Genomic DNA, 144179 nt, shown 5'->3' on the forward strand with positions numbered 1-144179 from the left:
GCTGACAGTAATCCACATAAATGAATGCTCTAACAGTGATTCCACAGCATTCATAACTTTTCTCTGAGGAGTATTCTAATGAGGATACAGAACTTAAACCCTCACAGTTCTTAAGAGTGAAGCAAAGGATGTATTTTAGGGAGAGTCATAAGGAAATAAGTCAAATAAAAACAAAATAGATGGCAATTGAGAGATGTCTGTTGCCTCTCCACAGATCATAAGCAGCAGGGAGAGAGCAGCACAAATATACTGGCACATACATAATAAGGTAGCTGCACTTAACAGGATGTTTTAGTTCTAAGTGACTGAAACAGCCATGTCCAAGAACAGCCTCCTCCTAACACCTCTGTGGGAAGGGATGGATGACAAAGCAGATTTATGTGTATAGCAGACCATGGAAACCAAACAAGCTTTCCTAAGCAACACAAACCTTTCTAGGAATACGTTAAACAGACAAATCTTCCTCTCCAACCTATTTCTTCCCAAAAAGGAATCTCTAATTTGTAAATCCCCTGCAATTTGAGTATAAAGTTGGGTAAATGGTACAACAGGAGTTAATGCAACACTCCAAAAGCAGACACTCAGCTAGCAGGCAGTAACACCAGGCTTGATTTATAACCTTGGCTGAATGATCAACTCAGCCAGAACTACAATTATCATGGGAAGACCTAGATTTTATCTCAATTTTTTTGTACGGTTAAGAGGAACACTTGACTCCTGCTATCACTTACAAATCAAAGCAAGATTGAAGAGCATATACAGATGTTGAGTCTTGCTGAAAGAGGACAAAAGACTGAAAGAACCCTTTACTCCCAGCTCATGAAAATAAGGCCAATGAATCTTCCAGTTTTGTCAGAAGCAACACATAAAGACAGACAACCTTTTAAAGAGCCTCTAGTTTATTTTCACATCCACAAAGCAATTAGAGTCAATGGCGAAATCTTCCCAACAAAAGAAACCATGAATGTGCTCTGTAATATCCCCCAGCAACAGCCACAAGTAAATCGTACCAATGTAAATGCAGCTGAGAGAACTCTGGAGTAAACTTTCCCTTCTAGAAATCAAAATATCATAACAAAACCAGTGTAGAGACTGATGCAAGTAAAAAACAGTTGAGAAGCTCAATTTGAATTTACAGATTCTGATTTCGTCCTTCAAAGCTCACAGAATAGCTTAACAATAGCCAGTAGTTCACCTTAGAAAAAGCGTAAATAAATACTTAAATTTAAAAAATCTTTGCACATTGAAAAACCCTGTCAAAATGAGAGTTAGTCCATGGATTAACACTTGAACTTAATTCTCAGTTGAAATGTCTTAAGTTTCTGGGTAAGTATTTTCTAGTCTGGCTTGCAGAATTCAAGGAACTCTCAGACAGAATTCTGCCGATTGTTCTCCCCAGCAACATCCAGAAACATGAACATTCATCATAGAATTCCTACTTTAAAACGAATACCCCCAATATTAAGCAATTTACAACCTACATATCACAGAATAAATAAGCATTGAATGACACTGGCAAAGGAAAACAAGAAAATCTTGTTCTGTTGAAGTTATGAAAACCTGGAATGTTCTTGTACAGCTTTTTTGAAGTTTACCAGCAGCAGCTACTACTGGTCTCCATTTCATTTGTAGGGCATAGTAAAAGGTAGGAAGATATTTATAATAAGTTTTCCATGTCCACAGAATATTCTGCAGTTAGCTTCCACCAAGACTACTCCTAACAAATAAAAAAGAAAAATTAAAAAAAAGCTTTTTGAGCTGCTGTGGATGAAATGAACCTCCACAGAAATAACGCAGCCCAAATACAGAGGAGGGAAGGCCTTTACACACCTCCAAAGATACCAAAACTAAAAGCCAGCCATTTGAAATTTGTGCCCCAGGGCAAAAAAAAAAGAAATCTATCTTTTCATTACACTTGTCCCACCTATTTCTCCAATGTGAGTCCTGCCAGTGGGCTGCAGTTCTTCACAAAGGGCTGCAGTGTGGGTCCTTTCCCATGTGGCCCATTCCCTCAGGCACAGCCTGCTCCAGCGTGGTGCCCCACGGGGTCACAGGTCCTGCCAGCAAACCCGCTCCAGCATGGGCTCCCCTTTCCACAGGGCCACAGGTCCTGCCAGGAGCCTGCTCCAGCAAAGGCTTCCACGGGTTCACAGCCTCCCTTGCACATCCACCTGCTGCAGGATGGAGTCCTCCAAGGGCTGCAGGTGGATCTCTGCTCCACCATGGAGCTCCCTGGGCTGCAGGGGCACAGCTGCCCCAGGCAGGAGCTGCCGAGGGGCTGCAGGGGAACCTGCTCTGGCACCAGGAGCATCTCCAGCTCCACCTCCTGCACCGACCTGGGAACCTGCAGGGCTGTTTCTCTCAGATATTCTCACTCATCTCTCCAGCTGCAATTGGTCCTGTGCACTAACTTTTTCCCCCCTCTTAAAATACATAATCCCAGATATGATTACCACTATCTCTGGCAGCTTCTCACAGAAGCCACCCCTGTATCTCCCAGGCTACCAACACCTTGCATGCAAACCCAATGCAACTCTACTAAATAAACCAGTGTACACTTTTTAAAATACAGAGCTTTGTAGGAATAAGTATCCCTGTTTAGAAAAAATACAACACCTAAGGAATTAAGAGATTTCCACATCTTATTCAAATTTACAGTAAGGAGTGTCACCATAAAGTCCATAGTCTTTGCTTTGCATGTTACAAGAACAGTACACCCACACCCAAAAGAAATGCTGCAACAGCAGTACATTAAAATAAAACAAGTGCTACATATAGACAGGAAGACTTATGGTGTGTGCATCTCACCTTTCTAAAGGGCATCTGAAAAATATTTTCACTTTACAACAACTCTACACAATGAACTGAACTAATTAAGAATTATATGCATACTTCCTCTTCAAATTCCAAAGCTACTTTTTCTGAATGTTAGGTTAAGTACATAAATAAAAGAAATGGATGTATACTGTATTTATACATTAAATAGCCATTTACAACTAAAGGGTACATTAAAAGTTCTCCGTTTCCCAACTCAGGAGATACCTTCTCACAATCATGGTCACAATTCCCTAAGCAGTAAATACAGGAACACGAATTCACAGATCACACCTGATTTCAGAAATCTAATCAGATCTTTGCCTCTACTGCAAGCTTTCTACAGACAAAAAGGTAAAAAGAGCATAGAGAGTGAGTACTAAGCGGGAAGTGCTCTTTAGTGGATGGATTATGTGCAAAGTGGTGGCTGTCACTTGGGAAATTTGCACCTTAAAGTCCATGCAGGAGCTCAAACTCCTCAAAGCTAGTCCATTTCAGCACTAAAAGAGGAGAGCTGTACAGCCCTGTCAGATGCCAAAAGCTACAGCTGCTCTGCATCATTTTCCAGATGGTAATTCACATTAGCAGTCAGTCATAGATTATGTTCAAAGTACTCGGCCTCTCTCTCCTCTGTTTGATTTAAGGGCTGTCACTGCACATGAGGTGAAATATTTACAGACTGCTGCTAAGGGACACCATCAATATGGATAACACCACCAGCAGTGTAACTGAAAGGAAGGGGGAGTAAGGAGGGGCATACAAGAACATCAGTTCCCATCCCTTCCATCAGCACCCTCCTCACTTTGAACAAACACCCATAAAACCTCAAGAAGCCGTGTTTAACTGGTTATGCAGGTACATGAAGTATATTTAACATCACCATGTTAACAGTTCTGACACCTGCACTTATTAAATCCTACAACGTACACTGCAGAGCAGGTTTCCCAACTTAAATGAACGTGGAAAAACCCATATAGTATGCTCAAGATAAAATAAAAACCATCAAAAAAGGGACAGGTTTCACATCCCACCAACCAGGAATATATAGCTGGCAACCCTTTGAGTAATTTAAGTTTAAAATCCAAGATATGACTAAAGAAATCCTCCTATCAGGCAAGGACATTTCCTCAAGCTTTCAATGAATGAAAAGAAGGACAGATCCCTTTCAAAATTAAAACACTTCCAAAAACTGAAATAGTTCCCAGTTCCTTTAAGCTTCTTACTTCTAAGGAGACCTTCTACACGTAGAACTGAATGAGTCAAGTTTAAGATCAAGCACTGGGGAGCTGAAATCAGTAACAGACCATGTGAGAGTTGCAAACAAGGCCTCTGATCTTTACAGTTCCCAGTTCCTTTAAGCTTCTCACTTCTAAGGAGACCTTAGAAGGTCTATGTAGAACCAAATGAGTCAAGTTTAAGATCAAGCACTGGGGAGCTGAAATCAGTAACAGACCATGTGAGAGTTGCAAACAAGGCCTCTTCAAGAAGTTTCAGCTTCAGCCTCCTGATCTTGTGTCAACTAAGAAAAATTATTTGGTGTTCTAAAATCAGAGTTAGTTTGTGCTGCGTGAATTACACAGAAAGCTGGATTCTGGGGTACAGAAAGGGCATGGCTCTCCAGCTTAGAAAGATTTTGTTCTGCCTAGCATGGGTCAAGTTTTCTTATCAAAAAGTGGTCAGGGTCCCTCAAGAAAAAGATGCACTGCTCCAAATTTATCCCAACACTGCGTACTTACATTAATGTAACTAACAATTCTGAAAACTGAACTGCATGTAAATCTCAAAGAGCAACAGAAATTTGAGAAGTCCCTCTTCCTCTTGAATACCATACTTAAAACCCTAAACACTTTCTAGACATTGCTGCTTACAGTAGGGTATCTAAACAGAAATATATCAAAGAACTCAGATGAGGGTGGTCAAGAGGCCTCATAAGCATGAAAATGCTATATTTAAAAAAATTCAGCCGAAAGGAGGGGGAAGTGAGTCAAGCCACATAATCCAAGGAAAAAGAAAGAAAGGGAAGTAGTAGTTAACAGGAGGAAATGTTTAGCAGAAGAAAAAAAACAAAAGACAACCTTACAAGCAACATGCATGGCCCCAGTTCTAAAGAAGGGAAAAAGATTCAAAACTCTATTCAACCTACTTTGGTAACAGAGACTATGAAATGAGCATCCCACTGGATGCAGACCAAAATTACTAAGACTGAAAAGCGTAACTTCTTGAAAGCTAAGATCCCAGAAGGTTCACACAATACAAGGTACCTGTTACCAGAAGAATCACTGCTAAATGTTCATCTGAAATCTAATCTTATCTATCCTTCAAAGATAGCAAGAGAAAGAAGGGGGGTGGGAAGGGGGGGCAAAGGAGGGAGAGTTGAAAAAAAAAATACTAATACTAAAAAAAACAGCTACAGTGCCATATTCAGCTTTCCTGCTCATAAGGGGAATCCCCATCTGCAAGTCAAAAGGTGTCAATCTCATTTTGCAATTACCTGCACACTGAGGCAATCTTACAAATGGATCAATGAAGAAAAAGAAGGAGTGAAAGAGAAATTGTGCACAGAAACAGCAAGAAAAGCAGAAAAGATGGGTCATGCAACTGCATTACACCTTACAGCAAGTATAGGGACCAAAACCAAAGATTTGGACAGGCGTTGTCTAATGAAGAGGGGAGTGGCTGAGCTGAGCTTTGCACTGTTATGAAAACAATGTCAACTATGAACTGCTAGAGCAGAGTATCAGTTAAATGACTAACTGAATCAGCAGAACCACAGCATGAACAGCAATCGCTTCTGTCAGACTGACACTGTGTTTTAAAAACAAAAACATTTCACAACTTTAGCTCCACTATCAGAATGTATGTGACAGGTGAAATTTAAGCTTATTTTAAACAGCCTAAACCTCGTTATCTGCAGAATAAATCATGCATCTGGCAAAAGGCTCTTTCAGGTTCTCTGCATGGCAGATCATCTCTGAAGGGGTCACTGAACTCCATTCATTTAATGGAATCACAAGCTGTAAGGCCTGCTTATGACTCTGCAACTTAAAAGCTCTCTGCAATTAATTAAAATACCAAAGAAGTCTTTAAACAAAGACTTGAATAAAATATAAAAATGTCTGAAAAGCTTTAAACACATCATCCATCTTGGCTACTACCAAGTTTAACATCTTCCTATCACTTAGAAAATTAGGGTGCCGCAGAACTAGGCTCCCTTACACCTCGTAATCACTGCTGCAAGTGAAGGACACACATGAGCTCCTATAATCAGCTTTTCTGAATGCAAGGTGAAAAATCTAATATTTCCTCCTCAGTGTCAATACCCCTATCATCATTACCATAATTAAACTAAAATTAGGAAAATGCAATTGCTACTATTGCAATTGCAAATACAATTGCTTGAGAATTCAAGGCCAGGTACCACATTCATTCACTCCACATCACTGCACACCCTGATTCCCTGTATTATCTTCTCTATACCACAGCCCTAACAATCTCATGAGAAATTTTGCTATTCTTCTCCTGATTCCTCTAGCTTTGCTTCTTATTTTCTCTAGTATTGAAATCTGTGCAGGTCCCCAGTCTCTCACAAAGCTTTTTCTCCTCACACCCTAAAAGCTCTGTGCAGCAAAGCACACAGCTTGCTGATCAGAAACACAGCTCCTCCTCACTTACAGGTACTGGAATGACTGGGAATTCCACTCCATCCCATGTACCCACCTGCAATGCATCTCCATTTTTGGCTGCAAACAGGAGGATGGACTTTTTCCATTTTCAGAGCCTCAAAATGACCAAGGAACTCTCACTCATTCCACCACCTTATCTCTTAGTATTCCTGCCTCTATATCTCTAGTCTCTCCATTGGCACAATTGTCCTTCTGGCAGGTGCAACACTGGCATGAGTATCAGTTCTGAATGTTAGCAGAGAAAAACAATCAATACCATCAATTCCACACTGCTGCTCCTTCTCCACTGCACCAGAAGCAGAAAGGTTGTCTAACTGCAGACTCCAGGAACAAGAGACCGACTAGCCTGCATGAGGCTGATTTTTAGAATGCACTGATGACAGCTTCTACAAACTCAGCTCACTACACCTGAAGGAGAATATTTTATTCCTACTTCCCTGCCCCTCGTATATTCTGTATGTGCAAGCCTTTCATAATTACCCCATATTGTCTAAGTTTACCCATGTTGTTCAATTCCACCCTGTAGGCTGCCTAAAATTTTCATTCTCCTTCTATCCTTACTTCCTGGCCTTTTCTACAGCACTTACTTCCCTGCCCCTCATATATTCTGTATGTGCAAGCCTTTCAGTTTTTCATAATTACCCCAAATTGTCTAAGTTTACCCACGTTGTTCAATTCCACCCTGTAGGCTGCCTAAAATTTTCATTCTCCTTCTATCCTTACTTCCTGGCCTTTTCTACAGCACCGAAGTGTAATCTTTCACCCTGAAACAAGACCAGAATCACCTCCATACTGCTTTTGCCTGCTATTTTTCTTTCCTGTCAGTATTTCAAATTCATTCCACATTCACTTATTATATGCTGCTACCACAGTCCCTCTGGTATCTTTTTCTAGTCTGTAGCTTCAGCACTCCCAATGCACAAGTCCTGACTATTCCACCCACCTTAATGTCATTCCTAGCTTTCCTCTGTACTTAGGATTCCATGTGCCTGCCCCCCAGCCATTCTTTTCTCCCTCCATCATAACTGCATTTTTCCCTTTCCTCTCTGCAAAGTAAATTATTCACAGCATTAACAGCACAAACCTGCTCTTTAATCTACAAATACTGAATCACTTTTGAAAGGCTGGCAGCTCTCAGAGGAAGACTCAGTGCATCCTTCATTTTCTCACAGCCTTCTCTGCAAAAATATACAGTTTAATTAAAATAAAATTCTTCTTTTATATAGGAAATTATGCCACAAAATTTTAGCTTTAGAAACTACTTCCTCTAAACAGAAATCTGTAGACTCAGATGTTAAACAGGTATCGCTTGCCTTTGAAAATTTATTTGTTGCATGTAGATAAGTTTTCAAGGCAAAAATGTAAGGTAAAAAAATCTGTTGTGAGCACTCAGCAACTAAAAAGAAAAAAATTGTGCCTGTGAGTACATAACCTCTGAGAAAAGTATATTTTCCAGATACAGGGTGCAGAATCTCCTCTTTAAAGACAAATCATATCAGTTATTCAGTTAACACTATCAGTGCCAATTTCTTTAACCAATGTGAAAGAATATTTCATCTTGTTATTATAATATGATTCCAAGATTTACTAACATGACTCTAACACTGGTAGGTCACTACAGCAATTGGGGCACATATGGTTATTAATTACACAGTTTTGCAAGAAGGATATTGGGTGAGATTCTTAGCAGCTATTCTTGAAGACAAAATGACTTCACCAACATCTAACAGGGAATGAGCATCATTTCTAAAGGCTTTTTCCCAGTCACCTTCTGGACAGGAACAAAGGGGGGGGAAAGCCCTAAAATGGAACACTTGAAAGCACTGAAATTACATACTTAAAACCCACTTGTACATCACCAATCAAGAGCCAAGTAAATAAAAAAAATAAAAAAAATTAAAAAAAAAAAAAAACCCTCAATGGTAAGTGAATCATAGACTAAGATACTGACAAGATCCAAATAAATAAAAAACAAAAAACCCTCAATGGTACGTGAATCATAGACTAAGATACTCACGGAAATTAGTGGAAAATTAAGTAAGGCAGCCCAGACAACCTAAGTGAATCATAGACTAAGATACTCATGGAAATTAGTGGAAAATTAAGTAAGGCAGCCCAGACAACCTAATCAGTAGACAAAAAGGCATATTGATATTTCTCTATAAGCTTGGCTGATCCTGTAATTACAGGTATAGGCCACAATCAAAGTAACCTAAATTTACACAACAGCTGTAATTTAGCTTTCCTTTAAAATAAAGGAAACTCGATTAAACTAGCTAATGGAGTGTACATTTCAAATTTCTCATATTTCACGGTAAATATAAAAGCATCAACATCTGGTTTAAGGTCACTGGAGACTGGGAAAGGACACACTAGAAATAAAAGCCTGTATTCTTGTACTGTCATCATATATTCATGTATTGTCTTTTAGTTCCCAAGATTTACTGTTCACCACAGCAGGAATCCAAGCAAGACTCTTGCCTGACATCTTGTCCTACCTCGTCTGGCCATTTTTGTCCAGCACCACTAACGAACTAACCCAGCATTCCTCCCCTTATCCTGAAGGCCTCGAGCATTCCTTAGGAGATGTGATCTTCAAAAAATAAAGAACGCCAGCAGCAGCAATTACATGAGATTTCAAAAGTCTAAGTATCTAAATTTTAACTGCATTTTAAATAGTACTCAATGACTTAGCCTGTAAAAATTAACAGCCTAAGAAATGAGATGATTTACGATTTCATTTTTAAATTACGGCGATTTTTTTGCAACACGTTCTCGGTTTTCCCCCAATTCAGCTTTGTTCGCACATTTCTAATAAATTACTCGGCATCCTCATTTCCCTAATAGGTAAGAAAACCTAAGGCCTCTGGCAGCTTCTGGCTGACGCCATCGCTAATTCCACACCCCCTTTTTTGACAGGATTGACGGCGGACTGAGCCGCCGCTGCTCCCCACGAACCCGCACAAGGCCAGCGATGCGTGACCGGGTGCAGCGCTGCCCGCAGCCCCCGGCCCGGGTCGCAGCCACCTCCCGCCGCCGCCGGGCAGCTCCAGCGAGCCCCCCGCCCCTTGCCGCCCCTTGCCGCCCTCCCTTCCCGCCCCGCTGCCGGCGCTGCCCCGCCGCTCACCTTTCGGGAACAGCAGCTTCACCTCCCCGTTCTCCTCCCGGCTCAGGGCACCGCCGCCATCTCCCGCCGCCGCCACAACGGGCAGCGCCCCGTGCTTCCTCCTCTCCTTGTCCCGCTTCTCCTTGGGTCTCTTGGGCTTGGCGCTGCCGCCGCCGCCTCCCGCCTCGGCCGCCAGCGCCAGGCGGTGCCGGTGGTGGCGGTGCTGGTGCTGCGGGTGGGACGAGGAGGGGGAGGCTGACGGCGGCAGCAGCACCGCGGGCGGCAGCAGCTTCCGGGACAGCGGGGAAGGGAACGCAAAGCCCCCCGCGCCCGCCGAGGGGCCCGAGGGCAGCGCGGCGAAGCCCCACGGCCCGGGGCCGCTGTAGTTGGGCACGACCGCGGGCAGCGGCTGCTTGGCGCTCCCGCCACCGCCGCCCCCTTCACCGTTGACGCGCTTAGCGCCCTTCAGACTCCGCTCCTCGGCTCCCTTCACCTTCTTGGCGGCCGGCTGGGATCCACGGGAACCTTTCGCGTCCGGGGCCGTCCTGGCGCCGAGCAGCTCCTGCTCGGGGGGCGCCGCGCCACGACCGGGACTGCAAGGATCCGCCATCTTGGGCTCCGGCGTCTATTTACTCTCGGCTCGCCCCAACCGATAGAGCCGGGGGCGGGGCAGTGCCACGGCCTCGCCCAATGGGCCGGGGTGGCGACGGACAGACAGCGAGAGCGGCCAATCGTGGGACCGAGAGAGGGGGCGGGCTCTCAGGGGATTGGGGGCGGTGGCTCGGCTGAGTGCGCAGGGCGCGCGGGGGCGGCGTGAGGGGAGCGCGGCGGGGACCGGGCCGGGGAGAGGCGGCGCTGCTGGGGAAGGCGTTTGCTTGGGAATGAGGAAGGTTTCGGACCCCGGCGCATCCCGGGGGTTTCGTTAACACCTCAGGTTTTGGGCTTCTCTGCTCTGGGAGCGGCTGACGGGATCTCGCGGCCCCGCAGCCCGCGGGCTGTTCCTGGGAAGGGCTCTTGTTTGGGAATAAGGAGTGTCTGGACTATCGCCGTTCCCGGTGGATTTACCCCGGGAGGCGATGTCCCTGTCCCTCGGGATGTTCCGGGGCCGGGGCGTTGTTCGTTCGGCGCTCTCCGCACCCGAGTTCTCCACGCTCCCCTCAGCCTTGGAGCGGCTCGGATGGAGCTCGGAAGCCGCGGAGGGCCCGGCGGGAGCAGGGCAGAGGCTGCCGCGCTCAGCCCGTGCCAGGCGCCGGTGCCAGCCCGCCGGGACAGCCGGGTGTCTGTCGCCAGGGCATCACTGACCGCCAAGCCTCAGGGAAGGGATTTGAGCTCAGTGTCCCAAACAGGAGCCCCCCACTCCATCCTTTGGCCGCTTAAGCTGCCATAGCCGCGGTTCAGGAGCAGACTGAAATCCCCCCAGGTTCTGGTGGCAGCAGGAAGCGTCGTGGGTGTGCGTGAAAGTTTCTTTGGAGTGTTCGCATTGCCGGGCTCCTGCGCTGGTCAGTTGCCGCGGGGAGAACAGAGTCGCTGCCACATTACACCGAACCCGGCAGATGGCAGCCAGATGAAATTGCTCTGAGAAGTTCTGTACACGATGTATCAGCAGGCAAACAAGGTTTTAAGTTTCGATTTTTTTGCTCCACAAAGCATTTTCATTTGAGCTGCCACTGATGAGCCTCAGAGTAAGCTCCTAGTGCTTGGGCTATCTCTTCCTTTGTTTCTTTTGAAATTGTAAACCAGGTTGAATGCAGTTCAGTGTTCATCTCGACAGCAGCAAATAGATTTCCTGTATTCAGACAACTCTGCCTTTTCCTCAGATGTTTCAATTTCCACTACTGTAAGAGTGTATCCTCAAACTGTATTTCTGGGCCTGATGGGGGAAATGGCACGTATGTCAAAAGAATAGTCAACTCACCTCCAATCCCAGCCTGAAATCGAGGTACAAATCTACCCGTGTGTAAACAAGGTTACATAGGCTGGTAAACTAGAGTGGGCCTATGAGTATGAAGGTCACCTTCAGCTCCCCTCAGAAATGTTTATTTGTGTCAGGGGGTGAGAAAAATCTGTGCATTTTAATGGACAGCTCTTTTCCAGGTTAAGGAAAGGTGACCCATCCACCCTAGTCCAAATCAGCAGTTTTGTCTCAATTATGTGCCACAATATGCACACCAGGCCATTGGTATCCCTACATACCAGTCCCTAATGGAAACTGGATTCTGGTGACTCTAGAATGAGAATTTGAGGCACCTCATGGCACTGTCTCAACTTCACAGGCTTTACAACCAACTTCACCTTACTTCTATGCAGTATTGATCCCAAGTCAACAGTATATTAAGGTCACTCAAACTTCACATAAGTCAGAATCATATTTTCACCTCTTGCTTTTAGGGGCTTTGAGTAACGGAAGAGCAGCATTTCTTTGTTCTTTAACTAGAGTAAATCCTTGGTTTTGGTTCAAGGAGTTTGACCACAACCTCTGTGAAAGAGTACATCACTTTTGTCCATGCAGCAAAATTAGCAAGACCTATTAGGCTAATGAGGCTGGATAGCTGTATAAATAGCTGAATATCTTGATATGTGCACTTACATCAATGTTAATAATTCAGACAGTTCATATTTCTGACCTTCATATTGGATATGCTGGGATGTCTTAAAAATACATTGAATTATAATGCAACCCAGCAATATGAAAATAGATGCAAAGATAAAACTGGTGAAAGAACTCATAGCCCAACACTTGATTTAAAACTGACAAATAAACTTATAAATGTGCAGCAAACTTTAACAGCTGGCGATACGCTACTAAACTCAAGTCAAGCTGAACTTGTTTCCTGTGCTTTCTGAAGTAGCTTATTGAGCTTGTAAGCATAAGCCAAGTTTTTATTAGTGAATTCTTTATAAAATTCAGCTGGAGCAAGATGACAGAGTACCTATTACATGTAATTGTTGCTTGTTGGAAAGCAGTGTGACTAATGTTTGGAGGTTTGCTGCTGCTATCTCATACCCATTTGGCAGCAGAGGAAATTGCAGGGTGCCTGAAACTGAGAAGCCAGCTCTGTTTCAGCTCCTGCAGTCGTGCTGCTGTATGGGCATTAGAGGGAGGGTGTTGTCCCTGTCATTTGTTTTGTCACCAATCACACAGATACATTAAAGTGTTCCACCATACCTATGGTGAGCACACATTCCAAAGCATTAAAACTAAATTTCAGGGTGTCTTCCTTACTACCTGTTTTTACTTTAATTAAACCTCTGGCTGCTGGTGCATATATCCCAGGCAGATGCTCCTGAATGAGACAGACAAGATGAGAAACACCAAAACTGCTTCAGAAAAAATAGTGTCTTTAACAAAAAGGGGGCAAATACAAGCAGTCTAGCTTGTGTAAAATACAGAATCAGAAATCTGTTCTGATGTTAACTGAAGAGTGAAATATATATGTGAAGTGATACAATCTCGAGAAACACTGTCAAAACACGGCCCCAAACCAAACTGCTACACAGAAATACAGCAGTGTCTCATGTCACAAGTCCCCTGCAGAGAGAGAGCAGTGTGAACTGGGGGTCTTTGTGGGGTTCAGTCCTTGGGGTGTTGGCAGCACCCCACACACAGAGAGCAGAGAGCTCAGTTCTTTCAGCAGAAGCCTTGAGACTGACTATGGAAATTACATGAATGTACTTTTGTCTATAGTTTTATATGCACTTAGGGAAATCCATGAAGACTTTCTAGACCATGGAGACCAAAATGAGGCAAAACCATGACAGTAAAAATGTCAAAGCAGTACAGTATCCAACAGGCATTAAGAATAAGCTTTCCATGTTATTAGCCTGCTTATTGCAAGTGCTTTGCTGTTTTAATTAGGATAATTATGAAATGCTGATATAAATTGTTATTAATCAAAGCATTTATTTAAACAAATTAGTGTATATGCTCATCTAAACTTAGAATCATATCAGACATCCTCTATAAAATAAAAAGCTGAATGTCAATGCTGTACACAGGTTGAGTTACAGTGTTTTGCCTTTGTACTCTTAACTCTACTCTTAAGTTTTGTGGACTTACTCAGGTCTCCAAAGAGAAAAATAGCTTTCAGAAATGTTATTCAATCTTTTTATAATTCCAACAGTTTGCTCTCCATGTGCTTACTTCCTTGGTTTGGCATCTGCTCAGTTCTGAAGTCAAGCATGGAAGTAATTGTGCCAAGTGTAAATTGAAAACGTTTGATAACACTTAGACATCTTTACGCTGGTTTTTGTCTGCAACATTAGCTAACTGTAATTTTTAATATTATTCATTTTTTCTTCAAACTCATTAAAAGTCAGTTAATTCATCTTTGGAAATGGAGGTGAAAACTAGCCTTATGTGCACAGAACTGTACTGACAAAGGTGATCTCATCATGTAAAAGTCTGATTTATTTTAGAAAAGCTTCATTTTCCACAGGGTTTTCAGAACAACCAGTGACATATCCAAATGCTTCTGCAATTACCACCCAAACAATTGAACTAAACGAGACACTGGGGACTAACTTGGCTCATAACTGGGAGCTGCTGACAGCATGACAAGCCTTGCTGCAGGGGGATAAGAACTGCCCCCTCCTGCCCTTGTCCTTCACAAGGGACAGTGTCCCCACGCCTGAGCAATGGGAATGTGCAGCCCAGCATCTTTGATCCAACCAGTAACCAAGGCAGCATTATCCCAAAAAGCCTTGTTTCCCCTCAGAAGCAGCAGATGTCTCTGCTGACTGCTCAGGGGTGGTGGCTTAGACATTTGGCAGTGTGGCAGAGCAGACAACTGGGGACACTCATGGTTTTTATTACACTGTTCGTCTGCCAGCATTTTACAGAATCCATAAAAACCACAAAAAGGAGTTTACACTTCAGGGAGGACCTACAGTACTTTCTTCTTGTTTAATGTTTTTTCAAACAGCAACAGACTACTGCTGTAACAGCTCTTTAGTCTTTAGAACTGGTTTTCTCACTTGTGTTTAACATGTTAAACACCCCAGCTCCAATATTTCTTTTTTGAAATGTAGTAACAATCACAACAATGGAGCAAAATGGAAGGTCTTGATATGCACAATTTTAAATGATATCTGCTTGCAGTGGAAAAGGTAATTTGCTTAGCTCTTGTCTTCATAGCTTCTTGACTATTTGAAAGATCTTTAGAATTTTTCAATACAAAAGATACATAATTATGAAAATCAGTATAAAAGCAAGAGGATGCAAGCCAAGCAAAACTGTATTTCCTTACATATGGAGATGTTATCTCCATTGTTATTCCTTAACAAGCAGTTCTATGAGGTATGTGTGCCTTTTATTGTTGCCAAAGAGTTCAAGTCAATGAACTGAAATCCCTATGGATTTCCTGATGGCTTTTTTTTTTTTCCTATCCATAAAGGCTTATGGAATGATAAACAGATCAAGGAATGGTCATGGAATGGTTGGGTTGGAAAGGACCTTAAAGATCATCTCATTCCAGCCCCCTCTACCATGGGCAGGGACACTTCTCACTAGACCAGGTGGATCAGAGTCCCATCCAACCTGGCCTTGATTTGGAGTACATTTAGTTCTAGGACATTCTGCATTTAGTTCTAGGACATTCCGGTCTTGTGTCTTTGGTACAGACACTTATTTGCAAAGTAGCAGTTTATATTTGTAAGTGTATATATAAAAAGCAAACAAACAGCCAGTTATATGTAGCAGCTAATCTTTCACTGCTCACTTCAGCTTCTTGCACACATAAACATCTTAATGGAAAAATCCACAATAAAGAGCTTTCTGTCTATTCACACATTTCACTCCACAGTGGAGGCAGCAGCTCTTCAGATCGGTGGTCACTGTGATTCTGGGAAACAGCTTAAGACAAACTGTTGAAAGTAAAAATGTTTTTGCCGTAATCTCCTCGGATTTTCTCTGATGTACCAATGTAACTGGAAGATGATTGCACCTGAAATTTCTAGACCATGGCATTAGGAAAGCATCTCACAGTGTAAAGTCACCAGTGATTCTGGGAAACAGTTTAAGACAAACTGCATTTGCCATAATCTCCTTGGATTTTCTCTGATGTACCAATGTAACTGGAAGATGATTGCACCTGAAATTTCTAGACCATGGCATTAGGAAAGCATCTCACAGTGTAAAGTCACCCAAAAATATTTAAATCTATGTACTGGATGGCAACTAGGGGCTTTGGGATTCACTCAGGCTAGATGGAATAACTTCAATGTAAATCTAACACATCACTATCAGCCTCAGAGCACAGTCTGGAAATGGGAGATGAGCAGGCTCCTCCCAGCCTGTTCATGTGAAATCACAGTTGTACCGTGTTACTTGTACAGTCTTGCCCTGGCTTAGAGGCAGGAATGCTGAGCCACTTCCAGCGAGCGTGCAGGACAGATTTGTCATCTGACCACAGACTCTGGCCCAGAGGCTGCTCCAAGTCAGCTCCCTCATGCTGATTCCTACTGATGCTCAGAGTTAATGGGAAGGGAGAGGAAGAAGCAGATGGAAAAAGTCTTCACACATTCTTAATCACTGAAAGAACAGACACTGAAAAGTGTTTGCTTGATGTATCTACAAAACATCATTAAGATAAAAATTCTAATAAAAACTCCAGCCAGCCTTCTGAGTTGTGTAACCGAAGTGTGCAGTGAATTTACAAGCAGTGACATACTCCAGTGCCCTCTTTCTGGACCTTACTGTTACACATACTTTGGTCTCTGGCAAAGTGAGGATGTGTCTCATGGTTTAAAATACAAATTAGATAGGCGTGTGATGTGGTCTGTAAGAGCACCTATGCATTTTTGAGTTATGGGGAGTTCCTAGAGCACATCAACATGTTCCAGAAGTGGTGAGGAGAGGAGCCCTGAGCAGCTGAAACACAAAGCATTTGGTTTAGTGACAAAGGCTGCTCCCTCCCAAAACATGTCCCTGTGATCTGGGGACTGCAGACAGGCCCAAGAGCAGAGCTGTGTCTCTTGGAGCCAAACCCCTCCTTTGGACAGGGCTATGCTCAGCCTTGTGGGATATCATGGAGATCTTTCAGAGTCCTTTTGGCTCATGTAGCCATTCCAGCTTAGCACCCAGAGGAGGCTGGCAGCTGCCTCAGCTCCAAAGGAGGCCTGAATATATTTAATTTTTTTTAATTGTAAGACTAGACACCCCCTTTCCTATGAATCAGGGAGTCTGAAACCACCCTCCCTGCTGAGGAATAGCATTCCTAAATGAGCGTTCCCTTCTAAACGAAACACATGAAAGGCAGTAGTGGCAGAGAAGTAAATTCAGGACAACTCTGACCACCCCTCAGTATCCAAACTGTGAAGAACTAATTTATCTGTAGAAATATTTTGTAGGGTCTGAAAATTTATTTCCAAAAAGGGTAGATTTAAGGGAAAAAATACACTTGAGTGTTCTTTCCAGCATCAATGAACTGGTATGATGCCGCAGAAGGGGAAAGAGCTGCTTAGCAACACTTTTTTTTCAGAGCTGTCAGGTGCTCACTAGTCCTAATGTATAATAAAAGTTGATTTGTATTATAAAAAGAATTACTTGCACTGCTTCCTTCTTACCAGCGATTTACATGTCAACAGGCAGACAAAGCACAGAAGGGGAAAAGAGCTGCTTAGCAACACTTTTTTTTCAGAGCTGTCAGGTGCTCACTAGTCCTAATGTATAATAAAAGTTGATTTGTATTATAAAAAGAATTACTTGCACTGCTTCCTTCTTACCAGCGATTTACATGTCAACAGGCAGACAAAGATGTATTCATTGCCTGGCAATGGTAACACAGAGTTCAGGTATCACTTTGAGGTCTCAAAATCCCTGACAAGAGATTGCTTAGTGAATTAAACATTCTTCACATCTCCACCTCTCCCACCCACTCCAGGATGTTTCAAGGGTCATTTTATCATTATTAGGTTATTATCCTTCTTTTTCTCCCTCCGTGGAGTGGGAGACAAATCTTTGCTGGCCTGATCAGTCAAAACGCAAGAGGCTCATACTCAATTGCAGATTTGAGTAGAAACTCAAACACAACAATTGCTTTAAGGAAGTGTCTTCCTGGTGCTGCATTCCTGTTACCCAACCACACCTCTGCCCTTCTGAGGAGCTTACAAAACCAGGAACCTGCTTAACAAGTTCACATCAGCCTTTTATTACCCACAAGCAAAGACAGTTTCCCCCTTGTGCTTGCTACAGTTCAGCTCTCCCCACCTCCTCTCCTCTGGCTCCTTGTTCTTCCCAACTCTGCCAGATGCACTTTTTACCACACACCAAGCAGAGACCATTCTTTGGATCACTTTATCCAGGCAACTTGCTTCACTTCTGAAGTGCTCACACATTACACTCCACAAATCTCATGACCTGAGTAATGAGTCATTTTTAAACTAACTTTTATAAAATCCAGTGTACAAGTGCTTTTTCAGAAAAGCCTGATGGTATGGGCCACTCACATCAATGGGAAAGGTAACCCTAGATTCCCTACTGGAGTTCACAGGGATGGCTATTTTAGCTTTTGATTGTCTCTAATGAAACAGATCATCAGAAGCTACATTACTATTTTTTTAACAAAACTGCCAGCCTTTCACTGGTGGGTTCAGTTGTGTCCAGATACCATAATAACATGTGGAATTAGAATGTACCAGGCCCAACCTTCCTTCACTTACAGCAAAATAGTGTTCAGTGCAGGCAAGACTGAAACCCTAAGATGAGAAGTGCACTGGGCAGGGCTGATAAAATGTGTAATTGACATTACAAAGTTAAATATTCACCATAAAGCATATACATTTTGGAGATGCAGCAAATAAAAGAACAGCTACAACCAACGGACACCAGAGCTGGCATATTTCCTCACAAGGTTTGTATCTTCTTCCTGCCTGCTTCTCCAGGCTCACTTGAACAATGAATTTACCATTTAATGTGAAAACAGCAAGAAAGCAAATAAAAATTTGAACAAATGTAGCAAAAGACTTGAAAACACTCTGATTATGATGGGGTTTCTTGGTCCATTTAACATTAGGCCAGAGATGTAGCAGATGGAATATATACTGGGATGGAACCACACACCAGGTGTCTTCTGGTAAAGAGCAGAGTAAGCAGAAAAGCTCAGCAGTCTGATACTCCATGTTTGAAAAATGGGATCATGTTTGATCCAAGTCTGGCTCTTCTTTTGACTTGACAGTCAAGCTGTCTGTGAGACTGTGGCACTACCTACCCAAAAGATCAAATTTTTTACCTGCCTGAGATCTTTTATTAAGGACTGTAACTGTGGATGAAAGTGGGAATTATAGATGTGAAAGACAACTTCCACCTCACCAGCTGAAATCTGTGGAGCTGCAGTGCCTGAAGCAGAGCTAAGCCCTGTCCCTACGAGTGCCCCAGAACTGCAAACACGAACACACAACGCCCATGGATGAATACCTGCATTGAGCTCACCACAGCTGTTTACATGCACAGGGTATGTAACTTTGCAGGATTTAAGCCAAAATGCAAAACTGATTTCTTACCTTGGCTTCACCACAGTGCTTGATGCAGACAAAATATAATTTCATAAGCAAGAGTCAAGTTGTTAAAGAAATCGACTGTTACAGCAACTACAACTCAACAGATGAGCAAACAACATTTTATTTACTCACTGCTCTAAGGCTGCAAATACTAAGCTTTTGCCATGTGGTCTTAGAAGCGATGAAGTGAAGGATTTGGTACAAATCTTGAGGGTACAACAGCATTGCAGCCAAGAAAACAGTTATTTTCTTGTTCTGTTTGAGCCAACACTTGACAAACCTGTGTTTTGCTTAAGTACATGCATGGTTAGGAAAAGTCCCATCAGAGAGCCTGGCCATGACTGGATGTCACTAAGCCTGTTACTAACCACTGCACAGCCTTGCTGTTCCAAAGGCTTTAGATACTCCGAGGGCTCCGGAGCAGTCGGTGTGTTGTGCTGGCTGGCCCCAGCTATGCTCAGTCCTAGGTTCATGCGTTCCATGCATTTAGCCTTGCTCTTCAGACCACACAGACAACCTCCCTTAGAAGCTTCTTCAGCTTCTCAAGAGCTGAAGAGCATTTTGAGATTGTGAGAAAGGCCCTTCTTTGGCAGTGGGCTGTAGGAATTGTGACTTGTGTGTTTATACTGCAGAGATGTTACTCCTCCCTTAAGCCTTGAGAAAATTCTCAAAGCCTTAGTTGTGTGCAATTGTATCTGGTTGTTCAGTCCCATTGTCTGAAGTCCTTAACTCCTTGTTCCTCTTCAAAATCCCCTTTTGAAGGTGATATTCATTGCTAGTCTTTCCCCAGTCCAACCCTCTCTTGCTAGGTTCCCTCCCTCTGTCTGCAGCATGTCAGGGTTGTGCTGCAGGCAAGAGCTTTGTGTTTGGGTGCTTCCCAACAGTCTGACCTGCAGCTACAAGCAACTGCTCCGGGAGCACAGGGTTATCACACTGCCCAGTCTCTGCATTGCACTTGATCTCACTCATTCTGTTAGAGATTTATCTCCAAAGAAACCCAATCCAAGATTCCAATATACAAAAACCCAGACGTAATTCTTTGAGATTTTAATTGTTCTGCCCGGTTCCCAAATTAGAAATTTCTTTAAGGAAAATTATGTGTAAACACAGCAGGTTTTCCCAGCAGATAAGAAAGAAAAATGCTGGTGTAATGCTCCAGTTACTACCAAAATAGAATGTTACCTTGTCAAATCAATGCACAACCTTAAATATGCTGAGTTACAGAGATAAGCAATGGTATTAGTAGAGGTCAGCTTTCTTCTGAGCCTTGAGAATTCACATTTCTAAAACACAGAGAACACATTCTTTTGATGTGATAATTCACTGCATGATTTAATTCAATATTAATACCTTTAGAAAAAAAATGGTATATTAGAAAAATACTGAAGGACAAACAAGCCAATGCAGCAGTTATTAATAAAAATAGCTGGGTTGAGTAGCATTACTGCTTCTTTGCTACAGTGATCATGTCCATGCCAGAAAAGCTGCACTTCAGAGATGGAAGTTGCAGACTGCTTTCAAAAAACTGACATTTAAGACTGGAACTATACAGGATTGATTTCAATATATGTACAAAATGGCTTCAGTGATAATTTGCAAGCCAATGTAATGCTCCTGTACAGTACAAAATGGCTTCAGTGATAATTTGCAAGCCAATGTAATGCTTAAACCCTTTTAGACTCCATTTCAAATAAACCACAAGGGAAGATCTAGGGTTTTTTTGATGAAGTTTTTAAGACGTTAATAATTCAAAGTTATGATGTGAAACTCTCGAGCATGAAGCATCCAGAGCTGCAGTTATCTCTGCACCACCCCCAAGAGTGGCTACACAAAGTTATGACACTGGGCAAGTTTCACCTTGCTTTTCAAACTGCCAGCTTACCTGAAATGCAATAGGTGACAATATAAAACCCAAAGCAGAGAACAGCAAGTTGTGAATCAGCTCTGTCAAAATAAACAGAAATCCATACCAGACAATTGCAGTTTTTTATCACTAAAGCAAAGAACGGCTGCAACCTTTCTTTGAGTTGGTTTTTTTCTGTGACAAACTCAGCCTGGAATATGATCCAAATCTGTGCAAAACAAAGTGGGGAAAAAAAGATCAACCTGGATGTACTTTAATTAAACATAACAAGATGACCTGTATGTAGTGCACAGATTTGGGACAGCCTTTGCTGTTAACTGAATTTTATCTGCGAAGACCAGAAAATCTACTACCTGCACAGATTTGTGTTGTATTGGTGGACAAATATGGAAGGGATCCTTGAAAAGTTCATCCAAAACATATTTGGAAATTTTATTATTTAACTTTTTTTCCCAAATGTTCCAATGATTTGGACTGCCCAGGGGTGCTGACAGCCCATCTTGCCTTACAAACCCACAGGAGCTCTGTAAGAGTGAAAGTCTGAGCTAATCATCTGCAACACGAGGGAAGGAAGACAAAGTTCAGGCCAGCCTTATTCTGCCAACTGCAGAACATTCCAGCTGTCTGAACTGTTTACAAGTCAGAAATATAGTTGATATAGATTATCCCAGATGGCACATATCATTGAATTATTTATTTTTAAATGAATAACTACAAAACTACATCCATGGGAAGTATTTATAGTGCACACAGTTCTTTGAAAGAGCTCCCCAGCTTGGCAGTCTGTCACATGTACAAAGCACATGGTGATTAAACCCAGAGTCAGAGGCAGTAATTGCAAGTTGCATCCCTTCAGGAGGTTACAACAGGGCATTAGCTCTCTTTTAGCAGACACACTAAAGGTACAAGTAGCAGATCAGACAATGTTCCCAGCTTAAATTCAGATTAATACAGTTTCACTACCTAAAATGAACATTTTCTTCTAAACATTCTTCTTTGCTTCTCTGGCATTCTTGCTAGCCAGAACTTTTAAAGTAGTTACTAAAAATAAGGTTCTGAGTGTCAGAGTTCTGTTCAAGTATGAGATCTGTAAGCTAAGCCAGACTGCCATCCTTCACTGTGTTACACTTGGCTTTTGGATACAGTTTTCTTTCCTAAGAGTAAAAACACCCAGAGTGAGATTTTTACTTTCTTTAATTTAAAGATTGTATTACAGAAAAGTTTAAGTAAGGAATCCTTATAAGGATTAACTCTTGACATAATATATTGTCAAGATACAGTGTAGCTGCAAGGGCTCCAGGTGAACCTTCATATAAGTTGCTTTCTTACATACACAGTCGCTGAACAACATAAATTGTTTTCCCCATCTGTAAGAGAAGACAGTGGTATTGAACAGTCCTTTTAGCAGTGTGTTCTGGTTTTCCCAAATAAGAAACACGCCGTATTAAAACTGTCAAATCCTACTACACAGAAAGGTGATAGAGATGAACTTTCTAAAGATTGCAACCGATGAAACATTAAAATGAAAACTAAGGAGTGTTGATTATGTAAAATGGTTTCTCTTTTACTGGCAGGTCAAATATACTAAGAAACATACAAATCTTTTAGATAATCTAATTCCAGATGAACTCAAAACACTGAAGAAACATACACAGGCTAAGAGAATTCAATACTGTTCCAAGGCACTTACTGAATCTCCATGACCAGATGAAAACCAGAACAAATCAGGTCTGACAATTAAACAGTATATAATATAAAAATAACCTTTTGCTTACAATTTACAAAATGCATTACAATCTTTATCTCTGCTAACCTGCAATTCTGGCTGTGTGTGTCCAGCAATTTTTGTAAAAAACCCCAGAAACTATTTTCTAAAACTTCAGGGCAAATAACTTACAAATAAGGTACACAAAAATTTAGATCATGCAGAGATTTCTTACATCTTCTGTTAATATTTTATGATTGCAACTTTATCAAATTATATACTTACTTGCCCTGTACATATACAAAATAATGCATACATGGTAATCAAATGTTAGCAAAAAGTAGTCCATAAACACAATCTGTCAAAAGTATTACTATATTAACATATGTCTACAAGCAGCGTGTAACAGGGTTAAAAGACATTAAGGCAATAATACTTGAAGTTACAAAATAAATCATATGTAATACTTTCTCCTAAGTGTAGTAAGGCAGGTAGATGGCCCCAGCAAAAGGTTGTAATACCGGAATCCACTGTTGTGAACCATGTGTGAGGCTTTGCGTGGGATGCACTGCAAGAATGTACCATTGATAGTTAGATCTACACTGCTCTGTGTTAGTCGCCCCCCAGGAAAGTGGAACACTATTTCTCTAGCTCTCAGTGGCACTTGAGTTTTCCAGTATAATTTATTGATAGTATGTCCATTGGTTCTTGGATCATGTCCATTCTGAGGGTGGCTCTCTTGGTCCCCTGGGCTTTGCACAGCGGTTACCAAAACCTAAGGAAAGAAATGTATTTAATACTTCTGTCTGCCGGGACGACACAAAGACTGGCAGCAGTCAGAAGATCACTAATACATGGCTGCAGCTCTTACAGAATACATTTACTCTCAGGGCTACAAAACAATTTTGTAATACAAGGAATTCTGAAGGCACTCTGGCCATAGGAAATACAAATGTGAAGAATTTGTATTATATTACAGTTCAGTACTTAAACCTCACTGGAAAGTACTTTTCATTAAATACAGTATTACAGCCTTTATTATCTTTTTTTTTCCTCCTTCTCTGCATACCTAGGCTGTTATCAGGTATTATTTCTGGAAGTTTTCAAAAATGCACAAAACTTTACAAAAATTATGACCCATTTGACAAATTCTGTATTTTATACACTTTTAGACACTTTTTTTCAAAGTGAAGAATTATTTAATCATTTATCCTGGGGAAAATTTCTTCAGCACTGCTGAAGAGACCAGGCAGGCTTATTTGTCCGGGTTCTGCATCTCAGTGAGTTGGAGGGTGGCAGTAGTAGCAGCTATCCAAACCAGTACTGATAGTGAATCCCCTGTTTAAGTCATCTAGTGATTATATTTTAAAAGAATTGTAATTACCAATCTCTGTTACTTCTGCAGGAAATTCTGAAACTTGACCTCTTGTGTCAGTGGAACCAGAGAAAGAAATCTGAGGTAAAATGTCAGTTGGTGTTTTGTTGCTTCGTTCAGGACGATCTAGAAAACACACAGACCCCTCACTGTAACATCCACTTGGTCACCACTGGGGCAATGCCACTTGTCATTACAGCCCAGACAACAACTGGCAGCAAATATCATTTACAAAAATAAAGCTTTGAAAGACAATTTCTCGTTTCCTAAAAGTGAAACTTGAAAATTGTTTATGAAGTAAATGTTCAGTGACAGCAACATATTCCTGCTTTCCATATCTGGATTATTTTGTATAGTTTGTATGGATAGCTGAAATCCCACACAGCATCTATTTATAGCAAAAGCTTGCAGTGCCATTTAATACAGCAACATAAAGGCTTCAGTTCATGTTCTTTCTAAACTAAAGGTGCTTAGATATCATAGGTAACAATCTATTTAGTATAATACAAGTATATTTGATAATATACTTAGATTTCTTCAGAGCAAACACCAAGTTCAGGCAAATTTTTGTTCAGTAGGAAAAATGTATTTAAAAAAAATAAAAGTAGAAAAGCTTCCACCACTTACCAGGTAGTATAGGTGAAGTTGTTTTCAAACCCTGTTAATGAGAGATATATAAAATAATTACACAAACCACTTCCAGAAAATTAAAAGAAACACAGACATTTAAGATTATAAAAACATCACCAAAATCATATAACATTCATGGAAATGGTAATTTACCTCTACATTTTTGACTTGACTCAACACTGAAAAAATGCTAGAGTAGTTAGCATAAGAATTTACTATTAGAACCTTAGCATTTAATAAAGATTTGAAAACATGACACTGCAACTTATTTGCAAATTTAGGTAGGTTAGTTCTCACACTACATTTACAGTCCCTGAAAATTCACATCTATGTTTTTTGTCATATTTTTAAGTGAGATACTGGGAGCACATGAAAAAAGGGACAAATGTAAAAAGGACTTATATACTTTTAAAGTTTTGCCAGATGTTAATGCAGGATGACTGTGAGCTGGATGAGAGAAAAGTGAAATCTGATGGGCAAAAATGGTTTGTTGAAAATAAATATGGACATAAGGGAAAATAATTTTCAGGCAGCAAAACAGATTGCCCATAAAAAGTGTCCATCCCTGGAGGCTTCAAGACCCAGCTGGAAAAATCCCTCGTTAGCCTGGAGTGAGGCCCTGCAGAAGTTTAGATGAGAGACTGCTGTTCTCTTCCAGTTTGAATTGGGCTAAGATCTATTTAAGGGCAGACAGCAAGCTCCCTAAAAGCAGCATATTTACACTCTTAAGAGCATAGCTGAACATATATTTTGGAGTACTCCTTTTAAAAACATTGCTGACCTTAGGAAAACAGATCATTTTCTTGGAAAGAAAACGTACTCTTCAGGTCAATTCAGCAGCTCAGGCAGAGGAAAACCTGGCCAGTTGTAGATGACCAACAGCTGCAACTTCTCACAAGTATGGATTTTACCTTTGGTTGTAGCTCCCAACCAACCCAGAAATGACTGCTGAGTACAGACTTGTCTGCTGCACTTACTGGGGAGGCTGTGTGCTCAGGCAGGCGCTGGTCGCGCAGCACGCTCCACTCCGACTGCGCCGTCACAGCGGGCTTCAGCAAGGGCGTGCCTGGGAAGAATTAAATCAGCTCAACATACTTCAGATCTCCTCATGATGAGGCATTAGTACACAGCACTAGAAATGTGCTCTAAACTTTTTTTTTTTTAGATTAAATGCCTGTAAAAACATGAAAATCTCTTTACATGAAAAGTGCTTCAGAAAAGGCAAAATGCCACAATATAACTCAAAGCACAAGAGAACAGTGCTTGTATTATGGACGTTCATTTTGTTCCTTTGGGGGCTCCTAATCAACAGGGGAATTGGCTTCCTTTTCAAGGACAATTTACAACTTCTGTTACATCAGTTGGGCAGTAAAAGTATGTGTTTTTCAGCTCTCCTAAGTAAACATACAAGTCAGGACGGCCACACCTGTCCTTACTAACATTGTACAAAAAGACAAAATGGAAGTGGTTTTAGTGATTCCAGTCCTGGAGACAGATTTTTAAAGAAAACAGCTTTGTTCCTTGTGCTGTCACAGAAAAGCAACAGGTCCATGATATCCAAAGAAAGGATCACTTTGACTCTGAAGCACTTATGCTTATGATGCTCAAAGAACACATTTACAAAACTTCAGTGTTTTCATGCTGAAAATATTTAGATTTGGGCCCAAATTTTTTGAATTTCAAAATGACACTAAACAAAAGTCTCAGTAAATAATTATATCATTTTAGGTTTTCTGGAAGGTACCAAGCATCAACCTAATTTATCACTTCATTTCAATTCATCTGTTTTGTATTCTGCCATTACCAGCTTGATGAATGAACCATGACAACAGGAGCACATCATCTGTAAGTGTCAGCTTTCTCTTGCAGTTACCCTTTTGACACAAAGGGTGAACTAAATTAAACTTGACTAACTGGGCTTGTTCACTCCATGCAGTGTAGAATGAAGTGTCATCATCTTGCCTTTGCCCAAGAAAGGGGGATCAGATAACACTGTTCATGTGCATACCCACTCCCTACCTGGGAGCAGTAGGAAACTAAAATAGCTGGGAAATTCCCTAACCGTACTGCATTTCCCCACTGTATCATCTCATTTCCATACCCTTCAGACTGGAAACCAGCTCTACTACTGCTGAAGTCCCCAATTACTTAAATATCATATAACACCATATTTAGTCAGAAAATGAAAAATAATTTCTCGCCTTCAGACTGGAAACCAGCTCTACTGCTGCTGAAGTCCCCAGTTACTTAAATATAACACCATATTTAGTCAGAAAATGAAAAATAATTTCTCTGTTTTCAAGGGTGTGGAAAAGTTAAATCCCAAAATAAGCCACTGCACATGCTAGATTTCATTCAATTTTACAAATTGCTCCAACAGACTAACCAAAAATCAAGGGTACTCAAATACAATACTGACATGCTCTTCACATTTTATCTCCAATTATCACCGAACATCAAAAACTCACTCTGTTCACTTGCTAATACAAACGATTCTGGTGTTCTTTCTGGGAGCGGGGGAGAGGAATCTTCACTAGCATCAGCATCTAAATCAAATATGACATTTAGATAAGTTAAAATACATAGATTTTTCTCCTATACTTTTAGAAGTTGATCTTTTCATATATATGATAATCCTAAACTTCGTATAGTACCTAAAGCAAAAGAAAAATTTGTTCTAAGTATTATAAAACATTTTGGTTTACCACACTAACACTGTGGAGCAACTTCATCTAACAACAATAACTTCACATTAAGGGCATAGGATCAGTTTGTGTGTTATGCAAGCAGGAAAACAAAAACATTTTCAGTCTAAATAATTGGGAGGAAAAAAACCCCTCAGTAACTCAAATGAACACTTTCTGTTCATCCTTTCAGGTCTCAGTTTTGCCTACCAAGTCCATGTTGAGGCCTGCTGGCTCCCACACCACTGACAGGGTTGAACAGCCTGGTGCAAGGTTTACGGGGCCAAAGGGTAAACAGGAGCCAGAGGAGACGGCTGCTGTTGGTGCCAGCACCACATCCTGTCCCCTCTCACCTCCCACGAGTGTACTAACACAAGCTATTCTGGCAGCAAAAGCCCCTCTCTGACCTGCTAAGAAATTTGGAGCAGTAATTAAAGGTTTAAAACAATTTAAAGTAGCTGTTGCCATAAGAAATCTCATCAACTGTACTCTGTGCAGGATTCAAAAATACAAAGACACATTTCAACTAATAAAGCCATGAAGCTTGAGCTGCCAGCATCCCCAGCTGCTGCAGGGACAGAATTCCATCAAGTTCTACAAGCCATCATCTTCCAAGTGACTTCTGAGACCTGCTCCATCTCAAGTTTACATACAGCACAAGAAAACCTTCATTAACAGAAAGAGCCTCTATAAAACCATTAAATAAAATCACCACGGATATCGACTAACTGAAAGTGAATTTTTAGGGTTTTGTTTAGGTGTTGGTTCTGCTTTATTTTTCTCTTCGTTTTTTTCCTTTTACCTCAGGGTACAACTACTTTTCATTTGAATGAAAAAGAGGATTTAAGTGTGTGGCAAGATCATGCACACCAGCAGTTATGGTTAGGCAATTAGGGTGCTGGTAAGTTCACAGACAAGGTTCACTGGTGATTGCCACATTCCCAGCTTCAGACAGAAGAGTCCTGAGCCAGTACGAAAATGAGAAAGCCACTGTAAACAGGCCTGAGGATCACTGGTGCAAAGCAATCTAGCCCTATATTCTTGAGTCCCAGAGGGATTACAAGACCTACAACTAGAATGTAAAATGGGAAGTGTTCACTATCAAACGGGGAACAGATACACCCTTATTAACATGAGATAAATAAGAAAAATTGCTGTTAGAATTTTAATAAATTCCTGTGAAATCATCAACATACCAGCAGCACAAGGGCTCTACTGTTACTTCAAGACATTTCTGATACACAGTTACATGAAACAAATTGTAGAGTGACATTTCTCCAATTCTTTATCATATTTATGACATATCACTTATTTTATTTGCATGTTCTTACAGCATCTGCATAGTGAGATGCACAGAGAGGTGATAATTTCCAAACAGTGACAAACAATGATTGCTCTGGGAAAGAAGAAAAAAAATTCTGGCTAAAAGGAAAAATACAATAGCCTGCAAATCTATAAAACAAATCCAAGGAGAACTGCTTGCAAAGTTGAAATACCTATGACAAAAGGGCTTTGTCAGCTCTGCAGAGCATCTTTTAAGTCACAGTGTTAAAAATATACAGCTATGTGCAAGTATTGTCCTGTGTTTACACAATATAAACAAAAATCTATAGATCTATAGGTCTATAGGTACAGTGCACAATATCTATAGCTCTATATCAAGATCTACAGAAACAGATTGTTTTTAAGGCTGCAAAACAGTTCACATCTCTGGATATATGACTTTTTCACAATATCTATAGCTCTATGTCAAGATCTACAGAAACAGATTTTTTTTTAAGGCTGCAAAACAGTTCACATCTCTGGATATATGACTTTTGGTGAACATTCAGTTCACAAAGCCAGTATTTTCAATTCAGCTGGTTCTGCATCTTGCATCATACACTGAGCCCCACTTCACTTCAGAAAGTCATGAAGCCTGCACAGACTCCTGAGGTGAGGCCATCACTGTAAGCAGCTCCAAGCACAGAAGTCTGAGCTGGATCCAGAAGTTCATGTTCTTCCTTCAGCTCCACAGCTTTACTTCTTGTTTTGCTGGGCTTTGCACAAGCAGTTGCCAAGGCCTAATCTCTTCTTCCCTGCTCTATCCTCCATCTGCTCTAAGTGTGCCAGTCTGACTGAAATCTGCACCTGCATGTTTTGAGACCCTTTTGCCTTCAATAAATGATGTTCTAACTTGCAAAGTTTTGCAAAAAAAAGAAAACCCTCAAAAAAGTAGTGAAAGATAAAAAGCCACTAAATAAATTTCAAAGTGCTAATCAAGCATAACTTGGATTTTTAGATTAACAGCTGTATTAGCTTGTTACCCCCAGCCATGTACAGAAAAAGAGGAAAGCACAGCTAAATATTTACAACACTATTAAAATGCAGGAGCTAAATCATGAGCAACTTCAAAGACCAACGCAGTGAATGAGGTTACATCTACATTTTTAGGAACAGCACATCAACCAATAAGCATGAAATTATTATGTGTTTGCACAAGCCTGTTGAAAATGCTTTGGCTAGTCAACCCCCAATTATTACAGACACTTCCATGAAACTGGGCATAGAGAAAAAATATGCACGAAATAATAGCACAGAAACCTACAATTACATACAAACCTACAGGAATGTATTATAAATAAAACATTAAACAAATGCTCACAATAAAGCTCACAGTACAACTTTTGAAGCAGCTAATCATGGTCTGTAGTACTTTATACCAAAAATAGCTCACATGCAGACTGAAAGATGTCAGGAAAAGACCTGTGCCCTCTCTAAAGCTGCCATACTGCACTGATCAAATTTACATTTAGAAAATTGAATTGCAAAGAAATTTATGTTGTTCAACTCTACAGATGCAGCTAGATAAAGAGCAGCACTTGTGAACCTCAGTGAAACCTACCTTTGCCATCTTCAGAACATGTTACAGCTGTTAAGTCTTGCCTAGCAATAGACATTGGCAATACTTTTCTGGCAGAAATGTTTTCAGTATTAGTGGCAGCAGAGACTGTGGCACTTGCGGTTGACACACTGGACGCGCTTTTGCTCATGGCTCTGTCGAAGTCCACCTCATCCGTGTCCGAATCATCTGCATGGAGAGGATTAGTAAAACAGAGGGGTGCTCGAACAGAAAGAGGAGTATGATCAACAGTATCACTGGAAGGATGTTCAGCTGGGCTGTTTGAGACTAGAGAGAGAGTTTGAACACCGTGACACAAGGTGTCTGAAGACAACTCTTCAGACAGGGACGTGCGCAGTGCATTGTCAGGCCCTTGTAGTGACCACGTGGCGTGTCCCTTTTCTGTCAGAGGCAGACGATCTGGCCTGGGTGGGGCATCAGACACCTGCTGGCCCTGCAGACTTTCTGGTGAAGGTATTAAGGCTGTGTTAGACTGTGGCACGCTGTATTCCATACATGAGTTTTGGGAAGCATCTACAAATGAATCCCCTGAAATCTGTTCCTGTGGCTTAAAGCTCTTCTCAGTTACACAGGACGACACAGGCTTAATTTTAATTGCGTGTCCCCTGTTCAACAGGGAGTTCCCATCAAAGCTTCGTGGTCCCTCCTGCAGAGGTACCTTCTTGATCTCAAAACTCAAGTTGCGCTCCAGCCTCTTCTCTGTGTGTTCGCTGGGTTCGTTCTTCCCTGAATGCTCTGTGGACTTATTATAATTCTCGTTGAGGTCTGTTGAATGCTCTGATGAAACCATGTGCAAAACGGGCTTTGGATGGTATCTGTCATTGTCCTGCCACACCGTAGTGACTGTTGGATAAGCTGATGGGGGAGATGGTGTTAGGATTGGTGGTACTGGCTGAGGCTCTGGAGGCTGCAAGATTTCTTCTTTAGCATCTCCTTCTACAAGGCAACTGCAAAACAACCAAGACACAATTGTCTAAATTTTCTGGATTTTGACAAGATTTTAGCTGTCTATCCATCTGCCACTGCAGTAGTAAATGCTGTAACACCAGTATCAAACTCCACACAGAGTTTCCATTGCACACAGAAAACAGTTTAGAATATGACTTGTGGGGTAGGCAAGAATTAAATCAACATACTCAAAATGTCTTTCAGAATATCACAAGGACATTCATTCAGGCCACAACTAATCCTCACTAATAGTTCAAAGATTGCTCACATCCTTTCCCAGAAGTATTTTGCAAAGACATTGCAAGACAGGCCCTCTTGTGGCAGCATTTCACTACTTTTTTCCTTAAGTGGCTCTGAGAAACTTGACATATGGAATTCAAATTTCAATAAAGCCAAGAAAGATTTCTTTTAAAAAAATCCTTACAGCCCACTTAACATTGAATATCTTCCTTCAATTTTATTTTTCTGCACATGCTCAAGAAGATTTTATCTTTATGTTTGTGTATTTGCAAACCAAATTTGGCTGACATGAGGTATATACAACATAAAAAATATTTCCAACAGAATTTATGATCCAAATTACAGTACACATTAGTGAGACCACAGCACTTATAACTGCAGTTCATCTCAAGCTACTTAAAAGGAGAAGTTCTTCAAGTATATGGTCAGACTAGATGCAGAGTTGTTGACTACAAATATTTAGCACAACTGATGAAGGCATTTTTATAATTTTAATTCCTTTAAACATCCAGGATGACCTGACAAGCTCAAGAGGTGGGCCCATGAGAATATCATCAGGTTCTACAAAGCCAAGTGCAAGGTGCTGCACCAGGGTTGGGGCAAGCCCTGGCATCCACACAGACTGGGGGTTGAACAGACTGGGAGCAGCCCTGGAGAAGGACTTGGGGGGGCTGGCGGAGGAGAGGCTGGACATGACCCAGCAGTGTGCAGAAACCAACCCACAGTCCAAAAACCAGCCACGTCCTGGGCTGCATCCAAAGCAGTGTGGCCAGCACATGGAAGGAGGGAATTCTACTCTGCCCTCATGAGACCCTCCAGCTCAAGAAGGACAAGATTGCACAAGAACTCTGTCTACAAGAGAAAGGACAGGCTGTCATTATTTAACTGCATGCCCCATAATGAGCAAAATCAAAGCACTACTTTGGCTCCCCTGCTTCCAAACCATGTCTAAGAAGGACTCAGCAAGTGCAAATTCTTGAGACTATTGTGACATATAGGAAAAAAACCCAAAACAAAAAAAGCCCAAAGACTGTTTCATAACTGAGTCTTGTAGAGAACAAAAAGCATACCTGACTTAGACAGGCTACAGCATGTGTTTCATCCTTGAGACTTTGTTAGCACCAAGCCATAGCAGAATGGGTTGCAGAACTAAAATCTTTATACAAGAGATTCCATGCTAAAGAGAACCATTTGGATTCTCAGTTTGTGAAAATCCTAACACCCTGAAGTACTGCAAGAGCTTCCAAATGATCTTCTACAAGTTGCTGTATTTTGGTATCTGGAAAACCAGATAAAAACACTGGAGGTCCCCTTGCATTCCTGGGTGATCTCTTCCATTCTCTGCCTGACTTGTCTCACAAAGAGTTGGGCCTCAAATTCCTTCTCTTCTTCTCCTCCCTGCACTTGTATATTGCTGTTGTTCTTCACATTAAAACAGAAGAAATACAAAGTACATCAAAGCAATTGAACTGAAGTATATTTGGGAACTCTTGCCTCTAGTTGTTGAAAAATAAATAAGCTTGAGAATAAGTTGTTTGCCTGAATTAGTAAAGACAAGACAAGAAACGGGGGGACATTAGTCTTGTTCCAATTTAATACACACTAAGTAAAGAATTCCCTCCTCTTGGATTTCTCTCCTCTGTTCCATATGGGGAGGGGAGCACAGGGAGGGAGACAGTGAGTGCACTTGCACAAATGTTTACATGGCCCCTTTTACCAGCAGTGGTGCTCATTAGTAATCTCCACTAAATCCTCCTACTGAAAATCATGGTTTTCCCTCATTGACCTGATTTTCCTGACCCAGAGTTATTTGCAATCAGCAAAACTAATTCCTTATCTGGCACAGACCTAACATTACTCATTACAATTAGCTAAAGCAGCAAATTAGCATTAAACTAGATATAACAAGGATATAGTAAAATATCCTTGTCAAACAATACCAGTCAAAATTCATGAAGTTCTTCACCAATTACTGGTCAATAAAATCACTCTACCCTTTGATCCACTGCTAAACAGAGCCTCACACTTATTCAAACAGTTCCCTTAGATGTATCCACAGAACTGATGACACAGGAAATGCTGCACAAATCAGCAGCCCAAAAGCTGATTAAACAACTTCCTCCTACACATCTCAACACAACTACTACAATGTTCCCCATTACATTTGAAGTTAAATGTCACTTCTTTCTTAGATGAGAGCTTACAGTGAAGAAATCAGAAATAATTTGTCAAAATCATTCTTTGCCTTATTAATATTGAAGGATATCTGTCCTCAGCAATTGAGATGTCCAAATAGCAGCCTAATGTATTTTTTATCTTTAAATTAGGAAATAAATCCCAATAGGCAACATTTTTTCCATTTTACTGATATTTTTAATATTACTATTTCACACGTTCTGCATTGCAAATAATGTTTCTGTTCATTTTCACACAGCAGAAATATTAGGATATTAACACATTCAGAAGATCTCTGGTAGTAGTTTTTTCTAAAAGTCTTGTGAATCTTGGGCATTTTGGGCTGCTGCATAATGCTGTCTTTGGGTATGTCCTTCAGCAGCTGTGCTCCACAGACATTTCTGCCCCCAGAGGCAGGAAATTATCTGAAAATGAGCTACTAATACTGCTGAAAACAACAGGAGGCAGTAAGACCAGACTGATTTAAAATACCAGGAAACTCACCTAAAGCTCATCAAAGAGGATATTGAGACAGAAAAGAGTCAGAGAACCAAAGGAAGCCAGGCCATTCAAGTAAGAGAAGAAAGCTTCCCTGTATTACACCTTTAAATAAACACAGGCTTGCAAAAGCTCACTGTGAGATAAAAAAATAGAAAGCTTTGTCATGACTCAGCCTTCAAGGGCCTCTTCAGACACAACTGCTCCTGATTATCTTAGAATGCCACTGCCTTGGCACTTCCTCAGTTACAGCTGGATATGGAATTTCCCTGGTGATCAAGGCAGCTTTTTCATACACTTTTATTGCCACATAGCTGATGCAGTGCCCTAGTGCCAGTGGCATCTCAGGTGCCAGGTAAACCATGAATTAGGCAAAAATACCTTTTTAAAATTATTTGCCATAGTAACAATTACACACAATTTGTCAGAAGTACTATAATTGGTTAAAAAAAAAAAGCAAAGCCTTCCCACAGCTTTCAACCGAAAATGTATACATTAAAAAAGCCATTTATTGCTTTCTCTGCAATACATAATAACTTTTTAGAATGTTTTAGAATATAATCCATTCTACTCCTAATGGAAAAGAGCTACATTACTAAAACTGTACACAATGGGTTCAGATTTAAATGAAACTTGGCCAGTGTTCAAAAGAAAAAAAGCCTTAAGTAATCCATGGTTATTCCATGCAGCATACTGTAGGGTGTTTCAAATAAAAGAGAGTGATGCCAAGGTCATGGAAAGCAGCTGATATGAACAGCCAAAAATAGATACCAAGCTCTACATCCTCCCTCATAATTAAAATAGGGAAATTAAACTCAACATAAGCAGGCTGAAGCTAGACAGCCACATGCTAGGTTAGCATGTTGCAAAAGTACTACAACTAATTTATATAAAAGTACAATGAATTAATAAAAATAACCAGCTGGTGAATTTATCTCTTAAAATTTACCTAGCGAGGTTTTTTAGCTTTTTCAATTGTGACATACAAGTTAGAGACAGTTAACTAAGAAGGAACACCCACCAATGAGTTTTGTCTTAGCTTTGCAGGAGACAGAGATGGTTTGCAGGGCTTGAAATGAAACAGAATAACACATAACCCTGGAAATGTATTTACTATCATTAGACAGAAATTGGAACAGAATCTGATGAGAAGTTAAAATGCTGCAGTATTTCACCTTCAGACAGCAGCACACAGCTCTTCATTACACTGCATACAAAACAGCTGTTAAATCATCTTTGCTTTTTATGAGTTTATGTCTAAGTTTATGCTTTGATTTCAAACTGCATTTGAACTTGATAATAACTTTTTGTAACCAAGCCTGTCTAAAATAAACCACCTCTTTCCCCCAATACTTTAGAATCAACTACTAAGCACACAAATATTTCACAGAGTAATACTTAAAGGCAAAGCCTGACTACAATAAACCACTTCTTTCCCCTATACTTTAGAATCAACTACTAAGCACACAAATATTTCACAGAGTAATACTTAAAGGTATTAAGGTGCTCCCTGTGAATTCTGACACAGTCACCTAAAATCAAGTACAGTCCTAAACTGTAAACTTAAAACTTAAGTTTTTTGCAGTCTCATACCTAACAAAGTTAAACCTTATTTATGCCCTCTTCCTACCTTAACCTGAAAATAATTCAAACATATCTAACAAAAACTTTCCATCCCCTCAAGTCCTCTAAAGAGAGGTGACTTCCACAAGAAGTGATGATCAACTGCAAAGCCAAGCAATTTCTAGGATAAGGTGCTGTTGTATGCACTAATGAGTTGTTCTTGTTTACCTCTGTAATAATCAAGGAGTAATATTAGAATTTTTTTATGTTGACATCAAATGGAGAGAGACATTAAGCTAAATTACTACACTCTCATAATGCACACCAAGTTTAATTACATTAAAACGTTACAAGGTGATAAAAGATTGGAAGGCAATACAATTCCAAACCTCTGCAAAACAAATACAGCTAGATGTTTCATGGCAACCTAAGTAAATAAAGTACCAATTTAATACCAACATAATAACGATATCCTAAAGATACTTCTAACTTCCAAGAAGACAAAAAAGCAGGCTAGAAAATATCACTCCCTCCCCAATACATGCCCAGGCCAAAGTAAGTACTAAAATGATTAATTAAAGCTCTCTCTGAGTAAGCTTCCTGCCTGGCATGGTAAAATGCATAGTGACATCTCATCCTTAGCACAGACAAGAGCTACATGATATTAACTGCACTTTCAGAAGAAGAGATCCTAAAGTCTAAAGAAGATTCTGAGATGTTTTCATCAGAACATTACAAACAGAACAAGAGAGTGAGAAAGCCACCTTCACAGAAAAATTCTGCCATGACCTGAGTGGTTAGCCAGTGGAAAGGGCTGCAGAGATGTGCCCATCTCATCCAGCAGACTTGGGGCTGTCAGAAAACAACTAACAGGTATCATAGACTTTATTGTCTAAGCAAACGTGGCTTAGTCCAGTAACAATATGAAAAACAAGCATCCTGAGGCCAAGGAAAAAATCTCAATTTTTTTCCTGCTCACTCAGGATCACCCCAGGCAAGTACACCTGAAACCAAGCTTGCCCTAAGTACTCTGCACAGTCAGTCCCTATAGCCCTTCTTGCTTTAGAAAATGTTAAACCTTCCCTTAAAAAATGCAGCTTGGTTTACTAAATACACATTATAAAGCCATTTACAACATAAGTTATAAAGAATTTAAAAGCCTTATTTCTTTTCAAAAATAGTAGCTTCAGCAATTTGCTTGTAACTTCTTCAGAGACAGTGCATTTAAAACTCAAGTACACATTTGGCTGGCAAACTAAAAATGTTTCCTTGTGCATATGGGGATTAAATTAAAATGTTTCACTGATTCTGCTCTCCCATCCTCCTCAGGAAAAGGATGTTAATCTATGCCAAAACATCCACAATACACAAAACCTGGCTCTATGTCCTGACTGAATCAGGCTGTAGATTTGTAAAATTACCCCCCACATCAAGAAAAAATCATGCTCATTAGTGGGTATTTTGAGCAGATATGACTAATAGCAAATAAAGTCTTTCCTCAGAAGCATCTTCCAGGAGGAATTTATTGTTTTTAAAAAATAATCTCCATTTTAGACAACAGCCTTGCTAAAAGCTTCCATTTATTCACCTCTAAGAAATCAATCTGCCTGCCACTGCTGGCAGATGGGAAAGATTTTATAAAACCAGGCCCAAAAAAACCCCAAGCTTTAAGGAGAGATTAGAAGATTTTAACTTAATGCAGCAAGTAAAGAACAATGCAGTGCAGATAAGATAGACGTGTGCTTAAACATGAATTACATGAATTATACATATGTTAATATTACAGTAGTATACAAAAATGATAAAAACTAAGGTACACCTAAGATTATTTCAAGGAACACTAGTAAGGAAATCATCTATTGGACAGAAATCAGATTTCTAAACTCAGTGGTGAAGTTTCAAGAGCTTGGAACTCATCATGAACACAGGGTAACTGACTCCTCTGTCATCATCTTAATCCACATAATTGAATAAAACGACATTACTGTCAATCTGAACAAGGTAAAAAATACATTGCCTACATAGCACCAACCATGGAATTGGTTTGTAAAAAGCCCTAACCTACTTCAATATCTTTATTTTAAAGGAACTATACTTTACTTCTGCCTAAATGTTAGCCAAGAATATCACCTGGCTGGTGGTTCCTTACGTCATTTGACAGCTTTAGGAAAGCCAAGAGCTCACCTTATGTCTGTTTAACTACAGGCAATGTAAGACAGGCAAGATCACCTGCCAAAGGCCACTGTAAGCTCTGTACAACCAGCTGGGGGACTTGGACACCTCGCTCAGGGGAATTGCTTCTTTAGCTGTCTTAACACTTGGGCTGGGTACCCATTGTAGGCTGATGAATCTGTTAGTTCAGATTTACTTTTGCCTTCTGTAAAGCTATTCCTAGGCATTTTAAGAGGTAGAGAAGATTTTCCTCTGCTGAATGAAAGGATTGGTGAGATCAGTTCTTCTCAGTAATAACAGCATTTGGTTGCCATACTCTAGTCAAAAGCAGGATTTGTCTGAAATTTTTCTAGAATAAATGGGTATGTTTCATTATGGTTTTGTCTCCAAAAAGGAGGGTTCAGTCATTATTTGAGGCTATTTAAGGTTTGTTTTGCTACTATCACCTAGCAGAATTAAAACACAAGTAGATCTAACATTTCTGACTAGTAAACATGTCTATGCACAGATAATCATTGCAAGGTTGGTATATTTAAACACAGACTTCACAAAAATATTGTAGCTTACATTTAGAGTCAATTCTAAGACTTCTATTTGCATTATGTATATTTCTATTTATAAACACAACATATTAATCTTAAGTCTTTATGATATCAGTAGCTTAATTCTACTTTTTATTCATCTTTCAACCCAAAATATTAGAGGATCACAGTTAACTACCTGCGGGTCCTTGGAGGCTTTGGTGGAGGAGAATCCTGTTTCTCAGCATCTGAAGAACTGACAGCATTTTCTGTATTATTTTCATCCTGATTAAAAGAAAAAAGGGGATTTTTACTCATGGCTGTAAAGCTGATACATAGAACATTTGAACTGTGAGGCCCAAAGACCTGTAATGACACTTGGCAGTAATCTATAACAATATGACCTATTTTTGTCTGTCATACACAGACCACTTAGAAAACTCTCTTCGAAATGTAAAAAATTATTTTTCACCTTGTGTATCCAACTTCAAATTTTTCTGACTGAAGATTTTGGTCTGCTTGGCATTGAACAATCCACTGGAGAAAATACTCAAAAGCTGATCATTTTTAGTAAGCAAGCTCTTGTACACCCTCCCAATTATTCACCTTGAATAACTAAATAATTGGATAATAAAGCATTTATTTTCCAGTCAGTCTAATTATTTTCACTTGTACAATCACTCCAGTGAAGATAAGAATAATCTACAGTGTTGTAAGAAAATGAGAAAGGTCTTACCCACTTGTCCCCTAACGCATTGATCTAAACACTTTCAAACAACCTCTCATTTGTGTACAACAAAGTTTAATTTATTCAGCAAAGCATGAAGATTTTAATTTCCTTTTAGGACCATAAATATAGAAGATATTTTATATATGCATGTATTTAAAAACCATTCACACTTACACATCCATACATGTAAAATACTATTGTGTGTTAACCCTGGCAGGCAGCTAAGCCCTACAAGAGCCACTCTCACCCTCAGTGCTCCACTCCACCCCTGGAGGGGAAAGAGGAACAGCAGGAAAACTCGTAGGTCAAGACAAAATTGTTTAGCAGGCAAAAGAGAAGTGGGAGAAGATAAAAAGAAATCAAACAAGCAATGCAAAAGCAATCACTCATAACCTTCCACAGGTGGGCCTTTGCCAGTTCCTGACTGTGCAAACACTGTTCAGCAATAGCTGCAGAACGAGCTACAAACAACCACCAGCACTGTTTTCACCACAGGTCTAAAACACAGCGCCCCAAGGCTATGGACACTTTTAACTACAACCCAGCCCCTAAGAGAAAATAAGGAAAAAACCATATATGATTAACAATCAAAGCAGAACATGCAAAAGTCTAATGCTGACATACCATTTCCAAACATGTGCCACAGCCAAAGACCCAACAAAACCAAGGAGGACCTTAGTGTTATCTTAACTTTAATGCTTATTTACCTAAAGGCTGTTCTTGCAGAAGTTCTCTTTTGAAAAGAAATCTTTAAAAAGCACAACAAATATCCCAAATTGGTGTAATACATTTCAAAGCACAATATCACATTCAAGCAACAGGGTCCGCTCTCTGCCAGCCTGCCTGCTGAGACTGGATACAGACCAGCCTCCTTCAGTCTTACAGAACAAAAGGGAATTCCCTATTAAATTTCTGCTTCAGATGTGATAGTTGCATTTGAATTCAATGAGCAATTTTTGCTTTGGAAGATAAACAACAAGTTGCCTCAACATTTAACTAACTTCACCTAAATTTAGATTAATGAGTTATATGTTTTTAACCCCCATTAATGGTCTTAAAAGTTACCATACTGCTGCTGGCTACTGTAAAGAGTCTATCAACAAATTCTATTCCTTAGTGTACTAAGTGGAGCTTTACCTGTGAAGAAAAAAATTAACTGTTTTCATCTTTCTTACTGTTTTTCCCTAGCTGCCCCCATTAACTTGCTGTCAAATATAATATTGCACAAGTACTCCAGCAGAAATCCCTATTGTTCCTTAGTGAATGCATGGTGTTAGCCCTTTCAGGGAAATTGCACAGGGAGCTCATTGTCCTGTTGACCACTAGCTGTAACTATCAGGGTTTTTTTGGAGTAAGATTCAATTAGCAGATAAAAGCCACTCACATTTAAATGAACACCACTGAAGCTCCCACTGCAGTCAATCAAGGTTGTTTGGTTTCATACAATCCTAGAACAGTTTGTGTAGGAAGGGACCTTCAAAGGCCATTTAATCCACACCGTCCAGCAATGATCAGGGACATCTTTAAAAAGATCAAGTTCCTCAGAGCCCTGTCCAAACTGACCTTGGCTGTTGTCAGGAATGCCAGGATGGGGCATCTACAGTCTCTCTGGGCAACCTGTTCCAGTGTCTCATCACAAAACATTTCTTCTCACAATCTAGTCTGAATTTAAAACCATTATGCTTTGTCCTACTGCAACAGGCCCTGATAAAAAATCTGTCCCCATCTCTCTTATGAGCCCGTGGGAGTACTGCAAGGCTATGATAAGGTCTCCCTGGAGCCTTCTTTTCTCCAGGCTGAGCAACTACAACTCTCCCAATCTGTTCATTTCTGTGTCCCTCCTCTGTACTCACTCCAACAGGTCCCTCCTGTGCTGGGGACCCCAGTGCTGGAGGCAGTACCCAGGTGGGATCTCGGGCACGGAGCAGAGGGGCAGAATCTCCTCCCTTCACCTCTGCCCATGCTGCTTTGGGTGCAACTAATGACTGGGAGAAAATAGGAACGTGCATTGTTTTGGGTGTTTTTAATTAGCATGTCTACAGTGGTATGCACCCAGATTTGGGGTCCTCAGCACTGGAAACATTACCATGGGGCATGAACATCCAAGCCCTCTAGCAGCTTCTCTCAAAAATGTAAAAAAGCAATTTCCTACTTTTTGACATCAATGAGTGACCATACAGATCATTTTGCCTTTAACAAATATGGACATTAATTTTATTGCCTCATTCAGGCAAAGGACTACGCTGAAGCTTGGTGCCAAAGATGCTGAGGCTCCCAGTATTCAACAATAAACTGTGTTTCCTGCTCAATGGTTGTGTCATGTTCCTCCCCACTTCCCCCAGTTGTGCAATGCAAACTCTGAATCTCTCCCTCATGTATTTGTTACTATGGATAGCACTGAGTGCACTGGTATTGTACTAAAAAGGCTCCCCTTACTCATAAGTACCAAGAACCAAACTAGAAAAGAATGCATCCTAAACAACTGCATCCTGAGAACAGAGTGGGCTGCTGGCCTTGCTTCAGCACTGCAGCCCATCCCAGTTTCACAAGGCAGAAAGATAAAGACACTAGAAAGAGAGAGACTCCACAAGAGTTCCTCCCCCTCACCACCAACCTCTCCATCCTACAACAGATCAGAAAAGTCTCCCAGTTCAGTTTTACTGGCACAGAGGTTTTCAGGAACACATTTCTTATTTATGCATTCAGTTTTCTAAAGGGTATTGGCAAGGGAAAGGGTGTGACTGTTGGCTCTAGACTAACTTGTCCAGAAAACAAACCAGCAGCTGCATCCCTGTCCTTCTATGTTTGTGAAGTGTTTGTGAACAGAATGTTTCCTGAGATATGCTTTTCTCACAGGCAGAAGAAAAAGCTTACTAGAGAAGCTAACATATGTCAAAGCTTTTTAAAACTCCACATATACAGTAAGAAGTGGTTTCTAGTTGAGATAGGCAGAAGTAGTTGAAAGGGCACTGCCATTTTTGTTACTGGTAACAAAATGTATGTATAAGGCTTAAAAAATGTATATAAACTCAAATGTCCAAGGCACATGCACAACTACAGAGTTCACAAAAATAATTCCTTGAAAAAGAAACATTTAAACCCCCAAACAAACAAAACCCAACAAGAAAATCTGCACACACAAAATGGTACTTTTAAACTTAATACCAGAAAAGCCATTGGCTATCCCAATTTTGTACACAGGGAAGGCTTCCAGCAGAGAGGTGTCAAAAGTTTCACTTGTCCATCAGGTTAAACTCCAGATCCATTCAATGTTTTAGTTATACAGAATGAGGAGCAAGAATTATTACATAAATTACTGCCACCAAAAAAAATAGGTACTTGGACGCTTTCCTTAATTAGATCAATGGATTGATGTTTCTGTGAAGGCTTTGTTTACTTTTAGAGAAGTAATTCCGTGTCACTTTTTTTCAGTTCTGTGCTACAAGAAACAGGGAATAACCAGTATTTTGAGTATTTCTCACCCCTGAGTGACACCAGCTCACAGATTTCCCTGTCATATGTATCAAACTAAGTGAACAGGCAAACATGCAGAAAAACTAGCAAGGAGCAGAAACGAGGAAGCTCAGCTCTGAAAGTGAATACAGGGTATCTCACTGGGATGACTGCATCTGTTGAGAGGAGCAGATGGTGGTATTAAGAAAAAGCCTTCCACAGCCTTCCTAAGCACAGCTTATCGACATCAGTCAACACTCCCTTGCTTCTCTAGACAGATGTTGTGTTCTCGGGCAGAGCACAATTTTTAAAAGTATCAGCTTAGACAAACCATGACAAGATATGTAGCTCACAGGGGTTATCATACAGAATAATGTTTTAAAAATGGATTAACAAATGTGCAGTTCACTAAGTGTTCAGTGTAGCACCCTGCTTTCTCACAGAAGACAACTGTCCTACTGTCTCACTGCCCCGTCTTCTCACTGCAACATGGGTAAAGAAAAGAACAGGATCTTTCCCTAACCTTTGTGTCTATATGCAACAAATGCTAAACAGTTCAAGAGTTGCCTTGGGGTTGCTCCCTGAGGGAGCAGCTACTGAGATCAAGTGAAACTGCTCATAGTTAGGAATTTCTAGGTATTCTGCTAAATTACAGATATACAGACGAGTGCATACCTACCTATGAAAGACTACATTAACAAATTACAAGGCCATAAACTCAAATACTTTGTGTAGATTGCCCCTAGTCTAAAATGCAGAGTAACTTGTGTTCCTGTAGTAATGCAGAGAAACAAGGAATTCTCACAGCAGATGCAGTGCCTGAACCCAGCTTGCTAAGGTAACCCAAACTGAGCCATCACCTCCCAAGGGGAGCCTTTCCCCACCTGCTTCCACCACGGGCTCAATCACCAAACAGTGCTGTCACTACCTTCAAGCAAATAGAGGATCATAGTCTTAGACTGAGATTTCACACACACTGCCTACAATTCAAAACCTTTTCCCCAGGAATTGCAATGTATCATTTTCTTTTGGAACTCACTGTGGAAATATTTAATGTCATTCAGAAGCTTTCTGTACTAGTAAAATACTGCAAAGAAATTTACTGCAAAGACTCCTCCAGAAGTAATCTCATGTTTTCCCTTAAAAGGAATTGAGACATTCCTTTTGCCCTTTTCATAAAGCAGCATGGGAATCACTGAGCATCAGTAGATAAAAAGAGAAATACTTCAGATTGAAATGATACACTCAAGTGACTCAGATTAAATAAAACATTCCAACAGAGGCAACGAGATCAATGTCTCTGAAGAAATACATGATTTTTCAGAAGGTTACAATGACAAAAAATATCCTTCCAAGCTGCCAAACAGCAAAGAGAATATGAAGAGCACAGTCTCTTCACTTACAGTTTCTAAACCATTAATGTTTCAAATAACAACACTCTTCTTAGAGCAGCTGATTCCTCTGTGACTTCTACAAGTGCAGGCAACCACAGCAACAGAACTCTGCTGCTTTCACAGCACGAAATGCAAGAGACACTGAGAGCCCTAGCAATGCCAGATTTTGGAGGAAGTGTTTATTAACACAAGCTTCTACTCATGGATAAGGGCAAAGCAAGGACTTGCAATACTGTAACATGCTTGGTACTGTCAAGAGAAAAAAATCCAACAAGAAATATTTCTGAATTGAAAGTGAGCTTGGTTGTTTGTCTTTTAACCAATTTTCTTTTTTTGACTTCCAAACAGAACATCCAACTTGACGAAATTCCATATGATTCAGACTTTCCAAGACAGCTACAATTCACAACTATATAGTTCACTTCAGGTGAAGAATCTTCTCAAATAACTCATAAAATATTTTACTGATACAAATCTGATACCTTATCAGATGACCAAGATTAATGATTTCACATATATTTCAAAGCTTCCAAACACAACACCAAGTGTAATATTTTCACAGCAGTACTAACAAAGCCAATAATGGTGAGAAGCACAGCTATCAACTTGAAATACATGACAATGATCAAGAACTTCAGTGGGAAGGGCTTCAGTCCAAGACTCTGTTCCAATTTAATTGTTTGCTAACTTGAAAGTACTAATAAGTAGGGGAAGGGAATAGTTCTGATTATCAAATTTAGCATCTGAATTCTTTCCTTATCACAAAAAAATGGCTCCTGAGCAGCAATTCTTCACCCTGAAATTTGGCTGCTGCAGGGTACTGTTGAAATTACTGGTATCTGAGCAGAGCTCTCCTTATTTAATTTCATTTAAATACTTAGTGTTATGTCAAACATTTGTAGTTCTACACATTGACAATAGGTATAACTATATGGTAAGACATTAAAGCACATAATGTATTTTTGACATGGTTTGGGATCTATCAAATTCTCATGGAAATTCTCACCCTATCCTAAGTCTGTTCAAACCCTGCGTGCCTTGCTGCTGACTTCTTACAGTATTGTTTCCAGCAGGGAAAAGCTGGCAAGTTCCCAGGAACACACGTTTGGGATTGTGTCTGAGCTGCTTCCCCATGAATGCTGCCCCTCAGTGCCAATCAGATTAACCTTTTACTGGGATGTTACAGGCAAGCCCTGCTCACAGAGCCTCTGGAACTCAACCCATTTCAAACACTGCTTGAAAGAACAGCAAGAGGAAAACAAAACTACGAAACCAACCCTACACAGCACTCCAGCTCTTCACAGTATTATCAAAATAGAATAAATGACACATTTCCTCTTCAGCCCAGTAGCATCTCCTTCTTAACTAATAGTATTATATCCAAAGTAGGCACACTAATTTTATTTGGAATTGTTTTCACCAGACGTAATCAAAACCGTTCACATATTGAAGTTTTCATAGTTGTTATAGCATCTGCAGGCACAGTTACATACATGAAGGAGCCTTAGAATACTACATTGTATTTAATAAAGTTACTTTAAAACTTCCTGTCTCAGAATTCATTTCTTAACCAGGATACATCCCTGAATGCTTGGGGTTTTTAAAAAGAAAGCAAAATAGAAAATTTCTGGGGAAAATCAGACATTATATACAACAGATGCTACATACACTCCTGGAGGTAAAAAAGGAGCTTTGTCAGAATATCAAAGTGATGTCTCAAGTGAGCTTCAAAGTTCTGAGAATCAGGTTAAAACTACAAGAAAATATTTAACTGGATATGTGAAATTTCCCTTATAAATCCTCAAGAGAAGCTAAGCCTATACCAGTTAATTAATTGGAAGCAAATTTTCAGTAAAAAAAAAATGGACAGTAGCAAATTTAAGATACAGAAATTTTAGATACAGAAATTCTTCACCTATGAGACTTTCTTCCCCTCAACCGTTCTGCAGAATTATTCAAGTAACAGTAGGAAAAAGCATCATTTCCCAACACAAAAAAGGCTATGCCCAGTCAAACAAAGATTTACTTGGCCCTGCTTCCAGCAGTGACTGAAAGGGAACTTCCAGGGAAGAATAAGAGCAGAGCAGGCATACTGGGACCCTTCCCTAGAATGCTTTCCAACAGATTGCAACTCTGGAATTTCATAGGTCCGAGGTCAGTGAAACTCATGGAAGAAGATCCCAGTATGGTGAGATATTCACCCCAAAGATACAGGCTCTCAGTTGCAAGAAGCTCTGCAGTTTCATGTTGCATTTTTTTATACAAATGTCACTTTTTTATTAAGTCTTTCAGGTTTCACTGGTATCCCTTAGAAAAAGTTAAGAGCAATCAGCTTTCTGTTGTTAGTCAGTAAACACTCTGTTGTATTTAACCTCAGCCATTTTTTTCTCCATCTCAGTCTGGCTGTTCTTTAAATTGAGCCTTCCAACACCTTTGATCCTTGTCCAGTTGTTTAATGTTCAAATTCTGTAACATGTTTTTGAGATAAGCAGACTTGACATGCTGTCAGTAGTCAAACTGCAAGGTACCCACACAAGGACATTACATTCTCTGCTCTTACCAGTTTCCAAGGAACTGCTAAAATTCAATTTCCTTTACAACTTGTTGATCATAAACCAAAATCATATCCAAGTATCAAAACTCACACTCCATCACTGCCTTTTCAGAGCTGGGATTTATCCCTCTCTCACCCCCATATACATTACCTATCCATTTTCTATTTGATCTTGTTTATTAGTCAGCAAATCTCTCAAGCTGTGCTAAAGACAGCACTTGCCTTTGTTACAGAGTACCACCATATTGTGCCACAGCTTCACTCATCTTCTGGAATAGTAAGTAATTTAGTATATATAGTATTAGGAATAAGTACATAAGAGCCATTTTTGATTCCAAGTAAGAGCACAAAGACAGGTCTAATTTAAGTCAAATAACCAGAAGATACAGTGGACTGATCTAGTTATTATTTTATGATCAAAACTCAAGTACTTAGAAATCACTTCTGCACAAAGCTAATCAATCTGCATATCCTAAACCCTGCCATGCTCATTTCCCAGGAAAAAAACCCAAAAACCACACATCAGCTTAATCAAACCTGTAACAAATCAAAGCAGCCTGCTCTGTCCACTGCATTTAGTCAACAGGCTTCTTGTCATGACTTAAAGCCATAAGTACCTCATAAGTACTGCATGAAGTGATATAAATTCATAGGAGTTAGCAGAAGGGTGGATGCATTTAATCCAAGAATTGAAAACATTCTAGACTTCCTAGAAAGCACATACAGGACATACATACATACAGCACATACAGCTAAATCCCTAAAATAAATGGGATGCTTATGAATAAAACCATATTTAAAACTGCTTCCAGATATTTCAAAGAGTCCTGGAAATACCACTCATACTCCCTCTAGAGAGCTATGGTATCTACACCAACTAGGGACAGAAAATCACTGAATAAACAAAACACAATCCAGGGACAAAGGGTGGTACAGAAAGAAGAAAGAGAAAAGATATTAATCCAAAAAGCCATTTTTCACACAGTGCCCAACAACAGCCAAGAAAACATATCTAAACATAAAAAAGAGAATAAACCTATAGGGGACATGACACTTAAAGGTGAGGATAGAAAGACAGAAAAACCCTCAAATACTGTGAATGCCACTGAAGAATATTTTTTCCTCTTCCTTCTCCTTTGTGAAAAGGGCAGAGCATGAAGCTCCTTAACAAAAGCATTTTCAACTTATTTTTCTCTCCCCTAACCTATTTCAATGCAAGCAGTACTTTAAAAAACATGAGAAACCTAATAAGATCACACCACTGAACACTCTAAAAACAACTTCACAGGAGAATTTTCATCAGAAGCTAACAGCTACAGATGGGAAAGACACCTACCACTCCATCTGCAATCTTCCAGTCTGCACAACTTTCATATTTTTGCAGTTGCTTTTCAAACAGTTGTGCTATGGCTCGATGAACAAGTTCATACTGCTCCTATAAGGTACCAGATAAAAATTAATGCACAAGATCTTTTCAAAGAATAGTGATGTATTATCACATTCATTTTAAAACAAACTATACCTTTGTCTGCACTGCAGAATGCCTCTGCGTCCTCATTTCCTGTATTAAATTAAATACATTGAATTCTTCAGGTATTTTCTGAAATACAGAAGCAAGTTAATTACAATGACATAACTGTCACAGCAACAACACAAAAGCTGTTAAACATCAAAAAAATAAGTGTAACTTTCATAGGTAAAGTTAATCTGATCTCTCCACACTGCAATTATTTAATTCTTTTTCAAAGCAACTCCAAACTGACATTTGATTTAGACCAGATAAGAACATTTCAAGCACTTTTGAAATGAAATATCCAATGTTATTAATATGACACTGCAATGCTAACAATGCTTCATAATCTAAAACTCCCAGAATGAAGTTATCCCTTTATATTTGAGCCACATGATAAATCAGAGACTGAGAATGTTGAATTCAAAAATCAATTTATATTGCAATCTATTTTTTAAAAATAGAATTTTATAGTGACCTTTTTAGATAAAAACTTGCTGTCAAAGGAAAGTAAGTTCATACTAAAGCAAGAGTGCAATGAAACTAAACATCCAACCTGTCAAGAGGGTTCCAGAATGTCTTAAAGATTTCACTATTTTTGAACACTTGGAAGCTCAATCAATCACTGTTATGAAGTTATAGAATTTCATAAAACTTCTTTTAGGATTCCTTACCCCAGCTTTAAGCAAATTCCATGTATAATCTATGGCACAGATGGCTCCTGTTCTTCCACACCCTGCACTATGAACATAAACATAGAGGTGTTATATATTATTTAAACTGGATAAAAAACACTGTAAGCCTTATATTTCCAAAGTCCACATTAAAAAAAAAAATCCAAATCCCTCAACTATCATTTTAATTCACTCAGCCTGACACTATATTGTCTTAAAAATAAAATCAGCAGTACAAAATGCAGCATTGAGTATTTTAATAGTTCAATGTTTTCAACAGTGCAAGTTTTCATAGCCATTGGAACTGCAGTTATGAAAGATGATTCAGTGCTGACAATTTTATTGCCTCTTCCTTTTGTCACACTATTCCCAGCTACTACTGCTTCATCAGGTGTGGTCTTCTCCAAGTTTAAAGCTAAATGATGTAAAATGGCAGAACAGAAGACATTGAAAGACTTGCCACATTTTTCTGATTTAGTATCACATCCATATTTTTTCCTTTTTAGCTAAAAACATAAATCTGAAAGTTGAAGAATGACAGCAAACTATCTTATTTATTTTTCCTAATTGTATGAATTCCTCTGTTTTACACATGCAGAGTTATAATTAATGCATATTTATAACATTACCATTACACTGTTGTAAAGAATCAACATTCAGAATTATATTGACATTCAAAAAGAACAGGACAAAGTGAATAGATTTCAGTGCTAAGTCGGTTTATGTTTTTAGACCTCAGTTAAGAGTGACAACTCAAAACCAGAATGCAGCCCTTGAAGAGAATAACTAAGCTCTAAAGACTTAAATCCCATGAATTTAACATGTCCTGGCTTATAAATCTTAATTCAATTTTTCCTGACATAACATGTGAACTTTTGTTGCTTTAAAAAGTGCTAAAAACAATAGGCAAGATTTCCAAATAAATTGTCAACTCAGCAAAATATGTTCATAGCAATTCAGTCTCAACAGTTTTTCTGTTAGCCAAATTTCAGGTTAAGGATGAAACTTTTTTAGAAGTAAAGACTTCCCAACTGGAAACTACAGCCTGGTCACTAAAGATCTTTTTTGTCATATTAGAACAGAGTTCCTAGTGATGCTATGTAGTCTCTCCTATTGAGAATGGTGCCTTTACTCTCAAGCTGATTTGCAGTGATCTTCAAATCTGTTTTGCCCTCACGAGAATTTATGTCTCAATCTCAAAACAGGTCCCTTTTCAAAGGTTCATTTTTTTCTGATTTATATTCTGTCTTAAACTGAAGTAAAAGCAAAATTTTACTGTGGCATCAGTTTTAAGAAAATGAAGCCTGTATGATTTTGAATTAAATTGTGACATGAGAAATTTTTTTTCAACTAAAATAACTCAATTCTGACTTAGAACCAAAACTAGTGCAACCCATAACAAAAGTCTAGACTTCAAAAAATGAAAATGTTTAAAAATTAAAAGATAAATACATTTGATACCTGCAGTGTATGCAAATAGGAACATCTTCATGTTCCTGGTATTCTCTCATCAAGCTGATCATATCCAGAATAGAATCAAAAGATGAAGGGACATCATGGTCAGGCCAGTTAACATAATGAAATTGATAGACACTACGAGTCTCCTAAGGGAGAGCAGGGAGAAAGCTGTTAATTATAACACATATTTGAGTTTGTACCAAAGAAGTAGTTCTATGAACCTTTGCTTTGACAAGCAAAGTTATTTACTGGATTAAAAACCCTACAGCCTTTACCACTTCAAAAAATAGAAGAAAAACTCTGAAATCATATTTGAAGTGCTGATAATGCATAAGAAGATGCCCTATGGGACAGTTCAGAAGCCCCTCTCTATTATATGGGTAAAGGACCAACAATGCTGCACCATATGAAAAGGTTCTATGTCCTTGCAGCTATAATTGGAAATGGAGAAAGAATCTTTCATCTTTCTTCTTCTGTTTGTACTTCAGTAACTTACATTGAGGAAAAAAAATATGGGGGCAAAGGTATTGTTTTATCACACTACAAAATAAAGTGTATGCACGTGTGCAGAGGCTCACAGAGGGAAATTAATAAAACAATAGAAATAACTAAATATCTAAATATGGATCACACTTGCAACATCAATAGGTACACTTTTATTCTAGTAGCAGGAGCTACAATAGCACTAAAGGCAAGCCAAGAAGCAGGCTTTAGAACAGCTTAGTTACTCAGCTACCTGAATCCCTGAAAATCCTCCCTTTCATCACTATCCAAAGCATCTGCAGCTACCAGCAGAACTAGCAGCTGGTTCTACTGCACCTTTCCATGCTGGTGTCACACCTCTGGGTTCCAGGATACACTCAAAGTAATGTACTGGAGAGCACAAAGGTTGTGATCCACATTACTGTTTACAGGCTTCAAGACCTACACTACCTTCTGTTTCAGTATGTGAGAAGCAACATAGCAGGCCTCTTGAGCATGGAAATTTATCTGTTTTTGATGCTTGACTTTTCCCAGCTCTATGGAAACACCATAGCTAGTTAAAACAAGAGAAAACACAAATTGAAAAATTCAGATGAATTGAAAAATATAGAAGATTATGTAAAACCAAGGTCATCAACAAGAAGGAAGAGCTAGAGCTATCTATTAAGCTCCAGTAATGAATGTCACTTAATTATTTCTAAAAAGACTAGTGATTTTTCACATTAGCAGAATGGTCAGGGGAAAAAAAAAAGGATTTTTCTATATGAAAATCAAAAATTTTAAAGAACCTTTATAGTCCTTTTTCTTTACTGCCACTTATAAACTAAACCACCAAAGTTCTTTCTTGAAAATAATCAAGTTCCAGTCAAACTGGTTTTCCTTCTAGAAGCCAAAAAAACTTCATAGATTTATGGAAATTTAAAATCCTTTTGCATAGTTTCTTTTTGTATGATAATCCACTGCAAATGCTACAAAAGTGACAAAACATATAATTATTTTGGAAAACCTGAAAGCAAACTTAAAAGGATATTACTTTATACCACAAATACACCTTTCCTCCCCAGTGCAAGGCTATGCTTAGAATTCTTCAAAGAAAGATGAAAAGTCTGCAGTTAATTTTACAGGAATCCTCAAGCAAATCTGCTACATAAATCTGAAGAAAAACCACTTTATCAGATGCACATATCAAATATCAACACATCTTGTTAACCCTTTCAGTTAAATTGCTCCTCATTGGAACAAACATCTGTTTCCTTGCTAAGATCAAAAGCTCAGCACAAACTGTAACTTTTTGTTGCTGTTCAGTTTTTAAGCAGTACACAGGCTTCTGACTGGGAGAGAACTCCCCAGAGTCAACAGCAAAACATGATTTGCATGTATAGTATAGGCAAGCAAGGTCCACATCAGCTACAGTCTCTGGTGGAACCAGTTCATGCAATATTTGGGTATTAAAAGGAAGGCAGGTTATGCTTTAGGGATTCTGGTATCCAGTTCTGTTTTGAAGTGCAACATTTCAAACAATGTCACAAACCCCAATTACTACACAGAATTTCTGTTATCTAAACTGTCTAACAGCCCAGTCAGTTATGAGCACTAAAAGAAACAAACTGATTAAGGTAATGCATTCCTAGCAAATACTGCAGACAAAAATTATTCCCCAAAATCACTCCCCTCAGGATTAAGCAGTTTTCATAACTGCTGCGGTATCTTTTGTTGAAATGGAACAAAGCTTTGATAAAGAAAACATAACTAAAAATGAGACTAACCTGTAATAAATAATTTATTAATGCTGATTGACAATTAAAATGACAAGTATTCTATAAAAGAGACTATCATGCTTTGTGTTTTTACGGGAGGGCTCTACAGTTTTTATTTACTGGTAGTTGCTTTCCAGTCAAATGAAGTCTGACATTTGACATCTGACATTTCAGTGTAAGTTTATAAGAAAAGCTTAAGCCATTTGGGTAAACAAGAACATAGAAAAGGCAAAGAGTTTCACTATTCTTCCTTTATATACTAAGACTTGAACATCACTTCCAAACTTTATCATTTACATTCATAATCAGCACCTAAAAAAATGAAGATATTTTCACGAGTTTCTGACATTGTATCATTTTGGAGGCTTTTGAACTACCATTGAAGGTGAGACCAGAAGTGACTGTGTACTTACATTTTGAAATTCAAGTAATAATGTTCTAATGAAATAATCTGTTCTTGCTTGCTCAGCTTCCTAAAGATGAGAAAACAATAATGCATGGGAAAAAAATATTAAAAATCAATATGCAACATACAGGGCATAACTAAAACCTCAAACTTTAAACTCAGGGGTCTTTAATTTATTGGCTTTGTATTTATGATTTCATCAAGTGAGGGGCAATCAAAACACTGATTAACACACCAGCAAGTCAGCTTGCTGTACAGGATGTGCAAAATGGGTTACTTTTACTTAAAAGTGTGAGTCTGGGAATTGTCTGTTCCAAAGTCAATAAGCCACCTTTTCTTATCAATAAGCCATATAAGAATATTTCTAAGTAGCTCTTTTGCTTCATTTCTCCATACTTTTAATTTACAGATGGCCTTTCACAGCCATCCCTCTGTAACTCTTTTGCTGTATAAACTTCAGCCTCTTACCACTCTATCCTGTGATGTCTCCTTTTATTTTTTCCTTTCCCACTGTTTTCAATTAAGGGTGCATCTAAAAGAATCACTAATTATCTTGGTTGTGGCCAAAAAATCTAGCTTCTAGCTCACAAAATTTTCAAATCTTCCTTTGGAATATCAAGGAAAGCTTATACTGCAGAAATCAAACAATATTATTGTACTTTAAATATCATTAACATCAGAATTTGAAGACGCCTTTAAAAACTTTGCATTACAGCTTCCCACAGAGAATTCAGGAGATTGAATATAGGCTTTACTGTGTTTCTATCTCCTCCTGGGAATTTACCAATTCCCATCAACAATTGCAACACTGCAGGTTTTAAAGCAATGCAGCCCACATACACCAGAGCACCCACAGGTAATAGATTCTGCTGTAGATAAGTCAATTACAACAAAGACACAAACCCCTTTCCCCAGTATCACAAGGAACAGGGCAAAAAGCAGCCAAATTTGAATCAACTTACCCTGGGAAAAGGTTACTCAGAATCTTTATAGTCTAAAATTCACAAGTACGTATTTTCCTGACAAGATGAACTAGCATGTACTTAATTCCTGTTAGACTATTTCAAAGTAGTATTAATAGCTGCATAAAAAGGCATGCAAACTCTTTCTGAACAACTTAAAACACATCATGCTAATTAATAAAAATAACCTATTCCAGTGTTACTTTCAGTTCACTCAGAAGGCACAAGTCATAACAGACAAAACAACTGCACAAGACTTGGATTTTTTGAGTGTGGTACAGACATTCAAGCAGCATATAAAGCTCAAGAAATAATACATAAAAACATACAAGAGCAAGGGACACAGGTTTCCTTCTTTAAAAAAATAAAACAATCATCGAGGATTCAAAAAAACACAGCTTAGATGTGCATGTTCCTTTGAGAGTCCTTGTGTAAAATTAAGTTACTGAACATCTAAAAAGCCCACCATACAGAGTTAATTGAACATTTAAGTTACAAACCCACTAAATACTTGAAAACTAATTTATAAAGCTTCATACTTACACAAGAAACACGAAATGGTCCAAAAGTTACAGCTGCTTCTCCATACAGAGGCCAGTAACGCTCACATTTTTTCTGTTAAAAGTAAAGAATCCTAATTTAATTCATGCATGGTACTGAAAGGTGATTAACAGAGGCAGAGCAGACAAAATCACAGCCCTGAATGCCTTATTCTGGACTTCTTTTAAGATAATAAAATAACTTTCCTTTTGGATAACAAGAGAGAAACAAAACCAAGACCTCAAACAATCAACATAAATACAGGCAAAAGACACTTTGCAAAGCATAAGCATAATGCAGAGGGGAGCAATGAAAGCTTAGTTTTTCTCAAAGTTGGGAATTCACAATTCTGCATTTCCTTCTAAGGTCATAAGAATAAAGAAGAGAGATTAAAAAAAAATTGTTTTTGCAGCTGTATGAATTGACAGGAAATTCTGAAGGACTTGGGATTTTCATAGTTGGCCTACTTCCCACAAAGAGCAAGACACTTTTTCCACAGTGACACGGCCAGAAACAAACCCTTGGTACAGGGTTCTGTACATGAACACATATCCACTGAGATGACACCTAAATAATCATGTAACCCTACAAATGGGGCAAAGAAATGCAGTCTCATGGACTATTTCCTATGTACAGAAATGTAAGAATAAGCATTCTCACTTCATCTGGTATTATTATCACAGTTACGCATTTGGCATATGAAGCTTCACAGCTATTGCCCCATATGGGCAAAGCTCATTTATTTTTGTATTTAGGACACATACCCTTCCCATTTCAAATTCTCGACAGGCCATTACAATTATCTGAAAAGAAAAAAAAAGATGCTCCAAGTTAGATGATTTTGGATCATGCAACTTAAACCTACACTTCACCACTTGCTTCTGTCAGGCAGATGATACACTTCTGATACACTTGAAGTGGTTACTGTGGAAGAGACTAATTATTAATAATATTTTCCTGCATATACATGCTCTTCTAATTCTAAAACAGCAACCAAGTTTCATCCTTCACAAAACCTACATCACTAATACAACACTTCAAGGCTACTTAATTCAAACTCACTGTAATCCTGTACAAATTCCTTATTTATTCAGTCTGCCTGTAAAGTCTAAACTTATAAAAATATAGAACCCTTTGCCAGCTGGAAGAAACATAGCCATATTTGCCTCATGTGACAGAGAATGCATAAAATATGAACAAAACCCCCCCTAAAACAACCTTGACCATCAATCAAATTTCTTAGGTGAAGTTATTTCAGAAAGCATGAGTAGCACAATAAAAATGCACCAACAGGTAAGCTATTTGTTACAGTAAGTAACAATGACATAAGTGTCAAACAATTGCCCCCCCCCAAAAATTTCAGAAATAAATTGTCAGACCTATCCAATTTCCACAAGTATTCAAAAGTCAATTCCTGATAAAAGCTGTTTAAACACATGTAGAATTTATAAAGCAATAACTAACCCAAAATTAGCATAAAAAAAAAAGATAAGTGGTTTGAGTTTGTTTTTTTTTCTTGTTTCATATGCTGGTTCTGTATCTGATTTTGTCAGTCTACATTAACTCAGAATTGTAAGATCTCCTACCTTAAAGATAAAACAAGCAAGAACCTTTTCATAAATATGAAGGACTTAACATTCATTCAACAAAATTATTACTTTAAATCTACATTATTAAACTGAATAAATAATATTATTGCTATTTAACTACAAAAGGCAACATTTGGGAAGCAAATAATCTAAATCACTGTCAATATTTTGATAATAATAGCAGGCTTAAACAAAAAATACACAATCACAGTACCATGAAATAATGTAACACTGAATTTTTCTATAGCTACTTACAGCAACGTTGTATTCCCATATCATCCTCCAGAAGTCTATGACTGTATTGGCTAAGGGACCCTGGGTAGCAACATATGCTTTTGGCCCATGTACTCCCTGGGATTGCAGAAAGGAACCATTAATGTTTATAAAGAACATTCATCTGCACTCAACTAAAAAAGTTTCGGGTTACAATGGTGTAAAATTAGAATATCCTTTATATATATGTATGTAGAACAGGAAGGGTGAATATGAAACATGACTCCTAATTATATTAGTGGGAATTTAGCTTGTAATCTCAAGGGAGCCAAAGATCACAACAGCTACAGCCCTGCCAGAGACTGTCACAGGAAATAAATACGTTCAGATTCTGAAGATGCCCTTTAAGTCTGCATTTTCTTTGCTACTCAGTGATGAAAAATTGAAAATCCTTCTGTAAAAAAAAAGCATCCTCTTGAACAAATTTAAGTTCCTCCCTGCCTGTAATACATTTCAAAAATATAAAATTCTATAATTTGTTTTATATTAATTTTCAGTACACTAATGTTCAGCTTTTCAAGCTAAACATTCATGCCGGAAGATTTACAACAGGAAGATTCAGATTTTACCTGTTTCTGAAAAATAAATATTGTGTAGAAGCAGCATCAGAATAAAGCTACAAAGATATTGTAGCTCAAGATATTACTTTGAAACAAAACTGTAACAGATTTTTAGTCAAATTCTAACTTCTCTTTAAGAATGTTAGATTAATTCCATTGCCATTGTTAGATTAAGAATGTTAGAATATTAATTCCATTGCCACACGTCCTCCATGAACAGAGTGAAATGCACATTAACATACACAATTTGTCAAACACCTCATGTCTGATCCCTAAAAATGTCACCTGTTGAAACAACTGCATCTGAATTTTCCTATGGTATAAATCTACAATGCACTTGCCGCCACTTGAAAATTAAGTATTCGGAGTACTTTGATTTTACTTAGGAGTAAAAGCAAAGCTTTGAAGATTGTGTTATAAATGGCATCATGTTTGCAAATTTATTCAAGTCACAAAAGAATATCTTCCCTTACAGCTTTAAAGTCTTATGTTAGACTATAATATTAAAACTGCACTCACAAGGAAAAAACTTAGAAAGAATACAAGAACTGTTAAACTACCAGCACATACCTTAATAAAGTTTGCATTGATGTAATCTGAATCTTGTGGGGGAGTTTTTAAGGTCAGTTTAACTCTGCTGTGATCAACTAAAAAAAAAAAACAGACCAAAATATTTTTTTGAACAAGGATTACAATACATGGAAATCAATACAGAACAGTAAATATAACATATACAGTACATTAAAGAACATTTTCCAAAGGTAAGTCACATAAGCAACTCAATACAATTGATTTATGGGTAAACCAACTCAGGTAGTGAGTGACAAGCAGAGTAGCTCCTGCTGCTCAAGTTCACAGGGTATCACCTCCTGCAATTCCAAGAGCAACTCATTACAAAGAGACAAAACACAATTAATCAGCAGCCATCAAAACTGCAGTTATAAGCATTAACACAGATCACAGTGGTCAGAATTAAGACACACTCAGGGAAAGCAGAAAGCACAAAACACCAGTGCACAGTTAAAGCAGCTGGCAGCTCTCAAAGTCTCTGCCAAGGAGGATTCCATCAGGTACCACAACAGGAAACAGGCACCAGGGTTTACTGCTCAGGCACAGACTGACCCCTATCCCCAAATACTGGGCTAGGCTCTTGGCTGGAACACTTCTGCACTAGAAAGCAGCACATTGCTTCATTTAGGGGATTTGGGACATGTCAAGTTTCTGCCTCAAACATTACTGACTGTCTCAGAGAAAGCTTCTGATAAAACCAGCAGATCTTTGGAGACCAAAATCCTCAGCAATATAAAAATAGCCTTATTATTTGTTGACAGAATAAAGTAAACATTTTGTTATTGGTTTTGGCCTTAAAAAAATTGCATATTTAATACAACAACTTGATTGTTACTAAAATGGTGTAGGTGGTTGGCAGGTTTGCCAGTCCTTCCAGCTCTTGGTGATAACAAGACTTATCAGCTATCGTATAAAAATTGTTCAGACTATCTCTACACTGGAGGTTCTTCTGGTTGAAAATCCATATCAAAAAGGAAATTATCTTGAAATGGGGCAACAGAAGTATCTGTAGAAACAGCAGCTGCTCCAGAAATTTGTTACTTTCTGCTCCCAGGGTCAATTCCTCAACCACAGAACAGCTGGTAAACCTTTGATTAGACCTAAATTCAAGAAAAAGGCGAAGAACAAATACATACAAATATATTTCAAAAGAGAAAATATGGTTAGTTGGATTTTTTTGTTTTGTCAAAACATCACTGATAATAAAACAAGGAACCATGCCTAGACGAAGCAAATGCTAAGAGTTATTTCTATACAGAAAGCTCTCCCAAAAAGCTTGCCAAATGGTGACATTTTTCTGCCAGAGTCCTCACAACATGCAAAAAAATTGGTGTAATGATTCTTAAAAAAGCACAAGTGTAAATTAGGAGACTTTTAGACCACAAATCTAAAGACAAGACGCTTGTATAAAGGCTTAGAAAAACCTTTAAAACACATTGCACTGTTACACACTGATAGATAGACTGTAAAAGCAAGAATATTATCTAAGCATGAAGTGGTGTCATGGACTTTGTACTAAAAACAGCTTTTAAGTGGCAGAACAGACTAATTAAAGTAGCAGGCTAATGAGAGATCCTATCTTCTCAGCACAGTAGATCCAAAATTCTAGAGCAGTTTCCAAATGTCAATATTGCCATCCTGTCTGTGTGCCACAGCTCATCTGTTACAGAGCTTAAGGTCTGAAATAGAACTCCCCCCTAAAAATCCTGCAGTTCTCAGCTTCTGAAGATTAAGTGCTTGGATATTGTTATATATTGTTATAAAGGCTCAGTTCACAATAACTAATTGGTTCTTCAGGTGACCAGTGAACACCATGTTGCATTTAACTACCATTTAGGATGGCTTAGTAAACTGTAATGGGAACATGCACCTTACTCTGAAGCCAGTGCTCAGTTAGTGCTGAGGTGTTGATGTCACTGGTAACAATTTCTGATAAATACAGCACTAATCTCTGATTAAGTTACAAATGTACATTATTTCCTGGATTTACAAGAGACAGACATGGATACTTTGCCCTTCTCCTGCTTCTCATTTCAAGCTGGTCTCCCATCATTTCATTGCTGGAGACTTGGAATGTTTGAAATATTCATTTAAACTGAAAATATATCTCCAGTTTTCCTCAATGTCAGCTTTGAAGTTTGCTCATTTCCCCATTGTGAGCTTTGCTCCCTCCCAGATCCCAGCGGCTCAGGTTTTATTTCTGTGCAGATGACAGGTGTGTTCATCTTCTGCTGCAGCCAGGCACTGCTGCAGTGTCACTGTCTCATCAGTTCAGCCTGGCTGCTACCAAAATTTCACTGTATTGTTCACAATCTACCAAAATGCCAGGACACTGTTAATAAGATGACAATAATGACTTCCTCTCTTTTTTCACTGTACTTGTTAAACATCTCCTCCCAACTAAAAAGCAGAGTAAAATGTACCTGTTGCTGACCTTCTGAGACAAGAGAAGTGGCATTTATCAGAAGATTACCCTTTAATCTCACTGTCAGCTGCTCAGATCCAAAAGCACAGCGAGCTGTGCCTCAGGAGCTACACAAAGTGAGCATGTAACAGACAGTCTTGTCATTTCAGATCACTGATCTGTAATATCCACATGGCGCTGGGTTTAAAATCCAAATTGTGCTCTGACTCTTGCTTTCCATGTCCACACAGTAAAAAGAATTTCACTTGGACTCAAGCAAAATAGCAACCAAAGCTAATCCAGCACTGAAAGTTTTTCAACACCATTTGTAGGATACAAACAGGAAAAAAAGATCTATTCCACATCAAAACAGGTTCCTTAAGCCTCCTTAGAATTTCACCTAGAGTATATGCTGACATTTGTTTGTTTTCTACTATTAATAAAATGCTCCTAAGGAAAATATACATTTAAGCATCTAGTAAAGTTATCAGCTACTCTGAGCTAAAATGAAAGTGTTGGTTCGATACAACTTCAGAACCAGAACATATTTATCTTTCGGTGATACCCCTCCTGATAAAATATAAGAATATTCAGTCACTTTGCCTTGCAAGTTAAAAACATATTTCAGCAAATTATGTCCAATTTTGCCTTTCAGTAGTAACTAAAACGTAAAATTCAAAATACATGGAGAATAACAAGCCCTTTCCTTTGTCTTCTATTAACATGTAAATCAGACTTACATGGCAATATATCCTTGTATCTATTCTTTTTAACATTTTCTTCTTTTTCTCCAGTGGCTGTTGGGTAGATCTTCTCTGTTCTGTATTTTGTTGATAATCTTCTTAACCTCTGGAATAAAAGATTTACGTTAAATTTCCACGCCTCAAGATAAACATCACAAAGGATTCGTTTCATTGATGAAGATCATCACTTGGAAAAAAAAATCTTCTATGATATTCACTATGATGAAGCTTAAACACCTAGTTATCCAGTGCTTTTAGCACACCTGCAGGTTACACCCAAGCTGATGCCAGCTCTGTGCATGAGATGTGGAACTCTGGAAAAGCCAGTACAGCACCAGCATGAGCTATGGCCACATTATACTTGGACTACACAATGTCCTGTTGAGTAACAACTGCATTGAGAATACCTGTGAGAAACAGAAACATCTCAGGGTACCTGGAGGAAGAGCACAGCATGGGCTGGCTCAGGATCAGCTGGTACTTGGCTCTGAGGCACCAAGCTTCCAGCACTGACAACTGAACAGAAACCAAAACCTTACATTTAACCGGTGCCAACTCCTAACGCCCAACTCCTGCTGAATTTCAAGCTCAAAAAAGAAGATCTCTGTCTCTCAGGCACAAGCTATTCACAATTAAGATGAGTGGCTTGAGTTTCAAGCTCAAAAAAGGTCTCCGTCTCTCAGGCACAAGCTATTCACAATTAAGATGAGTGGCAGGAGGTCTCCTGTATTCACAACAGTATGTCATTTTTTCCCCCTCCATCTATTTCAAATCCTAGAAATGTGAGAGAGTCCAAATCTAATAATAAAAACCAGCCCCTGCCTTGCAGTAACCTAGGAAATAAAAAGAGCAATACAGCTTTTATCATTCCAAACAAGTTAGGTCTTTGCAACCTTAAAACTGAAAAGTTCTCATTGAAAAAAATAAATACAAGAGGAGTCAGCAGTCATTATTTTAAACTGTGTAGACAACCAGTTTTAAAAAGAACATGGAAGATCTAAGAAATTTCACTCTGGTGGTTGCAAACCCAGCCATTCTATCAACACTGACATGGTGGTGCTGCAGAACACTTCCAAGAGGAAGACTGAAAGTAGCTCCAAACAACTTCAGCATCTCAGTGGAGGGGTGCACTGCCCAGGCCGAAGGACAGACATTCTTCATGTTTCCCTCCCTCTATATTCAATCCATCATTGTACACCTGAAGACTCAAAAAAATTCAAGATTTGTGTTCTTTTGGGGAAGGGGGACAATGGGAGAGGTTTTTTGCCAGTTAAAAATGTGAATGTTGTTTGTCAACTGACTACACAACAACCTACAAGCAGAAAGGTATCATAACAAAGATGATCTGTCTGGAAAGCCAATTTTAGTAGCTTTAGAAGAATTCAATAAGAAAACACTTGGGACACTCACCACACACTTTAATTAAAAAAATATTTAGCAACTCAATGCCTTCAATAATTCCTCCTAATTTATTATGCAATTAAGATGACTAATTACGCAAATTAGGTCCAAAATTGTCCTAGCCCCACCCTCAACCTTAAGAACAAAATCACATAAAACTTAGCATCTCTCTTGCATAGAGTAAAACATTTTTATGAAATTTATATGGATATAGCAAAAAAAAAAAAAATCAAATTACCTACGCAAATGTGGATAAAACCTGTCATTAATTTAACTGGATAGTATACACCCAATAAACCAGAAAAGCAACATTTGCAGAGCAAAAACAAATGGGAGTTAAAGTTAAAAAAAAGGCAAATCAGGAAGCAGGACTTTTTTTCAATTTTTTTCTCTTCTGCAATGACTTCAGAGATTCAAACACTGAACTAAATCACTCACTAAAAAGAGCAGCAGAACTGGCTGCAATTATTCTTTTTTCCTTAAAATGAATTTTCTTGAGAAGTCTGCATTGTTAATCAATGAAGAACAATAAATATCTGTAGGTGTGGTAGTGTCTGACCACACAGTGATCAAGCTGCTAAATATTTAACCTGAAAGCATTGTTAGAGTGAGGCACAGGAAAATACAATTCCTACAAAGACACAAACAGTTCCTGAAACCCTCACGGTAGACTATGCTCATCTTTGCAACACTAAAAACAAATTCACAGCATAACCTGAACACACAGCAGGCAGAGAGACCTGGTTTGTCACACAGCACACACAAAGAATGCCACTGCACGTAGGACACATTGTCCTACATAACGCTGACCTTTCCTAAGTCAAAAAATACCACTTGTGCTAAGACTGAACACACCCAGGAGTCTAGAAAAAGCCAAATGAATGCACATAATTTGGCCAAATCAGCTATGAACTGCAAGGCCGAGAAATACCTTGAAATAGGCTATGAATCTCCAATTAAGAGGGGGGGAAATAAAGCAAAGACCAACAATGCTGCTTTCCAAGCACACTCATTAATATGATTTTGGGTATTGTTCCAACATGGTTGTGGAGTCTTAAAGGGTTTTCCCCCCATCTTACTGATTATCACAGGGCAAACATCACGATTCTGCTCAAAAGAAGTTTAGAGAAAAAGTATTTCTACAGACCATTACTAGAAGCAGAAGTTATTTTACATGAGAAAGAACACACTCAAGGAAGTCAGGTTAGGTATCAAAAAAGTAAGAAGATGATCCTTTTTCTGTAAGCCCATTTTAAAAGCACTCAAGAAAAAAGGCATGCACCTTCACCAACACAACGTGGACAAAATGTAAGCCAAAAAGGCTCAAGTGACTAGTACTAACTTTCATTTTCTAGAAAACAATGCTATGAGAATCCAGCGTAGCCTTCTTCCCTGCATGATTCAATCTCCCCTGCTCTGCAGTTTGCTAAACAGACGAGAAAGCAGGATTAGCTCAGCCTAGCTCCAAGGCAAAGCCTGGAAATGAAATACAGGTTGATTTTAGCACACATCTGTTCCTAAAATACTTCAGGATCCACACTTTTAATGCATGTTTGCCGGCTGCTCTGTGACATGGGTAATAGAAGATACCTAAGTACAGTCCTGAGTGCAATCAAAATGAGTAAGGAACATTCTTTACAATTTATAGTAGTATACATAGAATAATATCTATTTCATGCTTTGGAAGAGGAAGAATTGACTAAAGAGTAAGGAAATAATTTTAAAACTGGGCTTTGAACAGAGTACCACAGGAATGGAAAAGTGCCAGACTCAGCAGAGGGTTCTGCCCTACACGCAATAGAAAATTCCTGCAAAAGGCTATTGCAGTGTGTGCTGACAGCCTGCTGTGGGATGCAAAGGATCCAGTGCTTCCTAGGTTACAGCCCAGAGTGACCAGGAGGAGGACAATGTACTCAACAGCAGAACGGGGGTAATGACAGGGCAGAAGAGAAAAGAATTCTGTTCAGACTACACTGAGCTGACAAGACAGGCAGCAAGATCCGTCTCAGCCTGGTTTCAAGCTAATTCCTAATAAACAACTGTCTAGAGCACAAGGCAGCACTCATTTGGGTTAAGTCAGCCAACTGCCAAAATGCTTCCCTGAAGATACTTGGGCACCAAGAGCAGGGACATGGCAGGTCCAGGCTGGTGCCTCTGCAGATAACACTGGGCGCTTCCGTGACACTCGCCTGCTCAGTGGGACTGCTGCCCTGGTAGCACGGAAATCCTCACTGGCATGCTCTTTCAAGAACAAACAAAATGGTCAAAGACAAGCATGATGAGCCAGAAATATACACTTGAAGAGCTACATTCACAAGGCCTTTAGTTCCAGTCATTAGAAAAGCTCAATTTTAATTCTGCTTATTCATTGCGTGACAGAAGTGGTTTGTGGAGTGGTGACAAACACCACATGTGACAGTGGGGAGATGAGTCTTTGAAACAATTTAAGTTTCAGAAACATACTTCCAACTTCCACGGTGGTTTTACAATCTGTACTACAAATCTACTTGAGTTTTTTCAAAAAGACAAATCAGCTTTTCAAGCTCGACTTGTGGAACCCTACCATATTAAGAAGAACTTTGTCCAATCAGTTCAGGAAATACAGATCTTTGACTTTCATTGTCAGTTTATGTATTTATTTAACACTTTAGAAAGCCTTCAAAGGCAGAATGCCTAATATCATAGAAGTAATGTTTGTGGATTAAAGAGAGCATTTATATAGCCTACTGAAATTTAAAGAACTCACCTGAAGAGCATAAACTTTATTTAAGATAGAAGAGTTTCTTTTGACTCCTTTCTTGGCTTCTTTTCAAGGAGAACAAGACAAATATTTCACCAGAGTTTCTGTTATCTCAAGTCTGCCAACTGCCTCCTAAGCCTTGTCTGACATTTCTAATTGGCAAAACAAGAGATAATACAACAGAGATGTTCTCTTGCCTCTCCTTTCTGACCATTCCTGAGGAACAGGACATACCAGAGTGCCAGATGCTACAGTATTCCACGACACCCGCTTGCCTTGTGACAACAGCCCATAGAACCAGGTTCAGGAAGCTCTACTCAGCCAGCTCTGGCAGTGGTCTCCTGACATTGTGCCAATCACACAGGAACATATTTTGTTCTGCAAAATTTGCCAAAGTGCATTAAGAAATACTCAAAGAAACAAGCAATTAAAGAAAAGCTTCCATAAAAGTTACCTTAAAAATCAGGGCAGAAAAGATGATGCTAGGAAACACTTCAAAAATATTGTATTAATGCACTCATTTCATGAACTAAGACAGCTATTTCTATGGTGAACATTTCATTTTTCTTACTAACAGGAATGGAAGAAACAAACAAGAATTATGAGCAACTCTGGTCTCATTCAAATAATTTAGATAAAGCTCACCAGGGCAGAATACATTCCCTAGTACTTATACAGTAAGAAAAATGTACCTGTATGGAGCAATGTGAACTAAATTACCACAAAAATTTCAAAATTACCATCTTCTGGTTATCTATAGTCAGATAACCCAGGCTTCAGGTTCTGTACCTATGAAATACCAGAGATACCTTTGGCAACAGAGAGTTCAATGCAGACTTTGGTAACAGTGCTCAAATGGGGCTCTGACTTCCTAAAACTGCTTTGGTTCCAGAAGTATTTCAACTTCAAGGCCTTGCAAATCCAAATGGGGTTTTCCTATACCACCTTTTCATCAGTGAGGTCTCTGGGAAACACCAAACTAGCTGATGGCAGTCAACTCAGGTGGAGAATGGACTACTCAGGAGTGCAGCTCCAGGTTGCAATAGCAAGGAATAAACGAACACAGTGGACACGATTCTGTCTTAGGAGTATCTGTAAAATAGCATACACTTGTGACCCATGTCAATATTTCCCCCTTGATTCCTGTCAGCTTTCAAACAGCAATTGTTTGCAAGAGTTCCTAGCTCTTGTAAAGGAGGGGAAAAGCCTTCCCAAACACTAGTCAAAAGTGTCACAAACAGTGAAAGGAGAATGACTCGGCTTTGTAAAACTTCACTGTGTCTCAACATTCACAGATGGCTTTGGCTGCAAAAAGAAACAGGCAAGCAGTCTGCACTGGACCTGTCTCTCTGAAACCAAGCCCTGAAGGGACATTGCAGTCTGAACTGATAGAAGGAGGGGTTTTCATTGCCTTGGCATTCTCTTCTGGCAGCACGGACTAACCCTGGAGCTCTAGGTGCTCCAAGGAAATCTCTGCTGAAGTGATTAATAGACAAGCCTGGTAACTACATTCTCTTGGGAGCTCTGTCTTCAGCATTTCATAGCAGGACTCTGATGAGTCCAACAAACCCTACTGCATTCCAGGAAACTTGTGGGAACCACATAGAAGAAAAGTGCCTCCAAAATTACCCAGACAGCTGAAAACAGCATTATTTCAGTATTAGATTGTATGGAGTGTTCTGTACCACAGTTGGACTTCAGCGATCCTTGTGGGTCCCGTCCAACTCAGGACATTTTATGATTTGACATCATCTCAACTGTCTGATATTTTCTCAGCAAAGAGGTGAATTCATGTTACTACACTATTTGGAGATTTCTATCCCATAAAGAAGTATCAGCCAATGAAGACAATGCTGGTTGATCCTCATGCAGAGAAGGCAAAATGATAATATTACAAGCAGCCTGTTAAGGCATCTATTTTTTCAGTACCACATTAAAACCAGAATCAGGTAAAAAACTCCAACCAGCAGAATTACTCTTCAGAATTAGGTACTGTCAGAGTAAGACCAACACTTCCCATCTTTCCAAACCTATATTTTTCCCAATAAAAATGTTAGAATTGGACACATCTCCCACAGTACTAATAACTAAAGACAGCTTTACACAGACACTATTAAAATGTAGGCTGACTGCTTCAAGTCTCCTTTCCTTTCCCTCATTTCTAAAACTATTTTTATATTATTTCCATATTAATCCTAATGTAAACTAGCAGTATTATCAATTACAGTTAACTTATGTTCAGCATTATAGTTAAGCCACATACTACTGCCCATTTTACAAGGTTGGAGAAGACTAAGTAGATCTGTGGTTTGGTAACAATCAAGGAAATCATTGAGCAAAACAGAACATTAAATTACTGAAGCATAATCTGGTTTTAGCTAGTAGGTTGCTAATGTATGTTCTGAGATATTTTAGAAAGTCCTGCAGCACACTCATTAAGAACTGGGATTATAACTTCCCATCTCTTGGACCATACTGTTTCCTCAGCACACTCACATTACTGCAGTGGCTACACATTACAAGAAGTGAAAACTTGCTGGACAATGAAACAGTAACAGTTCTTTATGGATCATGAGTGAAGCACAAGAAAACTTCTATTGGTAGGAAAGCACACAATTAGAAGGTTGACTGCTTTGGACTCAAGTCTAGGAAGCACCTTGATGCATTGCAGTGACTACTGTGAACACCTTACAAGCAGTGAAAACATGATGGACAATGAAACAGTAACAGTTTTTATGGATGATGAGTGGAGCACAAGAAAACTTCTATTGGTATGAAAGCACACAATTAGAAGGTTGACTGCTTTGGACTCAAGTCTAGGAAGCACCTTGATGCAAAATCAGAAAAGATTGACATTAGCACACACTACAGCTAGCAGGCTTCTTAAGTGTTAGAGCAATTCCAGAACAATTGTTGATAATTCAAAACAGAAATAAGCCTCACAATTTTTTTGCAACAAGATGACTTTCTGTCTTCATGATATAAGCCCAAACAGCATATGAAAGCAAAGCAGATAAAGAAACAAAGAAATAAAACTCATAAACCAGGGAACCCCCTCGTTTAAAATCATTATTTCCAAGTTACTGGATTATTCTCCTCTTATTCCTTCAGTATTATGCTTTATGCATGCTGACAGCACAGGTATATTAAAAGCATCACATTTAATCTTCATTTAAAACAAAAAATGGTTATAGGTCTAGGTAAACTTCTTTTCAAGAGCCACTCTGAGTTATCCAGGAGAGATTACCACACTACAAGTCCACTCCATCTTGACAGTCTATCCCAGACTCTGCTTCTGAAGTAAATCAAATTTTGGCATCCTGGACGCGACACTATGCTGTGAGTGCAACATTTGAGTCAAAATCTCTACAGACCATGTCCTTCACCCAAAACAGAGATGAAGTAGATACTCGTCCTCATTTCTGTTACACACACCAAATTACTTCAAAACCCAACAGCTCTGATGTAACAGGAACAGATACCAAAGTAACAATGTCCCCAGGACCAACCCTTGGAAACCTAGAAGAAAGTATCTAAAGGTGAGTCGAGACTTTTTCCACAAAGAAACATCCCACAGGCAAGAGGTTTTATTCCAGGTCAATCAGGCAGCTAAACAGACCAAAAGCCATATTTTTCACAGCCACAGGAGGAGCTGGACCAGTGACTATTTGTGACAGCTTTGTGGCTCTTCAGCTTCAGTGCTTGTGTCTCAACCAACACAGCATCCTGAAACACTCAAAAGCAGCCTGTGACAAGCATTCACAGGAAAACCTGCACAGCAAATACACGTGAGGTAAAGTTCATATCAACAAACAGCATGAGGATCTAAATAAGTGCTAGCCTCTATCCTTGAACAATATTGAGGTTTTTAAACCATATCAATTCTCCCTGAAATATTTTATCATCTATCACCACCTATTACTCCCCACAGTCTTTAGCATTCCCTTGCTTGTGACTTCACAGTATGTGGCATGAAGCATTAAGATCCATGGAGAATGTATCTTGCTTTTGTTTCTGCTCAACACCGAAGAAAAGGCGGGGATCAACCCAAATTCTCCTCCCTCTTCCTTCACAAAATGCAAAACCCTTCCTCTTTTCCCACGCCTTGGAACACATTTCCTTGAGGTCAGTGTTTGTTTTCCAAGCAATTCACACAAGGTGAAAAAAAAAAAAAAAAAAAAAAAAAAGCACCATGACTGAAACAGGAAACAGTGAGCTTTCACTCCAACAGAAGTAAACTAGAATTTCCTACCTGCTAGTCCCCCACAACCAAAGCTGCCATAAATAAAGGCACAGGAGAATAGTCTTAGAGCCTTATAAAAACCTTATTTAAGCCTTTTAATAAATCTGTACAAAATCCCTCAAAAAAGGTCTGCCATAGCAGTTATGTCCTGCCTTCCCAAAAGGGTTTTAACAGCCATGCCTTGCAAATTTATCTGAAACACAGATCCTGCCCTGTATGACTTTCAGTGAGAATGATTTTAAGCTGAAAAGCTGGAGCCTAACAACTGCTCTGGGTAAAAAGCAGAGCTGTTTGTGCAGTTAAGAAAGACTGTAATTGCAATCTAGTTTTGAGTCCGAATTACCTTACTGAAACATCTCCAGAGCTCAGAGGTGCTGTTCCTTCAGTGACATCCTTTGGCATTCAGTTGAATTGCTATTCAATGACACATGTTTAGTGTTTAATATACAATTCAAATTAAAAATATGCCAATTTTGTCTCTCACCAAAAGTCTTAACTACTTTTTTTTTTTTTAAGCAAGCTTGAACCTTGTATAGAAACACAGTATTTTTAAAGACTTTCAGCAGTTGAGAACCCCCACTATTCAGCACATAAGACCAGGATATTGATAATATAGTTATGCCAGTTCATGGATGGCAAATAAAACCCCAACTATTTAATAAATAAAAATAAGAAAACTTTTAACAAACACTGAATCAGTACCTCCATGCAGGAACTCATACACAGGGAATATATAAGGGATTGTAAAAAAAAAGATGAAAGACATCAAATAGAAAATACATTTTTACTATCTGGAGAAAACACGCTTACAACTGTTTTCACCCTTTCTTTGAGGCTGAGTTTGGAAGCCAAGGAATGTGCTAGTCATAAAGAGGCCATTTATGATAGTGTTCAATAGCATTTTAAGAGCTAGAAAGAAGTAGCCTCATTAAAATCACAAACTTGTACTAAGATTTCCACTGTAATAACTCTAGCTAATAGCCAGCACAATATTTAGAGAGAGACAAAGTAATTCTGTGTTGTAATCATTTGCATTTGCAGTATCTGTCAATTTTTGCCTAACAAATTTGTCCCCAACAATTCAGAAGCACACACCTTCCAAGCATAATTCTGGTTTCAAAAAGAGACAAGAGAGGGAATCCAATGGCCAACAAAATTCTCATCATTCTGGCAGAAAGACCTATAAAGCAACTATATAAATGAAACCAAAGCACAATGGCTACTACAGAAACAATAAATTCAGACAACCAGTTATTTCCATGCATGACTTTAGATTATTTCTCTCCATTAAAGTTCTTGTTTAAATGGCTGAACATTCAAGTAGAACTGCTAAATGTTCAAATGTTGAACAATCTGAACTTTGCCATGTAATTTGTTTCTGCTGAGTTCAAGGAAAGCTCCTCCAATCTTCTTTATTCATGCTGTATTGTATGCAATTGTCTCCTACAAAAGGAACACAGGCATCTGCACAGTATTGCCATTAAGAGTACACATTACAGTATTAATATAGTGCTACAACTCAAGGAGAATATTTTACTTGCCTCATATTTTGTTCAATAAGCACTTCAAGAAAAGGAAAAGGCTGTGCTTCTCCAACATAACCATTTAATTTTTGACATACCATTAACACTCTGAATTCCATGGTAACCCTAACCCAGGTATTCCCAGACCATGCCAATCCAAAAGTGGCTACAAAGGAAACAGTTGTGTCTGTGGCAGGCCTGTATCTTGACAAGATACCAAGACAAGAATACTACAGTGAAGTTACCAGAAAGCAAATGAAAGTACCCTTTTAATCAAACAGTTTAAAGTTTAACCTTTTTAAAATCATGAACATTTTTGAGGAAATTTTTAATTCTGAAGATTCACAAAAGCTTGTACCTAAAGGATCAAGTAAAGGATATTCATTGCACATCCTCTTAAAACCAGTGTTGAAAACCTGTATCACTATACTCCTCATACTTCTACAATAAAGCCTTTATATATATTTTATTCTGTACATCAAAACCGCAGTTCAAATTTTAAATTATTTTCCAAATAGTTGTAAGATGCCTTTTTTACATTTATAATGCAATCATTTCTGTAATTTTTATATTTTGAAGTGCAAAGAAAAAATTACCTCACATGAAGTATATGCTCAATCACCTAAAGGTTTTTAAGTACTCCACAACTTATATTTGCTACACAGCTAATGTGCAAAATACAGTCCTTCTACAGTGCCAAATTTCAACAAATAGAAAGTTCAAGTCAACTGGTAGAATGAATCTGGTTCCCACAGGGGCCTTGTCAATCTAGCTGCTGAGAGATTTAAAATAAACCTCAGCTGCCATTGCTTAAAAAGATTAATATTTACAATCCAGAATGTACAAGTAGATAGTTTGTTTGGTAAACAATAGCACAGGTTTTTTATCTGATCCACAAACAACTTCATTCAACACCTCCAGGTTCTGGATGACAGATTTACTTCCAGGTATTTCAGAAACACACAGGAACACCTTCAGATCCCACCTCAAGATCTTTATCTATAATTCTCATCTATGTGGAATATGTGACTCCACTTCCTTTCTTGGAAAAGGAAACTGCTCCAATCTGAGCTTCAAATAAGTATTTGATAAGGTGCCAATTCAAAAGAAGAGTATGTGAGTTTCTACAGGAATTCAGTCAAGACTAGTCTCTTTAGTTTGTTTTGACAAGGAAATTTAAAAACAACAAAAAAAAAAAATCATCTGACTGAAAGAATTTCACAAGCAGAGTTTCTCAAAAAAACTTCCCAGACCAAGCAGGCATTTTCCTTCATGACCTCTCCAGCAAAGCAGTGCACACTAACAAACATTTGATGACAAACCAGAAGAGATGAAGATGGGAATATAACATTAATCAAGTGAACCAACTTTCAGGGTAAAAAAAAAAAAGAATAAACCCCAGAAGTGCCAAATAAAGTTGTAGGCTAGAAGTTATAATGAAGGAAACACAAATGCATATCATGAATAACTAAGTGGCAACTCAAGAGTTATAGAAGTAACCAAGGAAAAAAGGCACTGAATAGTTACTGATAAGCTGTATTCAGTAATTAGCCCAGCATGCTGGCAAACTACAGATGAGACAATATAAATTCTCAACAGACAACAGGATACAGAAAAAAAAAAAAAAGTATTTCTTATTAATTAACATAACAGGTTAGTTAAAGGTGTGATTTTTCTGTTTTGATGGACTACGTTTTCAATTTTCTTTGTGGTCTGAAATTAGTAAAACTAGTTCAACCTGAAATTAATGAAATTTTCCTTTTAGGACAGAAGCATTCATATTCTACTATTACTTGCATTGCCTAAATGCACACAAAAAGTTTTAACAGCTTTCACATTTGTTTCCTGGTACCTCATATAAAACATTAATTCTTTTTATGGCAATGGTTTTGGTTGTGATAGTCTGGTTTAATTTGGAGATACTTTCAAAGTAACCAAAGAATGCTAGAAAATATTAGCACCTTTCTGGGAAAAAAAAAAAAACAAAACAAAACAAAACAAAACAAAACAAAAAAAAAAAAAAACAAAAAAAACCAAAAAAACAACTATGCTTCTTCTGGATAAGGAAGCAATATTTTCCTTTAAAAACAGTCCCTGAACATTTAAGTCTAACACCCTCATCCTAAGCAATGTCAGTCTATACTTTCTATGACCCATGTACCATTAAAGGGCCACAAAGACTTCTCTTTGATTTTAAGTCCTAATTTAAGTTCCTTGAAATTGTCTCATTCTAACCACATTTACAAAATTACCAGATGGTCAACAAATCCAAACCCAGGACATTACTGTTTAATGAGTACTAGTGCAGAATAGTTTAAACACTTGAGAGATCAAACAACAGTCTGCAGCAATACTTAAGCATGACATCTCCTGCTGTCAAGCTTTAAGCAGTGTTTATTTTCTCTGATAAAGAAATGTGGATTTTATTACTTCAGAAACAAAATGTCTATTTTTGTCTTTAGAGAAATACTAACATTTTGATGAATATTTTCAGAACATTTGATTTCTAAGTACCGTTCTCTGCTTAGGAACATTCCTGGAAAATCTGTGCCTTTGTTAAATCTGCTACTTGGTTCCCAGCTAAAGTAACATGTCCAGAACAAGCTTCAAGGCAGCTATTAGGCAATTATTAGGCTTCAAGTTTCATAGAAAGAGCAGACTCAGAACTGGAGGCAGCTCAGAGGCACTGTCTCTGTCGGAGGTGAGAAGGTGGAACACCTGCCGAGAGTTGGGGTTGTTCTGCCTGGAGAAGGCTGCAAGGAGACCTAGAGCAGCCAGCAACAGAGATGGAGAGGGACTTTTCCCAAGGATATGTAGCCACAGGACACGGGCAATGGCTTCAAACTGAAAGAGGGCCAGTTTAGATAACGCCGAGAGTTGGGGTTGTTCAGCCTGGAGAAGAGAAGGCTGCAAGGAGACCTAGAGCAGCCAGCAACAGAGATGGAGAGGGACTTTTCCCAAGGATATGTAGCCACAGGACACGGGCAATGGCTTCAAACTGAAAGAGGGCCAGTTTAGATAAGATATTAAGGAGAAATGCTTTACTATGAGGGTGGTGAGACACTGGAACAGGTTGCCAATAAAAGCTGCGAGTGCCCCATCCTTGGAAGTGTTCAGGGCCGGGCTGGGTAGGGTTTTGAGCAAGACGTCCCTGCCCATGGCAGGACCATTGGAATTACATGATCTTCAAGGTCCTATCCAATCCAAACCACTAAATGATTTTATGATCTACCTCTTGCTGTGCTCCACAGGTAACTTACGTTCTTCACAGGCTGGGAGGACAACTGCCAATGCCCTAACTTGAATAATTTTATTACGAACAACCAAGGCTCATATGCTGGTGACTTGAAGGAACAAAAAACCCCCAAAACCTAACAACAAAAAAACACAACTAACTACTTTGACTGCACAGACCTCCCTCCTTAAACTCCAGAAGTTACACAAAAATTGACTGGCCTTTTCCTTTTTTCCCTTTTTCCTAACAACTCCAAGGATCTAAATGAAAGAAAAATTAGGTAAAAGTTTAGAAGAAAAACAGCCACTAAGCAGCAGTTCTCCTGCCCTGTGTCAGTGGAACCCATCCACTAGATGTCAGTGTCCTCTTGGGCAGAGGAAAACCTTGGATCCCAATGGAAATAGGGCAGCTGGCAGTCCTTGGTTATCAGGCCAACCGTACAGGAGGAAATTCTTATAAAGCATCCCTGGGCCACAACAGATGCAGCCAGTAACAGCAGCATTTGTGGGTAAGAGACACAGAACAAATATAGCCCTAGACACAAAGCTCAGCCAATAGAGTTGAGAACCTCATGACTAAGAACTCTTTCATGAAACATTACTGACATTTTTCAGGATGCTGAACATGGGTGTTAAAAAACCTGAGAGATAAAGTTATTTCTGTTTCCTACTTCTTGAAATACTCCAAAACACCAGCCAGCAGTGTTTCTGGGAAAAAAAAAAACAAAAAACCAAACCACAAGAATGAGTTCTACATCTACTAAAATATAAGTCAGGCTTAAAGAGGCTTAGACTTGGAAGCAATAACGTAAATTATTACAGCACAAAGAATGAGTTCTACCTCTACTAAAATATAAGTCAGGCTTAGAGAGGCTTAGACTTGGAAGCAATAACGTAAATTATTACAGCACAGTGTGAAATCCTCTGTGATAGGCATGAAACACCACACCCTAAATAAAGGGCAGAGCCAAAATCAAAGTTCAGGCACATTAAGTGACTGCTGTCAGAAGAAAAGGGTAGAACTTTCTATTCACCTGCACTACATCTAGATATTAAGGCAAATTAAATTTTGAATAGAGTATTTCAGTTGGAAGAGACCTAAAATTATCATCTAGTCCAGCTGCCTGACCTCTTCTAGGGTGTCTAAATTTAAGTCTAAAAGGAGAATATATATATATTCCTTTTATGATATAAAAGGAATTTTAAATTTGACTGCAGGACCATACTTGCAAACTAATGACACCTCTACAAATTACGTATGGCAGGGGAATGCCAGAGGGGAAGCAGCATCATGCATTACAAAAGAAGACAGACAAACAAGGAAGGTGAGAAAAAGCAAGCCAAGTTTTATGCTATATTTTAATGCACCCAGTATTGTAAGAAACCTATACAATCAAGGAAATTATCACTGTAGTGGTAGCACACACAAGAAACCTCTTGGTTCTCATGGAGGAGATTGGGAAGGCTATGAAGTTGGAAAAAAAAAAGAAATTAAGTATTTCAGAGAGTTATGAAGTACAGATTTCTTTCTTTTTGAAGATATTGGATCAGTTTGCCAGACAATCTTTCGCTCCAACAGCAGGAAAAACACCTTGAAGTCAATCTGAACAAGCAAAGGACCTGGCTAAGGACACATCCTGAAGAACCACTTATAGTTACTGCATGCTTACATCTGCTATGCTTGCCAGACAGGAAAAGGCTAAAATAAAAAATTCACCACAACTTTTCTCTTAGAAATAGGCACCGAGAGAAAAAAAAAGGAAAGAAAATGGGGGAAGTTGAATGAAAGGAAATTCTACAGAACTAAAAAAGTAAAACACTTGCAAGCAGTCCAGGGCCTGTTGAAACATGGCAGGTAGCAGTACCTGTCACTGTCCTGACCAGGGATGGGCTCTGGTGTCCTGTGCTCCACAACCTGCTGCTACTATGGACACAGTCTGAGCTTCTACTCTGCCACTGAGAAAGACTGGGAGGATGGCTCCATTTCATTCCTGACATTCTCACAGTATCCTACAGTCACAATAAAGTATTAGACTAGGTGTATATTTGATTTGACACATTACATCGTTTTAATACTCTGAAGAACCTGTAAAGTATCATATGATCCTAAAATTTATCTCATCTTCCTCCCTCATTGCACTACGTACACCAGACTGCAATGCATTGCCTGGAAAGGATTAAAAAAAATAATCTAATTCATGTTATTTTCTCCCAGCCACCACAACTGCAGTTATGATCACTTGAACTGTTCATTTTTTTATAACCAAGTTATTTTTAAGGGACTGTCTGTCTTCTACTCAGATTCTATTTGCCCATGAAAGTCTAAGACAGTTTTAAGTTTTACCCTTTTGCTCTTATGCTGCAAACCCAATGAAATTTCAAGAAAATTGCCCTCAATACAGAAATAACTCCAGCTTTTATTTCCCATGTGCATGTATGCCCTACAATAACACTGTGCTTGCTAGTCCATCTCTTTCCAAGATAATTGTTTTGATAATCTTAATGAACAAGTAGTACTTGAGAACAGCAAAAATGGCAACCAGGGGAACATCCTGGCCAAATTCCAACTCTTCAGCACTTCCTGCAAGCCTTATTTAGATCCTGTCTTCATCCACCTTGCTAACACTATTGGTTGGTCACATACAGTGATCTGTATGTGGATTTACCTATTCATCTTCTTTCCTAATTATGAATATACCTATTGTACCATGTGTAGCAGACTCTAATTTCAACAGCACTAAAAAACACCCACACACCTCACACCTCCCTCCAAAAAACTCTAAAAATGTTTAGAACATTTTGAGATCCTTTCCAGGCAGCATAAGACAATCACATTCATATTATTCTATTGTACCAAACACCACAAGTATTAATATTCAACTAATTTACTGTGTTCAAGTAACAAGCCCATCACCTCAGCACTCAATAAGCCTTTACAAAGCAATACTTCTTGCATGGCTTATTGATTCTGATTTCATTATTATTAATTATGTACCTAAATGTCTGGATACCACCCAAACCCTGTAAATTACAAATGCTAAAGGGTTAGTGAGATTGAATGGAAACCACAGGTTTCATATTTTAAGAAATCATCAAAAAAAGGAAAAAGCAGCTAAAGTAGATTCTAGGCTTTTCTACTTTGTAGAAAATGACAAGTTACCACCTTGGATACAATTCTAAGGCATACTTCAGATTTTAAAGAAGTTTCCCTCTAGCTAAAACCACAAATGTATAAACCGCTATTTATCTGCTTCCTTCCATCGTATACTGCAGAAGCTAACAAATGGAATACAGGAAAGACAGGTTTTGATGATCTACATGATTATAAGATAAGGAAAGAGCGGTTTCTTTCTTTATAACTTTGGGATTCTTTATGTTTGGTATGAGCCACGCTTCATTACTGCAAGTCTCTTCAGCTTCTGGTACAATGAACTAACACGAGGACAGGGTTTCATTCCCAGCTACAGACGAGGGTCAGCTGGTTTGCTTTTCCAGAGGCAATAGTTAATATCAATGACAACAACTAATTATATATTAAGATTTTCTCTAGCTGTTGCATCAAGTTTTAACAATATTTCACCTCTTAGCTTTTTACTCCAATTCTGTTGCTTTAATCTTATTTCCTAAACCACTAATCTCCTCCTTTATTGTCATGCCTTCCTCATCTCAGAGCAAATGCTGTCTGTACAGGAACTTGCTAGGGACACTGGCTGCAGCCCACACTTGCCCATCTAGGAACAGGAAAGTTGCTCCTTTCTTGGCTTACATCTACACAAAAAAAAAAAATAAATTCTGAGCTGTGGTCAAATTCACGTTCTAATTCTGGAAAACCAGAACCTATTTCAGCAAAGCCACAGAATTAACAATGTGACTTGGTGAGACACTGTCAGAGGGCACTCTGGAAGAGCAGCAGCCACTGGATTGGCATCACAAAGCCCCACTGCCTGCAGAGACCAGAGTCAGGCCTTGTTTGAATGCAAAATCCTGGTGACAGCTCCTGGCACAAGGAGAATGCCTTCCACATTTTTACTGTCTCTTCCACCTCAGTACATTGCTCAACACACATTACTCATGGAGAGAGCAGCAGGCTGCCAACCTGCACACAGATAAGCCATGAACACCTTTCCTGCTCTAAGCCACTAAAATGCAATGCAATGCCCACAAACTCCTCATTTTGAACAGCTTCCTCCTAACCTTTACTCTTCTCTGCTGCCTTCTCCATCAAAATGTTTTACCTCCCTCAAGAAACATATACATTATAGCATTTTACTACTGAACTTACATTTCTGTTATTTGGAAGCATAATTAGGTGTCATTTCTCCAATCTCCAAATTTGTGAAAGTGCTAGTCACAGCTCTTCAGAAAGAGAAAATAAGTAGAAAAAATACAGGAAATGAAGAAAGTTGCATTACCAAAGTTATTTCCTCCAATCTATCAAAGCCACTCTCAGGAAAAGTTAAATAAGGAAGAATGGAATTGAAAATTTCACAAAGATAGCAAATACTAAACCAAAGTGGGACATCTTAAAAAAAAAAAACAAAGGCAACTGGGAAAAATGAGGCTACATAGCACTAAACAGCTTAAAAGGAACAGTAGCATTGCTGCTTACAGCCATGAAAACTATGTGACTTACTCTTCAGTGTAGAAACAGATGTGCCCTTAGTCAGAAAAAACCCCAAACATGTAACTTCCTGCAGATGTTGAGAACTGTCTATATCAGTGTTTCTAGCTAGAAAATAAGCTATAGATATTGCATGAAATTTGGACTGGGGAGAAACAATGACCCTTTCCAAATATTAAAATTCCCTGCAATTACTACTAGGAGGATTATTTAAGCACAGTTAAATAGGACTCAAAATTTCTCAATCTTATTTTCCCTTAATGGTAGTGGCAGCAATCCAAACCAAATCCATACCTTTCAAAGACCTAAATTAATTTTCAACATATCAGTTAAATTAAATCTCAACTTCTGTATCTGCTGCTGCAGTTTGACTTTAAAGAACAGTAGCATTTTTCTAAAGAAATGTCCTCTTTAATCCTTCCATTGTGACTTCCCTTAAAGACTACCTTTTTCTCATTCCCTGTTTCTAGCATTGTGCATCAGTATTCCACTGGGCAACCAGAACAGCTATTAATGCTAATAAGCCCAGACAGGAATACACGTTTGTTCTAAAGAGACAGTAACTGCATGACAAGTAATAGGATGAGACATACAGGATTGTTAAGTCCTGGCTTTAAAATGCAAAATACAGAAACACATACTCTACAGCCAAAGCAAATTAATTCACAGGAGCAGTGAAGTATCACAATGTCTTATCAGGATGCAAGTGCTTCTTATAGATGCATTATGGTGAATAGCAGAGGATGTGAGCTGCTGAAGTACACCAATTACTAAAGATTGCATCCTGGCCCCAGTGCAAACCTCACTGCTACTCCCTCTGAATAATGACTGCATTCCTTGTAGCTGTCAGGACTCAGTATTTATTTCTGAATATTCAAATTAGGCTTTGGTCTCCATGAAATCTCTGTAATAACCAAGCTTAGACAACAGCTCAATACTACAGTGGCTCTTTTGAGGAAAGGGATCCATAAGCAATATTACCTGGTCCAATACAAACCCTGAAATATCATTCCTGGTAAAATGAACAAACCACAACAGGAAAATTCATAAGGGACACTGCATGTAGATTCTTACAAAGACCATTTAAACCAGTCTGGTTAAATCTCATTGTACACAGTAATTAAAAAAACAGTGACTATCAGAGCCAGGCAATATTTATAAATGTAACTTTCTCTTTAAGAGGATAACACAGTCAATAAAAAGTATGGCTAAGCTACTCTGCTCTGAATTTAAAACCAAGACCCAAATAGACCAACCAGTTCTACTTTTACCATTGAAAAAAGACAAAACCCCCACACATATACTTTCTTTTAATCCAACAACTAATCATGCAATATTCACAAGCTTAAAAGGGTACCAAACTACACTATGGATAATAATTTACCTCCAGTTCATCAAATCCATGACAATCTGCATGAAACTAAAGCTTGTTTTGAAGAGCTTCTAGTCTAGAAGTGAGGCAAAGTTGAAGAAGTGTATGAAACTTATTCACATGGTTTTCCACTCAACATGCAATGGCTTCTGTCATCCAAAACCAGTAAAAACCAAAGGTTTCAAAAAAATAAGGAAATCATTTTAGCAGCCCAGAGATAAGGTAGCACAAACAGAAATAAAAAAAAAAAAGTAAAATCCAATCACAACATAAAGAGATGAGCAGAATTAAAACATTCAAAACAGATCAGAATTGATATGGCTCAAAAATACATGTTATAATTTGCATGAGATCTGACATAAGTACTGTGCCCAGTGTAAAACCACACACTTCATAGGCTGATTCAAGAACTAGCTGACATAAATACAGAATTCCTGAAGGACATCTTGTTTATACAATGTTCAGAAGCTAGATCCAATAAGCTAAAGACAAGTCAAAGACAAGAGTATGAATACAAGAGGAAGCTCACATGAGCAAGCATTTCTGTCTTGTCTTCCACAAAAATCTTTCCCTCATGGCCTTCAAGCTAATCTCCAGAAGCAAGCTGGATAACTTTGATTATGCAAGATGTGAATTTTAAGGGTATTTCAAGCCCAGCTGGTAAATTAAAAGACTTTATGTACTCAACTTGCCACACAACATGACAATCATATACCCACTAACCTACCAACCACAGGAAGAGAGAAGATCTCCATCCAAAGAGATCTGCAGCTCAGGCATATGAAGTTGGTAAGCTGCTGTGGTGGGTTGACCTCAGCTGGTGCCAGGTGCCCACTGAAACCACTCTACCCCTCCTCCTCTGCAACTGGACAGGGGAGAGAAAAATATAATGAAAGGCTCATGAGATAAGGACAGGGAGAGATCACTCACTGACAGCCAACATGGGCAAAACAGATTCGATTTTGAATTAACTGAATTTATTACCAACAAATAATGAGAAGTAAAACTAATATTAAAACCAAACAAACCAAAACATCCTTCCTCCACCCTTCCCTGGCTCTGTATCCTCCTCCCAAGCATAGCAGGGAGATGGGGAATGGGAGTGACAGTCAGTTCATTACATGTTTTTCTTCTGCCACTGCTCGGGGAGATGAGTCCTTCTCCTGCCCCAGCATGGGATCCTTCCCACAGGAGACAGTTCTCCAGAAACTTCTCCAACGTGACCCTCTCAGCTGTCACCAATAAACACCAGAGTCCAGCACCACACTAAAAAGAACCTGCTAGCAGGAGAAGGACAGGCAAAAAACCCCCCAAGATAATAAGTAAATATTATCTACATTATTTTATTCAGGTGTTCTATGCAAACTATTTCATCAACACCATCAGTACACAATATGAAACTCCTGACTTCAGCATCAAGTTTTGGGGGTGTTAAAGTGGTAAGCAATACAACAGCCCGATAAAAAATAAACCACATGGCATTCAAAGAACAGAAGAAACTCATTTTTGCATTTATTTACAAAAGCCAGTTCCAGTGCCTCCCTGACATGCCCTACAAGATCCTCTACCATGTAAAAAATCACAGTCAGTTTTAGTTTGAAATGTACTGTCTCTAGAAATAAATAAATTCTTTACTTACTTATATCCCTTCACTGAATTCCCTTGTTACTTCATTGCTGCTTTTCTCACTTCTAAACATATCCTGACCTCAGATACACTTAATATATCTGGAAGTTACCTTTCTCCATAGGAGCCAAAGACATCATAATTGAGATTTTTATATCCACATACTTGCATTGGATGATCATATCGTCTTACTGTACCAGACAGAGAATACTTTTTCTATGAATACAGGAAGGGAGGCACTTATGTATGCTGTAAGGCAGGAGAAACAGGATGCTGGCTTCATTTTCACAGGATCACCAATTTAAACAGTGCTAATGCTTTCTAAATTGCCATGCCAGAAAGACATGTTGCTAAAGCTTTGCACCAAAAGTACTGTTAGTGTTTGATCATGTATGAGGTACCAAATGTAAGCGCACGTTCAGGCTATTCCATATTAGAATTAGTTATGGAATTAGCTACCATTGTAGAAAAAAATATTCTTTTCCTTTAGGAATTCATAATTATTTATGGCAACAGCTTGCTGACTTTGGGATATCCGTATTTTTTCAGTGTTATTGGTCTCTCATTTAAATTAATTTATCAACAGGGTATAGACTTCTGTAATTTGTAAAAAAGACAACAAGGCTTCTCTGCCACAGTTTTACCTGCTCTTTTCAGAATAACAAAAATAGGAAGTTGGCATCTCAGACAATTTGCAAGCTGCATTGGTTGCATTTGCAACCACAAAAGGGAAAAGACATGAAAGCTCCCATTTCACCATCTTAGTCAAAATATTAAGAAAGTAGATGGTACCAGTTGAAGAAGAAACTGTAGCAGTGTTATTACAGAATGCCAGGACAATTTCCACAGCAGTTCTGTAGAATAGCCTCTGGAAAAGTTCTTCTGTTTACAAGGAAAATATAAAAGGTTGTGACAGGGCTTAACCTGCAGCTTAATGACAACTTATTTCAGAACACTCAGGTTGAAATGCAGACTTATGTCCGAAGCTTTAAGTGCCTGTGTAGCCCTTAATGCAATTCTGTAGCAAAGAGCTATTAAAGGAAACAACATATATTTCTCCCTTCTGGGCCTAGGCTTCATGAAGTAGGAATAGCAGGAAAATAAAGCATCTATAAAACACCAAAATACAAAAAGAAATACAAAATATTCCTTTACTAAAGTAAATTCCAATGTGTGCCTATAGTACTTTCCAAGTCCTTTCTACCTGCCTAAAACCAGTCATTCTTCTCCATTAACATTTTCATATAGTTCTCTATATGTCCATTAACATCACAGTTCTGTTTATGCAACCTCAAAGAAAATGAGTTAAAATTGATTTTACAGTCTAATTTGGTCATAATAAAAATCCACACAGTTTTGTGTAGCCACCTAAACTACTAAACTTGAAATCTTAGAAGTAACTGTTGAATACTTAGAGCTATCTGGGGACATTCACAGTACCTAAGAGATTATTTCCTTCCTTTAGCAGTTTGTGCAATAGGGGTGCTGCCCTATAGACAAGTTATAATTAATTCAACTCTGCAGGAATTCTCAGTTTCTTGAAGCAGTTCAACTAACCTACATATACCCCTCCCTCCAGAACAGTGTTTCATTTTCCAGCTTTATTTTGAGCTAAATGTTTCCCCTGAGTATTCCCACTGGACAACTGTATTCATTTCAATTAACAATTACCTATTGGCTAAAATAACCAGAATATACAAGAGGGAGTAAGTAATAATGAAAGCATTTCAGCTGTAATCCTGCTTCCCATGCATGAAGGTAAAGATTCAAGTAGAAAATAAAGGAAGAATTAAAACTTATTTTCTACACATGGAAAAACACAAAAAAAGAGCTGTACACTGCAAATATGCAGGACATGATAAGTTTACCACTGAGACATTTCCATGATTAATTTTACTCACAGAGTAGCCAGTCATCAGCTTCCAACCCAGCCTACCTACAGTCTAAGAGCAGTGCACTATTCCTATCACTTGTTCTTCTGTCTATTCTGCTTTTTATATTAATTGATCTCTCAGTTTTGTGCAGTGAAACAACTAGACAACTAATCCAGTAAGAACATTTGTCTAAGTAGGAAGCTATACCCAAGTACCACACGTGCTACCCACACACTTGAGGGAAAAGACACTGTTCTATCACAGGGTTATGCATTACAGAGTCAAACATAATCAAATAAGAAGTGAAACATTTAGGACAGAGTAGAACACTATTCAGCCTTCTCAAGAGCAGTGCAGTTCCCACAGCAATCAGTCATTTAAACAGGATGCATAATCTACACTGACAAGTCCTCTGAACACTTGGACAGGAAACCCATGAAACATCCTTTCAGTTTAGAACAAAGTTGTTCAAAGATAGCTGTGTCCTCCAAGAACTACCAGGAGAATAAAAAAATGCCATACTTTCATAATGGAAGACAAAATGTCTTTAAAAATGTAATCAACAATGGAAAACACTATGAAAATCTGGAACAGGCCCCTGAGACTCTCAATTGTGACAAATAGCTGGAAATCATGCCAGTAAGTCCAGGAAAAATGTGCAAGAACCAGAACCTAGAACTAGTCCAGCTCAGCACAAGAAATTAATTTCTCATCCATGATATTGACCCTAAAGCAAATAAGAAAGATAGAAGGATAGCAACAACAGCAGAGCTGCTGACTACTCAACATCAACAAAAGCAGGAACATAAGACATCACTCATGACATTCCTTTCAGCCTCTCTTTGCTTGTATTAGCTGCCCAGAGGAACAAGCCTTGCCAGCTGCACAGCTGAAAGATGGTCATTTACCTCTCCAGACCCCCAAAAACCCCACTCTTCCACTGATCCACATAGAAGTGTGATCACTGTTCTTCTAGTGATCACAAAGAGTACAAAACATCTGTGTGTCTCCAGAAGAAAAACAAAAAGCAGATTTCATCCACATGAGGCAGCAAGAATGACAAGACAGCAGGACAAATGCAGCAAGATGTAAAATTGTGTAAGAGGACACCAGTGTACTCTGACCTTAGAAATTCAAACCCAGCTACACCTTTGAGACTACATAAAAAGGAAGTTAATGTAAAAAAGTTTGTTTTAAAATGACAAGTTCAGTGTAACAACTAAATGAAAGAAATTAAAGTAGTATATACATTCTTTAAAGCAATATGGTTTTAACTAAGCTAGCTTCCCCTTAGAGGCTGATGCTTTCCAACCCATGACTTTAGACACCAAAAATCACAGCAAAGATCAGGCAATTAAAACTAATGCATTTCAACAATGTTTAGGAATAAAGGCCTGCTCTCCAACATGTAAAACACGAAGTGCACAGTCCTGCCAAAATGGAAGGAACACAAGTTATATATGGACACCCGCAACAACGGTGTTAAGGTTTCTCCAAATCACAGCAAATTAAAAATAGAACAATCAAACCACTCCATCAAGCACGTAAAACTTTCAGTCTACTCATGTAGTTGCCCTTGGCTCGTTCCTAACACTAGGCAACGAAATTCTTTCTGCAGAACTAAGGGAGCTCAGAAGTAAAATTAATATAGCAAATTAGCTGTCAAGCATTATGGTAGGATTTCCTTCAAAATTATTGATGCTTCCTTACAGAAATATGAATGAAAAAACATATTTCTTTATTTGCTTTGTTCCTAATGATATGTGTAGCCCATGAGGCAACATCATTCATAGCTTCAGTCATCTTGTAATAGCCAGATATTTTCCCCCAGTGAAGTAACTGTCTTGCTCCTTTTTAGAGCTGATAATCCAATTCTTCTAGGTTTTACTTTCACAAGACACTTCCATTACGACAATATTGTCTACAAGTCTTTCCATAAATTAACACCAATAAAATTGCCTTTTAACGAAATTAAAAGCATTGGCTTGTAGGAGGACAGATAGGAGCAAAAATTAGGTCAACTAAACTAGGTCATCCATTTATACCTCTATTTATCTGGTACCTTTTGGGAAGCATTTTTTTCTACTTTATCTTTTTAGCTGTGTAAGAATTTTTTCATTCTAAAGCTGATGACAAACAGTAGCTAGCACAAAGCCCTCAGGGACACAAGCACTAACCTTCCTATGCAAACCTCAGTGAGTGAAACATCCTGACACCAGTACTCAGAGATGCTTTAAAACAAGTTTCCAACCCAGAATGACAGTCCTAAAGCCTGACTGTGCTCTTCTGCTCTTACAACTCTTTCTTTACCTCACTGCACTCTCAGCTTTACTAGGAAAGCTACTGGCTTTGCACTCATATTGTCTCATCAATATTGGGTTTGGACACAATCTGGTTTCTTGAAGGTGCAGAGGGACTCCAGACACAGCTCCAACAGTACAGCTGCTCTCTGTGCTCCAGGTTCCAGAGCCAGAACTCCACATCTATACCAGAGTGCTCTCTTTTCATAAACACATTCTGATTGCTCAAATTTGAACAAATAATTCACGAGTCAGGTTTACATTAGCAAGTTTTTTTGTCAGATGAAGCAGGAAAACAAAGAGCTCAATCTCTCTGCAACACTCACGTGCTAGTTAAAAGAAATAGAAATGCAGGTCCATGCTTCATTGAGGGCAAACACACACAGCTGAGTTATCCAAGCCTGTGCTGGCATAGCCATAGCAATTGTGGAGTACCACGGCCTGAGGAAAACACCAGGATACAAACAATGAACTTCCTAATGGCACAAAGAGCTCCTGCTCTACCTAATTCACTTGTGCTTTACTCAGTTCCTTATCTGACCTTTAACACTGATGCCTCTCCCTAACTAAAGGGCTGTTATATAAGACCAAGAAAAAAACCATCATCTACCATCTGATTTCAGTTCTAGAAATGCATATCCAAGGTACTCCTACAGTTTCACGTTTTCCCAGCACTAAGAAATGCATTACTATTTTCCCTATGCCAAAAAGTCCTTTGTACTAAGCATACTATAGTCAAACTGTAGCAGTATACAATGGAAAACCCACAAATCTTAAATAGTAACAGTGAAGAAGATAGAATTTCTGTTTATTACAAAAGAGATTAATATAGAAGCCTCAGACTTTTGTTGCACTCATGATCAACAAATGTATACACATTAGATAATCTGAATATCTGCTTACCCTTCCCCTGCTTGCAGAGCTGATAACTTATACTTAGCTATAACAGCATCAAGGAAAAACATAATTTCTGTTTATTACAAACTAATGGCTTTAAGAGATTAATATAGAAGCCTCAGACTTTTGTTGCACTCATGATCAACAAATGTATACACATTAGATAATCTGAGTATCTGCTTACCCTTCCCCTGCTTGCAGAGCTGATAACTTATACTTAGCTATAACAGCATCAAGGAAAAACAACCTGAACCTACTGCAATTTTAAAGTAAATTACATGCAATCCAAACCAAGAAATTCATAACACAGATCACTGACACATATGCAGAGCAGTACACAGACTTACAACCATGCTTGTACAAATACAAAAGCACATACATGGAGCTACAGAACTATAGATTAGGGTCTAAGGTTGATGAATCATGGTCACATGAGACATATCCATACATAGGTATCTACTGATATGTATCTATCTGTATACATATATAGCTAAATACAGCAAAAGGTGCTTTAGAATTGAGGTAAGAATAAAAACAAAGTATGCATCTGACAGGCTATTTAAATTATTTGGAGTGCATGTAGTATGCCATGAGGTGCAAGGTCAACATCACCATTTGCTCCCCCTGAACAATTCCTTAATATTCTGCAAAATCCATACATAACCCTTTATTCCATGAGAACAGTAAACCTACACACTGCTGTCTTTCGAAAATGAGCAAACAGAACTTATTACCACACAAGCTATTTGACACAACCCAGAGCATTGCCTAACTGACTTGGTTTAGTTTCATGTGCTGAAAGAACAGCAATTTTAGGCAGTTTGCAAGTTCTTATACCCCAGGGTCACTACAGCAGCTTTGTGGCTGCGTTCAACTGCCTCTATGAAAATTCAGAATGGCATCTTTGATGCAACAGAAACAGCACTCATTTCCTCAGAAGGGGACAAAGAAGCTGAATATTTAAACTGAATGATTGTTCATGCAAAACTGTATTTTCATATAACATTGAATGAACAGTATTTCACAAAATTTCAGAAGCCTCTAAAGTTTGGGCTTACTGAAATGACTATTCAGTCACACTGCTCCAACCAGATTTGGTCCATGTAAAGGAAGCTTTATGAATGGCCTCGATGACTACAACCACACACAATGAAGTCATGTGCTGGGGTGTGCCCCCCACAGACAAACTAACAGCATCTAGATGAAATACAGTAAGTGGAAACAAAACTTTAAAAATGCATTTACAAGCACAATATGAAAGGTGACTACTAACAGATCCATTATTTAACCCCGAAATGATAAAAATGCACAAGGCCTATCTGAAGTGACAGCTGCCTATGACCTATTAACTCATGGCTAAGAGCAGAGTTCCTTATGACTGATCAGCTGTACAACACACTTACAGGTCACTTTCTCCAAGGCAATTATCCCTTCTGTCACACTCTAGGGAAACTAAGCGCTCCAAACAGTTTTTCAAAAGAACCCAATTCACAAGAACTCCATGTAAACCTCTGCTTACACCAAGTAAATCTCGGATTTGAAGTTTCAAGAAACAGTTTACCATCTAGTTGATTGTACCAAAGCTTTTTTCCCAGTTTAATCTTTACAAATATCTCTTGAAAAAGACACCATACATTTTATAACACAAAGCATTAGTGTTTATAACAATATATTACAAGCACCAAACTCATTAAATAAATACTACAAAAAACATCACTTCCAAAAATGTCTACCCAGTGGGAACTTAAACTGCAGATAGTAAAAAAAAAAAAAAGTTTTTTAAGTTTCCAGATTATATGCCTGTCTTATAAATTTGAAAAGTACCTTCACAGATACTCAAGAGGTGCACTAATAGTATTTGAATCAGAAAGGCTTATGCAAATGCACATTAACACATAGACAAGATTTAAGAGGGGCGTTTCTGAAGTGCTACAGTTGAATAGGCATTTCTGGTATCCCTAATGCTGCTTCAGAACCAGAACAAAATCTATGTCATGAGTGGCATCAGTATGTGGACTTTCACTATGTGTCTTAGTAGTTTGAATCAGTGATTTAGTAAAGTGTAGACTGTTCATTCGTTTTAAGCAGCCTTTAGGCACTTTAGAAATTGTGCCTTTTCCTAGAAAAAATTACCAAAAAACAAAACAAAGACAAAAGCCTCAAAAAATGCACAAAGCAAGTTTATAACATCTGGTGTAGCACTTCCTATGACCAGCTACATTTTATCCTTACAAGTCGAGCACATTCCATCTCCCATTTTTTAAAATAGCATTTTCACAAAAAGAATCAGTTAGAAGGGCTTAAATACAAAGATATCAAAACCAAAACTAACTAGATGTAAAAAGCATAGAAACTAGTTTTTTACCTGTTTCAAACCATTCAAATTCCTTTTCATACTTCAGAAAACAGCAGCTTGAGTACTTTATTGTTTCCAAATCTCAAAGTTTCATCTTAGCAGACTGAACAGAACACAGACATACAACATTCAGTTGAGTTAGTTACCTGTTCCCTCTTGAATTAAAGGTATAGAGATCTGTGACTAGGTGTAACAAAGTTGTTAAAAAAAATATTATTATTTAGACTGATAATCTAAGACAAGACCATTTTGACACCACTACCCCCAAACAGCAGCTGAGGGTCCCCTACACAGTATCCATCAGAAAAAACCCATTCTCAGCCATACATGATGTTCCATGACAACAGATCAGCCAGATATATAACTCAGAAGATGAAGCAAGAGTGTCATATACCACAAAACAATTGAAACATCTGATTTTTGAAGGTAAAGCTTCACACTATTCATATTTCAGTTCTCCTATAACAATGGCAATTGACATCAAACATGAGACATGAGTGTCAGAATGCTTTTGTCATGACCATAACGTAAGAAAACAAAAAATGTGGTAATCGTGGGTGGATTAAAATTGAAAAAATAAATCAGCAAATAATATTTATCAAGGTTTTTGTAAATTCTAGAATAGCTGTCTTCTTCCATATGGAACATTGACTTCCAACCCTTGTTTGATGTAATACACATTCATTACAAAAAATCAGAATCTAGACCATACTGGTTGTATTCATACAGCATGAAACACCAAGAGGAAGTAATCTATACTTATTTCCTTCTACCCAAATAGCAATGTCAGCAAAAACCCAGGAAAAAATATACTCCTGGATGTACTGCAACCATAGTAGCAAAGTCCTAACCTATATTATTTTAGGAAAAAGCCCACTTGCTCCATATCCACGTACACATGATTACTGGCAAGGCTTACAGACATGCCTGCCCTGTTTTCAAACTATCCACTTCATTTAATCCCAACTGTGCACACCCAGAGTACTGAAGTGATCCACCAATGAGTCCTGCTTACTTCCTAGTGCAAATTAATTAAATGCATTTGATTTCCAGTAACAAACTTGCTACTGGTGCCCAGATGATAGAGTTTATCTTGCTCTTGGGGGAGGCACTGGTGGAGTGGGTAATCATCAACTTTCTGCCTTCCAAGAGGAAGTTGTTTCCAGGTATGTCAATGGCATTATTAAATTGCAGTCTTAGTCATCTACACTCTGGACTTTCAATAGCAATCAGCCAGGCTTATCAGCCAACCTGTGCACACCTCTAGTTCTCTGCCCTCTCCTCCAGCACTCCTTGGCACCCAGCACGCACTTTTAGCTCATTCACTCGGGCCCAAATACAACCCTCTAAGCCTATTACTCAACACATTGAAAGGCAATAAAGACCTAAAAGTAAAGAATTGTTTTCATTTGCATTCACCCACTATTCCATTCATATTTTAGATTCCATTTTGACTTGGAAATGAAGCGATGAGTAACAGCAATTCCTATTCCACAAACTCGCCACTATTTAACAGCCACAGAACATCCTGCACTTGAATGAGATAACACAACTTCCTCCCTTCTCACCCCCCAGAAAACATCTACACATTCTGTAACTGAACACTGAAATTTAAATCCCCGTTACCTCTCTTTCCTTCTTCCTTTTCAATCGCTTCAAAAATCTCAAAATCATTTCCCCAAAACACATACCCCAAAAATCCCAAAATACCAGTATTCATAGTGGAAAAAAAAAAAATTTAAAATCAGCAATTATGATTCTTGTCATCACACTAATCTATGTCTGCTTTATTACGTAAAGGTGAGTATTAGAATTGAAGGTCCTAATTTCTGGTTCTACTTTAATTTCCCACACAAAAATCAAATATGAAAGTTTGAAATATAAAGTATTAAAGGACAAAAGACATTTTCAACACAAATCTCCTCAAAACATTCAACACTCTTTCAGGTAATACATCTTTCTCCTGAAGTGTCTTGCCCATTAGTTCCTATAAATCCTGCTTTCCCATTTTTACCCATATTCTCTTTTCTTGCTGCTACAGGAAAGCAATGGGAAAACTCACTGTCTATACTGTTGAAAGCTACAAAACATGCTGTCAAATAGAGAAATTGAAACAAAAGCTATTTTTCCATACAGAGGTGCCACTGCTTCAAAGAAAGGATGATAAAAATATCTATTCTATATCATTTGACTACAACAAAACTAAAAGATAATCAGGATAATTATCAGATATGAAATGGTAGGAGATCTAGAACAAAGTGCTTAACATAGAGATTTTTAATAATGTCCCTCATTTTGGTCTAGGCCAGCCTTTCTGTAAAGTATATATAATTTCCATGAACAAGACAGGCTCATCAGTACAAGGCAAGATGTCAATTCATGTTAAATAGCAATAATATTACTAAAACAATGACTTAATAAAAAGCTTCTGTCAAATTCTGCAACCTTTAAGCTCTCATGCGAAGATTTAAAAGGGTCCTATGGCCCCAATGCCACTCTTCACACTTTTCTCTCTTCCTTTCCCACACGCCCAGATGTTTCAGCAGCATACTTTTAGCATTTGCAAAATCCTGCCCGAAGAGCGTGGCCGATTTCCCACGGGCTCCCTCCCCACCCTGGATGAACTCGTTACTTCCCAAAGTCCGCTTCCTCTTCCACCCCTGGACCTGCCAGCGCTCCCAACGCCCCTCCGCCTTGCGCAACATCCGCGGCCTCCTCCCCACATTTCACATTTCGGACAATCGCCGATGCGACTCTTACATTGAGATTTTTTTTTATTTTTTTTGTTCGCAGACCACTAGCACAGACTGACAGCTTAAAGGGGTAACGATGCGCTTTTAATCCCCAAGAGCCACACAGAATAAAACGAGCTACAAATTCACAAACGGAGGGCACTAACCCGCCCTCCCTTCGGGTCAAACTGCGTTGTGATATTAGGTATTTAAATGGTATTGAAAAGTGCCAGCAACATCTGCCCAATCAAAATTATTGTTCACAGCTCAGACGACCAATTCAAAAGATAAAACTCCCGAGATATTGTAACAGCCCGATTAAACAGCTAAAATAAACCAGGAAAAGCACTAATTTTCCAACATAATTTTCCCCCGAGCGCACACGTTAACCAAAGGCTGACGGTGAACTGATCTGGAAGGAAGAAAGGACGAGGGATACAGGCAGGGCTGCGATGGGGGATGGGAGGCGTTAGCGAAGGGAAGATGAATATTCCTCCAAGGACTATCAATACGTTTAACACATCTCCTCGGGAAGAAGAGAAATCTCAAGCAGGCAGCTACAGGGGCAGATGAAAGGGGAAGGAGGGAAGGAGTGCCCGATTATCCCCAGCTGACACCAGAGACGGCAGCCCTGCAGAAAGGGGCTGCCAGGGCGAGGAAGCGCTCGCAGCCCCCCCGCCTCGCCTCTGTCCCCTTTATGTGCTCAGGGAAGCAGCGGGGCGGGTGGACGAGGAGCCTCCCGGTTAATTTTGCAAGAGCCGATGACCATCACCTCCCCGGGAGCGGGGAAGGGCCGGGGCCGCGGTGACAAACCTCCCGGGGCTGGAGGGCAGGAAGGAGGCTGAATCCAGGCGGACACTCTCCCTCCCTCCCCCCGCCGAGCTCCGAAGTGGTGCTGGGCACAGGGAGCCGGCCGAGCCCCGGGGCACACAATAGCAGGTCACCCCCAGGGATGCGACGCCCGCCCGCCCCGACACCCCCCGCTGGCGGGGATGGGGAAGGGGCTGCGGGTCCCCCCCGCCCCGGGGGCGGCAGGAGCCCCGCCCGCGCCGCCCGCGCCGCCGCCCCTCACCATGAAGTCGCTGGCGAAGTTGTCCTCCCCATTGTGGTCCGTGTCCTTCATGGCCTGGACTCGCTTAATGAATTTCCTCAGGATCTCCTCCTGGCTCATCCTGCCCCGCCGGCCGCCCTGCGGAGCGGGAGCCCCGGCCGCCCGCCCGCTCTCCGCCCGGAGCCCCCTCCGCCGCACGACCCGTCACCCGGTTGCCTTCCTTCCCCTCCCTGCCTCGCCTCTCCCCCTCCCGGGCCTGCCCGCGGCCTGCTGGCCCCGCTCTGGCTCCGCTCCCGCTCCGCTCACGGCCGCCTGGCCGCCCGCTCCATCCTCCCTCCCTCCGCCCGACCCTCCCCGGAGCAGCCGACACGGACACGACACGACCCCGCCTCCTCCCGCCCCGCGCACGCGCGGCACCCGCCCCGCCCTCTCCTCATGCCCCGCCCCGCCCCAGCAACGCTCCGCGCCCATTGGCTCTCCCGACCGCCGCCTCGCTCTATTGGCGGCCACCCACGCCAATCACCGGCCGGCCGGGCTTCGAGGGAGAGCTGACTGGGCTCCACGCCTCCTCCGGCGCCCCCCCCCGTTTCCCATGGATGGGACCGCCTGAAGGGCGCCTCATGGAGCGCTGGAAGGGACCACTTGGCGCGCGAGGGGGAGGCTGAGGGAGCGGAGCGCGGTTTCCCCTGGCTGGAGCACAATGGGCGGCAGTGGGTGCCCGCGGCGCCGCGCCGGGAGCCAGCGGCATGTCGGGACATGTAGTCGCGACAGCGCCCCGACCTGGGGCTGGGGGCTCACGCAGCATCCCACTGAAACGCCCGGATTAAAAGGGTCCCGCCCCGGCTGGGAAGCCCGCAGCCGTGGGAAGTGCCGGGGTGCCTGCCGCGGCCGTGCGGGCGGACGCCGGGCAGCGGGAAGATGGCGGGGCGGGACAGGGGACGGGCGCGGACACCTGGCCGGGGACTGCTCCTCGCCTATTTGTATGTATGTATATATATATATATATATATATATATGTGTGTGTGTATATTAATTTTTCATATCGATATATGAAATTGTTTATATATCTATATGTAAGTGTACACTCTTTATGAAGTGTGTACCTATATATGTGTATATATGTATGTGTGTGCAGATAGATAGATAGATAGATAGATAGATAGATCTACTTAATAAAAATGTCCGCAGGCGAAGCTGATTCATGGAAGTGCCGCCGGCAGGTGTCTGGGGCTCCGGGCCGGTCCCGCACCCTCGGCACCGCAGCGAGGGGGCTCAGGCACCCCGCGCCTTCCTGTTTTAAACATAGCCTAAAACCCCTGCCTTACGTGGTGTTGGAGGATTTGGCAATGTGCTATTGAATTCTTAATGTTATATGGACATGTTAAACTCCTTCATGTTTGGTGTCCTGATGACATTTATAACTTCTGCTTAAGCAAAGTAAAGCAATTGTAGAGGCGTGTGTATGTATAGCCTTATAGCTTAATAAATATTCCAAGTGAAGTCGTTTGAAATGTAGTTTTATTGATGAAGATCTGCACGGCCTTGAGTGATGCTGTTGATCCAGTAAAAGTTTGTCACACAAGGCAGATAAAGGCCCAAGCTGAGAAACATTACCCGGCTAAACCACTCCTGCCCAATCACCCATTCCCTGCCGCTCATTCCCTGCCCCGGGAGCGTGTGGCGCTTGCAGTGCCACCAACACCACCCCTGTGGGACAGGCATCGAACTGGCTCAGGGAACTCACTCCACTGCAATGCAAGTCCATAGAAAATCGGTGTGTTTTCTTCTCTGATCATTCCATTAATCTGGCTTTGTTACCAAAAGAAACCTACAGAAAGCTTGGTCTTCCTGTGTTGGTGTAAGATATTACTGTTTTAGAAGGCTGCCAAAGAATACGATTTCCATACCAGAACAAGTACAATGGCACATTACCCCTCTCAGCCCAATTCACTGCCCACCAACTCACCATCTTCCTAGTGGAGGCAAGTTTTGAGATATGGCCTAGGAACCTGAACTGCAGCTGCTGATGCATGGACACACATTTCCTTCTCCTGCATCTGCTACAGACACAGCCATCTCTGGCAGAGGGGTAGGCTGGAAAATTGAGAGGCTTAGCATTTTCACATGACTTGCTGCAGACTTCAGCATCTTATTAAGGGGTTAGGGTTTTTAGCTGTTTATATTCATCAGCTAATATAGAGGTGAGAGACATGAGGACACATGAAGGAGCTGGGAAAGGGCATCAGCTCTGTGCTGAGATTTAGTGAAGCCTTTAGTGAGCATTCCACACAAACACATCAGCTGTCAATGCTCAGTCTCCTCTCCATGTCCTTTGCACCAGCTTCCATAATAAGCTAATCAATTGGTCCTGAAGAGCCACAAGGATATCTGCTTTTCTTGTTTTAATTCCTCTACTCCTTTTCCAAACTTCCTTTTCTCCAATACCAAAAAGCAGCTTTAAAGGGAAAGACAGAAATTAGAGGGAGACCTGAGACCCAAGGATAGCTGGGGCTTGGATCATCAGATAGTTTTTCTGTGCCACCTTGCTGCATTTCCATCTGCTTAGGAAGGTTGCTGTTTGCTCAGCAGTTGTCCTGACAAACCTGCTCCCAGTGCCAGATGGCAGGTAACCAGAAAAGTGGCACTTGAAACTACACAACCAATTAAGGAAGTCTTGAATGTTATATAGTTTTCTTCATTTATTCACACAACCGAGTTATGGAGGAGGAAAAGAAATATCATGATGAACCTGATGTCATTATTGCCTGACATGGAAAGGACCCAGTTGTTAGTCTGGCCTCATTCACAATCTGCAACTCAACTGTAACAAACTGTTGCAAACCAGCAAGTGTAACCGTGGCCTTTCATTTGGTTTAACTGATAAGAATGTTATCAGCCTCAGAAGACAAAAAAAGCCCCCAAACTAGGCATGTGTCACTAGCCAGAACAAAGGTAAATATGAAACTAAGAAATTAGGAATAACGTGGAGAACTGTGCCTGCCATTGTCTGCCTGTGCTTGTGTTGCTGTACCTGGGAGAGCTGCAAACCGAATAGCACCAGTTTTATCTCCCACAGCCCTGCAAATGGTGCATGAAGTCGTCTCATGTCTGTGCTATGAACAGACACCTCAAGCCTCAGCAGCAAAAATAGCATTTTAACTCAGGCTTTTGATCTGAGGCTCATACTATCTGGGTTAACCCCAGACATCTGACCAATGCAGCATGTGTGCATGAGTGCCTACTTGTGTAGCTGTAGGAGAGGGGCGGAAAAACAGACACATAGCATGAATTACTCACCCCAGAGATAGAACAGGAAGTTTCAACCCAAATCTGTAGAGGAAAATTCTAGTTTTGTCTTAACAATCCTTAAAGTATGGTCCTTGAAGAAAAGCAAGTAAATCACCTACAGCTTCTCTGCTATAATCTCATTTTGCCTTCCTGTGCACCACTCCAGCTGCAGCAGGGAAGGGAGACAGGCGCTTTTTTCTGTTCCAAGGTGGATTCTCATGTTCCCACAAGGTAAACATGGCGTAAATTGGTAAATGTGCTTCCTGGCCTGCATACCATGGTGCTGCCCAGTCAATGGGTGGGACTACCACACATCCCAGTTTACCAACCTTCAGAGGTTTCCCTCAAGCTGAGATGGAGCACAGGCTCACATCAAAGCTGTTTGGCTTCCGTGGCTTGGAGCTGTGTTCAAAACCCAGCACATCCAAAAGTATGTTTCAGAAAGAAATCAAAGAACTGGGGTGGGAGGGAAGGGAGAAAGAAACCTACAGCTCTGAGTAAGGGCATCACCTCCGACAGTTTTAATACCTCCTTTGTCCAGCAACACAAGACCTTGTGTATTCCTTGTAATTTCGTGTGGCTACATTACAGTGATTGCTCACTTTGTCACTGGTTTCTTCTCCCCTTTGCAATAATCTGCAGACTCATGGACTTTCACTATTTGGAGTAATGCAAAAGAACCATAATGCACCATAACACTTCATGTTGTTGTAGAATTAATAATGTAATACTGAAATTATAATTAAATTATGATAAATATATCCTATACATGAAAGTGCAATTAATTTTATCTATACTGGCTGTCTGAAAAGTTTTTGTAATCAAAATTATTTAGGATCAAAAATAGATGGTAGCATTTATAGATTTCATAATAACACCCCAGAAATATATTTTATGTGCAGTTAGTTGGAAGTTTTCTAAAAATGTGGTGTTTCAATGGAAAATGCTGTTTCTGTAAAAGTTACATTTTCCACAGGAAACAATTTTGCCAATGTTTTTCTGCTTTTCGACAAAAACAATGCACTGTTATACTTACAGATGCAGAAATGTCTTTACCATTGAAGTCAGCACAACTTGGGTTAGGGACTCAGCACATGAAAGAACTGGAGAGTGGAGTATAAATGCCAGGAAGCTGTTGAACAGCTCAAGGGTACACATAAAAACTAAGTCCAAGCGAAACATTTGTCTTTGATCTGACAAACTGAAATGCAATGTGTCTTTCCACAAATGTAAAAATGTTTCATGCTGGTTGAAAATAGTTAAATGAAACATTCAGAAATATCAGGATCACATACTGTTTGTATACTCTTATCCTCAAAACATTTCAGTATTTAGTCATTTTTGTTTCTGAAGAGGATAAAAATACTGTATCAAGTTTTCTGGCTGATCTTCAGCTACAGTTTAACCACTTAGATTATAAGTAACAAACTAAAAGACAGCAACCCCCATGGAATCTCAAAATCTAATTTTGGAAACAAAAGGCAGTGTGGACAATAGATTTGAGCAACATACATAGTATCCTTTCTATACTACAAATTAATTGAATTTCTGATTTAAACCTGAAACTACTCTTATTTTAAATGAGTCATAAAGACCTGATCAGTCTCTGTATAATATGTTCCATTCATATTCATCAACTGCCATGTGACTGCTGAATTTCTTGACATTTGCCTCTATTACTCCAAGTTCAGCAATGACAGACTCATGTAATTACCACTGAAAATGCTCCTACTACAATTTAATTCTACCTGGCTTGCTTAGTTTTTATTTATTTATTTACCATCTTCTGGGATTCGTTGTGTGATATTGCTAAAACCCTTTATATGTGACATTTTTTTATGCAGGTAATAAATATTTTAGAGCAAAATTACTGAGTTTCATGATCAGGACATATTTTGGAATCTTATCTAAGTGTAACATACACCTCCCCACCCCACACAAACACAGTTTCAGTACATAGAAGAAACTTTGTTCTTGCTGCAGCACTTACTGAAGCAGCATTGAGGTTTAAAGTGGTTTTTAGGTATTGCTAGCATGCAACTGAAATAAAAATAATAGAGTGCATTATGATCATCAGCATAATATTCTACCATGACCAGCTTTAAAAAGAAAATAGCTGTGAAATACTGTCCAGACTTAAAATGTTTCGGCTTCATTTTTTTTAAATTTTAATTTAATTAAAGATTGTTGACTGAAGTACTTTGATTTTTGTGAGTGGAAAAACAAAAGTTTCAGAGTACAATCAAGATTTTCTGCAAGTTTTTAACAGTATTAAAATAAATAGTATATTTAATATTTTAACAGTATTAAAATAAATAGTAATAGTATATATATAAATAGTATATGGGTTTCAAATTAATTGCTGTGTCCCCTTTTGATAGTTGCTTTTGATAGCCTCACTGTAAACCCACCCCTGAGAGACCCGACGACTGTCATTTATACATGTCACTATTAACGCAGTAGGAGACCTGCTTTGTGCTATTGGATCAGGAAAATCAGGAGCCATTTTCCATCTGTACCTTCTGACCCTATTAAAATTGGACACAGAATTTCTGAACCCTGTCCTGCGCCTCGGCACACCCCGAGCCAGGGTGCGGGACGTGGGCTGCAGCGGGCCAGCTGCAGCACTGCGGTGGGCTGCCCCGGAGAACCTCATTTGCCTCCCTGTGACAAAGCTTTCCTCGAGGGTATTCCCCAGGCACAGCCAGCACATCTGAAATGGAAATAGCAGCAGCAGAAGGTAAGCCTGTGCACAGGCCATGCTAGGTAGCTGCACTCTCCAGCCTTCGCCTGCAAGCATCAGAAAGAGCATCGTTAAAAAACTGGAGTGTTTGAAAGACATCAGGGAAGAATCTTGATGTTCTAATGGGAGGAACTCATTCAAAATGTGATTTTAAAATGGGTAATTGAATAAAAATGAAGTTTTCAATATCCCTTGTAAAAAAATAATCATAGTATGAAATTTTGCATTGATGAATCAAAAAGGTTACTATAAACTGAATGAGCTTTGCTTAATTTATCTTGTTCAGTTATTGTGAATCAGCCTTGAGAACAAAAGAATTAACCAGTTCTATTTCAGGGTTCTTATCCATTAGCAGAGCAGTATTTGTATCATCCTTAAACAAATCTTAGACTAGTTGGTCTCAAGTTTTACATTCATCAGTAGACACTAAAGTATTCCCACTTCTCTGAAATGCATCTTTACTGAAAACAAAACAAAAAATTGCTAGATAGAATCTAAGCCAAAATTACGAAACACTGCTCTTTTACCTGGCATGACCATTCTCTGGATGCACATACTATTCCATTTTATTCTGAAAATCCTATTAAAATAATAAGGACAGAGACTGCTAATGCATTAGAGGGACTGGTGAACTTGAGCTCCCTGAGTCCCTCCTGTGAAATGCCTGCTGTTATGACTATTAGCAGTCATAATGGCCAGTTCAGATTCTCAACTATTTTGTAGATTTAAAAAAATATGTTTTTAATAGTCTCTTAAGGGAAATAGTATGCTTTATAGTTTGGGAAACAAAACCAGATCGGAAGGGGAAAAAAATTAAAACTAAAGACATCCCTCCCCCTCAAGCCCACAAAAATTATACTATAGGGAGCCACCCTATATATGACCAGATCTGTTTATATGTTAATTTCAAAAAATGTGGGTACAGTTATGACTTTATTCTCTAACGTGAGTTTTCTCCCCACATTTCAGTGAAAGGTTTGCTGTTATATCTGTGCACTATAGCAAAGTGACATAAGCCCAGCATATACTGTGTCCAACAATATTCCTATTTCATTATCAGAGAGCACAACAATAGTTCCATTGTGTAGGGCAGCTCTCCTTGGAGGTGGAAGGAAGGCTGCACACAAGCTTCCAGAGTGGTCCAGAAATACGATGGTGACAGCAGACTGGCTCGTGTAAACAGGAAATCAAACCAGGATGTAAACTGGACTGCTTCCATATTCAGTAATATTTAGCTAAAAATAAACAGTTTAAATAGAGGTAGGAAAGCTAATTCTCTCTGTAAACTCATTTTTCAACTTGAATTTTTCAAGACCTAATAGAAAAATGCAAATAAAACGAGTGTTAGTGTTGCGCTATCAATATGTTTGTAATGAGATTGCAGTAACTTTCAGAGGGTCTATTAGTGTGAAAAGGGCAATGGAAAGTCTCTTTCCAGAGAATAATAAGGACTGGGAGATGAAGACTGAAAAAGGATACAACTGATCTATAAGTATATCAACGGATTAAAAAAATCAAGGAGAAAGAAGTTCTGCTTCAGCTGAAAGACAATGTAATCATAACAATAAATAAATACAGACTGTGAAATTTAGAACATTCTGAGAAGGCAGCTCACACAGAGTGAAGAGAAGCTGGGTTTTTTTTTGTAAGAGTATTATCTAATGCTATTGCTATCTTCAAGACCATTATGTGGAGTTCACCTGGAAGCTCCTCCACTATCCTGAAGTTTCTTATGAATTCTCTGACAGTTGAAATTAGGCCAAACTGCCCTCCAACTTTAGGAATAGGTGAATATAAGGTAAGAACTGGAAAAGAACAGCAAAAGTCACCAAGTCCAAGCTCCTGACATTACATGTAAACCTGAATATAATCCAATTAATAACACTGTCAAGCTTCATATCCAAATAAATCACATTATTTGCCTCCACTGGCCACACAAGAAGAGTATTCCAAAACCTCAGTGCTATAACTCTGTGAGGTTTTTCTTATTTTCACCTTCAGTTTTTCAAGGATATTCTTTCCAGCACAAAATATCACTTCATCACAGTCATCTTCTTTTTACTATATTAGAAAAGTTATGTTTTTGCTCTAGTCTTATGCCATATACTGTTCATCATTTCTAACAGGATCTTCTTCATAGCTGGAGAATCAAATTAATTCTTTAAGATTAATCAGTCTTTCTTGGATGGGGAAGATTAGGTATGTGCCGAGTTCCAGATTATTGAAAAACTTCCCTAACCTCTGCATCTGCTTGCTGAGGATGAAGGCTAAAAGACACAAGGAGTAGATGTAATTCTGAAGGAAAATAAGGAAACACAGGAGGAAGCTTTTTGGTTAGAGTTTCAGGTAAGCAAGAGCAGTCATTTCCCAGAGCAATGCTTGCTGCCTGAGAACAGCAGCAAGGAATGGCCAAAGGTTCTCTAATGTGTGGCTGTCTTTGTTCCCACCTGGAGTACTGCATCCAGTTCTGGGGTCCTCAGCACAAGAAAGATGTGGACCTGTTGGACTGAGTCCAGAAGAGGGCCACCAAGATGGCTAGAGGGATGGAGGACCTCATACAAGAAAAGGCTGAGAGAATTTGGTTTATTCAGCCTGGAGAAAAGAAGGCTTTGGGGTGATCTAATTGTGATCTTTCAGTACCTGAAGGGAGCCTACAAGAAAGATGGAGAAAGACTTTTTACAAGTCCAGGCTGTGATGGGATATGGGTGAATGGATTCAAACTGAAAGACAGTATCTTTAGATTAGATATTAGAAAGAAGTTCTTTGCTATGAGGATGGTGAGACACTGGACCATGTTGCCCAGAGAAGCATCCCTAGGGCAGACCAAGATGGATGGAGTTCTGAGCATGGATGACCAAGATGGATGGAGTTCTGTCTACAGAAAAGTCTCCCTGTCCATGGCAGGGAGGGTTGGAACAGGATGATCTTTAAGTTCCCTTCCAACCCAAACCATTCATAGCACATTCCACTGACAGCTAATCAAGGCCTTGGCATTCCCACAGACTATGTGACACTGGAATAGGACCCAGAAAGCAAGTAAGCCAACTGACCCACCCTTTCTTGAGAAAACAGTCCACATGATCCAGTCTTGTCACCTCAGGCCCACTGGAAATGTTGGATAAGTAAATAAATAAGATGTTGAGTTTTTTCTCTCCCTGAATGTAGAACTTCCCCAGACACTTGTGGAAGGACAAGTGTCCTTCCCAGACACTTGTGGAAGGAGAAAAGCCCAGACAAACTTGGCCATGAGACAAACATCTTGGTTTAGGAGTCACAGTTCTGAGCTGGAGACACACAAAAGTTATCCTGGATGAATAGGTAGAACTTAAGTGAGGCCATTAGAAAGAGGAACCACATATAATAGAGGTGGTGCATGTTCTCATCCATGTGCAAACTCTGAGGGGAAAGGATTTTTACACCATCTAGAAGCTGATAAGGTATAAATGCAAACTCTGTGACAACACCTGTAATGGAACTGCCCTCCAGTGCAATAGATTTTGCTCTAATTTCCACCCTGTTCCTAGTCCTCAGGCCTCCAAGGATTGCCTTTCTTCCCTCTTTAGCCTTTTGCCACCAAAAAGTTCATTAGCATATTCTTATTTTGATCATTAATGAAGGTGATGAATAGTACCATTGAATGATCCTGTGCTCATGACTGAATTCTGAGGAATTCCACTTGGAAAACAAACAAATCCAGAAAACCAAAAATACTAGCATGCAACTTCCAGTAGTTAAAACTGTTCCATTTTCATAGTACAGACTTTGGGCTTCTTAGCCTCATAGCAAACTAAAGTGGATTATAAAATTTGTAAATATGAACTAAAATAGAAAGAGGAAGACAAGAAGGATTCAGTTGTGATAAAAGGAAATCTGCACAAAGAATGAGGGTAAAGTACAATGCAGCTGTTACATTTCACCATCACTTATTGAAGAAAATTAATATCAAGCTCTTTTAAAATTATCTTTTTGCTTCCTTTTATTTAGCTCTTATGTACAAAAATGAAGTAATTGCTCGAATAAATGCACTCTTGAAAGTGCTAAGACCTCAGCATTAATAGAACTTGCTTTCAGTATTGATTGCATGTATGTTTGCTGGTTAATTATTTAACTGTGAAACTGCTCACTGTTTTATTGTTCCTGGTTCTTCTACCAATTTATACTTCTGGCAAGCATCAATTTCTACTCATCACAGAAGAAACTCTACTTGATTAGAGTCAGAAACTATTCTATTTGGTTCTATTTTTTAAGTGCAACATGTTCTCTATACATGGAATAAATTATATACCTGCTACATTGCCAGATGCATAGTCAGTAGGCAATCTTCTGCAAACACGGGAAGGGTTTGTTGTTTTCACATCAAAATGAACCATCTCAATCAAAATGCAAAATTCACACTCATTGCCATCTGGATGGTTGTAAACACAAAGTCCCTGGACGGTATTTTCCAGAAACTTTGTGTTTACAAATGGAGAGTGGCTCTCCCTCCTTTACTGATGTAACTCCAGAAACAAAACTAGCAAAATAAAAATCACCATGAGGTATTATAGCATATACTAAACATTTTCAAAGAATTGTCAAAGAATTTAACAGGATGTAAATTATTAATATCAAGGAAACAATGGCATAAGCACGTGGGCAGAGCAACAAAGATAAAAGTTGTGCCTTTCATTACAGAGAGCATCAAGCAGATCGAAGGTATGCATGATGGAGAATGCACCTGAGTATTTCTAATTTACAACAGCAATAATCACAGGCAATGTACAAAAATAATGAGACAAATTTCTTCCACTAATGTTTTTTGAAGTTACAGCCCTGTGAAAGACATACTGCCTGGACATTAGTATTTTTTACAAATTAGTATGGTGTCAGTGTGTTGGAAGGATATATATGCTAAGCAGCCAGGAAGTCTCCCAGAACAAGACACATAATTGACAAATATTGAATAGATCAAATCTGCTATATATACATACAGGTTGTCTTATTGGAAATACCTGCAGAATCCATTAGCAACTCATTGGATTACATTCTTTTTCTCCCAAACAACCAAGAACCAAGCAGCCTTCAACATAGTAAAGCACACCATTTTCCCCATAATCTATCTGGCAGTCAATGAGTAGGTAATAGCATGTCTGAATGCTTTGAATACTAAATACAAAAACAGAGAAAGCCAAAATATTCTCAGGTCCATACACAACTGCTAAAGTGGAATGCTCACAAAGTTATCTGTACTCATGTCTTGAATCTGCTTTTAATTTTAGCCTTTACTTGCATTATACAAATCCAGTCAAGTCGACAGTCACATTCTGTAAAACTGGTATAACCAAATAAACAGCCTCTTAATATGCTCAGCAAAATTCACTATTCCTGAAAAGCCTGATCTCTGGTTAAGTGCAAATCTACATGTTGCCTGAGTCGTTTTTTGGTTTTGCTTTGTTTTATTCCAAATGAAACATGAATGGTTGTCTTCTATAATGCTCACAGAAATGGAGATCCACAGGAGAGCAAACACTCAGCAGGATTTTTATTAAGAAGCTTCTCAAATGCAGTGATCCCAGCAGCACTGCTCAGCCCATGCCAGAGCATGGGGACAGCATCTTGGGCTGTCTCCTGCATGTACTTCAAAGGCAGGGATCCAGCTGCCTAATTGGGTATCCATTTAATTCACCTCCCTTAGAGACAGCCCACAGAAGCCATTGCTAAACTTATTGCTCACTGCCTTGATACCAGTTTTTAAGCAGGTCTGCAGGGCAGACCTTCAATATCCTGAACTAATGCCCTGTACTGATTCAAACAGAAGAAACAATAAAAAGCAACAGAATTGGTAGGCACCAGGATAAACATGGTACAATGAGGAAGAGTCAGCATGGTTTTTCTAAAGAGAAGTTGTGCTTCACCTATCTACCAAAGTCCTCTGACACGTCAATAAAACATTGGCAGCACAGATCTGTTTGATACCATCTGTCTGGATTTCCAGAAGGCATTTAAAAAGTTGCCTCCCTTGAGGCTCTTGAGGAAGCTAATCAGACATGAAGAAATGTTCAGAAGATGGGAAGAAAGGAGGTTAAGTATTAGTTGCCTCTCACAGTAGAAAGAGATCACACATGGTGTCCCACATGGCTTTGTGCTGAAGTCCGCATTGCTCAACACAGATCACAAGGGATCAGAAACAGTGTCAAAAAGGGATGAAAATATTTGCTGATGGCACTGAATTAGTCAGTGACACAGACTATGGCTGATTGCAGACTCACATAAGAACTTCCTAGTATGTAATGACTAGGCAACAAAAATTCACTGTAGAGGAATGTAAAATGAGGACAAACATTGCTAGAAATCACTACAAAAAGAATCAAGAATATAAAATATTCTTTTTCTGTTGTATAAATACGTTACATGTCCACATCTTCAGCAGTGTTTATAGTTATGTGTCCATCTGAAGACAGATATAGAAGTCCTGTAAAAGATACAGATAAGTGCAACAAGTATGATTAAAGTCACGGAGTGATTACAGGATGAAAAACAATAAAATAATTAAGGGTTTTTTTTTCAAAAAGAAATCATATACTAGAGAACAGTAAAATCAGGAGTGGCCTGAATAAGGTGAGTAGGAAATAACTGTTTCTTTCAGTCCAAAATCTGGAAGATATCAAATGAAGCCAGAAGATGCCAGTCTCCAGGCAAACAAAAGGACCTGTGTCTTCACTCATCCCATTATTAACCAAGAGAACTTTGTGCCAGGACATTGTGGATGCTAAAAATGTACCTGAATTCAAAATAAGAGTTTGATAAATTCATGGAACAAAAGGACACCTAAGACTATTCAATACAAACCCACATCAAATAGTTTAGGAAGTCACAGAATTACTTATCAGCAGACACTCAAAAGGTAATTTGGAGAGGGCTTCTAGAAGGCCCTTACAATCTTCTCAAGAAACTTACTTGGTAATCACTATTGGAAAAGAAACAAGGCACAGAGCTAGAGGAAACTGCTCTTACCCATATGCAATTATTCAAGTTGGAATTGGAGTTATGCATTGTCAGTTTTGAGTCACTGTGCACGGAAGTAATCTGTGCCTCACCTGCAGAATGAAACTGGAATTTCTGGGCTGTGCCATCAAACTGCACATACAGATGTGCTTCTTGGAGAAACACCAAGCCTGCTTTACACATGGAGCCACAACCTCCAATGTGTTCTGAATGTCCAGGGTTTCTAATGTATGCCACACCTCTCCTCACAACTGTGCATGCTCACTGCCATTGCACAATTGTCAGATTTCCTAGGAAGAGGGTTGCTGCATACCTGCAAATCTTAGATAAATACACAGTTTCTCTATATTGTGCCAGACAATTTCTAAGTGAGAAATAATTTGTGTTCATGAGAAAACAGAAGTATGGTAATCCTGGAGTGAATGTGGCTTCTCTGTCTTGAACCACGCTTTTTATATCTTTTGCTGGTTCTTGTTTTCGTTGTCTGAAATGAGAGGCCTCTTTATCTCTGCTTGGTGGTGGGACCTAAAGGTTTGCTAGACAGTTACATTTCTTTAGCCTCACCAATTCTGTTGTCACTGTTCACAGTCCTATAATGAGAGGTGGTTGAGTTCATGAGAACACCTTCAAATTTCTTTTTGCCAAAGTGATCTTTCATACTGCACATGTGACTGAGGCTCTCGGGTGCACAGGTGTGGTTTTATAGTGAAGTAAACCAAGATAGGGTCTTCATCATGTTCATTTACCTTAGTGTTTGCTTTGCTGTTTCAACATAGTTTTCTAAGTCCATTGACCTCCAAATAATACAGGCTGCAAGTGCATCTATGAGACCTCCATACCTTTCAAATATCTGAAATTCCTGGGATATTTCATGTGTTCTGTTATATGAAACAGCTTTATCATAAATGTTGCTGTTTAATGCTATCCTGTTGTTATTGATTGCCTTGCTGACTAATTATTTAGCTGAATTTCATGAATAAAACTGGCGCAATAATTGCTGCAAGCATGTCGGTCACCTCTGTGTTTAAACAATTCCATTGCCAAATGCTTTCAGTCTCTGCCTCAGAAATTAGCACAAGCTTATTGTAAGTTTATCCTTAATATTCTCTGTACAATTAATTGTTTTTTCTTCTGTTTCCGCTTTGTGTTGAATTTTAATTTTTTTTTCAGTTATTTTTGCATGTTTTTTGGTCAGCACAATATCAGCATGAGTTCTGTGGGATTTTTCTCAAATATCCACATTTTCCTCAAAAGAACTGTTTCCTTTTCTTGTAGGACTAGTTCACTTCCTGCAGACAATTCTGCTTTTATTTTAATCAATTTTTTTTATTGTAATCAATTTTATTTTAATCAATTCTGTAAGAATTGATTAAGTTTTCTACCAGCTATCCAGGTGATTTTTTTGGTTTTTTAAAACATTATATTACTTCCCTTTGTATCTGAGGGATTATTTGTAGATTATGATAAGTGTATTGTGCTATGTCCTGGTCCTACATCTCATACTCTGAAACAAAGACCTGTTTGACAAAAAAGTAATGTAAGCCTCCAGTTTTACATTCAATTACAAGCTATATTTTCCATCTTTTTGCCTCACAGAGAAAGGTTTTCTCACAGAAAATTTGGCAGCAAGGATACCAAACCTTCCTTAAGAATATTTTCCAGGAATCGTTTATATAATTTACCTCTCCAGAGCTTGGTTTTCCTTGCTGTCCTATCATTGTGTCTCATTTCAAAGCTCTTGTAGACACATTATGATTCTCATGTGTCTCACAAAAAATATGGAAAGTTTTCTTATTGTTACTAGTGTGACTTTCACCTGGGGGGTAGGAGGGCTGGTGCTTTTGGCTGTTTCTGAAAGAACACAGATAAACTTTCTGACACCTAATGACAATGTGAAATAATTCTTTCTCTGCTTGAGCATGGATTTGCTCCCCCAGTTAAGTGTTCTCCATTTGCTCCATTCCTGCCACAAGGCTGCTCCAAGGGCTGCTGTTGAAGGAGCTCAGAAACCTGTTTCACACATGTTAATGAATTATCAGACTTTCCAGCTCACACTCTGCTTTCAGTAGCCAGCTCAGCAGAAGCAATCAATCACCAAAAAGCTGGAGCCTTCATTGATTTCATCTGCTTGGCTTTTCTAAAGGGAAATATACATGGATATAGATATTTATTATCGATTCCTCTCACTCTATCTCCTAAAAGCTTAAGCAATTAATCAATAATGAACAGCCTCCTTTATATTTTACAGTCACATTTTAAGCTGAAAAATAGCCTGAATGACAACATGTGTTGATTGCAGACACCCCCAGTAGCAGCTGCAATCCAGCTTCTGTGGGAGGTTCTTCTGCAGCCAACACCAGGAGAGAGGACAGTGTGGGAGCAGGTGTCTGTGGCTCTGTGTCCTGTACAGGAGATCAGCCCTTATTGTCCACCAGCCCTGTGAGGAGGAATGGGGATAGCCAGCATGAACACTCATTTGGATCCACCACCAGAAAAGGGGTACAGGGAATTACTGATGGTGCTGCTGGAGTGTAGCTGACCCTCGCTTTGGGTGTTGTTTATTTAGAGCATACTGAAAAGTGTTGAATTTGGAATCTCCTCTTTGTGGCACAGCCACAAGAAGTGTAGGCTTAGGACTTAAGCTTAAGAACATTAATGTTAGGGGATTCTGATAGGCACTTTTATTCTGTCATTACCAATAATTTGCAAAGGCAGGAACAAAATCAATCTCATAAATAACATAATCCGTCTTGGCAGAAAATGCCTATAGAGGAATTAACATTTTAAAATACTTCCAGCTTCCACTAGAAAAACTGTGAAGCATCTGTCTCAAAAAGAAAGGGTTTGTAAATAGTTTTCTGGAGGTCCGGTAATTTTTTTACACATTTTTACCTTATAATTTAGTTGGATGCAGATTATGGCCTATGAACATTAAATACTTGATCTTCTCACTCCTTTTGTTGAAGTTTTTGTGCATATTGTTCATCATACACTTCTCTAATGCAAACTTATTCCTTCTGACCTAACAGTGATCTCAATTGTTTTTCTCAGAAGAAAATGTTCAGCAATGTTTATGACAAAATATTTTCAACTGTTGTTTTGTTGCTACCTTTTGATTTTATCATTCACAATGGGTTATGGTTGGTGATTACTAAATGCATATTTCTACTCACTAAGGCTTTAATTTCTACTAAAATTGAATAAAATAAGCTTCATGACTCAAGCTTTAAAAAGCCAGATATTTTTAAAAAATCTTTCTACATTTTAAAACAACTGTTTATTAGACAGATGAAGAGAACATTTAAAGTTAATTTTGCTATCAGGATAAAGAGTTCAACAAAACTGGAATTTTTCCAACAACACCAGTTGAAATAGGATACAATCATAAGGGTTAGAAATTGAGTGTAAGAAGTATAGGTCTGATGAATGAAACTGAGATATTAATGTGCTTCCAACTGCAAGCAACATACATTAAAACCCTTCCCCATTTCCTTTTCCCCTCAAATGCAACATGGGCAGTTTATAGGTAATGGTCTCTCACCATAATGGTAGGTTAAAGATTACTCAGTAATAGTCACTAAAAGCCTTAACATTAAAAACTTGACTGGTTTTACACTTTTTTTTTTTTTTTTTTTTTTTTTTTTTTTTTTTTTTTTTTTGCTGGTAATTTGTGTTCACAGAGGTCAAAGAGTGAATTCCAATGGACTTTTTGAGTTTCTTTCCAAAATTTCAATGAAAAAACTATTACAACATTTTTTGATCATGGCAGGTCAGGTCAAAGTCCAGCTGGGTCCATGCCCCCTTTAACCTACTCTAAAGTGGCCAGTAGTGGATGTTGAGTGAATGAATGCAAGAGATGAGACAGATCCACAGCCAGGTCATCCACAGGCACTGACACTTTGCAGCTAAGGTCATCCTTAACTGGAGTTTATACACTGACATCCTGTGCCATAGTTATAAACAGTATCTGTGAGTGTTGCAACTCCTTGACGTGATATATTTCAAGTCCAAAACATTCGATGGTATTTAGTTCTGTAGCATAATTATAATGTTAACTGGAAAAGTACATCCCCTTGCTCATTTTAAATCTGTTGTCCAACAGAATTTCATTTGATTCCTCCTAAATGCTTGTATGGGCAGAAAATGATGGCTAACACCCATTGTATTCACAAGTTCAGAGTTCTCTCTCAAATCCCTCCTTAAATTTTCTTCTGCAAGCCAGTCAGACCAAAACTATTTTGAGTTTCTTCATACAGAAACTATTACATCTGCTCAATGTTTGAAATGTTCAGCTGTCATCTTTAAACTGGACTATCCTGAATAATTCATTACCATTCCCAAACTAACCTCTACATATCCAAGATTGTTTGTGGCCAGTTAATTGAGTAGTGTCCATCTCAGTAGAGATACTTTCAGAGACTCCTTATAACATCCTTCATTGTGAAGACAAGAACTCTGAAGAGAACTTTTTCTTTCATTAGATGATACCTCCATTTATTTCAAATAAAATGGTGAAGGGACTTCAGATTTAAAAAAAACTGAAAAAATCAGTATACTTACTGTAAACACTGGGTGACCCTTGTCCATTGACCTCTAGTATCTCCAGTAGCTTTGTGAAACACCACATCAGATATAGAGGTTTGGCTGATTTTTCTCCAGCATATCAATCTGAATGCAGTATTTACTTTTTTGTATTCTTTTGTATAGTTTCCACCAATATATTCATATGTATTTTCTTCTCATACGCCCTTTCGGTTTTAGAACAGTATCTGTAAGGAAAACATATTTTCATTTTTTGTACTCTATGCTCAACAAGCCCAAGGAACTTTAATAAAAAATTAATACAACACCTTTGCAGAACTTCAAGGGCAGGTTTAACTGTAGAGAGAGGCTTGAAGGCCTTTTGGAAGTAATTCAAAGCCCACTGAGTCTTTTTGCAGCTCCAAAGATTTCCAATGCATTTAGATGCCTTGGTCACTGTGTGTTTGATGCAAAGAAAAATTTGCAGCCATGGCTCTGCTGTAGAAAAGGATTCTGACTGGTTGTAAAGTTCCCCATGAGGCTGTTGCTCTTCTGTAGACTTCCAAGACTTCCTAGGGACTTCAGTGAGCACAGAATAAAGCTACACCATCCCACTGCTGCTTTGGGAAGCAAAGCCCATTTCAAGCAGAAGGAATTCTTCCATGGAGAAGAATCCTATGCCATGTTTTGGGAGAACAAAATCTCAAAGTCTTTCCTCTGGAAAACTCATCTGAAGTAACAGCTTAAAGGAATTCTGCACTAGATGTTAAGTGTCTAATTATTAAAAGTGCTGCATCAAGGTAAGGAAAGAAAAAGTTGGTCTGGCATTTTATTGAACTTTTTTCATTTGTAAAATATGTAAATGAGCAGTGAGAAAAATGTCAGTACTGATATTTTATCTACTCTTCCTCCTTTTCTTACATATTTTACATTATCCAAATAACTCCTTATCAGCTCATTTTTGAAAAAATGCACTTTATGTCTATTTTCCCAATACTTTGATGCAAAACTTCCATGCATGCACTACAATTTGCACATTGAAAGCCAATTTACAATGCAAAATTTCATGTTAATTTTTATATGCAATTCAAATTCCCAGAACAATGGCACATACATTAAAAAATACTGCATTTTGAAAATATAATCTTAGGTAGGCAATAGATTGGTATTGCACCTACAAAAGAATATCAAAAAACAGTGAAATACATCTACAAGTCACAGCAAAAAACACATTAGCACTCTAAGCAGTAGTCTATTTACATTAAAATTAGCTCTGAGAAGGTTTACTGGGAAACCAAGTGCTTATATTTTCCATTAGAGCACTGAGTCCAAGATGTAGAGTTGCTTCCATTTTTGTGTGGCTCCTGTTCTTCTAAGCCACATGGAAATACCGATTGACATTGAATTTTCTGTAAAAATCCAAATGAATTTCAACTAAAGACTTAGAGTTGCATGAAACTAATAAATAAGACTGTGATAGCTGCATGCCTTTAAGGAAGCAATCATTAGTTCACACTCAGGAATATGGTGGTGGATCTCACCAGGGATGTTTGGAGCTACAGAAAGGCTCAGGGACAGCAAAATTTCCAAGCCTGTACTTCACACTTGGCCCAGTCACTTCTCATTTAATACCAGAGGATGATTTGTACAATGATCAAGTGTAGAATCTGGCCAGCATTTAACTAGCTGGATGAATAGGAAGTGCTATAAAGGTGTTATTGTCATCTAAAAATGACCTAAAGAAAAGTAAAAAAATATTCACACTTTGGAGGCCTCTGGTATCTCTGCAATTTAGATAAGATAGTGCAGCACCAGTTCCGCAGCCCAGATGTCACATTAGAGATTTTTCTGTAACCATGAGCTAAAAAAAATTCCTTTTTGTTAATGATTCCTGAAATTTTGGACAGTTGGTAGCCCAGATTCTGAATTTGTTGGTAGGCCCCATAAATGCTCCTTTAAATGCCACAGATCCACTGTACAGTCTGTTTATGTGATAAACCTGTTTCAAAGCATGAGGGGGGGACAGAAGAAAAGAGACCTGCTGAAATGTACTTGTTACTTCTTGGAGTTAATTTTGATTTGCTGAGTTGCTCTTGACCTTTTACTATCCCAGACTTTTTACTACCCCCATTTACCATATTTGCACTAAGATCCCTCTGCACAACCATGAATAAGGGCAGGATGACCACAGCCACTTTGTAGAACCACAGTCAGTAAATTAAATTGTGATCAAATGTTGGTTACTGGGGCAAATGCTTTTTTAAATTTTCAGCTAGGGAAACTGATATTTATCATTTATACAGCATTCCACATATCTGAAATACTGAAAACATTTTAAATTGATTAATCCTGTCTGTCATACACATTGAGGTCAAGCTCGCTTTTATGGGCAGCAGTATTACTCAGGATTAACTCAACAGAATTCAGCTTCTTCAGCATTACATGATAATCTAATTTGGCTTTTAGTAATTACAAATATTTTAAAGAGGTTAAAACATTGAATTAAATGTTGTCCTGATCTGCAAAGCTATTGCTGTGGTCTACAGGATTCCACAGTTTTAGGCAATGGCAGGATCAGCTCATTTTGAGGTTACGCTTGTGTAAGGGACAAAGTTTATGCCTGAGACAAATTCACTGAACACAGGTTTTTGCCAACACCACAGGCCCTTGCTACATCTGCACTACAAGTGCAAAAATTCAGAGCAGGGCAAGAAGTTACTGAATCTCCACCAGGCTGCACCAGTGAAAATACAGGCCAAAGGGAGGGTTTCTCTTACAGCTACGGAAGAGTGGCAGGCTGGCACACAGAAAGGACAGTGAGCACACACCACTCACTAGGTCCAATACAGCAAATCCTCACCCTTCCAGTATTAATGCACTTTATCATATTGGATACATATTTAAAATAACTGTAGGTTAAAAAAAAAAAAAATAGTCTCTCCTTAAAAAAAGAGCAGATAGTTAATTCCTACTCATGGTCACAAGAGGATAATCAAGAAATAACTAGGTTATTTTACATCTTGGGAGATTTAGAATAGACATTAGGAATATGCTTTCCAACCTAATGGATTGTTAAATACCAAAATAGGTTAGCTTGAAGGCAATGAACTAGAAAGGCTTTAGGAAATGGGAAGCTGTAAGATCACTTAAGCATACTTGCATTGAGGATGGTCTAGGATACAGCTGATCAGCTCAGTGTAGGGCATGAAGCACCAATCTCCTGAATTCCCATACAGCTTCTCAGTACCATGATTCCATAGGGGTACAGCTGCCCTTAGCCTGGCACAATACAAACAATCCTGAAAGCAAATGTCCAACCTAAAACAATTGTACAGCTGACTAAATTAAAGAGAAAGGAAATGTCCTCACAATTTTCTTACTATCCTTTATCTCAAAGTTGTGTACTATATTGGGTCAGACAAGAAAACAAACACCATATTCTGATGCAATCCCGTCCTGTCTGTTTTGCCCACATCACTGTTTCTTTTTCCCTATCTTGATTACAGATCAGAGTAGTCCAGGCTTAAAATTGTAGTTGTCAGAACAAGAGGTCACTTGAGTCATTGCAATTTCTAGAAATGTGGCTTATGCCCTCAGAATTTTCTCTGGCATGGTTTTATTGAAAATGAAACATATTCCATATCACCCTGTCTTTGCAAAACTTTAAAAGAGCTGACAAAGTGGGACAAAATGGCTGAAGGGTTTCTGCTTGGGTTTTTTTGACTTCATAAACATTAGTACAATGCATTCCTGGTTTGGCCACTTTTATGGCCGACTGCCTGCACTTCTGGTAAAGAAATAGTTTAAATGAACCACACTGTAAACTGATGCCCTATTGCAGTCATGGTGACTGCATCACCCCATTAGAGAGGGCAAAACATTTTGATTTGCCTTAGAATCAAACTCTTCACTGCTGTAACTCCTTTGATCTGTGTAAACCTGACTTTTGCTTTCTTTAGTTATTCAAATTGCAGCTTGAGTTTTCACATGTATTTTTTTACGGTAAAAATTACATTTGTCTATAAAAACACAAGCCCTGATCTGAATGCAGTCTTGGTCACCTAGTACTGTAAAATTAGAAACTGAAAGCTGAAATGACACATTCAAGAATATATAGTCATTCTAATTCATATTAGAGGAAACAAAACAAAAAAATCATGAGATAGAATTCACTAATTTTTTCCCTTAAATACCAATCTTATTCCCACAGTAAGATTACTAGCTAGTAAGTATAGCTAGTGTCTAGAAAGCTAATTTTCAAATGTGCACCAATACTTTGCCCATAAGTGTAAATAATCTGTAAAAGATGCACGTGGAATACAGACGTTAAAAATATTACATCAAATTCTGGTCCAAACCAAATTATGTTCCTATTTTGTATCAGTAAATCCCCAGCACAGGTCGAAAGGCACAACCAGCACCCAACAGAATAAAAGCTGAACACTGAGAAAAAGCTTTACTGTATCAACCACACTGAAGCAGAAATAAAAAATATTAGCATAAAAAAACAGTAAAAAGTAAGCTACATTTATTCTCTAAATAGGGAAAAAAGTCCACAGTATTTGTGGTTCTCAAATGCTTCAGAAGATTGCAGAGTATTTAGTGGAAATCTTTCAAAATTGCCAACTAAACTGATGGACATCTTGTTTGTACATGTTACATTACCAAAATTGGGCATTGCTATATTTAAATGAGATTTTGTGGAAGCTTTTCAGGTCTTACCAGTTTCAGACTAAACCAAACAGTGGTTCATTGAAATTGAAACATTTTCCAGTCAGTCTGGCCTAAAGACAAGCCTTAAGTGACTTTAATTCTGGAATTGTTTCAATTAAAAAAAGAAAGTTTAAAGATGCTATGCTACTTATGTTAATTTGGTTTTGCTACACAGAATGTTTTCCCAGCTTTTATATTTATTAGTTATATTTTCAAGATTTTAATATCTGCCTCTAATTCTTTTTTTCATTTATTTTGTATTCTAGATGGGTTGTGAGAGGTGTAGTCCAGATGGGAAAGGCTGCATTACAGAGTTCAGAAAGCATGCTATAAAATGTAATTCTTAGTAGCATTAGCTATATCTTCATGGGCTAACAGCAGCTGATATGAATCTAGCCTCTGGGACAGTCTGACACCAATAAGCCAGTTAAAATACAACAAGATTCTCTCTTGTGTTTATATATATACATATAATATAAAACCAACCAACAAAAACTTACTGTGGTCCTCACACACCCTAACATACCTACTTCTTACTGTTCAAAGATAGCCCATTTTAAGCAAAAATGATATATGCCTTACAGGAACACAGCTGTCCTAAAATCTGCAGCTTTATCTTTCAGGTCCAGCAGTAATTCCTGTGTTTTCCTGCTTCTGCAACCATGTAGGCCAATCCCAACAAACCTGTAAGAAAAAAACATGTTTCCCTCTTCATGAACACAATTCACCCTCACAGACTATTAAACCTGATCTAGTTCACTAGCAGGTCCAGCTCGTGGCTCTAATAATTTTGCTCTTTGAGTTAATTATTTCTACATATTCCTTACTTTGTACTACTTTGTATTTGTAGTTACAAAGCACCTTGGGGTGGTGGGGTGGGGGGCAGACAGACCACTCTTGCCCATTTTCCTCCACTCAATAAACAGTTGCACAAGTTTGGGTTCTTAGGTAACTCTCTAGAAGACTTGGATGTTTTTATTGTTAGTCTTGTTTTGAAACTCTGTATCCCCCACTGGAGAAGACCAAGCCTTCCACCTCCCACTCATCCTCTTCAGTCAGGGGGAACTGGGATGACTCTTACTTCACTGTTTGAAGGAATCACATACTTTCTTCAAATTTTGTGTATCCAGGACTCCTAAGTGAACTCATGGCCTTTCACCTGAAAGGGCCAGTCTGCCCAGATCGAATTCTCTTCCAGGAATACCAGCATATTTCAAAACACTCAGCTTTTCCTGGTAGTGACAGCTCCTAGGGAAAGGGTGGTGAGAGGGCAGTCATTACAGTAGGATTGCAGGCCTGAGCAAATTGAAAGCTGGTCTTAGGGGTTTGTAGTCCCCTGAAACAAATGTACTTGCACTGGCCATTTGAAAGTGAAAATTGTACTGTGCATGCCTGGTGAGCCCATCAGATGTGCTGGAGAAGTGGTGGTTTTATAGACTGGCACAGCTGAAAATGAAGCACTGAGAGGAGGTTACAAATTACTGCTCTGTGCTTTCCACAGTTTAGGGGAGGTGACGTCTTGGGGGATCCCATCTTCAGATAAAGACATAGGATAAAAGGTTGAAATAAATTACTCATGATCATTAGCTTCTTAGTCATGGGAGAACTACAAAAAGCACCTAGAACTGGTTAGATTTGCATGTTGTGCATTCATCCTGTTTCCTCAGTGAGTTTCTCAGTGGAAGGAACAGAGCCTGATCAGCGAGCTGGAAATGCAGCTCTGCAGGATGCTGCCTGCCCTCCTCAGTGACTCTGATGATTACTTCATTAGGTTGTTTAATGGAGAAAATTTTATACCTCCACCTAGATTTTAAGCAAGATTGCTCTTTTTCTAACTTTCCATATATTCACCAACTTCAAACCTTTCCAGAAATGACAAAAAGCAGAGCAGCAGCAGGCTGTATTATTTTCAACTGACTTCACTGCCTTTAGTTCAGGCAATCTGAGTTGTCCTGATATTTAAAGTGACCTATGAAGCTGATCTTTACATTCAGAACCAAAAATACTATTTCAGGATTTTGAGAAAAAGAGATATGTACCAGTAATTCAAAGGTAGAATAAAAAAATAAGATTGTGGTAATAAAAAAAAAAAAGTGAACGTGTTTACAGTAAAATATCAAGGTGTTCTAAGGTACCTAAATAATTGTAACCTCACTTCAGAGAGAAGTCACACAACAATCAGACAATTAGAATTAAGGTATTTGGTGTGTTTAGCTTTTAAGTAATTAAAACTGGTTTTTAAATATGTATTTACATTTTTATGTAATTTTTTTCCCAGCCTAAGAATACCACTCATTATTCATGGAGTTTGTAAAACCAAACTTTGTAGAAACATTCATTCTGCACAATAAGGGACATACAACTCATTAGCTAACCTCATTAGGCTCCCAGTCCACAAAGCAGTATAGAGTATCTAATCTGAGGTCCTTAAGCAATTTAGAGCATGAAAACTAAGCAAGCTTCTTGTTCCCATAACTAAGAGGCACAGTTCCACTGTTTGTGTGGCCAGCACCACCCTGCACATTTCCCTACCCACAGTCCCCACTAGGAATGTGTGAACATGTAAAACCAACTGCAACTGCAGGGCACTGCTGTTTTCCATGGCCACTCTCTTCCTACTGGGCAACAAGCAGGTGAGAAAATGGGTTTGGCAAGTAGTGAACACAGAATCAATCTGCATCAGAAGGGACCTTAAAGATCACCTAGTCCAAACCTCTTTTCCTGACACGGGCAGGGAGGTTGCACAGAGTTCCCATCCAAACCCAAATATTTCCAGGGATGGGGTATCCACAACTTCACCTGGGCAATCTGGTCCTGTGGCTCACTGAGCCCTCACCATAAAACATTTCTTCCTTATAAGCAACCTAATCTACTCCCTCACTGTTTAAAAGCATTGGCCTTTCTCCTATGACCACAGGCCTCAGTAAAAAGTAATTCTCCATCTTTCATATAAGCCACCTTTAAGAAAAGAAAGGTCACAATAACATCTTCCTGGAAGCCTCTCTTCTCCAGGCTGGGCAACTCCAACTCTCTCAGCCTGTCCTCAATAAGAAAGGTGCTCCAGTCCTCTGAACATTTTTGTGAGCCTCTTCTGACACCGCTCCAACAGGTCTGTTTCTTTCCTGTGCAGAAGATGCCAGACCTGGATGCAGAACTCCAGGTGGGGTCTCATGAGAACAAAGAAAGAGGGGCAGAATCCCCTCCCTTTCCCTGCTGTCACATGGCTTTGGATGCAGCCCAGGACACAACTGGCTTTCTGGGCAGAGAGAGCACATTGCCAGGTCATGTCCAGCTCTCATCCACCAGCATCCCCAGGTCCTTCTCATCAGGGCTGCTCTCAATCCCTTCATCCACCAGCCTGTATCGATACTGGGGATTGTCCCAATCCAGGTGGAGGACCTTGCTCTTGGCCTTGTTGAACCTCATGGGTTCATCTTGATCTCCTAAGTCTTCTGAAGGACGTTGCCAAGTACAGACTGTTTCTGCAGCAATTTAACTGTCCCCACCAGTCTGCTGTCCTGGACAGCTGCTTCCTGCCCTAGGGCCAAAGCTTAAAGCAACGTGTGAGCTACAACTGATAATTAACATTAGATGGCTTTTGCGCCTGTGAAAAGCAAACCACCCATTTACATGCCTTCAAAAAGATACTTATGGAAAATCAAGTACAAAATGGAAATTAGAAGGTCTAGGTGAGAATTTGACAAGCAAATAGTCATTGACATAAGAAAAATTAAAGGGAACTTTATTACAATATTAAAGATGCAAATTATGGATCAATGGCACTCCCAAGAAAATACAAACAACAATTACAAAGAATAAAGCCTCTGTAGGCCTATTCAAACACAAGCCTCAGAAAAACACAAAGAAGTTTAATAAGGATTGTAAGAAGTAGGGCATATATTTTACATTAAAGGATATTAAATATACTCCTCACCTTGGAATAAGGAAAATGTGATAAATGTATATAAAATCCTGAGTGAATAATTAATTTTTTTTAAGTTAACTTTTTCTTAACTTAAAAATTACAGTACACCACACAAAATTATGAGGCAGGATGATAGGATTTTTTGGTTGGCAAAAAAAAAAAAATTAGTATATTCCAGATTGTCTTGATTCCTTAATTTTATAATCTGGAAGAATTGTAAGAGAAGGAAAAAAAATCTTTTATGTTTTTATATATGCTTGCTCTCAGCATCTATTACTAGCTGCTGTCAGAGGCAAGATGTTATTTAGATGGACCTTTGATCTGACCGGCTTAGTTAGTCTGAAGTTTTACACAAAAAAAATAATCACCCCTGTTTAGTTTTTTTTTTTTCCCGAGCAGAGAACATTTATTATAACAATATTATTCTTTTAATAAAAATACAAAAACAGCAGAAGGATTACAGAGGAAATAACACAGATGTTATAAACTGATAAATTTAAAATAAAACACAGGCAGGGTACATCCAATACTGTAAGAATGAGAAAGTTCATGGGCTAGCATACAAACCTTCTCATTAAAATCATCTAACAATCTAATAGTACCTTAAGTCAGTAACATGCATATATATCCACAAAAATATGGCTAAAAAAGATTTCTAGGAATTATAAAATAAGGATATTTATCACTAGGTCAAGTGGTCGATACAGTGTCTAATGACAGACTTATGGAAGGCCTATCCATGATCATGATAGGCCAAACACCTCTGCCCATGTAAAGGAAAACCACACTCCTGAGTATCCTGACAAAATGGGAAAATAAGTGCATATACATTAGTTCTGGGTTTTAAAGTTGGTTTTTGAAAGGCCCTCCTCAGATGTTCAGGAAAAGCTACAAGCATGACATAGAGCATGGAAAGCAGCTTCTCTGAAGAAAAAATTAAAATATTAATTGTGATTGACTTAGAAAAGAGCACAGAAGACTAAATGTGCTATAGGAAAGATGGAGCAGGACTTTGAAATTAATGCAAAGCAATTAAATGATGGAAGTTTCTTAAATAATTGTCTTACTTTTCTCTTACTTCTCATGTACCCTGTAATTAGACTGTGATAAAAAAGGCCATTGAGCCTAAAACTTAAAAAGGAATTAAACATTTCTATGGATTTTGAGAATATGTACAGTTTTAATTAATCTGAATACCCTGGAATATTAAATGTTACACTTTGAGGATAAATCAGTCTCTATCAGAGATCAGAATGAAACCTACCATTGAAGACAGGTGCACAGTATCATTATTTGACAACCACAGGGCTGCTTGCACCTTTCTCAGAAGCATTTGGAACTGACCATTTCTGAAGGTACAACAATGCATCCATATGCAATTTTAAGTAAATTTTTGGTTTCTGTACTCCTGCTGTGATAAGAACAATTAACAGTGCTGTGGGAAGAGGTGGAATCAAGCCCAGTTGCAGCATTGCTCAGTTTTGGACTGATGTAATTTACAGTGGAATGAGGAGTCAATGGCCCAAAATGGGAGAAAGAGGAAGAAGAAAGCAAAAGGTGCCTTTTGGTTAGAACCCATGACAGACTGGGCTATAAAAAAATCAACACTAGTTAGAAGGGTTTTTAGAAAAAGACACAAAAAATACAGAATAAGATTGTCATTGTCATACTGTGCTAGTGTAATCACCTAACACTACAATAATCTACATAAAAACAGTTGTATCTTCCTTAGAAAAAAATCAAGTACTTTTAGTAATAATTCTTATGATTGAGATATCTAGTGACTGTTTTCTTCTAAAAATACATGTACTGTCTTTGAAAATGAGAATTTAATGCTTTCATTTGTAGCTGTACACATATAATGTAATAACACTCAGCTGCAGTACTGAATGCAGAACTTAACTGCATATTTCCCTTATTTTTGTACTTATAACATTGTAAAAATAACATGCATATCAGGAATTGATTCTGTGGCATTTTACCATGTCCCACTGAGCTGGGAACCAAGCCTGCAAAATCATACTCATGGGAATATGCTCCCCAAGTCAGGTCAGTGAATAAAAGCTCCTCACATGAGTAAGGCTACAAGAATAGACTACAGGAGGTCAAGGTCAGTGGTGAGTTTTGGCTGAGTCAGGGTTGGAGGATAAGGCCCTTATGAATCCTATAAATAGTTCATTGTTAAAAGAGGTCAGACCTAATTCTGGAAGTATTTTGAAAGAAGAAACTACTGCGTGACTGATGACGTACACATACCCAGGCCTCTCTGCTTATTAATGTGACATTTGTTTGGAACCAACATATAATAAATAAAAGATATTTTTAGGATGTGCCAGGGAAATGTATTCAGATTTCTAGAGAATAATTTGAGTACATTAAAAGTGTTGCACAGTATCAAAGAAATGGTTGTTAGAGTATACAAATAAGGTATTAAAAAGCAGTGGTTTCTACTGATCCTGATGGAAACAGAAAAGCAGGCCAAGGAGGCTAAAAGTAGGTTTTACTCACCTGACTTCAATCAGCTAAAAGCTCATACCTAGACTCCTGTTACTGTAAGTCAAGGGAAGCAGGTGCCTCTACTACCATTAACCACATCCTAAGGCTGCAGTTTGGCAGAAACTTACACTGATCTAAGTGAGCACCAACATCAGGAAAAGCAGTATCCCCAAGGTCTTTCGCCCAGAATGAGTGGTTTATTCCCAGTTCTGTAATTTTTGTTGACATAAGGTTTCAGTAACCTTGATAGATAGCTGACATTTCTGAAACCATCCTCTTCCACCTCCTTCTTTCTTCCCCCAAGGCTACTTTTCAGTTGGATCAGTTCTCTGGTCTGGAAACTATGCCAGCAGTGGCTGGGCAGTGGACCAGAGCAATGCTGGGCAAAAATGACTGCTTCTTTCAACTTGAATGTCAGAGGAAGGCATTTTGCAAAGGGTCTGAATGAACCATGTGAGTCTAACACTTCACTGCCACCAGTACAGGGAGATCTATTCCATTCCCCTCCCTGCTGCCAGGGCCACACAACCACTGCTTCCCTTTGCAATGGCTGTGGGCTTGTAAAGGCCTTCTGTGACTGGAGACACCTTCATAAGCTGGTAGAAAATTAAACCATTAAAAAAAAAGTAAATAGACTTTAGTGTGTTAGCCAATACAGCTGGATCACAGAGGTGTTAGATGGACAGGAGAGCTGGCAAACCAAGAAAGAGGCTGAGTGACCTGGGGATGAGGAAGGGAGAAGAAAACAAGAAGGGGATAATGTCTGGGTCCATCTTTTCAACAGTCATGAGCTGTTAGATCAGCTGCCCATCAAACTGCACCCTCAGGGCCCCCTTCCATACTACATTGGATATGATCTAATTGGAGGCAGACATGGGAAGGGACAGTGCCACTTTCTCCAGGCCTTCAGCTGCACATTCCCAATAGGCAGGAGAGCAGAACTGAGGGGACAGGAGAACAAGCATCCACAATGAGGTAAAATGCATCTTAAATTAACTGCTAAAACCAGGTGGTATCAAGTACTCTCTGGAGTTCTTATATTTCCTCATTAACTAGAAGGACCCTAAACAAAAAACTTCACATTAGAACCCTATTTCAAAGTGCCTGAAGCTCAGTGAGACAAAAGTCAGACATATGTGTTCATCCCGTGCTATCCCTGTCTATAGTCTCCATTCTACAGTGCTGCAACCTTACATTTTGAAGGAATGTATTTGTGCTAAATATTTCTTTCATTTTACAATAAAAATGGTAATGGAAAGACATCTAAAAAGTGTAAGAAATTCGAACTGATCTGCTGATATATGCATTATTATAACAATTCCCAAGAGAATTGCAACTCTGTTGCAAAGTATTGACACTGTCCTCTTGCAATTCAAAATGCAGTCAAAACTGAAACATCACAAAGGAAAAAACACCAAGTTTCTAAACCTTACTGATGAATCCCAATCAGGCTGGAGCTGAAGAATAAACATAGAGCCAAGAGCTCCTCCAACAGCTGTTGAGACAGTGTGTGCTCACAGGGCTTTCATCAGCACTAGCAGGGGTTAGTCTCTGGAAAGAACAAAGGAGCCTCAGAGCCTGGGCCATGGAGGGAGAAGCAGCGGAAACAAAAATGCCACTTGGATGACAGTCAGAGACTTCCCTAAGTCCCATTCTCTTCCCCTCCCTCACTTTGAGGAATACCTTAACTGTTTCAGGAGCCTCGTTCACTCATGTTACTGGCTTGAGCATGTTACTGACTTCAATGAAGCCATTAAAAAAAAAAAAAGTGCTGTTCAACACGAGCATGAATAGCAAGACGATTTTTTCATTAGCAGTTGAAAGACTATTTCCTATGATGAATTATTAAACAAAGCATACAAAAGCACGTCCATGAAGCATTGGCTTCCACAACAGATGCTGACTGATTTCAGTGAAATAACTCAGATCTATGTTGATATTCAGTGATTAAAGAGACTAAAAAAGAGGTAATCTCACACACTGAAATAAAGGTATTTTATTCTACTAACTCTGAATCGCACACTTCACTACTAAAATATTGATTTCAAATTGCATCTTATTGTGCCAAGAGGATTTAGTAAACATATTAAGCACCGACTTCAGAAAGAAAAATTATGTATATTTTTTGTGTTTGACTGGATGAAAACATTCAAGGAAACAACTGTCTAGACATGATGACAATAAACCCTCTATTACTGGAACGGCGGGAAAAGAGGCTGCCCTCAGTAAGCAGTACTTCCCAAAAAAGGCACGAACTGTTTGCCAGGCTGTCATGTGCTCAAATAATTATTTCAGATATTCATTCTTCATAAGAAGTCCTATGTATAATTTCCCAAAGTGGAACACATCGATGGTTTATGGATCTGTGTTTTTGTCCATGAACAAAGCTTTGTTCTGTTGAGAGCTGAAAGGTGCCTTACACCCATCCCTGCCATGTCAGGCTGCAATGCCACAGACCCACACTTGTGTCATGGTAAAATTTTCTAATTCTTGTCATATGAACTGTGTAAAAAGGGATTATAGGGACACAGGAAGTTAGCACAAAAATTGTTATTAGCAGTAAAATAATGATGATGATGGCTACAATACAATCAGTAGGGCCATTATTGCTCTCTAATGATTTCCCTGTGGTTAAGACTCAATATCCAGATAAAAATTCAAGGGAGATCCTCCTGTTACTAAGGTAGGAACAGATTTCTGAATCAAAAAGAAAGAGAGAAATTTAATTTGTCTCTTTTTTAATGGGAGCTTTAGTTTCACATCCCACTCCTGGAAGTTGCTCCACTGGGATCAGCTCCTGTGCCTGCATAGCTTCAGACTGGAACTAAAAACCAAAATTAAGTGAATCAGATAATCAGAAAAGGAAACTGAGTATAAATTGAAAGCAAAATTCACAATTTGGTTTTCTGATGCAAGGAAAAAGTGACAAATGGGTTATAACATTAATTTAATCTGACAGAGATAAGAAAATGGGTTGTTTCTTTAACCCAAGAGCTTCTTTCTCCATCTTGCAAAACTATATCAAAATATATCAGGCTCTGTCTTAATTCAAATACTGCTGAAGGGTTTTTTTTAGATGCCTATGTCTTTTTCATCAACTGTTTAATTTTATGCATCAGGTTAAGGTGGCCTAATATTCTATACTGAGTTGTTACTTGAAGAACTTTGAATGAGTCAGCTTTGTGCTTTCTGAGGAATGTGTTGTGCTTCTAGGAAGTCAACTCCGAGCTCTGGGCCTGTAGATATGGCCTCTGATGTGCATAGCCAGACTGAAGGTTCAAGGAATGCAGAGTTTACATAATAAACATGAACTCTAGATCTGGGTACAGGAGACTCTCCATTTGAAAATCTCCCCTTTTGCACATACTTGCAGAATCAGTCATTTCTTTGGCTTTGTTGCCCTCCATTGCTTGCCTCTCCAGCTGTGTAATTTCCAGTTGTGTCATTCTCATAGTCATGAAGTAGCCCCATCTTTTATCTCAAAAAATGTATCCATTCAGGACCTCTTGTCTGTTTTCTACTTTCGTGTCTGAAATAAATACTCCAGCCACATTTTCAAGCTTTATTTCATAACAGTGAAAATATAAGCTGAAATTCTTGCACAACCACTTGATCTAAGGTGCTTTAAGAAAAATGCTGAACACAAAACTTGTGGTAAAATTGTAAAAGTTGGCAATATGGAGATTGAGAAGTAGAACATGTTTGCTTTGCATTTTGATTATCAACCTGCCTTTCATCTACACTTTGCAGATATAGCTGATTCTGATCTGGCCTTTTTAGAGTTCCAGCTCTCAGCAGTGATGGGGAAAAACTTGGTACAGGGATTAGCTCTTAGAACAGGTTCAAGCTGTTCTGTATGTTGAGCTTGGTGTGTGTCCTCACAGCCGCCCTCCACTTCTATGCCACCTTTAGCTGGCTGATATCAGCCAGCACATTTCAGAAGGGAAATGGTAATTAGGCAGGCTAAAGATAGCCATGCAGCAGCACCTTATCAGTGCTACAAATATTTTTCAACAGCTAAAATAACCCCAAGCAAACAAACCACAACCTCCCCTAAGATTACATTAAGTTTTACCTCCTTTGCAGATGAAAAGCACAAACAGGCCAGGCCTAGTCTGAGAAGATATCCCAAGCTTTGCCAGCAGTTTACAGAGACTCCATCTATTCAACAAGCAATTTCAGAGTGAACAGTCTCAGAAAACAGGGATGCTACTTGAAGTTCTGGAAAACATCTAATGCTTCCTGGGGGGATCATGAGCACGGCAACTCAACACAGGGCCTCCTGGTTCCTCAGAACACCAAGTGACTGAAGCTCAACTCCAGCCCTCACTGACAGGCTGCTGTCTGAGGCACCTGGACTCACTACATAGTGAAGCTTCCTAAAGGATTGCCCCTTCTTCTCTCTGGGGATCAGTGACAGGAGCGAATGGCTTCCAGCTGTGCAAGAGGAAGTGTAGGTAGGATATTAGAAAAAGGTTCTTCACCCAGAAGATGGAGAGACAGTGGAACAGGCTCTCCAGGGAAGTGGTCACAGCACCAAGAAGCTTCTGGACAATGCTCTCAGGCACATGGTGTGATTTTTGAGGCTGACCTGCTCAGGGCCAGGAGCTAGACTTTGATGATGTTTGTGAGTCCCTTCCAACACAGAATATTTTGTGATTCTGCGATTCTTCCAGCCGGCCTGAGGAGGAGCCTGTGCGCCCACGCCACGGGGAAAACGAGAGCCCTCGAGTCCGGCGGGCCCGCGGCGCGGAGGCCGCCCGCCGCGGGAGGCTCGGAGGCGCTGTGCCGCCGCGGCCGTGCCCGCTAGGAAGCGGAAGGGCCGGCGGCGCCGGGAGCGGGCCGGGAAACGCCGGAACCCCCGAGAGCCGTGCCCCCCCCCCGCAGGGGGCGGGCTGAGGGCAGCTGAGCCGGAGCGGCGGCGGGCCGGGCCGGGGCTATGCTGCTGCGCCTGGTGCCCGAGTTCGAGCTGCGGAGGGACGTGCTGCCCTGGCTGGCGGAGCGGGGCTGCGCCGCGGCTCTAGGTAACGCTCCGGGAGGCCGAGGAGAGCCCCATCCCTCCGGCCGGCCGTCCCTCCCTCTCTCCGACCGCCTCCGTGCCCTCGCTGCCGCGGAGGCCGGGCTGCGCCGAGGCCCCCGGGTGAGGGTCCCCGAGAGACCCCCGGGCAGGCCCGCAGCGGGAGCTCCGGCCGCGGGGGCCCGGGGATGGCGGCCGGGGAGCGGCCTCTGGGCCCCCCTGGCCGGGGCTCGAGGGGAGCGACCCTCGGGTGCCGGGGGATTTGAGGCGGCCAAGTTTGCTGGCCTCAAGGAATTTCTGACAAGCCGAAAACACTTCTACACATCTGCTGCACTCCACAGCTTGTTTCTTCTTCCTTCTTCTAAACACGTTTGGGGCTTTCTCTTTTTCTTCTCCTCTCCTCTCTCCCCGCCAGAAAAAGAAAGGAAAAAAAGAAATAAACAGTGTTAGCATTACGCTCTCTCCCACGCTACTCCCCTTTCTGGGAGGAAAATCCCCACAGGCTGAGCACTTCGGTGTGCCTGGTAAACGCGTGCTGGTTTAAAATTAGATGCAGCGTCAGCTGTCACAGCACCGTGCGATCGCCGGCACAGCGAGCGCCCGCGGTAGTGGTTGGAAAAAAGTGACCTCCCGTATTCTTGGCACTGTGGCTTTTTGCTTGTTATTCATCTGCAGAGCAGCTGGCTCAGTTCTGCTTTTCAGAAACTGATGAAAACCTTATTCTAATAAAATTGTAATAGAGTAAAAGTTATTGCTTCAGTAGAAATACCATCAATATGCAAGTGTGATGAACTTGAAACGCCTTCAGTTGCTTTTAGTACTATAACTTGCTTCCTGCATGGAGGGGCTGTTATCAAATAGGCTCAGAAGTTTTTGTTTGGTGACAAACCAGAAAGTATCAGCTTGGAGAATAAGAGAATTGTTTAGCAAGCCATCATTTAAAAAATCTGAAAAAATACTTCACATTTTCTATGTTTACTGAACAATTATTGAAAGGTATCCTGAAGGGATCTGAGGTAAAATTCTGAAATTCTCCACGTACAATTGATTAATCTATGGATTTTTCAGTTCATCAGTGAACTTGTTAATGGCAAAACGATCTCAAAATGGCACTGACTTGTGTTTGGGAAGGAGAAATTTGTATTAAGTCTTTTGAAATGTAATGGATTCTTCATTCAGTAATATCCCTGGTAATACAGAAACATAAGAATCTAGTTTGGAGGGTGCATCTGATCAAATACCAGCGCTGCTGTATTGTGTTTTAACTTATCTGTGTGTAGTTACTTCTTCCCCCTCATGCAATTCTGTCATATTAGGAATGTGAAGGTGGGAGGTAGGGTTTTGAAAAGATTAATTTAAACATCAAAGAAATATCTAATCACAGAAAGCAAATAATTTTTAGAAGTCATGGTACTTTGTGTCAGTATTTTCAGATGTTACTCATTCATATTTATTATTTTCTTTCCTAAGGACTTGAAAGCACTTGATAGCATGTGAGAACTGCTAATAGCGTGAGAGCTGGGAGTAGCTGTGATTATAGGAAGGGAGCGGCAGGCAAAGTGAACCAGCCTTGTTCTCTTTATTCCACTTAATTTGGTATGAGCTGCATATAATGGTCTTCAGGAAATCAAACTCTGCATTCTCCTGATTATGTTGGTAAAAGCTCTGTGCTGGGCACGCAGGCTGGGTTGGTTCTTTTGCAGCCCTTCATCTGCTGGTCTCAGCTGTGGGCATGAGGAAGAAGTTCTAATTCTATGTGTAGGATTTTACTGCAGGAATTTCCAAGGGCAGAGACCATTGCCACTTCTTTGCCTCCATATTCCCACTCACTGTTCTCTAGAGAATGACATGGAGATTCTCTACCAAAATTCTGTACTGAGGAAGAATTGCATGAGAAAATGTGGAGACCGTAGTACTCATCTTGAAAGTTTGAGGTGGTTGTTAAGTTCCAGGAAGCTTCAGATAAAAAAAAAAGAGTATATTGTTATCTTAGACCCTCCCAGCTGTCACCATCTAGCCCTAATGTAGTGGTTTTATAGTGTACTTTGACCTGAAACCAATAGAAAGTGATGTGTTGCTTAATGTACAGAAAGGGTTTTCATTGTCCTCCCACAACAAAATGGAAAATTTACTTTGTTCTGATAATACTTGAAAACAGTTTTTTTTTTTTAAATTATCACTGCAGACTGTACAAGCCAGTTTACAGTATCAGGCTTGTTAAACTAAGTTTCACTAAGTGTCTTCCTTCTATCAACACTTCATGGTAACTGCCAAGTAAATAGGGTCGGACTTGACTAAATGCTTGCAGAGGGTTGAGGAGAGTTCTTTATGTTGATGCTTACTGAACTGCAGGCCACCTTTATTAGAAAATTGAGACCAATCATACAGCTTGAACCTTGCTAAGGGCAAAATTTCCACATCTAGTAAAAATTCCATCACAGATAAACACATTTTTGATGGCTGCAGTGATGAGAAAACATAAAGGTAGCATCAGGAAAGCATGCATTTTTCTTACCTTGAGTACAATATTTTATCTTTCTTTTTTTTTATTGGTTTTCTTTTTAATTTGTACTGCTTTGCCAGATATGCTCTTCTCTTTCTGTGTCCGTCTTAGCTTCCTGCTTGTTTGTTTCTATTTTAACAGTACTCTATAATTCACATCCCATATAATTTTGTGCCCTGCATTGTTTAGTTCCCTGTACTTGTAGGTAGGTTGTATATCTCTCTGTATGGTATTTAATTCGGGTGGTTCTTTGGATTTTGGTGGGTTTTTTTCTTTATTTATTTCTTTTTGGAGGTGGAGGATGAGCTAAGAATGACACGGGAGTGGTGGTGTTGGTGTTATAGAACTAATGTCTAAAGATGTAATTTATTTTCAGGCTTTCCTTTGAGAGGCTGAAGGGGTAGCTGTTAAAAAATTATATTTTCCTCAGGCTAGTTCTCTCTTCCTGTAGTGTCCAGAGGACTGGAGTGTGGCTTAACTGTCTGAACCTCATGTTATGTATAGAGAATAAATGCAAGGGGGTAATTTTGGTTTGGTTTGCTTTTTTTACTCTTTGAAAAAGCACATTCTGTTTGCATAACAAAAGGTAGTGGTATTAGAATCATAATTATAATAAAGAGGTAGGTGTTTACAAAAATAATTGTTTTCTTGCATGTTTTGAAGTTTCTTGACTGTCTGTGTTGAAGTTTATCAGATTTAAAGCATGGTGTAAGAAGTACTCCCTCTTTTTCCAGAAAGGAGTAATTTTGGCATATGCAAATAAGTATTTACAAGTAAAAATGTATTTAGCATATTTGCTTAAAGTGTGCATAAATTATAGGATGAACCAGCTAAAATGAAAATCCTGTGTCTTTTTGTACTTCTTATTTCAGACACTTCTGAGAATTCATCAGCACTGTACGTTGTAAATGTTGAAAGAAATGGAAAAATTATTTATACCTGGAAGGTAAGTCCACCTTGGAATGTGATAAAAATGTAGTTGAGAATAATAGTATATGTGAATCTAATTGAGTTTCTTGTTGTTTAATTTTTTTTTAAGTAAGTGTTAGAACACGGAAACACAACTGATTACAACCTGGGGGGTTGGACAGTGGGAAAATACCCATCTCCACTTCAGTCAAAGGTTAAGAATGATGAAACAGAGAGTAAAGTACTCACCTGATTAAGTCTACAGGGCTTTTGCCCATGATTTTTTGCTGGACCAGAATCTCCCCATGAATGAAATGCAATTTCTTTAAAACACTTCATAAACACATAATTTCACCCTCAATTTCTTAGTGAAGCCTAGCTATTAAATTCATGTGCAGTGCTTTAGTTAAATGTTTTCTCCTGCTAAAATGTCTTAAGACACCATTTATCTAGCACTGTTTCTGCATATACCTTTCTTTAAGATTCATCTATAACACTTTATTGCAAGTAGTCTGAAGTAACCCCTGTTTATTTGATGTCTTGAAGTATCTAGAACTGGCTTCTTAACATAGGATTCTGCTCTCCATGGTACATGTTTTATTTTTACTTCCAAGTGGGTTTTCTAATGGTTTTAGAAAGTGAGACTTTGTCTTCTTCTCATTGTTCCTTTGATGAGACAAGCTGTGCAGCTCAGAGAAGTCTGTAGATCCAGCTGGATCCTGGAGGATCTTGGTTCTTGAGGAGTAGAGATATGAGATGAACTCCAGTAGAGTAGGGGTGCCTTTCGTTCCTCTCTGGTTCAACAATGCTAAAACTCTCCAGCTTCCCTAGGGTTAAGGGAAGAGGTGAGGCCTTCATCCAGGCTTTAACTTTCACTGTGGGTGGATGTTTCCTTTAGTACAAGCATAGGGAGGGGAGTTTGTACAAGACAACAATAACCATAAAAACAATTCTAAAGAGTGTGTCAAATTTTGGGGTTTTTTTCATTGCTCAATACTCTAGAAGCCTTAATACAAGTAAAACCATGGAGCTCTGCAGGAGATCTGGTAGTCTGTGTGTGTGTGTGGTGTTGCTGCTTTCTAGCACCTGCGGAATCTCACACTAAGCTTTTTTGGGCCTCTGACAGCCTAACTGCCTTGTGTGCTCTTCAGGCTCTTGCAGCTGGCACAGGGGATAAGTTGTAGCTCAAGGTTCACATGTCTAAATGGAGGTGTCTGCCTGCATGCTGGGTGTTTAGGCTCTCACTGTAGTCTGTAGGGATCTGGTCAAAGCAGTTGGTGGAGCTCAGAGAACTGGCCACTTGTAGCCTGTGCTTTGGGAGGTGTGTGGTGTGGAGGATGTAAACTAGGCTGAGCTGGCCTGGCTTGTTTCCTAATGGATACAAATAGAAAACAACCTTTGTCTTTTAAGTGAGTGACAGTGAAGTGTATTCTGTGTGAAACCAGGGGAAGGTGGACACTGAGTTTTATTTTCAAGCTTATTGTAGAGTATTGTGTTGTACTGTGGTTTTGACGGTGTCCATATTCTGTGACATTAATAGTTAATGTAAAGGAAGATAGTTCTAACAGAAGTGAATTCTATTTGCAAGGTAATGCAAGAATCTTCAGAGTGCACATGGAAACAAGTGTCCTAGTTTATGCATAGTCATGGGCATTGATGTAGTTCTGTTACCAGTCTTGTGAAGTGTATTTTTCAGTATCTAAGTAAGATGGTGTTAATATTTCACACTTGAAAAAAAGTTGTTTGTGAAAGCACTTGCTTAATCCTAAATTAGGGGACCTAGAGCCTGTGTCTTAATATAAAGACATTTTGTTTTCATTTTTTAAATCAGAAGTCAAAGACTTTTGTCATTGCCACAACAATAATGACACACTCAGAAATAGACCCCTTAGGAAGCAAATACTCAGGCTTTTGTTTCAACTTCACAAAGCAAGATGCCATAAATTTGTAAATAACCACAGATCTCTCCCCTTTCCCCCTAAGCAATTGTTAAAAACAATGAAGCTCACTGTGGAAGTAGAAGCCTTTGTGTCTGGATTTAATTTCAGTAGTTTAGCAATTTAGTGCCTATACCCAGAGTACATTAATACACATCAGCTTGATTTGCTATCCAGTACATACTGAAAAGCAGTATTTTAAAAAATATATATTTGGAAAATTTAATGTATGCTAAAAATTAAGAAGTAGTAAAGTTTTGGTTTGTAGTCCCAAACATTTGTAAGTGCCTCAAACAAAATCATCGTATATTATTTATCAATAAGCTAGAAACTATATATATTATGTTACTCTTCAAAGGCAGAAGGCTAATGGTGAGCTTATAAAATACTTACCCTTCAAACAATCACTTCCTAATGAAATCCTTTTTCCAGGCTGCAGCCAGATCAGTGGGAGCTGATTTTTGGTGATGTTCGGTGGTTCTGTGCTCCCTTTTGACCCACCACATTGGAGAGGTTTGGAATTCCAGCCTTAAATCTCCAAGGGCCAGAGGATCCCTACTGATTCTTGTTCAGACATCTCTCTTCCTGGCCCTATTGCCTGTAACTAAAACCAGTTTAGAAGCAAAGTGAGAGAGAGGCATTAGGTTTATGCAATGGCTTGTGGGCTGTGGATTGGCCACATTTCAGCTTTATTCCATGTGTTAGCTCTAAAAGGAAAAAATAAATCTTTGTTCTCTTGGAATTAGAATTTGCTTTCTTGGAATTAGATAATTAACTGCCTGTTTATATATAGGACAGGGAAGTGTGTGAGGATGTGTGTCAAGGGGCAGGGAGAACAGGGAGGTGGGGAAAAAAAGTGTTTAACTTTGTGTATATTTATATACTTTGTGTATATTTATATTGCTAGTGCTAATTTGTTTCCAACTATAGGGAAATCAGAGAAACACTCACATTGGATTGTATGATCTTCAAACAAAACAAAACGAGGTGAGAACAATACCAGGTTTCTCTCTTGTGACGACAATCTGTAATGTTTCAGATTTTGATGCTTTGCAACATAGTATGTTATGTCCTGAAGGAGTGTATCCTTGTTGGAAACAGAAAAGACACTGGAGAAGGTATTGGAATGATTCTCAGTAGTGTAAGAATGCACCACATTGCAGAACATCTCAAAAGGCTTGAGAGTAGTAAAGCATCATGTCTGCAATCTTCATTTCTAAACAACCTTTTAAACAACAAGTCCTTTCCACTCCTCTTCATATTGCACACGTGTGCCAAGAAGTAAATGTTTGGAGTTTTCTTTATATGTGCATTCTTGGTCTGTTTGGTGATACCATTTTAAGAGATTATTTTATTCTAAAACTGAACACATTGCAATTCAGTAACTAAAATCATGATAAGTTTTTGAAGGTGTCCCCATAATAGTAGGAAATGAGTGAAATTTTGTATTTGTATAAAGGTCTGCTGTACTGCTCTAGTGTCAACATAGAGCTCAAAAGAACCACTAAAAAAAAGAAAAAAAAAAAAAAAGGAGAACTGTTACAATTCAAACTTGAAATGTGGTTCTTCTGGGCATGAAAAATATGGCTTAAAGATAAAAACTGTGGAACAGCGGTGTTTTCCTAAGAAGTAATTATATGGTTTCCTTTATGGAGTTTGAAAAAGCACAGTTATTAACATTATTGTGTTTCTCTGTAGCACCTCTATATGTTTGAGAAGAATCTGCACATAATCAGCTGTTCGATCAACAATGAAAGGACCTTATTGGGTAAATATGTGCTTTATCATTAGATTTATTTTTTTTATAAAGATTTAGTTTAGCAGGCTGATACATTTGGGATTAGAATTACTTTAATGTATTTTGACCCATGTATTGCCCACAGCAGTTTATGAATTTCTGTGGATCCATTATCAGCTAATGTAGGTAACAACATAAAGACACAGCTGTGACAGTATTGCTGTTTTATTAAAACATCTAAGACACACTGCCCCTTTGTTCACTTTCTCCTCCTGCATTTGTGCATACCTGCTACATCTAGAAGAGCTTCTGGTGTTCCTTTAACATACATGTCTTTGGTAAAAGAGTTGTGATGCTCATTCTTCAAGGATGTTTGATAAGATTGTCAAATATGCACACTCACTGTGGTTGTGTTGGTGTTTTCTCCTCCCACAGCAGTCAGCTTCTGTCAATATACAGAGGAAGAAAGAGCAAGTCAGCTTTTACAGTCAGGTACTGCAAGTGGATTTTTAAATACTGTTTGAAATATTGTACCTTTTTGCTTTCTTTCTCAGGTATTTCTGTTTAGAAAACAAACTTGCTTACATAAAAGAATATTATCTAAAACATGTTCCTTTTTCAGTGTCCAAGTATTTAACCTTGCTAATCGAAATTCATCCCATTAATAATGTGAGAGTCCTAAAGGCTGTGGATAGCTGTGTTCGAGTACAGGTAAAGTATCCAACTAATCTGAAGATAAGCCTTTTTAATCTGCTATGCTAGAGAGAAAACATGGTTTAGTGCAGAAATATCTCATGTTAACTTGCAACTGTTACAGAGATAATGTCCCCTGTTTCTTCAGAGAAATAAAAAAATGTCATAAAATGAAACTTGATAAAATGTTTGGTATAGAATATTTCTCAAACATGAAGGCTGCTTTTTTATTTCTCTTTGGTCTTACAAATTTTGCAGTTATAGTGACTGATGACTATTAGTATGTAATAATAGCTATTTTTATTAGTTAAATATCATTAGTGTATCTGATTGAATTTAAAAATACATAAATATCCAGCTAAAAAAAAACCCAAAACATTTTACATAAATGTTCTAAACTACTTTGGTTTTTTACTTACTTCTGTGAAATTTTCTGTATAGTTTCTTTATCCAGTTGAAGGCAGAAATGCTTCTAGAGAAAGTCGTCTCTTGCTAGTTTCAGAAGATAAATGTGAGTTAATATTTTCAAAGTACATTGTCATTCTTTTACCTCAGGATGATTGTTATAGATTGTATTTTGGTAGACTTTTATTGGGAAAAAAATCCAGGAAAAAGAAGGGTGTGTGTTATTCTAGGTATTCCAATGATCTTTCAAAAACTGTATCATTTTTTACCAGATTTTTTTTCAATTCGTAGACTTTTATTGGGAAAAAAAAAAACAGGAAAAAGAAGGGTGTGTGTTATTCCAATCATCTTTCAAAAACTGTATCATTTTTTACCAGATTTTTTTTCAATATTAACAGAATGGCCATCTTTATCTACAATTAGTTGCTTAGCTCTTGCATTCATTAGTTATCTTTATTTCTGAAAAAGCTAAAATAGACTCCTTATAGGTGCCTATATAAATCCAGAGCAAATCAATTGACTGAAATATGTCATTTAACTTGGGAAGTGGGACAAGAATAGAGCAATAGTTCCTTGGATTCAGCTAACATTGCATGTTCAGCCTAATCTAATGGCAGGGAATGGATAAAGATGGACACTTGGAAAAGATTGGGTTTTTCCTTCTTATTTCCATCCCCTTGGAGAGGCCCATCTTCCCTGAGCTAGACACCAACCTTGGGAAGGTGGCCTTAGGTGGACAGAGCTAAATCAGAAACACAACATCTGCTGGGTGAATATTGTGTTTCTCACGCAGGCCAGCTGTGGATAACTTCCAGGAGTTTTATGTGGGAAAGGACTGTGAGGGGTGTTCATGACAGGAAGTGGAACAGGTCAGGGATGGTGTTGGACACGGGCATGCAGCTCTGCAGACTCTTTCTTTCCATGGGTGCTCCTTGGCTTGGTTGGGGACATTCCAGTCACCGCTCTTCAAGCCTGAGCTGTGCTGATGTGGGCAGGGAACTCTTTCCATGAGGTGTTATGGCTGAGGCCACTCTCAGCTCAGGAAAGGAAGAGACTCCAGGTCTCTGTGTAGGCACCTGTGCTCATGTGTCACAGATTTCCTCTTGCACTGAGTTGAACTTTCCTGGCCCTAAAGTGTTCTTAAAGAATTCTAAGAGGTGAGCTTGTTTAATAAGCTGTATAAAAGCATTAAAAAATGTTTGTTTGTAATAATTTTTTAAAAATTTTTATTTTAAAGATATTGAACAATTTGACATTCATGTTGTTGCAGAAGAAGAACACAAAGTGGTAAGATTCAAAAATCTTTGGGTTTGAAGTTTTTTTTTTTTACTTTAATTTAGCTGAAAGTTTTGAATTATTTTTTATAGTTTTATACTTGGGCAACACAAAGTTTATTAAAGAAAGCATTGATTACTGTGGCAACTTATGCAGGTGACCACAAAGCTGACTGAAAAGCTTTACACCTTGTAATCTATGAGGAAATTTTTTTATTTTACTGGGTTTGTTATGTGTTGCTGAATGCTTCTGTGTGTCAGAAGTTGGGAATAAAAATAGTGTTTATTGACTTAAAAACTCTTTAAAATATTTGCAACCATTTAAAATCTTTTCAGTTGTCTATTATGAGTCTGTGTGAACCCAGTAGAGGATTCACTTAAAAAGAAAAATGAGCAGAAGATGTAAAACTTGGATACATTCCGAGTACAGTGAATGTTCCAATCTCTGTTTCTCCTCATCTCTTTTTCTGTTTTTAACATGAATTTATTGTCAAAAAACTGTGGATATTCTGCTTGAAAGACTTATTGTTAAGGAGCACTTGTCTAATATTGTAAATGACTGTGTCATGAAAGCCAGTGTTTTGTGTTATGGAGGTGAATGTAGGCTTTGAAGGAAAAGTTAAGGACCTGATTTTTGTCCTTTCAATCTTTTGTGGTTTTCTCAGTTTGTCATGACCCTTCAAGCAGATGCATTTTTTATATGCTAGACTACAGTAGTGGAGTAAAGACTTAAGTATAATCACAAAACAGATTGGTCTGATGTCCTTCTGACAAACAGGATTGTTTTGGTTGACATGAAATCTCCCTGTATCATGCCAGTGTGCATGTGTACAATCCCAAGAGTTTTCCACAGTTCTAGCCTTTTCTCTACTCCAGCTCTCTCTCTCACATGGCTGAGGCTTTGGATAGAAATCTTTTTTGGAGCTGTCACGTCTCCCTTCAGTAGTTAATGTAGCTGGTTCTGAACTGACTGTGGTATTTCCATCCTCTCTGAGGAAGGGTCCCTCTGCTATTCTTTGTTCACTTTGAGCAGTTTGAGTGGTGAATTTCTTGCAAGCAAGGAGGACTGAAAGAAAAGATTTGTTAGTAGGTGTACTCTGAAAACTGTGCTTCTGATCCCTTTAAACTGAGCACCTTGCACACAACAAAGGTGGACTTCATGCTGCTGACAGGAGCCTATTCCTTTCAAGCTCCTTACTATTTGTGTGTGTTCTCTCACTGCTTTTCTCTTTAAAGCACAGACTGTGCGTAATTGTTGCAAAACCTTATTTGATGGCTTCTAATATTTTTATTCTTTCCCTGTAGGTGATTCAAAAGTCAGGTCAGCTTCCAAGAGCCAAAGTTGTAGATGACCTCGTTTGGGCGCAGTGGGATATGATGGAGCAGAGACTCTTCTACATTGTTCCAAAGGTGAGCTGAAAGTCATTCTTGAAGTTTTGCTCCTGCTTGTGTAGTGACAGTGAAGTTTTAAGGGTGTGGAGTAGCAAGTAGGGGTTTGTTTTCCTTAGGATGGTCTTTCTTGTTCTTGCCTCTCTTAGCTTCAAGCAAAAGCCAAACTTGCCGTAGCTGCTGTTGTGGTTAGTACATAGCAAGAAGACTGGTGGTCTTAGTGCTTTCTATAAAAAAGGTGGGCTTGGTAATTTTTTTTTCTTGCTTTAGAAAGGTCTTTTATTCAAAAGTATCTAAATCTATCCAAAACTGCTGTGAGTATAATGCCTCTGTTCTAGAGAATTCACATCTAGAAAGTATATTGTGTGCAGACTTACTGAATGACCAAATGAGGACAGGTTGTTGGCAAGAAGCTCTGAAACTCTCAGGGCTTGGGTTTTTTATTTTGTCTGAGAGATATTTTCACTTGATGCATTCTCTGTAAATAAAAAAAAGATTTTTTTTTTTCTTTACTCTTCTTGGCCACAAAGAGAGTGAATGTTAGAAAATAACAGGAAGTGAACTGTGATGGAGAAATGTATTTATGTTTTTGTTTCTGAGATACCTTTTTTGAACTGACCAAAGTAAGATGCAATTCTTTTTACCATATAGGTACATATGGAAAACATTTTTTTAACCTTCTAAAATGTGTGAGACGTGTATTGCTGTGCTTAAGTGAGAGCCCACGCAATTATATATGATTGGCAGATAATGATCTGGGACAGGAAGGAAGCATGTCGTAGTGCTATTGTAAGGGGTTATATGTGGTTTTTAAATTCTTTTGTCCCCTAACTTCTGCATATCTGTTAGCAAAGCAGGTTGAGTGTGAAGAATGGTCACTTCTCAGTCTGTATAATATCCTTTCTTACTTACAAAACACATCCTTTTTAATTCCAGGAATCAAAGAGTACTTTAAGGTGTGTCCAGTTTTATCCTGAGGAAAATTTTAACTCAATAGTAAGTTCTGAGTATTTTATTATAAATGATTTTCAGTGGGATGTAATTATGTTTTCCAGGTACTGGTATAGAGATCTGTTTGTCTTTTTCATTGATGAAACTTTTTCAGAGGAAAACTGGAGTTTTTTGGTTTTTTTTTTGCATTATTTTCTTGTTAAGAATATATTCAGTCAGATTCAGATTTTTCCCACAGTAAGGTACTTTAGTGGAATTGCACTTTTTTTCACCTAGAAGGCAGTGAGTGACATTCATGACACTATACTGAACTTATACTCACTTATTGAAAAAGCAGCCTTATCAAGTGCATAGACAAAGAAACCATGTGATTTTGTGTCAGTTTTGAGTGAGACAGGAACATTTGTTGCAGCCAAAATATGAATAACAGAACATAAAAATTACAACATGTGATTGTTACTAGACCTTTGTCCCAGTGGCTTTTATTTTCTCCTTTAAAAAAGAATCTGTTTTATGGGGGTTTTTGACGTGACTGTAAGGATTAGAGGAGGATAAATAAACTTGTTAAAATGTTGAATCTGGTGAAATGTGATTATGACACATTTTACTGGTCTGAAATGCTAAACATAGTATATTGACCTCTGTAAAGAACAGGTTTGTTTTCCTTTTTGTTTAACAGCTGGAATCACACCTGGATATTGCTGTAAATGACACACAGTTGAAGTAAGTTGTTTGTTTTTTTTAATGTTCTGCTTTGCTTTCCTTTCAATATACATGGTAACATTTTACAAACCTAAATAAAATTTGTCCAAACCACAATATGTTTGTTTGCAGTTGCCTACATGGCACAGGAACATGAGAATAACGTGAAAACTGTGTCCAGACCTCCAGTTTTTATTCTCATCAGAGTCAACTGTAAAAAGTGATTTAATCCTTGACTGCTTCCTAGTGCCATTTAAAAAAATTATTTGTCTGAAGAGCTAGCTATGGGTTAAACCTTCTGAGTATGCTGGACCTATTTAAATTCATTTGCTTTAACCTTGGTCACCCATTTAATGGTGATGTCAAAATATCTGTCAAGGGAAGCTCTGCATTTTTAATTGCTGTTTTATTGGGCAGTTAAGCAAACCAGTAGCACCTTTTTATGGCCTGTGAAGACACTGCCTGTACTCTCTTCTCCAGCATGCTCCTTCCAGCAGCCTGCACTTCCAAAGAAAAAGATTTGTCTGTTTCTGTGTCTGCCATGCTCATGACTGCATCTGAGATTGTCTCCTGAGGGCTCCCTCTTAACTGAGGGAAAAAAACTAGTCAGGATGGTTTTACTCTGTCATAATCCTCATCTATCTTTACATTCCAAAAGGGCCCATTTATTTTTGTGAATAAAAAGGAAGGCCAGAGCTGTTAGGCCAGGTATCAGTAGCTGAAGGTGGTTTAGTTCCACCCTGCCCCAGCTGTGGTCTCGGAATGTCTCAGTGCTGTGCACAAGGCTCAGTGTGGTGCTCCTGCATGTGCAGGTTGTGTCCTCTTACAGTTGGTGCTGAAAGAACACAGCTCTTGTAAGAGCTTCAATGCTGTATTTTACTTTATTTTATTGGTTTTCAAAATTACTGCAGAAGACCAAAGGGAAAATCCCTACAGGATCAAAATACTTCCTGAAAGAAAATGCAACCAGACAAAAAAATCACCCAGCAACAAAAAAACCCAAAGCAGACTGACTACAATCTTCTGCTGCATGTTTTGCAGGGTGAAAATAGGCCTTGTAGTTTTAAAAATATGTGAAACCATTAAAACACAGGCAGCATGAGACTGAAAATGTCACGGTATAACAAGTTCCACATGAGTGTGATTTTGAGCTTTTCTTTTCAAGTATTTCCACTGAAGGTAGTGTCCTTACTGCAGATGAAAATGTGGCTTTACAGACATGGGCTGTACAGTTAGTCTGCAAAACCTTTGAGTTATTAGGTGTCACAAGTATTTGGATTTCCAGTATGTTATGACAACTTGCTTTCACTTCAAAGTATAGGAATGGTTGGACAGTGCAGTAAGTGAATATGAAGTTGTCAGGTATGTTCAAAATTGGTGGATAACAGTGTGCAGTCTTGGGATTCTTGTTTCTAACAGCATTGAGCAAATTGGTTAAAGCCCAATTTAACTTGTATTACAGAACATTTGATTATAATTTAATTAGTATATTTTTTGTTACATAGTGACTGTTCTGGTGATCTTTTTGTTGTGATAAATCTCTGTGGATGAAGTGATTTACTTAGTGATCTTTATTTGCTCATAGACTTGTGAATTTTGGATATGATTACTGTCAAGATCAAGATGTTGCATCTAAATCTTTGAACCTTCAGGTTTTCACAAGTAAAGCAGGTAATGAGTAAATCAAGTATGGTCAAAATTACCTCCACTAGTAATTATCATGCAGTGTAATCCTAATTTATTACTGAGTTTATTCATAAAATATTGGAAAACACACAAAAATACAGAAATTTATAATGTGAGTGTGAGATTTGTATTCCTTTAGAGCATACTTGGCAGGTAACTGTGAGGAGAGGGAGAAGGCAACTGTGCTTTATTAGTATTAATAAATTTCTTACCTTCTGAAAGCTGCAGTGAAATTGAGCTGAAGTACCCAGGGTTTTATATATCAACACTAACAACAAAACAGTCACCCAGAAAACTTTTGGTAGCCTAACTTCAAAGAACTTGTACCAGGGAAATCTCTCAGCCTAAGAACACCTTAGCATTTTCCTAGCAGTTTCAGAACCCAGCAGGTACCAAAGTGTGGCTGTGTGTTACATTAAAGCAATCTAATGTTAAAGCTGACCAAAATGATGTTAGAAAGTAAATTCAAGGAAGGTTTTGTCTGGGTTTCTGATCTAGTATATATTTGTGTTACAGAGTGGGCATATGTACACAGAGCATGTGCAGTGCAGGCTTTAAGAGCTTCATATTGCTGTTAGTATGTGGTGTTTAGAAGGTCTAAGTATGTGGTACTAAGCATGGTATGTGCTACTCAAGGGTTTAGTATCTATATGATTCCTTAAACCTAAAATGTGTCTTAAACCTTTAGGATTTTGGAGCCTCCCTCCATCTTGATGTATGCCATGAGCTTTTTTGGATTAAAAGCTTGTCTCATGAGGTATCTGTTCATCACAGCTGTTTTCAGCTTCTGAATTAGACCATCCAGGCAGGCAGAGATGGTGTCTGTTTAACCTTCGGCTGGTCAGCAGAGTTGCACAGGGAAGTGTTGCAGGAGAGGTTTGACATGTTCCTCTCCGAGGCCTGCTGTGCACACAGTGAGCTGCTGAGCTGTCTGCCACTTGCACTGAAATGCCCATTAGTGCAAATCAAGTGAAATACAGCTTCCTTACACGGGTTTCTTTCCTTACCAAGGCAAACTGCATGCTTATGAAGATTAGAGGGAAGGAATTAGAAGTAAGAAAAAGCCAAGTTTCTATCTTTCAAATGTAGATTGAGCTTTTTCTCTGTTTCTCTCTTACATAAACAGCCAGTCCAATAATGGAAAATATTATAGATTTGTATATAGGTTTCCTTTTAAAACCTATACTTCTCTGGGGAGGAGTATATTCAGATTGAAGTACCTCCTTGAGTTTAGGATGAAATTCAGTCATCCTGCAACAAGACTTGTTCACTTACTGTGAAGTAAAATGTTTTTTTCTGTCTGGTCACACAATATTTAAAGTCTGTGTGGAACCTTTCTAAAGCAAAAGCAAAAGTAAGTGCTTTTCATTGCACTTACTGTGAAGCAGATAATTTGACAATTGCACTTAATTGAGATTATTGTATGTGGCTTATCCTTGAATAATGTTTAAAACTGAGGATTACCTTGCACAATGCATTTCCAGTAACTAACAGTTTAGACCAAGTTATTTTGGTGCTACAACCATATCTAGTTGTTGAAGAACACTGTGGGTAATCACACTAAAGATTCCCTTTTGTGCCTGAGGGGTGATTTGCAAAACTGGACTGCAAATTCTTTGTGGAGCAGACTGTGCCTGCTGTTGGACTGCTAGCACAGCTCTGATATTAATGCCAGTATCCCTGCTCAGACTTTGGACATCCCTGGCAAAGTGTAATTGGCAAAACTTGAAACTGCAATATTCCATGCAATTTCCCATTTAATTAATCTGTTACTGGCTCCTGCCAATATGAACTCTGAATGAAATCACTTCTCCTTTCTCAAACTTCTGCAGCAGAAAAGTAGCTCTGTTCCTTATACTCAGCACAGACAAAATCTCTCCAGATAAAAACCTCCATGTAATTCTTGAATAGCTGAGATCAAGCAGTTCCGGTCTCAGAATTAACTCGGCAGGTCCAGAATTCAGTGGTTATTAGATAAACACTGTACTGTTATATTTTCTCTTAGTGCTTTAGAAATATTTTTCAATTAAATTTGCTCAATATTTAAAAAAATGCAGGCAGTAAGAGGTCATAGACACTGGATTACCATCAGCTAACTATCCTCTGAAATTTAGGCATCTGGACTATGTTTCTAGAGAGAAATAGGCATCTCCAGAGGATGAGTCAATCCATATTTCTTTGTTTGCTGAATAGGACTCGAAATGAGAGATGTTTGGATGGCTGAAGTTAAGGGGGCAAGTCCCTCCTAAGTCAGTACAACTAGACAAAATGCCCTGGTGCAATGTACTTCAGTTGTGACATTTGGATGCTTTGTTGAGATGCTGTTAGAGCCTCATGTCTTGAGTTTTTGCTTAAACAGAAATGAGGAATTTACTTAAAGTTTCCTAGGGAAAACTTAATTTCTGCATATCATAGGTGACTCTTACAGTCTCAGTGGGCTGACTTTGTCGAGTGCCAGAGTTGTAACTGCTGTTTCCTGAATAGGAGTAGAACTTAATTTTTAAATTCTTCCTTATTTTCTCTTTATTTATTTTTGACCTTTGTGGTCAAGATATTTTTCGCTTTTATTTCTGGAAAGACAAGTGTCCATCCAAGTATATCCTCACATAAATCTTCTCACCTTGCAGTATTCAGCTACAGCTTTTACTGTTGGGAAATGATTTTGAAACGAGTAGTGTGGAAGACCTGGCTCTGCATACAGTTGCAATAAGCTAATAAGCTTTCCCTGCAGCAGCACAACCCAGCTCTAATTTGCAGAGAGCACTGCTAAGGGTAGGAAAGGAGTCTGTGGTGTATTCTCAGTCTCTGGCTGCTCTACTGGGATTGCCAGGACTGTGTCAGATGTAACTTTGCTTGGACACCTGTTGGTCTGAGGCTGCCATGTTTCTGTCTGTATTAACAAAGCACCATTTGTTATTTCCGCTTGTTTGGAGCTCGGTTTGTTGACACATGGACCAATATTGTTGAGTTGAAAGATGCACATCCTATTCACAGTCTCCCATAGCTGCTGTTTCTGTGCTCAGCTTGCACATTGCCCGCTGACACTGCAGTCTGAACAGCCTCGCTTGCGTGTTGTGCAATTTACAGAGCAGTGTACACAGAAGACTCCAGCACACAAGAAGGAAATTTGCAGTGCTGGAAAGGAGCTGTTGATAATAAAACAGCAATCCAGTGGGTTGCTGGAACTTCTCCAGTCTCCCTCATGAGTCCTGATGCTGCTACTTTAAAAATTATGCATGTTCTGAAAGAAGCCAAGTGCTCTGGCAAAATGCCCTGTCTGTTGTCTGAATGACTCAAATATCCAAGCAAAACTGTATCAAACCATATTCAGTCAGCTAAGAATAAGCAGAAAGAAAAATTGCATCTTAAGAAAGCAGTTAACTTCCCCAGAAGGCAGAAGCATGAACTATCTCAGCCATATCTGTATCACAGCTATGGTACAGCCTTGTGGTGTGAAATACTGAAGCATTTAATCAAATAAAGTAACTGGGTACCTGTGCTTTTTTTGTACTTGTGCTTTTTCCATAATGTGCCATTTTCTGCATAACTTGTATACACAGCCTTTTATTTTTTACAGAACAATACCTGTATTAGCATTACTTTATTTTCTTCTTTTAAATCATAAATTTCCAATAAAGGTAAAAGGTGAATGGTCATATGTGTGGACAAGCTTTCCCAGCTGTATTGGGATAATGTGGTTTGGAAACTGTTTTTAACATGAAAGCCAAAGCATCAGAGTAAGGGGATTAAAGTTTTTATAAGAGATGAAAGCAGGGTTACCATCCAGTGGGGTCAAAACAGGATCAGTCTGATCTAGAATTATTCTGGGAGTGGGAAACCTTCCTGTATGCAGTATTCTGGCTGAAATAAGCTTGTCCCAAGGACTGACTTCTCTCCTA

At 39.1% G+C, this 144179-nt stretch overlaps 3 protein-coding genes across 6 annotated transcripts in view; 1 reads left to right on the forward strand and 2 right to left on the reverse strand.

The window, feature by feature from the left end:
* The window catches only part of RSBN1L (round spermatid basic protein 1 like), a 47223-nt gene extending 36963 nt beyond the window's left edge, over window positions 1–10260 (reverse strand). For both annotated transcript variants that reach the window (XM_041405349.1, XM_041405348.1), the window contains exon 1: window positions 9625–10260. In XM_041405349.1, coding sequence (XP_041261283.1) covers window positions 9625–10213 — 589 coding nt within the window. In that variant the 5' untranslated portion in view covers window positions 10214–10260. The remainder of the gene's footprint in view (window positions 1–9624) is intronic.
* Window positions 10261–22138: 11878 nt separating this feature from the next.
* Window positions 22139–92786, reverse strand: PTPN12 (protein tyrosine phosphatase non-receptor type 12). The gene is made up of 18 exons (XM_041405398.1): window positions 92427–92786; window positions 60433–60541; window positions 57289–57365; window positions 56141–56236; window positions 55061–55099; window positions 54300–54371; window positions 52802–52861; window positions 50152–50294; window positions 48691–48757; window positions 48029–48106; window positions 47843–47941; window positions 38575–38660; window positions 30241–31205; window positions 27141–27218; window positions 25650–25738; window positions 24670–24700; window positions 24052–24168; window positions 22139–23442 (listed from the first exon to the last, which is right to left on the reverse strand). Exons 1-18 carry the CDS (start codon window positions 92523–92525, stop codon window positions 23381–23383), a joined length of 2367 nt encoding a protein of 788 aa, XP_041261332.1. The 5' UTR covers window positions 92526–92786; the 3' UTR covers window positions 22139–23380.
* A 31968-nt stretch (window positions 92787–124754) lies between these two features.
* The window catches only part of LOC121336396 (gamma-secretase activating protein), a 44611-nt gene continuing 25186 nt past the window's right edge, over window positions 124755–144179 (forward strand). For 2 of the 3 annotated variants that reach the window (XM_041405510.1, XM_041405511.1), the window contains exons 1-12: window positions 124755–126100; window positions 129469–129542; window positions 132373–132429; window positions 133141–133210; window positions 133616–133672; window positions 133803–133891; window positions 134315–134384; window positions 135516–135565; window positions 136858–136962; window positions 137878–137937; window positions 138572–138615; window positions 140180–140265. In XM_041405510.1, the coding sequence (XP_041261444.1) occupies window positions 126016–126100; window positions 129469–129542; window positions 132373–132429; window positions 133141–133210; window positions 133616–133672; window positions 133803–133891; window positions 134315–134384; window positions 135516–135565; window positions 136858–136962; window positions 137878–137937; window positions 138572–138615; window positions 140180–140265 (847 nt within the window). In that variant the 5' untranslated portion in view covers window positions 124755–126015. The remainder of the gene's footprint in view (window positions 126101–129468; window positions 129543–132372; window positions 132430–133140; window positions 133211–133615; window positions 133673–133802; window positions 133892–134314; window positions 134385–135515; window positions 135566–136857; window positions 136963–137877; window positions 137938–138571; window positions 138616–140179; window positions 140266–144179) is intronic. The other variant, XM_041405512.1, reaches the window with a different exon arrangement.

This window comes from Onychostruthus taczanowskii, unplaced genomic scaffold (assembly GCF_017590055.1).
Source record: "Onychostruthus taczanowskii isolate IOZ18803 unplaced genomic scaffold, ASM1759005v1 scaffold23, whole genome shotgun sequence".
Classification (NCBI taxonomy): Eukaryota; Metazoa; Chordata; class Aves; order Passeriformes; family Passeridae; genus Onychostruthus; species Onychostruthus taczanowskii.

Excerpts from the sequence above, each read along its gene's own strand:
- PTPN12 (XM_041405398.1), bottom strand. The coding sequence starts at position 92,525 with ATGAGCCAGGAGGAGATCCTGAGGAAATTCATTAAGCGAGTCCAGGCC. Across the intron at positions 57,366-60,432 it reads ATACAAGGATATATTGCCAT|TTGATCACAGCAGAGTTAAA; the intron begins GTAAGTCTGATT and ends TTTTTTTTTTAG. Across the intron at positions 56,237-57,288 it reads TCAATGCAAACTTTATTAAG|GGAGTACATGGGCCAAAAGC; the intron begins GTATGTGCTGGT and ends CTGCAATCCCAG.